Source organism: Natator depressus, chromosome 6 (genome assembly GCF_965152275.1).
Source record: "Natator depressus isolate rNatDep1 chromosome 6, rNatDep2.hap1, whole genome shotgun sequence".
Classification (NCBI taxonomy): Eukaryota; Metazoa; Chordata; order Testudines; family Cheloniidae; genus Natator; species Natator depressus.
The window spans coordinates 115,309,173-115,453,351 of NC_134239.1; positions in this window are offsets into that span (position 1 = coordinate 115,309,173).

Consider the following 144,179-nt stretch of genomic DNA (forward strand, 5'->3'; position numbering starts at 1 on the left):
CACTTGCACCCCTAATTAAGAGTGTAATATGCTGTGGGGTCCTGTTTTCAGGGTAATTCGTTTTGCACCAGAAAAAGCTAATACCACACTTTGTAGGTATACGGACTATCTTTCAGCCAGTCCATTAGGTGGGGCTGTGTGCATGGGGAAAGATGCTGGGGATGTTTAATCAGTGATTATTATTCTTAGTGTAAGGCTTTTTAAATAAAGAATCTGCATGTTTTTCTTTCACCCAATCTCACTGTGAATGAAAGGAAAGTTCTTGCATCACTAAACAGGTGATGTCTCTTCAAAATCTTTTACAGAAACCATATTGAGGGCACTGATGATCAGTTTAAACAGGAGTTTTTAAGCTTTCTTTTCTCCTTTTAACATATGATGGAATGTACATGAGTTCAAGGCAAACATACAGACGTGTGTTAGGGCAGCAATATCAGAGGGCACATGGAAACAATCCTTTGTCTTATGAAATGATTAATCACATGTTCACAGCTGGAATACAGTTTGTGGGATATGTGCCGTTCATTGGTACCCAACACAGGGGCAAAGGCCTATGTAATCTTTCTACCAACTGTGTTCACAAAGGAAAGCACATGGCCCAGGAAACAGAGCATGTTAACAGTGTATAAATGATTGTGTGGCAACAGACCATGCCATTTTATTTCTCATTTGTACTAGTGCAAGATAATACAATGGGCAAAATTATTGTTCCATTTCTGCACCCTACTCTAACATGCACATCTGCATTGCTTTCAGTCACTATACGAGTGATATAAGAGAGAAAGCTGTATATATAAACATGCGCACACTAAACTAAAATTAAAACTCAATGACCAGAACTTCCCTGCTATTTCACTTCTGTTCATTAGGGGGCAGCATGATTCCCAACTCAGGCATTCTCCCCAAAATCCTATACTATCAGAAGTATGGCATCACTTAGTTATTTTTCTCTGTTAGAGAGACAAGGTGGGTGAAGTAATCTCTTTTACTAGACCAACTTCTATTGGAAAGACAGACAAGCTTCCAAGCTACACAGAGCTCCTCTCTCTCACCAAACAGAAGGTGGTCCAATAAACGCTATTACCTCATCTACTTTGTCTCTCTAATATCCTGGGACCGACATGGCTACAAACACCACTTTCTCTGGGTTAGTCAGACTACTCAGGGAAATAGAAAGTTACATAGGAAAGTACATCAAACTGTGCACCTATGAATGGGGAGCACCATGGGAGTATGGGAAAGAAAGGGAAACTGTAGGCCTGCCTACTCAGTACAGTTAGAAACCAATGCAAATGAAAGTGTTTGCAGCCTCTGGATGCACCAGTCCATGTAAGCGCTGTCTCCAGCTCCCTCATTAAATTACAAGTCTGGTGGGTGAGTTTTTGGAGCAGGAAAAAAAGTCTGCAGTCATTGGCCTACATTTCTTCTCCCTAGCTGAGCTTGGCTCCTGAGCTGCCATGCATGGAGAGAGATCTCAGACATGTAGACTCTTTGCAGTGTTTCCCTGGTTAACAGACATCTGTCAACTGGGTGAAGCGCTTGTCTCCAACATTATGAGCAGCTAGCTTCTTGGAGGGCTTTCATTACCCATTTTGGAGGAGGAAATGAACGTCTGCGGTCGCACACCCTCAGAGGCTCATGAAGCCTTCATGGGGGAGTAGCCACAGAGGAGCTTTTCGAATCAAGCCCATTAATGCAATCTAATTGGCCATTTATTCATGGAAATACCTGATTTGTGTATGAACAATTAGGCATGGGTAGAGAAAGAATTCCTTAAAGCCCCAGTGATCCCCTGCTGCCGTATCAGTCCCTCAATAGTCATTGGCAGCCAGTGAAAATTTTCAGTAGCCTCTGGACTGCTCTACATTACATAAAGGGACCAGCTTGGCATACAGCTGTCCTAGGATCCACAAGCATAAAGATCCTCCTGAACTGAACTGTGCACTCCCTGGACATAGCTGCGGATCTGGGCCAAGATTCGATTTTTCAGTTAACAGCAGAGAGGAATTAAATACTGTACAATTGTAACATTTTATGCCATGAATTTAATGGTAACAAGAAAGAGCTGCCAACAAAGCATATTATAATGAATGCAAGTAAGTTGTATACTCAACTCGCCAACGGATAATTCACGCCTGTCCAAAAATGCCCCTAATACAGAAATGTATTAATCTGACTGCTATCTAGTCACATATATTTGCATTCATTTCTCAGTTCTTAGTTATTGAATTACGTTATCAAAGGAATTAGCTCACAGATAATTTTAACACGTTATTTGCAGAGAAAATATTACATCCCTATAAACAGAGTAGGAATATGATGAGCCCACTGTTTGGCACATCTGACCCCAAATACTACCTCAAACCATCAGACAGAGCATCCTTTGATGTACGATGACATCATGAGTCTGTGTCAACCTGCAATTCCCATAACCACCACCCTATTGTGATATACAAACATACATAATTTGCATACATTTGCATTATTAGAAGCACAGATAATCCAAAGCACATACAACATAACTTTAAAATGGAAAGGTAACACAAACCCCAAAGTAGGACACTAACTGCATGCATTAGTAGGATAGCCTAAAAGCATTTAGTAGGTGCCATATGCAGTACATACATTTGAATAATAATACCAATACATAATGCTGTGATGCTGGCAGACAAGGTGCCAGCCCTTGCCAAGGCTTTAGGCCTCAGCTGAGCACTGACAAATTCAATCTGTTTCACCTGTGTGGTTAAGATGGGTATTGAACTTATAACGTGTTTAGACTTGATGAAATGCTTGTAAGTTGCTCCATGCATTAATCTCACTTATAAAATGACATGCTATAAGGTAATATTGAAGTTTTTCCTTTATGACTATAAAAAATATTTGCTCTGAAAATGGTGAACCAGTCAGGAGGAAGCATCTCCTAACCACTAAGAAGGCCGATCAAAACTAAATGGGCCACTGTGGGACATCACAACACAAAGACTTTGTTAACTGCCCCTTCACACCCATGAAGAGGGAACGTGCAAGAGGGTTGTCCCATCAGCTTGAATTCTGAAGGAAGAAAATAAAAATAGCTGACAAGAAATTTTTTCATCTCTCGTTGGCTATTTGGACTCTCACTGGGTTGGCGCTATGAAAGAGAAGCAGAGATCCCCAGGGTCAACCTGGGTTAGCCCTAAAAGACATTCAGAGCTGACAGATTACTACAACTCTGTCACCTTTTAAAACCAGAGATTGTAACTCATTTGTGCATATATGTTTGCCTGCTTTAACATTAGAATAACACTCATTTTTTTCCAAATTAATAAATCTTTAGTTTATTACAGGATTGGTTATAAGAAAGGCTTCGATTCTGTCATGGAGGTCACAGATTCCATAACTTTCTGGGACCTCCATGACTTCTTCTGGGGTAGGGCTGGAGCAGTGACCAGCCCCAGGCCCACCAGAACAGCTGACTGACGGCCAGCCCCAGACCTGCCAGAGCAGCAGCTGGGGTTGGGTCAGCCCCCTTGGGGCTGGAAGAGCAGTAGTGAGCCCATGCCACAGGACAGCAGCAGGGCTGGTGCAGATGCAAACCCCAGCAGTACTCTATTTGTCCCCCCATCTCCCAGGATATTTTTAGTAAAAGTCAGGGACAGGTTGCGGGCCTCCATGAATTTTTATTTACTGCCCACGACCGGTCCGTGACTTATTAAAAATACTATGACAGAATTGTAGCCTTAGCTAAAAGTGTTGTCTTTCATTCATAACCCATCATTTAAATCATCTTCTGTACCAAATGACTGGAGGATAGCTAATGTGACACCAATTTTTTAAAAGGGCTCCAGAGGTGATCCCAGCAATTACAGGTCAGTGAGCCTGACTTCAGTACCGGGGAAACTGGTTGAAACTATAATAAAGAACAGAATTGTCAGACACATAGATGAACATAATTTGTTCCAATTTTAAGACATCTTTTTTGAGAGGGGGTGACCAGAACTGCATGCAGTATTCAAGATGTAGGCATACCAAGGATTTATTTAGTGGCATTATGATACTTACTTTCTTATTATCCATTCTGTTCGCTTATTTGACTGCCACTGCACATCGAGCGGATGTTTTCAGAAAACTATCCGCAATGACTCCAAGATCTCATTCTTGAGTGGTAATAGCCACTTTAGATCCCATTATTTTGTACATACAGTTGGGATTATGTTTCCAGTGTGCATTACTTTACATTTATTAACATTACATTTCATCTGCCCTTTTTTTGCTCAGCCACCCAGTTTTGTGAGATCCCTTTGTAACTCTTTGCAGTCAGCTTTGGACTTAACTATCCCAAGTAATTTTATATCATGTGCAAATTTTGCCACTCTGTTTTTCAGATCATTTATGAATATGTTGAACTGTACTGGTCCCAGTACAGACCCCTGGGGGACACCACTATCTACCTCTGTCCATTCTGAAAACTGACCATTTATTCCCAAATTTTCTTTCCTGTCTTTTAGCCACTTTCTTTTCATGGATCAGTCTTCCCCTCTTAGCCCATGACTGCTTACTTTGCATATAATGTTGCTACATACATATTACTACAATATTATTGACCACTAAGTTATTAGTTTTCAAATGATACCTCACAAGGCATGTTTTGTACAATGATGTGTAGGGTGTGAATACAGGAGGGTTGCAAACTTTCTAATCACAGAAAACTGAACACCCCTGCCCTGCCCACTGCCCCGCCCCTTCTCCAAGGCCCCGCCCCTTCTCCAAGGCCCCGCCCATGCCCTGTCCCTTTTCCGAGGCCCCGCCCCCACTCGCTCCTTCCCCCCCTCCATCGCTCACTCTTCCCCACCCTCACTCACTTTCACAGGCTGGGGAAAGGGGTTGGGGTGCAGGAGGGAGTATGGGCTCTGGGCTGGGGGTGCAGGCTCTGGGGTGGGGCCAGAGATGAGGGGTTTGGGGTGCAGGAAAGGGCTCTGGGCTGGGCCAGGGGATTGGGGTGCGGGGTCCCAGTGGCGCTTACCACAGCTTTGAGGAAGTGGCTGCCAGGTCCCTGTGGCTTCTAGGCGCCTGGGCAGCCAGGTAGCTCTGCATGGTGCACACTGTCTTCGTGCCCGCAGGCACCGCCCTCCGCAGCTCCCATTGGTCTCGGTTCCTGGCCAATGGGAGCTGCGGAGCTGGTACTTGGAGCGAAGGCAGCGCACGGATCTTCCCTGGCCGCCCCAGTGCCTGGCATCTGTTTCCAGGAGCCGCGAGGAGCCAGGGCAGGTAGGGAGGCTGCCTTAGCCCCAGGCCCCACTGCGCTGCCGACTGGACTTTTAACGGCCCGGTCAGCAGTGCTGACCGGAGCCAACAGGGTTCCTTTTTGATCAGGTGTTCTGGTCGAAAACCGGACATCTGGCAACCCTAGAATACAGGGGCTCATTCAGTCACAGAAAAGGATATAAATAAATAAATCTCAGATGAACCGTTCCGCAACAGAGCCAGGCCAACTTACACCATGCTCAGGATCTGGAACACATTGTTTAGCTTCTGAGACATGACCATAACTAGCCCTAGTAACCACCTGACATTATTATACCTTCAGCCTCTCTTCTCCCTGCTTCCCACCATTGTTTGTGGCTCTCACTAGTTGCGTCAGGCCTTGAATTTAGACTGTAAGGTACCAGTTCAGGAAAACATGACTATTCAGGACATCAGTTAAACACATGCTTAAATTCAAGGATGTGGTTAAATCCCTTTGGCCTACGTAGGTCTTTAAGCATGTGTTTAGATGCAGTCCTGAAGGGGCTGGACTTAAGCACATGGTTACATGCTCTCTTAAATTGGGACCTAAGTTCTTTCGGGTAGGAGCTGTGCCCTTCTTCTTTGCTTGTGAAGTGCCTAATACAGTTTAGGTGCAATAAAGTACTAAATTTTTCAAAATGGGTCCCTGATTGAGACCTTTAGGTCAGTGGTTCCCAAACTAGGGGCACCACTTGTTCAGGGAAAGCCCCTGGCAGGCTGGGCCACTTTGTTTACCTGCTGTGTCCTTTGGCCCATACTGCTTCCGGCAGCCCCCATTGGCCGAGAACGGTGAACTGTGGCTACTGGGAGCTGCGATCAGCTGAACCTGTGGACGCAGCAGGTAAACCTGCCCGGCCCGCCAGGGGCTTTCCCTGAACAAGCAGCGCCCCTAGTTTGGGAACCACTGCTATAGGTGCTACTGCAATACAAATTCTAGTAAGAAATACATCTTATTCATACTGACTTTTGTCTGTACCATACAGAATTCAAAGTAATTTGAGTGTATCATATAGTTAATGACTATATTGTTTTACTGTACTTTTAATAAAATTTTCTACAGGTTATTTTTTATGTTTAGTTATATGAAGTTTTTTTTTTTTTTTTATACTGTGCATAGTTTATGGCTACATTTTTATTACATATTACATTAAACTTGTAAATGAGTAATTTGCTTTCCAGCTACCTATAGTCTTGTCAAACTCTTTAATTCTATCAGGACTTTAATTCTACCCAGCGTCACTATCTGGGAGATTTTAAATACTCTGAAAGAGGCAAGGATATGGTCTGCATTAATTGTGGTATCCTGCAATTCCCTGCTGTTAAATTTCTCTATGTGAGAATACAGCAGACACAGAGTAGGATGCACCAGCTGCAGCAGGTTCCAAGGGGCAAAACACAGTCAATGAGCCTCAGTTTGGCAAATCACTATTTACTCCTGAGTTCTGTGACTACTGACATGGAACAGGGGTGAGCATAATAAAAGATGCAAAGGTGATGGGGAAGGTCACTGAGGTTCAGTCTAGTGCCCAGTGAAACCAATCAAAGTCTTCAACAGGCCCAAAGCAGGCCCAAAGTGAAGCCTTAGCAGAAGGTTTGAAATAAAAATCAAAGCTACGGTAGAGAAGGAAATTTAAATTATTCAAAGAAAGATTAACAATTTTTTTTACTCCAAGAATAAGAACACTCATTGTAAGGTTCAGCAGTAGAGCTAGTTGGGAATCTTCCCTTGGACTGATTTTCCAAAAGAAAATGCAGTTTCCACAAAACTGAATTTTTCTATGGGAAAATTTTAATTTTGATGAAAGCTTTCAATTTTCTGATGTGAAAATCTAAACAAAATTTCTTTGCAGGTTGATTCAGCCTGAATCACACTATTATGTTTTGTTGAACTAACTCAGAATATTTCACTTTGAATCAGTTCAACAAAACATGAGACTGCATTACTACCTTTGCATTGCCTCATGGGAGTTGTAGTTCAGGCCCCCATTCTCTCGGATTAGTTGGGCTCCCTGGAGGACAACACATCCCATAATGCAACATGGACTCCCATCTGACCAAGGTGCATGGTGCACCAAGAGAAAAGCAGACTGGCCAGGGAGCATGGCTCATAGGGGAGAATTGGAACACAAAGCTTCCAAACTACAACTTCTATGGGGCAGTGTGCTACAGTAGGCTACTGCAATTTAATGTTTACAAACTCAAAACAAAGCATTTTGGGTCAGATCAACAAAACATTTCAATCTGAAGAATGTCGAAATGTTTCATTTTGGTCAAAATTGTCAAACATTTTGTTTTGTATTTCCAAATCTAAATTGTTTAGGCTATTTCATGCCACAAAAAGTTTCACTATTTCAGTTTTTTGTCCTGATTTGGGATAGAAACTAACACTGAAATATTAGAACAGGACAGAAATTTCAAATTTCACTCAACTTTTTTTTTTAAATATATATTAATCCAGTGTTGTATTTAAAGTGAACTTCTTGGTAACTCCAGTTAAAGTAGCTAACTGTAGAATATTGACTCTTTACAAGGGCAATGGACTTACAGTATTTGAAGTGTCCAGGAGAGGGCTGGACAGTGCAGAACATATGTTTTGGGGAAAATTCAGGACTGGGAGTGTGTTGGGGTCACCCTACAAGTAGTAACTAAGGCTGGGGAAAACCAGAGTGTGACCAGTGTGTTGCTGACAGGGTCAAAGTTGCTGGACCAGGGCTGTAATTGTACACAGATATGCAGAGTGTGGCCTGCATGCTGTTTGGCTGTTTGTAAGCGGCCAAGGGTGGGAGGTACAACAGCGAAGCATTGTGAGACACCCCAGGTTGCAGGTCAGGTGGGGACACAACTCCTCATTGGTCTGGATTTCACCCCAGAATGTGACAGTCATATCATTCAATATTTGCAAGGAAGTATGAGGAGCTGGTGCCAGACACAGAAACAGGTTTTATTAGGAGAAGAAAAAGGGAATGTTGAATGAATTTATGATCTCTCTCACACACACACAGATTAGATTTACTGTTGATTATGAAGGCTGTACAGCCAGATAGGCTCCACTGCACATATGTAAAGAAAGCAATAGACACATTTTAAAAGCTCTTAGGGAAGAGGGAAAAATACCTAAGCACTGGAAAGAAACTGAATTTTGAATCTTTATTTATGAAGGGATCTGGGGGGGGGGAGTTATACTATATAAACCTGTTAGCTGGACCTTCTGTAATGGGGAAAAAAACAAATGTTTATGAGAATAAATATCACAGAGAGATTGACAATAGCATGAAATCACCTAAGGAAGATCATGACCAGCTAACCTATAGTTAGAGCCAGATTATAAATTGAGTGGGTAGAACAAGGGGATAGGGCCAAAGGAGAAAGAAGAAACCTTAGTTTCCTGATTGATTTGAAAGACAGCCAGATGCTGCTCTGATGGAGGCCATATAAGTAGGCAGATAAATAAGAAATCTTGATGGGTCTTGACAAGGCCACTAGGTGAAGCATCTATTTTTGGCCCAAATGGATGACATTGTCCTGAGCTACTACTGATTAGTCACATCGCACAGCTCAAATTTCATATAGCCAGTATCAAATGCTCACAGTGACCTGTCCACGATCAATCTATAGAGTGGTAAAAACAAACTAAGACATGCTGAGAACATTCAAAAATGAATAAATTCAAGGAAATTGTGATCTGCTTGAAGCCATTTCTGCACGCAGAGAAAGAGGTTAAATTTGTCAAGTAAATTCTTTTGGAAAAATTGTTCACTTGGGTCTAATTATTATTCTCTAAAGAAAGAAGCATGAAATAAAATTGGAAATCACCAGACATTTTGCTGGGGTTCAGGAAAGAACAACGTTGTTTGTAAAAAAAATATCATATTCCTACGGCACATGAAAAGCAAGTAAGAGAATAAGGCCTTTACATGTTAATCCTGTGTTTCGGTAGTTTGCTAACTATCTACACATTAGCAATCCTCCCAGCAACATGCAAATAATACCCAATAATTTAAGACAAGAGATGAAATTTTACTTTTTAAAATGAACTTTAAAAAAAGAGAGAGAAAATGGTGCTTCCTTATAAAACAGGAGTTAAGGGGAAATATAAATTGTACTGTAATTGTTCAGGAAGGAAAAGACATTTTAAAAATGGATTTATATCCATAAATACCCAAACGCTCCATACAAAGACTCCGCACATTTATATTGGTTTGCATGCTGTCTTCTTATTCTTTCTAGGACTATTCCATTTTATTCTTAGCTATTCCAGCTGTGTTGCAATACTTGCCTGTAGACTCTAAGAATAAACTACACATAGCTGAGCTTTTTGACTCCTCTCTTCCTTCCACCCTTTAATTAAGTGAGGCGGGTGCTGAAAGACTCCTAGCATGGAAATTCTGTTCAGTGTTTAGTAGTTTGTTACTGCAGCCAGAGACTAGAAACTTGGCCCTTCCAAGGTATGTGTGCCCGGGAATGATAAGCTGAAGGCAGATGCTGGAAAGATGAAGTACTGTATAGTGAAACAGGGAGTATCCCATTCAATAGTTTGTGAGCCCTCTATTGGTGCTTATTGTGTCCTGTGTTTTAGAATCCACCAGAAACTAGCCAGAGCAGCAGTCTGTATGTAGCCAGGCCTTGCAAGTTTGTGTGTAGGTTGTAACCATAGTTATTTGGGACTCACCTGTGCCTGTTTGATTTCTTCATATGATTTTTGTTGTGTAAGAGTAAAAAGCACAAGAGAAGGGAAGCAGATGACAGACAAATCAAAGGAACCTAAGGGAAAGATGTCCAATTCCCACTGAAGCTCAACGGTAGTTGCGTGCCTAATTCAGCCCCTTTTGCAAATCCCAGGATTCCCAGCCTAACTGATTTACACCAGTTGAAACAACAAAATGACATCCTGATGCAGGTTGGGATCTGTGGGTTTGTTTAGAATTCAAATGCTTCAAAAGAAGCAGCTGATTTAATAGGAGTAATTTGCATAACTGTCCTTCCAACTAGGATGCCCTCTAATTGCATCTCATCCTTTCCATGATAATCATTCTGATCAGTCCCCTCCTCCTCAACAACTGTTAAGTATACTTCCCCTGTTTCTGCCCCTTCCTCTTCTTCCACCTTCGGTTGCCCACTCCAATATCTTTGGTCTCTCTCAGGACAGCTGTCAGAAATCAAGGCAAGGCTAGTCAGATCTCGGCGTCAGAGCAGTGGTGATCAGGCCTGGGGAAAGTCAGTGCCTCGGGTCAGAGCTGGAATCAGGAGTAAAGATCAGAGTTGGAACAAAGCAAGAGTAGGGCTCAGAGCTAGGTTGGAGCCAGATCAAGTCTGGAGCAGGACTCGGGACAAGACTTGAGTAACAGCAGGGCTGGAGCAGTCTGAGGTTTGTGGAGCCTGTCACCTCTATCAGGAAGAGAAGAGTTCCAACCCATGAAGCGACACTGAGCAGACTAAGTCTCCCTGGAGAAACAGCAACTCAGATACCTATTCTGGAGAGTCACCAGACCAGCTCCTGGCTTGTAGATTGGCTGGAGCCTAACAGGAATGATTCATCCTGGCATGTGTGCAGGGACGACTCATCACCTCACGCCAGCCACTTTCCTGAGTTCTACAGCCTTTGCCAATTCTGACACACCACAGGTGGCGTACCAGGGCTTGGGAGCACTGGCTAGCACAGACGAACAAGCCCCACAATTTAGGCTGTCACTTGGCTACTATCTAAAGTTAAGCCTGACCAAGCTGATGCAAACACGAAAATGCCCTTGTGACTAGGTGTAAGAGATGGAATTGGGATATTTATTATTTTGTTTTCTCGTCCAGTCCCATACTTGTGCCTCTCAGCATTGACTCTGGGGTAATTTGTAACAAACTAGGAAGATTAGAATCTCCAATCTCTACAAGCTTAAAGAAGAAGTGTGAACAAATATTGTGGGGTAAAACTGCTAACACAACTTGAGTGGTCTATCCATCATTGTCTAGTTAGTCTTCTCCTGATTTCCTGTGCTCAGTGTGCCTAAGCAAGACAATGCTACCCTTAAGCTACAGCACAAAAGGGCAATGAGATCATCATATTAGCATTACTGAGCTAGTGATGCATGCAATGCATAATACAGCTCTTATTTCCTATTTGTCTCTAATATGAATCAAAAATATTAATATTTTACTGTTCTGGGTTGACAGTGAATAACTAGAACACAAGAAGGGATGCTAACTGGCTTTCACACTGGAGTTTCATATCTTATTTCCCATTGGTTTGAATGGCAGGAAGAATTTACAGGGCTCTGAAGTCAGCTAAAATTTACACTGTGTTATTAATAGTATAGCACAAACACTGCTTTAGTTGGAATGACTTTGCATTGCATTCTTTGTATTGACATTTATATACACTCAGGCTGGGATTCTCAAAGGCACCTACCTAAGGGAGTTATGCATCCCTACTTAACTTATTTAAGCTTCTTTGAAAATCCCAGACCTGAGCAATGATGAGCACAGGCATAAGGCCTAATGAAGTCTAACTCTGGCTTTCATCTGCTCATTGTTGAAGGTGACCTTGTCTTCATTCTTATGTGATGTGGAAAAACCTGCATGCGATTCATATTTAAAACTACTAGCAAAGATGTACCAACGAATGTCAGCTTGTGAAGAATTGTCAGACTTATCCAAAACACCAGTCAGTCTTTCATGACCCTGGACATTTTTGTTGGCTATTTTTTGTTCCAGAGACTTGAAATTCAGAAGGTTCTTTGTGCAACATCAAAATATGAGGGTTTGATTCAAAACTTCCTCATGACTTTAATGGACTTTGGACCAGGTCACATGAGGACAGTATCACCAAGTAGCAGCAGATGTCAAGGCCTTACAGGCCAGCTTCCCATTGGAGATGAAAACAGTGACACGTAACCTGGAAATATTTTTAGTCCAACTATATACACCAGTCTTTGTCCATTGGTGGTAACAAACAGCATGCAGGCAGGCAGGCTCCTCTTTTAGGAATCTGAGTCAAAAAACACCAATACCCATTTCCAGGGAGCAATTCTGCCTCAAAAATTCATTCTAGTTACAGAGACGAAGGCAGAGAAACTCCCTTGCTGCTTGCCACAGCTTCCTCAAAAAGAAACTAAATCACAAAACTATGAACACAGAGTATCTTCAAAAACTGAACATTTGCTCATACCTTAAGAAAATAAATTGTAAGATTAGGTATCAAAGCCAGGTGGTGACTCCCAGCATTACAGTATCAAGGTGGCCTCATTTGACCGCAGCACTCACACAAGCTTATGTAGGCCAACTAGAGCCTATTTATCAGGTGTGCTAAGCGCCAACCACACCAAAAACAAACTAAAATTCATCCAAAAAAAATATCAAAAGAACATTTTCCTATCAGATCTACAGCTCCTATTAATTTATATCATTGCATTCTTGCACTTCCAGCGCCCGACACAACCCCCCTGCACCAGACTCAATGGGGTGGGGAAATATAGGACCAGACCCCCAACTCTGTGGCCTCTACAGCAAGGATTCCCAACTGTTTTGGTAGCACAACCCGATTTTAATTAAGTATTTCCTCCTGGGACCCAAGACAGCATGGAGGATGCCATTTTGAAAAGCAAAATGGCAGCCTCTGCACAGTGTGACTTCGTACATATGATGCATGTGAGGTCACGCTGTCTGGAAGGTATCATTTTGTAGAGCAAAATGGCATCCTCCAAGCATCGTGACCTTGCATGCACTGTATATGCTAGGTCTTGCTGTGTGGTGCAAAATGGCATCCTCCACAAACCAGGGATCACCGTAACCACATTTGCTGATGGTCGCAACGCACAGGTTGGGAACTGTTGCTCTAGAGAGTTTCAGCCAGTCTTTGTTCCCTTTCTATTCCATGAGGGAGCAGACTAGGGTCGAGAATCTGCCATAATTTTTCATTAAATGGCCTGCCCTATTTACTTTCCATGAAATAGTTTCAGCAGTAGAGTTACTGCACACCTTTAACAAGGAATTCATGTGATAATGACCTTCTGCGGATGACCTTAGCCCAGAGTCTCTGCCGCTTTCCTGTTATCTGTTCCTAGTTTGTAAGGAGTCAAGCTAGGAGGGGGGAAAAAAAAAGATGATTTCTCTGAAGTCCTCAGAATTATCTAATGGCTTTACTGATCACGTTGCTAGGAAGGACAGGCCACTGTGCAGCAATGGAGTGCCCCTGACTGTTTCCACATTTCCTTAAATGAGGCTGAATGACCATGGAACTGTGCAACAATGTTGGTAGGGAAATCTTCCAATAGTCTATTTGAATGAAAGTAAAAAGATCATTAACCTGTTCTGTAGAGTGTGCTTCATGGGCTTGGCTCCTGTAGCATCACCCTCCACACCGGTTCATAAATAGTCTTCAGCCAAGCCAAATAGTCTTCAGCTGCCTGCCCAGTTTCCTTACCTTTCTTAAATAAGATGGTCAGACATGACTTTGTTGACACAATACGGATTCCAGTTTGGCTGAAGTCCCCAATATATATATATATATATATATATATATATAAAAATAAATTTGGTGCCTGCTCTGTCTGCTGAATTAAACTGTCTGAAAGAGATCTTTACATCTGCATGGCATTTGCAAGAGGAACAGAAAGAGACAAGTTTTCCAACTCAGACTCTGTGGTTTTGCTTTTCCCCATCAATGCAAACCCACCAAATCTGAAGTTTAAAAATGCATCCAGTGACTTGCTCTGCTGCCTACAGCACAAACCCAAACTGTTAAAGCAAACCGGCGATTATTCCTCGGCACTAACACCACAAGGCAGATTAGAAGAATTAAATGCACAAGATTCAAGTTCTTTTATGATTATGCACCCTTAATCTTCAGAAGATGGTTAATTACATTTTAAACAGTATAAGAGCCCTAACATATTCATATGTTAATAAAAATACTCACCAGGGGTTTAAATCTAGCATGTATTTACAGGTATGACTAATGGCATTTTTTAGTACTACTGTGAAAAATATGCCTGTAAGTTAGCATCTTCACTCAGGAAACTGCTGGGAGTTTCTAATTTACCTTCTAATGACTATCCTAATCATTCTGCTACCATGCTGCGATAGCTAAATGCACATGGATTGCAATGGTGGTGTGCCCCTTCTGTAGCTAAAAGGTTTGTCATCTGTAACATTTGTCAGATCAGTGTTTGGAGCTAGACTGGCAGAATCAGAGATTTGCAAAAGGGCCCCGTCAGATTGTGAATGAGGGAATGGAATATGGATGCTGGGAAGGCTGGTATTGCAAGCGACTGTAGTTTAAGGGAAAGTTTTTAGGACCATAGGTACAACCTGACGGGGCACGGTTTAAGGCCCATTCCAGTCACGTAGTAATAATACCTAGCTCTTATATTGCACCTTTTCATCAACAGACCTCAAAGTGCTGTACAGCTGAGACCAGTATCGTTATCCCCATTTTACAGATGGGGAAACTGAGGCACAGAGCAGTGACATGACTTGGCCAAGGTCACTCTCGGTAACTAGAATCTGCTTAACATAGGCAAGAAATGCTGGTCTTGGATTGAGCGTATTTGTGACTATCATAGTGGAAAAGGGTTGAAAAGAGTGTCTGTTGATGGTCACAGAAGTAAAAGTTGTGGCTTATTTTCCTGGAAAATTAGTTAGCACTTAGCAAAGCCCTGAATCTCCCACCTGCATAATTTTTAGGGATGGAAGGGTTTGGAATCTGTACTCCAACAACCCAGAACTTCTGTAGCAATTAGACCAAGCTGGATGAGCAAGCATCTCAGAGAGGTGATTAAGAAAAAGCAGAAAGCATACAGGGAGTGGAAGAAGGGAGGGATCAGCAAGGAAAGCTACCTTATGGAGGTCAGAACATGTAGGGATAAAGTGAGACAGGCTAAAAGTCATGCAGAGTTGGACCTTGCAAAGGGAATTAAAACCAATAGTAAAAAGTTCTATAGCCATATAAATAAGAAGAAAAAGAAAGAAGAAGTGGGACCGCTAAACACTGAGGATGGAGTGGAGGTCAAGGATAATCTAGGCATGGCCCAATATCTAAACAAATACTTTGCCTCAGTCTTTAATAAGACTAAAGAGGATCTTAGGCATAATGGTAGCATGACAAATGGGAATGAGGATATGGAGGTAGATATTACCATATCTGAGGTAGAAGCGAAACTCGAACAGCTTAATGGGACTAAATCAGGGGGCCCAGATAATCTTCATCCAAGAATATTAAAGGAATTGGCACATGAAATTGCAAGCCCATTAGCAAGAATTTTTAATGAATCTGTAAACTCAGGGGTTGTACCGTATGATTGGAGAATTGCTAACATAGTTCCTATTTTTAAGAAAGGGAAAAGTTAGTGATCCGGGTAACTATAGGCCTGTTAGTTTGACATCTGTAGCATGCAAGGTCTTGGAAAAAATTTTGAAGGAGAAGGTAGTTAAGGACATTGAAGTCAATGGTAAATGGGACAAAATACAACATGGTTTTACAAAAGGTAGATCGTGCCAAACCAACCTGATCTCCTTCTTTGAGAAAGTAACAGATTTTTTAGATAAAGGAAACGCAGTGGATCTAATTTACCTAGATTTCAGTAAGGCGTTTGATACTGTGCCACATGGGGAATTATTAGTTAAATTGGTAAGATGGGGATCAATAGGAAAATTGAAAGGTGGATAAGGAACTGGTTAAAGGGGAGACTACAAGGGTCCTAATGAAAGGTGAACTGTCAGGATGGAGGGAGGTTACTAGTGGAGTTCCTCAAGGATCGGTTTTGGGACCAATCTTTTTATTACTGACCTCGGCACAAAAAGTGGGAGTGTGCTAATAAAGTTTGCGGATGATACAAAGCTGGGAGGTATTGCTAATTTAGAGAAGGACAGGGATATCCTACAGGAGGATCTGGATGACCTTGTAAACTGGAGTAATAGGAATAGGATGAAATTTAATAGTGAGAAGTGTAAGGTCATGCATTTAGGGATTAATAAGAAGATTTTTAGTTATAAGCTGGGATGCATCAATTACAAGTAAAGGAGGAGGAGAAGGACTTTGGAGTACTGGTTGATCATAGGATGACTATGGGCCGCCAATGTGATATGGCTATGAAAAAAGCGAATGCAGTCTTGGGATGCATCAGGAGAGGTATTTCCAGTAGGGATAAAGAGGTTTTAGTACCGTTATACAAGGCACTGGTGAGACCTCACCTGGAATACTGTGTGCAGTTCTGGTCTCCCATGTTTAAGAAGGATGAATTCAAACTGGAACAGGTACAGAGAAGGGCTACTAGGATGATCCGAGGAATGGAAAACTTGTCTTATGAAAGGTTTCAGAGTAACAGCCGTGTTAGTCTGTATTCACAAAAAGAAAAGGAGTACTTCTGGCACCTTAGAGACTAACCAATGTATTTCAGCATAAGCTTTCGTGAGCTACAGCTCACTTCATCGGATGCATACTGTGGAAAGTATAGAAGATCTTTTCATACACACAAAGCATGAAAAAATGGGTGTTTACCACTACAAAAAGTTCTCTCCCCCCACCCCACTCTTCTGCTGGTAATAGCTTGTCTAAAGTGATCACTCTCCTTACAATGTGTATGATACTCAAGGTGGGCCATTTCTAGCACAAATCCAGGGTTTAACAAGAACGTCTGAGGAGGGGGGGTAGGAAAAAACAAGGGGAAATAGGTTACCTTGCATAATGACTTAGCCACTCCTAGTCTCTATTTAAGCCTAAGTTAATTGTATCCAATTTGCAAATGAATTCCAATTCAACAGTCTCTCGTTGGAGTCTGGTTTCGAAGTTTTTTTGTTGTAATATTGCAACTTTCATGTCTAATCGCGTGACCAGAGAGATTGAAGTGTTCTCCGACTGGTTTATGAATGTTATAATTCTTGACATCTGATTTGTGTCCATTTATCTTCCTGATAACACCATCCTGGCCACTATGGATGTAGAAGCCCTCTACACAAACATTCCACACAAAGATGGACTACAAGCCGTCAAGAACACTATCCCCGATAATGTCACAGCTCACCTGGTGGCTGAACTTTGTGACTTTGTCCTTACCCATAACTATTTTACATTTGGGGACAATGTATACCTTCAAATCAGCGGCACTGCTATGGGTACGCGCATGGCCCCACAGTATGCCAACATTTTTATGGCTGACTTAGAACAACGCTTCCTCAGCTCTCGTCCCCTAACGCCCCTACTCTACTTGCGCTATATTGATGACATCTTCATCATCTGGACCCATGGAACCTTGAGGAATTCCACCATGATTTCAACAATTTCCATCCCACCATCAACCTCAGCCTGGTCCAGTCCACACAAGAGATCCACTTCCTGGACACTACAGTGCTAATAAGCAATGGTCACATAAACACCACCCTATACCGGAAACCTACTGACCGCTATTCCTACCTACATGCCTCCAGCTTTCACCCTGACCACACCACACGATCCATTGTCTACAGCCAAGCTCTGCCATACAACCACATTTGCTCCAACCCCTCAGACAGAGACAAACACCTACAAGATCTCTATCAAGCATTCTTACAACTACAATACCCACCTGCGGAAGTGAAGAAACAGATTGATAGAGCCAGAACAGTTCCCAGAAGTCACTTACTACAGGACAGGCCTAACAAAGAAAATAACAGAACACCACTAGCCGTCACCTTCAGCCCCCAACTAAAACCCCTCCAACGCATTATTAAGGATCTACAACCTATCCTGAAGGACGACCCAACACTCTCACAAATCTTGGGAGACAGGCCAGTCCTTGCCTACAGACAGCCCCCCAACCTGAAGCAAATACTCACCAGCAACCACATACCACACAACAGAACCACTAACCCAGGAACCTATCCTTGCAACAAAGCCCCTTGCCAACTGTGCCCACATATCTATTCAGGGGACACCATCACAGTAATAACATCAGCCACACTATCAGAGGCTCGTTCACCTGCACATCCACCAATGTGATATATGCCAACATGTGCCAGCAATGCCCCTCTGCCATGTACATTGGTCAAACTGGACAGTCTCTACGTAAAAGAATAAATGGACACAAATCAGATGTCAAGAATTATAACATTCATAAACCAGTCGGAGAACACTTCAATCTCTCTGGTCACGCGATTACAGACATGAAAGTTGCGATATTATAACAAAAAATCTTCGAAACCAGACTCCAGCGAGAGACTGTTGAATTGGAATTCATTTGCAAATTGGATAAAATTAACTTAGGCTTGAATAGAGACTGGGAGTGGCTAAATCATTATGCAAGGTAACCTATTTCCCCTTGTTTTTTCCTACTCCCCCCCCCCGCCCAGACGTTCTTGTTAAACCCTGGATTTGTGCTGGAAATGGCCCACCTTGATTATCATACACATTGTAAGGAGAGTGATCACTTTAGATAAGCTATTACCAGCAGAAGAGTGGGGTGGGGGGAGAGAAAACCTTTTGTAGTGGTAAACACCCATTTTTTCATGCTTTGTGTGTATAAAAAGATCTTCTATACTTTCCACAGTATGCATCTGATGAAGTGAGCTATAGCTCACAAAAGCTTATGCTCAAATAAATTGGTTAGTCTCTAAGGTGCCACAAGTACTCCTTTTCTTTTTGTCTTATGAAAGGAGACTCAAGGAGCTTGGCTTGTTTAGGCTAACCAAAAGAAGGTTGAGGGGAGATATGATTGCTCTCTATAAATATATCAGAGGGATGAATACCAGAGAGGGAGAGGAATTATTTAAGCTCAGTACCAATGTGGACACAAGAACAAATGGATATAAACTGGCCACCAGGAAGTTTAGACTTGAAATTAGACGAAGGTTTCTAACCATCAGAGGAGTGAAGTTTTGGAATAGCCTTCCAAGGGAAGCAGTGGGGGCAAAAGATCTATATGGCTTTAAGATTAAACTCTATCAGTTTATGGAGGAGATGGTATGATGGGATAACATGGTTTTGGTAATTAAATATTCATGGTAAATAGGCCCAATGGCCTGTGATGGGATATTAGATGGGGTGGGATCTGAGTTACCCAGGAAAGAATTTTCTGTAATATCTGGCTGGTGAATCTTGCCCATATGCTCAGGGTTCAGCTGATCGCCATATTTGGGGTCGGGAAGGAATTTTCCTCCAGGGCAGATTGGAAGAGGCCCTGGAGGTTTTTCGCCTTCCTCTGTAGCATGGGGCACGGGTCACTTGTGGGAGGATTCTCTGCTCCTTGAAGTCTTTAAACCACGATTTGAGGACTTCAATAGCTCAGGCATAGGTGAGAGGTTTTTCGCAGGAGTGGTGGGTGAAATTCTGTAGCCTGTGTTGTGCAGGAGGTCAGACTAGATGATCATAATGGTCCCTTCTGACCTAAATATCTATGAATCTATAAATCCAGGCCTGAAGCTGAATTTTCATACTCCATTCCCTCTCTGCTTTTCCACCCAAGGCAATCCCAGTTTAAGCACAGGATTTTTTTATTGGCTTTGAATTGTGTCACTTCTGGGAAAATATTTGGCATACTAAAGTGGAAAACATGAGTCTGTGCCATCCAAGTTCTGTATTATGCTACCAGGACTGGAATTAGACTTTTTTTACCCACTGGATGGTATGAGAATGAAGCAAAGTGAACACTCAAGTGTAAGGAATTAAGTACCAAGGTGAAAAGGGAGCAGGAGGTCTACTGAGTATAGCAGAGTGACTGGCCCAAGGGACCACATGCTTCATCCCTATCTCCTATTGGGTTTATTATGTATAGTATACCTAAAATCATGTTAACTTACTGCACTGGGGGCACTCAGGACTATCAGAAGTTTTACAGCTGAGTTTTGGTATTCTTTACTATTTGGTCCTTTTTCCTGGTGGATTTTCCAGGCTTTACCGCCTCTTGCAGACACTGTCACTCAGAAAGGCCCCCGAGGCATAAAAGATAATTTGGAGGAGGGGGAGGGAGCTAACCTTTTGAAATATGTTGCCCAATTGTTAGTATTCCTCATCCCTGGCTTTATTTGTGGCAAGGATGACTCATCGCCCTTGATCACCCACCGCCTATCAATTTCTCCTCTAAATGTTTCTCTTTTCATCTCCCAGAAAAAAAAGATAGTTGACTGCTTATCTGTTTCTACAGCTAAAATGATACATACCCACTGCATTTTGCGGATGGATACATTATGGACACTGAAATGGCATCACAGCCACATTCGCTCATCTGCCCTTATTTACTTCCAGCACATAATATTCAGTACACAGGCATACATGGTGCTTAAGTCAGCACAACATTCATCACTTTGATATCAGGCCACACAATGCACACAGCCACTAATCAACTGGAACAGTCTGGGCTTGAAAATTTACAGAGCTCCAAATCTCCCTTCAAGTGCTGTACAAATCTCCCTCCGGCTGACTCTTGGCAGCTCTGGAGAGGAGCCAGGGCATGGTCATGGTCACCAGCCAAGAGTGAAGAGAACAAGAGCCAGTAGCTAGGATAGTCCTAGAGTTACAGTGATTTCCTCTTGGATGAATAGAGGTGTATACTTCATCCCCAAAGCCCATCAGTGCTACTGGTGCATTAGTCAGAGATGCTTTCCCACCCATCCCGATGTTTCCACAGCATTCCCAGTCCCTGCCAGCCCAAAAGCCAAAAGACTTGAGTCTTGAACTCTGATCTCCTTGTGCTACAAATCAATTTCCAGGTCTACACTGATGCTTTATTGCAAATTACAACAAAAGCTACCTTGTAAACTGCTCATAGGTCCTGCTATTTGCATTGAATAATGGGAGGAAGTGACAAGCTAACCAAACAATGTGTAATATTGGGGAAAAGTCGTCCTGCCAATGATGTTACCACCACAGTGGACTCTGGCCACTTCAACCTCATGTTTGAAGCCAGGATGTGCAAGATTGTGCTATTATAATTAGCAGGCACTCTGGTAGCACCGAGAGAGGCCAGCCTCATTGTGCTAGGCACTTTACAAACACCTACCAGAGCTAGTCCCTGCCCTGAAGAGTTTGCACTCTAAGATGAGAGGCAGCAGGTGGGTATGGCCACAGATGGGGCAAGCACAAGGTAAGGAGAGCATTAGAATCATGATATGGATTATGATTTTGGTTTATGTCCAGATGGAGAGTGGAAGATAGGCTTGGTGAGATGGGCAACCCACTCGTCAGACTGTGACTAATGGCAGCTGTGGTAGCATTCTATAGCCTTGCTATTCTGCACACAAAGCACACCCAATCCACTAACAGGATGCTGTCCTTGATTCTGTATCTGTGGGTCCATTTGATTCTAGCACTAGTGGGCTGTAGCAAAAGTTCACATTCTCTCCTTCCTTCCACCTTCTCCAGTTGTCTGCTTGGGAAGGTGCATTCAAGCTGTAGCCCTTCGTGATGTAAGTGGCCTGCACATTCCACGAATGAATAATTCACAAGCATTGCTAACCAACAGGCAAGAGCACACAGCTGCCAAGCTGCATAAGCCAGCTGGCTAGCTTTGTGCTGGTGCCTGTCAGTGTCATCACGTGCAGGCTGGTAGTGGTCAGAATGCCAATAGCCAGAGTACAGTAGAACACACAGTGGACTGCAGAATTGCATTCGGACGACAGTGGCGATGACAACAAGGCCTGAACAGCTTACATGAATTAGTTCAATGCCTCCAAGACACAGAGTTGGTCTCCTGCTCCCCCTGCCTCCCTGAAAAGCATTTTAGTTGTAGTGTCCTGGCTCCTTTGTCAAATATCAAGCCAAGTTCTCCCCAATCTGCGGGTTTCAATGTCCATCTCCTCCAGTCTGCAGCAGCAGCCAGCTTTAATATAAATCACATCTTATCTCAGGAAGAGAGAGACAAATGCACTCCCATTTCTTTTGCCCCCGTAGGGCCTCACAAAAAGCCCTGAGGGGGTTTGGAGCAGGGGTGTAAATGGTTGTCCATACATGGAAGTCAGATTGCTTGGTCACAGGTGGAAAGGGAGCTGGATGGAGCACTAACTCTAGGGATAGTCTTGACTGAGAACTAGGAGCCACGTTAGTGAGTGAGGAGCATGAATTTTGCTCCGTGATGAGACTGTGATGTCTCATATCGCTGTCTCTTACTCATCCAGCTGGGGCTGCTTTCGGTCTGCATCTGCGAAATGTCAAAGCGTCTGGCTTCAAATCTGCATCAATAAGCCGCCTCAGCCAGGAAGCGGAAAACTACAATGTAATCCCAAAGCAGAGCAAAAGTGTCAGAATGACTGAAAACAAACGGAACCCATTGAGAGCACTGGAGGTAGTGAGCAGTTGGGTGGTGGGTGAAGGAATCTGGAATGAAATAGTCAGCAGGTGCAGAACCAGGGCTCATTCTGATCGCTTTCCTAGAGCCAAATCTGTTCTGAGTAGCTGCTTCCCCTTGTCTCAAATTGTTCTGAATATTTATGTTCTTCTTTTGATGCCCCTTCTAACAAAAGGCTTTGTTATATGAAGACGTGCCATCACTTAGGCTTGTAGTTGTCTTGTATCTACCACATAAAACAAAATAATTTATTATCTGCATCTGGAAGTGACTGGCTGTGTATATCAGATCCAGCTACAGACATGGGAAGTGGCTGTAGGCTCGTCCTCTGATCCCAATGAACACAAATGTTGCTGATGGAACTGAAATCCCATCAGGATAATAGGCACATATGCTTTATTAAATCAAGATAGAAGATGTCTAGCACTAGATCTAGTCACAAATATTGTTCAGAAAAATTGTTTGTATTACTGCAGTCACTACAGCTCCAACCCAAGATCAGGGACCCACTGTGCATGATGCTGTACAAACGTATGTTAGGTGAGACAGGCCTTGTCCTGAAGAGCTTATGATCTAGATAAAGGTGGGAGAAAGGAAGTGTTATCCCCATTATATAAATGGAAAATTGAGACACAGCGAAAGGCAGTGACTTTCTAAGCCATGGCAAGTCTGCAGTAAAGCCATGATTTGAACCCACAGCTCCTGATAGTAAGTGAGTTAACCCAAGAGGGTCCAGGTATCAACTCTTTGTGAGTGTGGGTATGTGTGGTGTTGCTGGGAATAGCAATGGGCAAAACTGCGAGTGGGCTTGGTTTTGCAAAAACCTTGCTTGTCAGATTTGGGTTTTTGCAAAAAACTTAAAGCCAGAGGTGACTGGGATTTGGTTCCCATTTATTAGAATCCCCAGTGTTCGGGACACTGTATTGGATAAATGGTTCGCTTTATCCGATCTATAGTTCAAAAGGAATGGGGGGAAATTGGAGTCATTTTGTTTTCCATAGCTCTCTGAGTTTTCAGTTTTAATCTGCAAACCTAAACCCAAACCAGGGAGGATTTGATTGGAACAACTGGAGTTCAGGGGGTTTCACATTCTTTGTTTGGATTTTGAACCACGGCTGGTTGAGAATAATGTAATTAGCAATCCAGCTAATCGGAGTCATTTTCTTTCTATTTTGTCCATACATATATTCATGATCTTTCCACTGAGAGCTCACAAACCCAAGCCAGTAGTTGATACATGGAAGAGCTTTTGGTTAAATCACAGGCAATCAGGAGGTGTGGGTTAAATTCCTGGCATAGACTTGCCATGACCTTAGACAAGTCACTTAATCTTCAAAACCACCACAAGCCAACCACATCAATATTGTATTTATTTTTAATGTGCACAGCACTGTCTAGGTTGCAGAAATGAACAGCTGCACAAACCATATATACTTCATCTGGATGAGATCAGATGTGCTGAGATCCAACGTGTACTATTGTCATTTTCAAATCTGCTCATCACTTGAGACAAATCTCCATTTCCCACTCCCCCGCCATAAAAGCCTTTCCTTAGCACAAGCCCCACTGCCCCCACCCCCATCATCACCACCATCATCTTGGAATCCGATAAATGGCAATTTGTTTCTTTAAATGAATAAGAGGTGTTATCTAAGCCAACTCATCATATACAGAACTTTTTACCTGGCAGTGCTTCTGACGCCTACAGGAATAATTTTTATACATACAAACACAATGTAAGACAAGAGATCCCCAGTGCTCTTCCTTTGATTGGCATTAATAATTCTCTAAGGCTAACATTTTCAGAAGCAACTGTGATTTTGGGTGGCCATTAGGAAATACCCTAAAGGGGCCCAATTTTCAGAGGGTGGCTATTCAGCACCTTCTGAAAATCATGCCCTTTAAGGCATCTCAAGCTGGACACCCAGAAAGTCCCAAGTCACTTGTGAAAAATCTTAGCCTTTGCATTCAGATACGATGAGGCTGGCAGGGTATAAGAACCTGAACAGAATATAAAGAAAATGTAACAGTGCTACGTTTTCCTTTTATTTTCTCTTTTTACTTTCCTCTATTATATGTACAGCACCTATGTTCTCCCTCGTGCAGAACCCTTCTAAACTCATATGAATTTTAAAACTGGAGATTCTCCAAAGAAGCAATTCAGCCACAATTTTTTTCCCCAAGTCTAGTAATTTATTGATTCAGGTAACAGTTTGTGCTGAATAGATCAACAGTTGCCTTTCCTATTAAGTGGTTTTCTTTACATTCAACCTAACTGCAGGAATATTAATCTGACAGTTTCAGATTGCTAAAGGTGGGTGCTAAATATCTCTAACCTCAACTTCTGTCCATTTTGGAGTTTCTCAAAGATTCCCGGTTTGAAGGTTAGCAAGGGATTAGGAAGAGTCACCTTCTCTTCTGGGGGTGGTGGATCTTTTGATCTTTCATTTCTATCTCAAAAACAGATCCCTAAACTTCCACAGTTTTTCTTTAGTGTGAGTGAATCCTCTGATAGATCCTCCATCAGGCCCACAAATATTATTTGTGTACTTTTTATCATGTCATCTCCCTCTCTACATGCCAATAAACATGGCTGTGTGGTTGCCTAGTAGAAGGAATAACAGTGTGTGTCAATATGACACACTGGCAAGGAAGCCCTACTAGCTTTAAGATAGTAAATAAAAGGTGTTGGTTGCAGACAGTTGTGGTTGAGGAAAATTTCTCAAGGTCATGGATGCTAAATGTGGGACTAAAGGGCTGGCTCACATGCAGAGTGGGAAGGCAGGGGAAGAACAAAAATTAGCTCAATTTTGACTGACAGATGAATTTGTTTACATGATGGTCACGCCCTTTCATTCAGTTGATGATTGAGTTTTACCGGCAATAGTGGTTGCAGAAATTGACAAAGTAAAGTATTCAGAGACAGTAAATTTTAAATTCATATGCTCAAGTATTTATGTCAGCAGTGCTTTTATAACCATGCAATCAGGGAACAGAAACAAATGCCATGTGACTTATCTGCCCAATCACAACTAAGCAATGTAGCTCAAATTCTAAATATTTGCAAGCAGGCCAAAGAAAATAGCATTCAAGGATGTTGTCGTCTGCTCATGGGTAGCTTGTGAAAAGAAAGAGCCCTAGTTTGAATCAGTTATTGATTGAAAATTTGCTCAGTTCTGCTTGACAATGTAGAAGAAATCTGCTCTGGTTTATCCCAGGCTATACCATAAAAATTAGTGGCACAGTACTCTGTATGTCAGGACAGAATTTGTCCTATGTTTCTAATACAAGAACTAACAAGGGAGTCCACTCAACTCAAGGACATCACAGGCCAAATGTGTCCTACATGGCAGACAGTTTGCAAGCTTTGCAAATGAAGGAATGGCATCATTTTGTCTTGTTTTGGATGAAGCTGGTTACCATGTCTCCTCATTCATAGACAATGCCATTGTGCAATGGGCAGTGACCACAGCCAAAAATTGATGCTACTCCACCAACTGATCAGCACATCTGGTTTGGCCTGATTTGACTGAAGGAGACCCCACATGCCCTGCTGCCCCCAGTCAGATGAAGTTTGTACATTTGCAGCTCGGTAATCATTAAGGGCCTAATTCTGCCACCCTTAGTAGTACCTTTCTCTGAGAATAATCCTATTGGTTTCCTTACTCTCCAAGTAACGCACTACACAGCAGGACTGAGGGTGGTAGGAACTGAGACTTAAAAGATTTTTTACATTTAGGAACAGAGACAATTCTTGCCAGAGATAAGATGCCCCTTGTCACTACTCTTTTTTTTGGCCTGTAAACCATAGGCACACATCATTGATGTTAACAGTTACTTGAAGTCTCCAGGGCTACTAGAAAAAGAAAGATTTCTCTCTTCTCCATTTCTTGGGCTGTGCAGTACAAAGGACTTTTACACCAAACTGATTTGTTCCCTCTATCTTTATTTCAGGCTTAGAGTTCACAAGACTTTGATCTTGCTAATACTTCTGATGTATTATTTACAGCCTATATTAAATGGAGGGCTGTTTTAGCCCACAGATCCCAGGGGGCATACCTGTTCTATGTTATTTCTTCTCTGGTTGATTGACAAACTCAGGTAGATGGAGGAGATAGCTAACAAAAGACCTGGTCAGTGCTTACTACCCAGTAAATCAGAGGTGGACAAACTACAGCCCACGGGCCACATCCGGCCCACAGGACCGTCCTGCCCGGCCCCTGAGCTCCTGGCTGGGGAGGCTAGCACCTGGCCCCTCCCCTGCTGTTCCCCCTCCCTCGCAGCCTCAGCTTGCCACACCACCAGCGCTCTGGCCTGCCACTCCTGCCCACCCTTGCAGTAAACACTACTCTTGGCAGTGTTTGCAGGATTGGGCCTTGTGTTCTCCTCACCATTTGAAGAAACAGGCACTCTTTTTGAGCTTCCCTATTTCTTACTGAGTGAACTAGCCTCAGGGAAGATCATGAGGCAGATCACTATTCTTCTGGGCAGCCTTTTTCTTTTCAGAGCAGGAAAGGGGAGAGAGACCACAGCCGCTGCTGCCCTAATACAGCAACTAAGAGTCAAGTAGTTTCCTTCTGTGTTGCAGCCCAAACACTCAGTCCCCAAGTGGTGCACTTCCTTCCTAAGCAATACTCATCTCCCAGGCCAGATGCTGGGAATTCCCACATATGTATCACTTTAACTAGCTCAAAGGGTTTGAATACGAATATATGCAGCAGCAGCCAAAAAAAGCTAACAGTGTTAGGAACCATTAGGAAAGGGATAGGAAAGGGATAGATAATAAGACAGAAAATATCATAATGCTACTATATAAATCCATGGTATGCCCACACCTGGAATACTGCGTGTAGTTCTGGTTGCCCCATCTCAAAAAAAGATATTTTGGAATTGGAAAAGGTATAGAGAATGGCAACAAAAATGATTAAGGGTATGGAACAGCTTCCATATGAGGAGAGATTAAAAAGACTGAGACATTTCAGAAAGAGAGACAACTAAAGGTCTACAAAATCATGACCTGTGTGGAGAAAGTGAATAAGGAAGTGCTATTGACTCGTTCACATAACACAAGAACTAGTGGTCACCCAATGAAATTAAATGGGCAGCAAGTTTCAAACAGACAAAAGGAAACACTTCTTCACACAATGCAAAGTCAACCTGTGGAACTTGTTGCTAGCGGATTTGTGAAGGCCAAAACTATAACAGGATTCAAAAAAGAAACTAGGTAAGTTCATGGAGGATAGGTCCATCAATAGCTATTAGCCAAGATAATTAGGGATGCAACCCCATGCTCTGGATGTCCCTAGAATCAAACTGCTAGAAACAGGGAATGGATGATGGGAAGGATCACTCAATGATTCCCTGTTCTGTTCATTCCTCGTGAAGCACCTGGCATTGGCCACTGTCAGAAGAGAGGATCCTGGACTAGATGGACCACTGGTCTGACCCCGTATGGCCATTCTTTTATTCTTAATATCATAGCTTTCTTCCCAAACAACAGCGTATATATGTCAACAGTTGGCTGTGGGAGTCATGAGTCTCACAAACTTTCTAAACAAAGATGGTTATATTTGTAAAGAAAGCTGGATTTATGGGGATAAAAAAACCACAAGTGTTAGCTTGGCTGAGCAGGTTTAGCATCAGATAGGCCAGGTGGTGCTATTCCACTTATAGCTTCATTTCCCTGTTCTCGGATCCCTTATGTTTGATATCAGTAAGTCAAGTGATACTCCAAACAGGTACGACCATCAATTTTCAGGAATATATGAAGAGAAGTACAAGCTGTACTTCTCTCTTCTGCTGACAAATGCCCCAGCTTGAACTTTCCAGCCTGTTAGTCGAAGCTATGCTGGCATTAATCAAACTAATGATATCTGGTTATCTGGAGAAATCAATATTATACAGCAAAAATAGAATCCTGCAATTAATGGTGCACTGTGCAATATCAGTATCCCTGAGTCCTTTGTGGGCATAATATAAATTACCTCTCTTTTTGTCAGTTCTCTGGAGAGGGAAATAGGAGAATAAGGACTATTGAAACCTTGTAGTCCTTCAAGGAGAAGATAACTTTGTTGTTAGCATTATTAAGGTATGTGTATAATATTAGTATGCCCATGGAATCCAATGACAGCCACAAATGCTAAGAGTTAAAGTATATGTCAAGAACTAGGTTTTTGTATTTACTTCTAGAATAAAGCACTAGAATAAAAATAGATTAGATGTCAAAGTGAAGCCAGGACTCACTTTAGAGACACACAGTTAGTTGTATAAGGAGGGGGTAGGGGGGCGTGAAAGAATATCCTATAAACAAATTATCTCCAGGTTCCATTAAAACAAGAACTAAAAGAAATCCCTCTGTCTCATTAGTATCCTCAGCATGGGGTTGTTTACTTTAGTCCCTAAGCCTTACAACAGCAACAAAAAAATCTTGTCTCTTTTCATGCTTGTAGGGCTTGTGTACATGGTTGTAGCAGTACACAGTAGATGGGTGTGAATTCTAAAGTGCACCAGCTGGCCTGTGTAGACCCTGCTGGTGTGCACTAAAAGTTTTAGTGTGTGTTAAAATAGTGCTGTTTCCTCGCAGTGCATTGCTGCAACCATGTGGACAAGATCTATGCTGCAAGGATTGTGTTCATGAATGGAGTAACAATTTAGCCCTGTGATGTATTTTATTTTATATAAAAAAGCACGATTTGATGCAAGAGTATCCCTTTATCCCCCACACACACTTCTTCAAAAACAGAACATGCCATGTAGACCACAGCTAGATTAACAAAGATTTTAAAAACGTACATCTGAGAGCACCGAATCGTGCAAGCCTCTGTGCTCGACTTCCACTGAATAGAAGACAAGGACACTCAGAGTCCCTACACAGTCCTCAACAGAGCCTATGGACCCTGAATTAGTATCCAGATTCCCACTTCACCAGGGATTCAGTTTTACTGGTAACACACACAAACAACAGCAACACAACATGAACTTCACTTTGAGCTTCCTCCCCAAGCTTGGTTGCTCCTAGGATCTCCCTCCAGCACCTACCTTGTCACTCTAACCCCAAAAGACACTCTCACTGCCTTAGTTAAAGCCAATTGGAGCCACTTGCTGGCATGACTCAGCAGCAATCATCATGACTCTTAATAAACCAGAGCCTTGAGTGACTCAGCATAGCTGCATTCCTATAACAGGTGTTAAGAGTCTGCCACCCTCTTACAGGCTCAGGGCTAGGGTTGCATGACAAGGACATCCATATGCACTTTCCACTGCTGTTGTGACAAGCATTAAGCAAGAATTGTATTGCCTTGTATTCATACAGATCAGGAAAATCTAGCAGACAGACTCCATTATGTGTTTGGGAGAGGCATATTAAAGGAGAAGGAGAGAGAATTCTGCAAAGCAGAACTATCCTGACATTCTCTGTTTCCCAAGTCTGTGGTGTGTATTAGTCTCCTTGTGCAGAAATATATTTTTATTACTTTAAAGTGTCAGCAGCACTGAATATAGCAATTACATCACTGCCTCACACCTGGAGCTTGACAGCTTTTGACAAAATGGAAAAACCTGAAGGGACTGTAGTGACTTTGGCAGGTTTATTTGTCTCTTGCATACAAATAATTTCAATAAACAGCAGGAGAGGGAAAAGAAGCTAGAAAGAAAGATAAGTTAACTATGAGGAGACAGCATCAATAACAGTGACATTTAATATCATTCCTTTTCTTTTAATAGAGCAAGCTCAGGTTCCTTTGGGGCATTTTATCTTAGGCTATGGACCAAATCCTCAGCAGATATAAACTAGGGTACCTCTCCTGGAGGCAATGGAACTACACTGAATTACACCAGCTGAGCATCTGGCCCTACATATGCCACACGTCCCCATAGTCCTAGGCACGGCTATATTTTTCTGAAACAACTAAAGCATGTATACACAACATACAACTTCATTAGACTGATTTATTGTTGAACTAGGAGCAGCTTGGTTGGGGTTTTTGTTTTGTTTTTTTAAATAACCTCATTAGATTCATAGATTTCAAGGCCAGAAGGGACCATTTTGATCGTCTAGCCTGACCTCCTGTAAAACAGGCCCCAGAACTTCCCCAAACTAATACTTAATGCCTATCTTTTAGAAAAACATCCAAACTTGATTTAAAAATTGTCAGTGATGGAGAATCCACCATGACCCTTGGTAAATTGTTCCAATGGGTAATTACTCTTATATTAAAAAAAGTGTGTCTTGCCAGTCTAAATGTGTCTAGCTTCAACTTCCAGCCATTGGATCGTGTTACACCTTTCTCTGCTAGATTGAAGACCCTATTATTAAATAATAATTTCCCCACGTAGGTACTTACAGACTGTAATCAAGTCACCCCTTCTCTTTATTAAGCTAAGCAGATTGAGCTCCTTGCAGCTATCACTGTAAAGCAGGTTTTCTAATCCTTTAATCATTCTTGTGGCTCTTCTCTGAATCCTCCCCAATTTTTCAATTGTGGACATCATAACGGGACACAGTATTCTAGTAGCAGTTGAACCAATGCCACATATAGAGGAAAAATAACCTCGCTGCCCCTACTCAACATTCCTGTGTTTATGCATCCAAAGATCACATTAAGTCTTTTTGCCATGGCATTGCACTGGAGCTCATGTTCAGTGGATTATCCACCATGACCCACAAATCTTTTTCAGAGTCACTGCTTCTCAAGGTAAAGTCTCCCATCCTGTAAGTATGGCCTGCATTCTTAGTTCCTAGATAAGCTTACATTGAGCCATATTAAAAATCACATACTGTTTGCTTGTGCCTAGTTTACCAAGCAATCCAGATCAATCTGTATTAGTGACCTGTCCTCTTTATCATTTACCAGTCCTCAATTTGTGTTTTATCTGCAAACTTTATCAGTGATGATTTTCTGTTTTGTTCCAGGGCATTGATAAAAATGTTAAATAGCATAGGGCCAAGAACAGATCCCAGATGGAACCCCACTAGAAACCCATCAGTTTGATGAGGATTCCCCATTTACAGTTATATTTTGAGGCCTATGAGTTAGCCATTTAACATGTGCCATGTTAATTTTATATCTTTCTAGTTTAAAAGAAATGTTAATTAAAATGCTGATTTTAAAATGTCTGTCTTTAGTAGCTGCTGTTTAACATCCTGTTGAGATACTAGTAGAATGGAAAGACATTTTTTCCCCAAATACAGAACAGAAATATTTATTGTATACTTAGCTATATATTATAGCTATCTTCATCTCCCTTCTAAACCATATCAGTAACCAATATAGCCTGTAGCTTCTGGGCCTCTAGTAATGTGTTCTTAAACAATTCCCAACCCATCATTCACTTTTTTCTAATTAAATTCTTCCTCCCTGCTCATACTTGTTTTCAGCTTTGTGAAACTGGCCCTTTTTAAAGCAACAAGTGTTTGTGTGTATATGTATATATATATATATATTATATATATATATACACACACACACACACACACACACTTGGATTTTATTCTGTTTCTACATAACAAATGTGATCAAATCATGATCACTTGTACCTCAGCTAACATTAATTTTTAGTTGTTTCATCAGTTCCTCTCTGTTAGGATGAGAGCTAAGATAGGATTCCCCCCATGGGTTGTGACAATTTCTTAAGTCAGAAAGTGTTCTGTACTATTTAGAAATTCCAACGATGTTTTAATTCTGGCAGCATAAGCCCTCCAGCGTCTGTCTCTAAAATTGAAGTCCCCCATGATCACTCAGCATTTTTCCCCTACACATTATAGATAAGTGTGTAAGGAGGCAGTCTTCCTGTTCCCTAGTGTGATCTGGTGGTCTGTAGCAGACACCAACTAATACCCCATATTGAGCTTTATCATCTGTTATGACATGAATGCTTATGGATCAAAGATCAGTTTCCTCCAAGTTGTCACTCTGAAACAAGTAATGCCATTTTTGACAGCGTATCACTGCCCATCCTCTTTTCCCCACTCAGTCCTCCCTAAATAGGTTAGTTTTAACATTCCGATTGTGAGAATCATCCATTAGGCTTCAATAAAACCACATAAATTGAATTCACACTCTTAAGTGAGCAATTCCAATTCCTCAAGTTTATAACCCAGGCTCCTTGCATTCATGTATAGACAATCAAGGAATTTCTTCTCTTCATATTCTTTGGTTCCTTGATTCATTTTGTTTTCAACATCTTGATTCTGTGCTAAATGAGCACTCATCTTCCCTCTTTTTACCCTCCCCTTTTGTTATTAGTTTAACACCCTCCTGACTACTCGGGCCTACTCTTTCCTGAGGCGATTGGTTCCCCTTCTGAGGTAGAGGCCATCCAAACTAGCCCCCTCCCTCCATTTAGGATTTTGGATGGAAAGACCAACAAGATAACCTAGACTGAAACAAGTACAGGCCTTTTCAACCACTGAGTCCAAGGAAGTTAAAAGTCAGTCTAATGAGATCTACACATATAAGTAAGAGGAAGAGATGGTCTTTGATTAAAGCCCTGGACTGGAACTCAGGAGATCGGTGTTCAATCTCTGGCTCTTCTACAGAATTCCTGTATTACCTTAGGCAAGATTTTCCCTACTTTCTTACTGCTTTCCAATTTTTTTCCAGTTGGAAAAGAGAAAAGTGGGTTCCAGTGGGGAAAGAGAGGGGGTGATTGGGAGAGAAGGGGTGGGAAACCCCAAAAGTGGAAAATGGAAATCCAAAATGCTTTTTGTTTCCAAAAACTGAACCTGAAACAGCATTTTTATTTTGTTTTGAAATTAAGTGAAAAGTCTCGTTTCAAAATGTTATTTCAGAATAAAACACAATGAACATTTGTGTCAATCTGCATAGAAATTTCCCTTGGAAAACCAAGAAGTTTTGACTAGAAAATTTGAAATGGGTCTCTGCATCTTGGGATTAGACAGTGACTGTGATTCAGGAGCTAATTATATAAATCTCCCATGCAGGATCTGATTCTCAACTCTGCGGCCTGGGCCCCTCCTTCGTCTAGTTTCCCTCAGTATCATCATACAGTGGCATTTCCTCTAGCAATGAGAAGCTGATGGAAGACCTCTCCATGTTCTCAAAGGGACAGGAAGGAGAAGAGGCAGTTGCACGGCGTGCCACTTATCAGTGGCTATTTGCAAAATGAGAACTGAGGCAAAGATGAGGGTTTGGAAGAGATGGAGGGCACTCTGTTTTGGGTGTTTGTTCTTGTTTTTCTCTGAGACTTTTGCTGCCCAACATCAGTTCACTCTCTTCCATTCCAGTCACCCTTGCCCCATTAGCAACAAAGTCATCCTGTAGGGAGGAAAGAGTCTCAAATGCTCCCAGGGACATTATTTCCACTTATGCATTTGTAAACTTCCTAAAAACCATCTCCTCCTCCTCTGCAGGCTTGAGATGGTGGAGCAGGAGGTCAAGCTTGGAACCTGTCATTCTCTCTAGGTGGACAGTCATTTCCACCTACACATCATCCCTGTCATCTTGTGACACGTGGCCTGGAATTAAAACAGACCTGAGGGGGTCTTTGTGAATGAACATGTCTTGACTATCAACAACAGGGCTTCCTCCAGGGAGATTTCCACTCTCCAGAGTGGCCTGTGGAGGATCAACAGATTCAAGGTTGAATATGACAGTACTGTCATCTTCTCACAGCATCCGTTTTGTGGGCTCCATGGAGGAAGGCAGATTGTCATTGGGGCACCCTCACTCCCCTCTTGGGCAGCCTGTTGGAAGGGGATATAGGAACTAGAATGAGAGGATAGAGAACCAGTCACTCCACATGGACTATGAGGATGTAGCTGTATTTTCAGAATCCATTCTGCAGCCAAACAGCAGTAACTTAATCAGAAAGGCTAAACGAAGGAGCTCTTTTCTCCCGCTCTGCACCCACACCACCTCCATTAAAAAGTTCAGTCAAAAATCATTGCATCTTTAGTGTGTGAGAGAAAATTGTGTCCTCAGAGACTTGAAGGCTAAAATATACATCAAAGACTATATCACAAGGCCTCCGGAAAAGGGAAAATAGTGGCGCCTCATTGATATACATTATATCAAGTGTGGCTGGTATGCATCATTTTGCTATGGTTTGGCATGAATCACTGGAGTTCATCTTTGCCTTTTGCTGCTTATTATTGACTTGAAAGAGAAATGTCTTTAATGTGGGGAGTCAGGGGGAAAAGTCACTGAAACTGTAATCAGTTTAGAACCAAAAGTAGACATTGTAAATGCATTCCTAATGCTAATATATTCTTCGCTTTAGTCAGAACATCCTCTTTTAGTGAAAGTAGGGGTATCATATTAAAACAATTAAATACGAGTTAGACAAACAGTGAAAAATTATTTGCAAATACATTTGCCAGTTGGCCAGCAAAGCCATTAGAGGGCCAAATCCTGAGCAGGTGTGAACTGGTGTATTGCCACTGATGTCAGGGGGAGTAAAAAATGAGCCTTAACCCTGGAATGATTCATAAATTTGAAGGCCAAAAGGGACCACTGTAATCATCTAATGTGACTCCCTGCATATGAATTTTCACTTAGTAATTCCTGCAGTAAACTGAGGTTAAGTCACCTGTGATTAAACTAAACTATATTGTTTATAGAGAGAGACACAGCCTTGATTTAAAGATTTCAGTTGTATGCCAGTTTATTGGAACATAAGGGGCATAAATTTACACAACAAACCAGGTCAGCAAAAGTGTCTCCATAAATCATGGATTGCTCTTTACTATAAATGAATGTATCTGTCTTTATGATTTGGAATTTTTATAATATAAATTATAACTATGTCTGTCTTAGAGTAGACTGCTACCACACTCAGTGCATGTAACACTGCCACCTGTAAGCCCAGCTGGTCTATCTGAATGCCAGTTTAGAAATGACTGCTCCCTGGAAATATGGGAACATTAAAGAAATATGCCTTGTAATTTATTCAAGCACCCAACGAGAAGTAGGATGGTCCAGTAGTTAGCCAAGAACTTGGGAGACCTGAGATCAATCAGCCGGTCTACTAGAGACACAATTTTAAAGGTATTGCAACTCCTAATTGATTTAAGGGTCACAATGCTGTTAGCAGCAGCAGATGATCAAGGCAGTCACTCTCAGATGCCTATGGATAAATTATTGCACTCAAACACCTCCAATAACTGCTTTTGTAAATTCAGTAAACAGAGTGGTTAAAAATTATACACTCAGTGAGCATCCAGCAGAGTAACCTCTTAAGAGTGAAATAGGTTTTAACCAAACAGGATGGAGTCTAATGAAAGATCAATGTCTATTGTGGGTGCATTATCCCACACCTGGGGGAGCTGAAAAGGAGAAGCTCCTATATGAGCCAAGTCCCAGAGAGAGGAAAGACACATTGCCAAGAGAATGATCAGAGAGAAAGAGAAGTGCACTTGATTTTTGGTCAGCAGTGCTGTTAGAGTGAACGAGGGTTACACTGAGCTCCAAGAGGAAATATTTGCTTGTCTATTCCAATCTTATATTTATTTACTTTTCTGATTTTAATATTCACCCATCCTTCAAGTTCTTGAACTCATGCACAGACATATCAGCTATCGAAACCCCAATAAGTCACTCCCTCACCATCATGCCTACCCACACCAAGCCCAGAGCAAAACAAACAATCCTGAAAAGTGCCATGAACTACAATAGTCTCAAGCTTTGACAGACAAGCAGTGCAGATGAATTCCAAAGTCAAGAGCCCTTCACAGTCAACAGCCTGCCACCAGCCTCAGACATGCAGAGCCAGAGACTATGCTTGCAACCTTCCCCACACACTAATCTCAGCTATCTCAATAATACAGAGAGCTGCAGTCTCTTGGGTAGCCCAGACCCAAGCAATATAGGGCTTTATAAATCAGTCTTTTATTGTACCTAAAATTGAATAGGAGACTCATCAACTCCATTAAGTATGCAGGAAGATGCAATTTGCAGTAGGGGCCTGATCCAAAACTCATTCCAGTCAATGGAATGATTCCCAATGGCTTAAATGGGCTTTGGATCAGGTTCTAGCTGAGACTTCCATTTGTGAGCTGTATTGGAGCTAAGATCATGACGTAGTTTCATGCTCATCACACAAGACAAAATGCCTTTGTTGCCATTCCCTGAAGTAGCTAATAAACTGGATAAAGAACAGAAAAGCTGACTTGTGAATTTGAGTCACTGCTAGCTAGGGATCCTAGTAATCATTGTCCTCACCTATCTGTAGGACACACATTTTTGTCAGTGCCAGTGGTCCCTGACTGCTGGCATTCAAAGACGTGTGCCCATCTCCAGAATTTCTTCTGTTAAAAAGTGTTTCAGTTATTCAATCAGGCCACTCAAAAGCTGCAGCTTGAAAAGAGAGCAGCTCTCCATCTTCTGAGCCAGGTGCCCTCTGAATGATTATTATGCCTGTTTAAAAAAAACAAACAAAAAAAACAAGGAGTCCTTGTGGCACCTTAGAGACAAGGACTCCTTGTTTTGGGGTTTTTTTTTGCATTTATACAGACTAACACGGCTACCACTGAAATCTATTATGCCTGTGTTCAACACTCTGCATAGACTGCCAGTCGACTCTCAGAGCTAGTCAGAGCTGTAAAAGGCCAAGGGCTCCACTTCCTCAGAGTCTGCTTCTCGGCCTTCTGCACTCATCTCAAATGCTTACGCTCTCTGTCCCAAGGGTAAGACCCAAGGGATCTAGGAGGAAGAGTGTTCTTGGTAACAGACCCTTCATTTCTGGAGCTTGTTCCAACTGGAAATATATCTAATACTGAGCCTGGCCAAATTCAGAGAGCTGTAAAATGTACTTCTATTTTCCAGCTTTTTGCAGATCCATTACTCCCATCACTTAGGCTGAGATTTTCAAAGGCACTATGATAAATGACGGGCGGGGAGAAGTAGTTTCCTTTTATGGACACCCAGCCAGCCATAAAATCCCTCTTGGTAGCTGTTCTCTACTTGCTTTACCTGTGAAGGGTTAAAAAGTATCCCGGCATAGGTAAAAAGAAGGGAGTGGGCACCTGACCAAAAGAGTCAATGGGAGGGCTAGAACTTTTTAAAATTGGGAAAAAAACTTCCGCTTCGTCTGTCTGTTGTTGTTCTCCGGAGAGAGGAGATGCAAAGCAGGAACAGGGCTGAACTATGCTGTACGAAGCTTTAAGCCAGGTATGAAAAACCATCAGATGATACCTAGAGACTGCTTATCTGAAACCCCAGATATGTAAGTAAGTCAGGGAAGGTCTAGGAAGACGCGATTAGGGTTATTTCTTATTAGCTTGTGGACTCCTCTGTACTAACCCCAGGTGCTTTTGTTTTGCTTGTAACTTTTAAGCTGAATCTAAGAGCTATCGTGATGCTTAATTTTTGTAATTGTTTTTTTTTAAACTAGCAAAAAGCCTAAATTCTAGATGTATTTTCTTTCTTTTTGTTTTTAATAAAATTTACCATTTTTAAGAACAGGGTTGGATTTTTGTATCCCTAAGAGGTTTGTGTATATGTTGTTTACTTAGCTGGTGGCAACAGCTGATTTCCTTTGTTTTCTTTCTCAGCTCTTCCCCAGAGGGGGGATGAAAGGGCTTGAGGGTACCCCACAGGAAGGAATTCCCAAGTGAGTCTTTCCGGGTTCTCAAAAGGGGATTTTTTGCATTTGGGTGGTAGCAGCATCTACCCATCCAAGGTCAGAGAGAAGCTATAACCTTGGGAGTTTAATACAAACCTGGAGTGACCCGTATTAATTTTTAGAATCCTTGCGGGCCCCCACCTCCTGCACTCAAAGGGCCAGAGTGGGGAAATCAGCCTTAAAAGGCACCTACAGGATTTGGCCATTAATTTTAGTCTAGTCTACAGAAAGAATTTAGGTCCTCAACCAAAGTCAAAGGGAGTCCTTCTGTTGACTTCAGTGGGCTTTGGATTAGGCTCTTATTCTTCTCTTTCCCTTAATGTTGCAGTACTGTAGGAGGTCATTAGCTATCTGTTAAGAGGGAAATGGTTTTGCCTATCACCTAAACCCCTCTAAAGTGCTCCCAGGCTCTGCAGTGATGGGGGCTACGTAAACAGCCATAAGAAAAACAACATCATAAATTGTGGTGAGCTTTATCAGTTTTGAGTGCTCTGCTTGTGGGGTTATCTTTGTATTCTGATCATCTGTCTAGGTACTTATATGATGCTCAGCACTGTTGTATCTGAGTGGTTCTGGCTGGGTGAGTGGTAAAAGAATCTATCATTACCTGGATTACATCATCATGTTCAATCCGGTGTCGATAATGCTGCACTGGCCTCCCTAACCCACTCACTACATTAAATACATTAGCTTTTGCAGGAAGAAAACCCTATTCTCAAACTAGGGACCTCCCTGAGCACAAGTATCCTACCAGTCATCTTGGTTTGACAGCCACTGTCGTCCAAGGATCTCTGTTGATGTGGAATTAACACTCTTTCCCCAAGACTCAATTCCCTTTCAGCGCAACACACCCTTATTTATAGCCCCAAAGGCTGAGTGCATATTGGTATTCTGTTAAAGGCCAGACTGCGTCCAGGAAGTACCAGCCTGCATTTGGGGCTCTCTCTCAGGTACTTTCATGGCCCCCATCCCCACAGTATGTGAACACCTCATAATCTTTAATATATTTTTCTTCACAACACCCCTCTGAGATAGGGCAGTGCTATTAGCTCCATTTTACAGCTAAGGAACTGAGACCCAGAGACACCAAGTGACTTGCCCAAGGTCGTACAGGATGTGGCAGAGCAGGGGATTGAGAACTGGCTGGGGAGAAGGGAGGTGGAAATCTACAGTCCTAGCTCCCCTGCCACTCTCTTAGGGAGACAGACTCTAGAAGGAAGCCATCTTTGCACTCAGGGCAGTGTCAGGTCTTCCCATGTCCTTTGCCCTTGTGTGGTGTGTAAAGCTCCCTTGCACCCTTTGGTTCTCCCCACCTGTTCACACAGGGATCAGGCACAGGCTGGCACTAAACTGATAACCCCAAGTCTGCTCCTTTAAATGCTGCCTTCAGCTGTACAGCACTGATAGCTTTCTGGTAACACTACCTCAGACAGCAGTCATGGCATCAACTGTCCTAGTTTTGCTTTCTTCTTTATTGAATATGCAGGTTACCAGTTTAGGCTCACATCTTGCAATTGGCTCTGTGTGGGTGGACTCCTATGTCCACACTGGGCCCCAAGGGCCCAGGCACAGAGGTCCACCTCCATGGGACAGGTTGCAGGACTGGGGCTTTACATCTCCAACCCCCATCCTCATACAGTCTAAGCACACATTCAAGATTAGACTGTGGCTGCAACATAGAGCATGGCCCCTCCCAGCCCAACTCACACTCAGGTCGTATGTTCTCAAGACAAACAAAAATTCAGTTTGCCTTCAATCAAGTTGCTAATATATATATTTCATACAAATAATGGAGGGTCAAATCCTGCCTTCCTGGTGAACCAAGAACTCCCCTGGACATCACTGGGAAGTTTGTCTGCCATAGGGATGAAGGCGCCATGAAATGCACAGGAACAGAATAAATCCTATGAAATGCATAGGAACAAAATAAATAAAGATCTAAAGAATAAAATGAAATAATTTAGCCTCCTATAAACTACTTTAGAAAGAAATGTGATGCAATGCATACTGTCTGAAATAACATCATCCAGGCAGACCTTCATAGATCTTAAGCCTATATTGATTTGTTCATCCATAAAAGCTCTTATTAGTCAGGCATAATAAAAGGGACTTTGTATGCATGACCACACTTGCCAATATAGCTATATAACTGTACCCTCCAAAAAATAAATTGTAAGTCAGATTTTAGTTCAAAAGAATAGAAATCTGTGACATCAAGGATTAAAAATCAAAGTCTTTTGACCCAGACTAACTTTCTTTGCTCAGTCACCCGCACATAACTTACTCTAAATCAATTCCTTTGGATGTCCCTTTGGATGTTTTTCATGACTAATTGAATTAGCAATTGATTTGTATAACATGACTTAAGGATAAAGACATACTGAACTAACCACAAAAGATTCAGATAGCAGCAGTATCTATGGTTGGTGTCATCACTTGGATAGCACAGATCAGACATTTTCACCCATAATATAGACGATCATTAGTAACAATGTAGGTGTCTGCATATAGCATATGTCTCTCTCTCTCTCTCTCTCTCTCACACACACACACACACACACACACACACACACACGTATGGTATAAGAGTTTTATTGGCATGTGTTTGAGATAACTGCATTATTCATGACTTCAGAAGCAGTGAGGGTTTTGAAGGGGGAAGGTTACAGTCTCCCTGACTTGGGTGCACTATGAAAATAGACATGGAGCACAAAGGCAAACTAAAATTAACAGATAAGCAAAGAAGCAGGGGCACTAGAGATGTGTTGTAGGTAGAGGTGGAGCTATGCAGGTTTTCCACAGAACATTCCAACGCCTCTTCCTCGTCTTTGAGGGTCTGAATTCAATTCCCCATGTGTGGAAGTGATCAGAAGATAGATATTTCACTACTGAATTACTTCTACTTATAAACACACTAATGGGGTGCACTCACCTCCTATCAGCACCCCCTGGCCAAGTGCGTGTGCCTCACTCTTTCTCAGTTTGTGGTGGGTCTTTGGTGACTGAGTCACGCACAGTCTGTATGGGATATAAAAACAACCCCCTTCCAGGATATAAGTCCAACAGGGGGCCCATCACAGTGCCCTCTGTAAGGTCCCTTATCTGCAGCCCTATATCTGGGCTCACTCCTTTGTCAGTCCAGCAGGGCCTATGACAGTACCCAGTTTTGAACTGTCTCTCAGCCCCTTCTGGCCTCCCTCAAATTGTCCCTGCTCTTCAAGCAGTCCTGGCCCTGGTGTGGGGCCATATCCGCTGGGATCCTTCCCTGGAGACTTCACCTCTCCAGGCCTTTCTGGCCCCAGCGCTTCAGCTGGGCCACTAAGAGTTCAGTTCCCCTTCTCTGGCATATCCAAGTCAAGACCACTTTCCCAGTGGCTGGTGGAGGGGACTGAGGCCCACTGTCTACTCACGGTCCCAGCCCAGGGACCCTATAGATAGCAGCCATCCATCACATCCCTTTAAATAAACTGGACTTGCAGCTACAGTTCTCTGGGCCACTTCCCCATGGCTTAGGGTTGCCAACTTTCTATTTGCAGAAAACCGAACACCCTTGCGCCACCTCTTGCCCCGCCCCCGCTCCAAGGCCATGCCCCCTGCTCATTCTCCCCCACCCTCACTCTCTTTCACCAGACTGGGGCAGAGGGCTCCAGCTGCAGGCTTTGGGGTGGGGCCCAGAGATGAGGGGTTTACGGTGCAGGAGGGGCTCTGGGCTCCAGCTGGGGGTGCAGGTGCTGGGCAGGGGGTTGGGGCACAGGAGGGGATGTGGGCTCCAGGTGGCGCTTACCCCAGGTGGCTCCTGGGAAGCATCATCAACAACATCTCCCTCCAGCTCCTAGGTGGAGGCATGACCACATGGCTCTGTGCGCTGCCCATGGCTGCGGGCACCACCCCCTCAGCTCTCATTGGCCACAGTTCCTCACCAATGGGAGCTGCTGAGCTGGTGCTGGAAGCAGGAGCAGTGCACAGAACCCCCATGGCCGTCCCTCCTCCTAGGACGCAAAGGGAGATGCCAGCAGCTTTCTGGGAGTTGTGCAGAACCAGGTAGGGAGCCTGCCTGTGCCACCAACCGGACTGACCAGAGCTGCCAGGGTCCCTTTTCAACCAGGCATTCCAGTCAAAACCCGAATACCTGGTAACCCTACTGTGGCTCCAACACATTCTTCACTCTTACCTCAGAGCCTTGTCCTGGTTGAGTCCCAGTAGCCAGCCTAGAACTCCCTCACATTCCCCTCGGCCTCTGCCAGCATGGCTCTGTCTAGGTCCTGTAGCTCCCTCAGCCAGCCAGGCACAACGTCCACTCTTCTCTAGCTCTAGCAAGGAACTGAACATACTCTGGCCCTGTAACTCTTCTTATAATGGACTGCTGGGCCCTGATGTGGCAGTGTGGGACCCAGCCATCTAGGCAGCTTGAAAGACTGGGGGGAGGGATAGCTCAGTGGTTTGAGCACTGGCCTGCTAAACCCATGGTTGTGAGTTCAATCCTTGAGGGGGCCATTTAGGTATCTGGGCCAAAAATTGGGGATTGGTCTTGGGGTTGGACTAGATGACCTCCTGAGGTCCCTTCCAACCCTGATATTCTATGACTCTCTCCACTGCCCTTCTCTGGGGCAGGGTATGGCTGGGCCATGAGGCCTGCAGCAGGGAGCCTCCAGACCACGTGCAGCCTGTGTGTGTGTGGTGTTTGTGTTTGTTTGTTTTCTCTCTCTCTCTCTCTCTCTTCCCCCTCCCCTCAGATGTAAAAGCTTTTACAAGAGCCCAGGTGCTGCCAGTGGGGAATGGAAGGTAGTGGTAGGAAAGAGCTGACCTCTTCTCAATTATTTGCTATTTAAGATGTGGCTCCAGGAAGAGAACTCACCATTTCCTTTACGGGAACTCTTTTTTACAGTGAAAAATGAGCAATATTATGAATTATTATAAGTTTGCCCTGGCTAGTAAGTCAGCTTCCCCCCCACCCCAAAAAAAGGTATCCCCATTTTGATAGCTAAGCAGCAGCTTTTCATGAGAAAACATTTTTTATGCCTCTCAAAATTCCCTTTCATTTTTGCCACAAAGTCAAGGCTGATGCCATGTTTCTTTTTCTCCAATGGTGAGAATCTTTCACACAGCAACAGTTATATGGAGGGGAGAGTGAATTTTATCATTCATGTCAGGTTGCTAGAGGGGAAACATACACTATAGGGATTTAAATTATCCCCTCCCACTCTGGTGCCCCAATTTATTTTGTTACAATGTAATACTTGAACAGATATCATCTAATCCAAGGTTGAGCTGTGGATATTTCCATATGATAGTGGAAGGTTTCCAAGTCAGCATTCCTTCATTTCAAACAGTTAAACACAGCTGGGTGGCATCTGTAATTTTTAATTTGTAACAAGTATGGGGTCAAATTGTGAGGTCCTAACTCAGGGCTGGCTCCTACTCAGTGAAATAATTGCAAAATGCCCATTGCTATCAATAGCTCAGTCAGTGGATCAGGCTCTCAGTTTTTTAATTGGTCTTTTTGCAGGCAGGGGACCATTAAGTACCTCAGGATTTGGCCCACTGGACATTAAATCTACATAAACATATGGTAGGTACATAGACCTTAACACAGCAAGACCTGTCCTCAGAAGGAACCTCTATCACTGAAGCAATGAAAGGTTATCCATGTAAGTGGAAAGAGACTTACTATCGACTGCATCAATTACATTTTATGTTTGTACAGTGCCTTGCACAATGGGACCCTGATCTGTGACTGGGGTGCCTAGGTACTACAGTAATACAAATAAATAGATTTCTCCCTGCTGTGAGGCAGGCACTTGACACTTTCATTTCAGATCAAATGCAGAATGTTACACCATAGGTCACTATGCTCCTCCCCCTTTATGGGGACCTGCTATTTGTTCTTTCTTGGTGTAGCTTTCCTTATTCTGAAAAATACATTTTTCTCTTTGTGTACATCAAAGCAATAGTTTCTAATCATTCTTCCAGTATTATTTATACTGTTGGTGTATTGAAAATGGAGTATAGCATTTCAGGTCAACTCCCATGGGCTATTGTCAGCTACTCACACTAAAACCAGGGAGGATGTGATTTTAGAGTTCACTGATAATCCAGAGGCAAGACATCACTGCTGTTACTGGGATTTTTTTTTAAATTGACATCTTCCTGGTATGGTCTCGGTAGAAAGGAAAATCCAATTTTAGGATTGATCCCTTTGAGAGAACTAGTTAAATGACATTCCTTGTATTTGCATAAGAGAGATGAAAGCCAACAGAATATCAGTCACTGAAAGTCTAATTCTGGACCAAATTCATATATAATGTAGCAGGTCCAATTGCATTGACATCAGTGGACTTGCACACATTTACATGAGATCGAAATTTGTCTCTCTCCTCCTGGGGTAACACATTTGCATTTCTTCATTAACAACCTGGAATGAGGCAGAGATGGGTAAAGTGGATCCGATGAAACAAAATCAGAATTTATCTGAGGCTCAGAAAAGTTCTAGACACTTTTTAAATTTTGTGATTTACATGGTTGTGTTTCTCCTCACCTCTTGCTTTTGGTCTAGGAAAGACTGAACGACTACATGCAGAGCTTTTTCCTCATGGTATTTCCTACACAGCCCGAACCAGAGAATATTAGGTATGAGAGCCCCAATTCTGGCACAATTTGCACACCAAAAAAAGGATCTCAGTTCACATCTTTGCTACTGGCAACACAAACACCAGTCCACTATAATGTCTTTCTATTAGCTGGTGCAGACATAATCTGAAAAAGACTAACTCTTAGGACGTGAGGTATTTTACACATTCAGAATGGCCATTTTTGTGGGTTGTGGGTGGGGGAGGACTATGGCGGAGAGGCTGGTTGGGACTTCGGTAAGTAGAATGTAAATACACACCTTAGAAAGTAGTGAGGACTAAAACGGGAGAGTTTTAACGGGTACAGTGGGTCAGGAGCTTTGTTTTTACATCCCATCCCACATATAGCACCACAAGGAATAAAGGCTGTTTACTCCTGACTCAGAAGGAAGATTGCCACCTAGTGGACAATACAGCCAAGTGCTTCAGGAAGTATATTTCAGCGGTTTCTTGTCCCAGTGCTAACTTGGCCCAACTTTGCTTAGTTTTATGAGATCAGGATCACAGCAAACAGCGGCTTGGTTGATTGTCAAGAGTGAAAGATGTAGAGATCAGGTTGGATTAAGAGAAGTGGGAGTGCTGACTAACTAGCAGAGCCTTGTTCAGACGTTCACCATTTTGCCAAGAAATTTGTCTACTGCACTGATCATATTCATATCTCCGAATTTCTGAGCTTTTCCTTTTTTTAAAATAACCTTTGGTTGTTGCAGTAAGACTAGTATGAGAACTGTGTAACAATAGTTCATGCCTATTGATATTGGAACTCAATTTTCCCTTTCATGCCTAATACACATTATGGGCCAAATTCACACATGCAGCATTCAGTCCAAAGTGTCAATTAATACCTGTCAAGTGTTCCTTGCTTCAGAATGTAGACTCAGATTTTCAAACAGGTGCATGCTAACGTGTGCTTGAAATATTGGGCCTAACTAGAATTAGTTGGGGGGAAAAAAAATCATAATGGGATTTTGAAAACAGCTTGATTGCTAGAGGTCAAGAGAGGTGATTATATTTGACTCCTTAGCACTAAGCCAGGAGTTTCTTGAATACTACAAAGGCATCACTTTTAAAAAACAGTTTCCCAGTGAGCAGCAGCAAAGAGATTAATATGCATTCAACACATGCTTCCTAGGAAGAGTGCCAGAATGGAGCAGCTCTAGTGGTGGTGCTGTGAGATAATTAACGCCCAACATTGTGCCCTTATTCCATACCAACGTTAGGAGCAATCGCTGACAAGAAAATTCAGGGACAGCAGCTGCTCTTTTCACAGTGGTACAATAACTATCTCTAACGGGAAGGGATGTGGGGGAGGGACTGAGCACAAGTAACAGCACCTGCCTTCATAAGTGACACAGCCAGCTCGGAAACAGTACGACGAATCCTCACTGCCTGTCACATTAATTGTGATGAAGTGACTTTTGATAAAAGTATTTGTCCTTGGACTAAAATAAATCATTATTTTAAGCACTGTGTTTATCTCGCTATAAATCAGGATGGAAGGTGAACACACTATGAAGAGGTGTATACCGTGAGTTACATACATTGTACTGTTACTGTATTTATGGTCTTGTGATCTTTTCCTCAGGACAAACAGCCTGTTGATGTTGTTCACTATTGAAAGTGAAGTTCAAATGCCATCTTAGAATCATAGAATATCAGGGTTGGAAGGGACCTCAGGAGGTCTCCTAGTCCAACCCCCTGCTCAAAGCAGGACCAATCCCCAATTTTTGCCCCAGATCCCTAAATGTCCCCCTCAAGGGACATTGTGTATTGAACTCACAACCCATCTATTACATGTTGTTACCAGGAAGCCCTATGTTTGACATTAGCAGAAGATAAACAATAGTACGTGTAAAAATGTACTGACGGGTTTTAACCTTTGATACATTTAGGTCTTTGGCTGCCATAGGCCCTGATTCAGTAAAGCACAGAAGCACGTGCTGAGCTTTGCGCACGAGTAGCGCCATGGACTTCATTGAGACTATTCACATGCTTAATGTTAGCATTGCACTTAAAACGTGCCATGCTGAATTAGATTCATAATATTGGACATGTGCTTCGACTAGATCCTGATAAATAAAAGTAACCAGAAAATGTGCAGTAGAATTGTACATTTTAAATATATTTAAGAAAATGCAAAGATACAAGAGGAAATTTTCAAAGGAATGTACAAGGCGTGCACCTGAAATTATGTGCATTCCTCCATTGGATTTTGCAGGCACAACATTTCTTCATGGAGACAGGGCCTTGTATGTGCAAAATAGGGTGCAGATAGTCATCTGTGTGCTCAGGTGGCTAGCTTTGTGGGTACTATGGCTGCAGGTAGATCTACCTGTTGGACTCTTGAATACAGGGATCACACAATACACCAGTGAAACACAAAGATTGTATTGAAAGCAAAAAGGTTGTGCAACACTTCTAGCCCTTCAGACACATTGGTTATGGGGATTAAGGATGGGACAAGGAGTCTGAAACTTATACTAGTCTGATAGAGGTTCTGTGCTGCAAAACATGTACAAATTCTATTTATATCCTTGAAAATGACTAAGGGTGTAACATGAATCTTTTGGGGATTTCTACTGCAGAATACACACACACACACACACACACCCCTGCCTTATCAGTTTAACTAGTGAACACTATTATATTAGCCACATTCTCTTCTCATATACTCTGTGCAACTCCATTGACTTCACTGGAGGTGTGCTGGTATAACTGAAGAGAATGTGGCCAAGTGGGTTTGCAGTTGTGTCACTGAAGATGATTTGGACACATGTGAACAAATTAATGGGTTAAATTCACCTCTGCTGTTACTTCTTTAAAATCACAGTTATAGCAGGAGTGACTCTGGCTTATCATCACTAACATGCCAGTGAAAGCTACTGAAACTTCCCTCCCCCCCATTCTGCATGGAAAAAAACAAAATGCGTCATCCATGATCCTAGAAAATCCTATTAATCTTTAACACCTCCTAAGAGACACCTGTCCTCTGTCTTTGTTGCTCACGTTACTAATGGAAACGGAATGTTCTAATTTTGTTTGTGTAATTTTCAGTCCTATTTAGGTGTTGCACTGAAAAATTCTACTGTTAAAAAATAGTCTCTTGTAAATGTATTTATGTCACTGACACAGAGGACTTGAGCATTTTGAGTGAGTGGGCCAGTCAGTCAATGGCACAGAAGCAGGTGTGCGTCAGGATCCTTCTCTGTTGGGGTCTGAAGGACACTCTCCATGACTGTCAGAATTAACAAATGAAGTCTGGATATTTGGCCTCCCATTTCCCGGCCCTTTCCCTTCTCAGAGCAAGTTCGTTGCCTCAGCCAGAGGTTTATCAGGGGTTCTAATGTGCACTTGCTAAATGGGGAGGAGCACCCCCCATGAGGAGAATGTCCCACTCTCTCCATTCTGTGCCCGGCCTGCTCCAAAGCATACACAGAGGGAAAGGTGGGACCATCCTCCTACCCTCACCACGCTTAACCGTTTCCAACAGCTAGGGCCTACCTGGCAGCTTGGAGGAAGCCAGGAGTGGGCTTGCCATCCAGGGCTGGCTGGAAAATAAGAATTCAATATTACCAAAAAAAATCCAAATTTGTTTTCATTCCGCCTCAGGACACAACCAAGAACTTTTTAATAATTATGAAAAAAACCAAAGAGAGGCACAATAGCTGATCAGCCTGCTAGTTAGGGCACTTACCTGAGATGCGGGAAACCCAGGTTGAAGATCCTGTTCTGCTTGATTCTCTCTCTGGCCCAATTAATACTTAGTTATTTGTACAAAGTGGAACAGCTCTAACAGGAGATTTGAGAGATACCAGTTCTAGAGGCTGGTGGTTAAGGAACTTGCCAAAGATGTCGGAGACCCAGATTCTAGCAGGGACCTAAACCTGGGTCTCCTACATCCCAGGCATGTGCTGTAACCACTGGGCTATTGGCTCAGTTGAGGTAGAACTCTTTCCTTTAGACCAGAGATTTCACCCTGGATCTGAGATGCCTTCTCAACAAAAGCTTCATGAAAACTGACATGTTTCTGTGAAAAGTTCTGGATTCAGTGAATCTGTATTTTCCAGTGGAAGAGCCTTTCATAGAAAAATTCTCAGCTAGCTCAACTGCCAACAGAATTCTTCCCAGCCACTGAGCAGATGGCCAGGAATGGGGGGGAACCTTACCCTCCTCACCAATGCGGGGATCAGCCAGAATACGGCCCCAATTGCTTTGTTCTGCATTTATCCTCAGCTTTTCTTGTATTTCACTTGTTCTCTAGGAGTTGTCCAAAGTTCAGGTAGTTTCTCTGCCACGTTTTTAAGAACCCTGCCATTTGGCTGGGCTGGTCAATGTTATTCCATCTGCCTCAGTTTACTTTATACATCAGTGACTCCTCTGAGTCTAGAAATACATATTGTGGGGGAATTAATCTGAAAATATGGTGTTCCCATGGTAAATTTACTACAGGACTGAGAGGCAGATGATCTGGGAATGATACACCATAACCATTGTCAACATACTGCAGGGCAGCTACACTCTAGGGTTAGCTCCACTGTATAAACCTTACCAAAGCATCACTGACAACAGAATTCTGTCTTGTAGGCATGTGTGGCCCTCCTTTGCTGTCAGTCTCCAAGGGAGGTCACACCTCCTTGAGGTCATGCCCCTGTAAGGACAGTCTAAGATAATGGGGAAGAGCCTGAAGAGGGGGAGCACTGCCACCCCAAGGGTGGGGTGTCAGGTGCAGGGGGACGCAGGCCTGCTACTGCTTCCCAGCCCAGGGCCCTAGCAGTGGCAGAGTGGTCTGCCACTGGGTCAGCGGGGAATCCCACCGCAACATGCTGACCATGTTTCGGATGCCCCTGCAGCCAGACTACAGTCAGCTATCCCTAGGCTCCTTCCTCCCCTCAGGGTGTACCTGAGCCTCAGGCTCGTCCAGTGGCAATCCCAGCAGCTCTTCAGCATTGAATCATAGAATCATAGAATATCAGGGTTGGAAGGGACCTCAGGAGGTCATCTAGTCCAACCCCCTGCTCAAAGCAGGACCAATCCCCAATCAAATCATCCCAGCCAAGGCTTTGTCAAGCCTGACCTTAAAAACTTCCAAGGAAGGAGATTCTACCACCTCCCTAGGTAACGCATTCCAGTGTTTCACCACCCTCCTAGTGAAAAAGTTTTTCCTAATATCCAACCTAAACCTCCCCCACTGCAACTTGAGACCATTACTCCTTGTCCTGTCCTCTTCTACCACTGAGAATAGTCTAGAACCATCCTCTCTGGAACCACCTCTCAGGTAGTTGAAAGCAGCTATCAAATCCCCCCTCATTCTTCTCTTCCGCAGACTAAACAATCCCAGTTCCCTCAGCCTCTCCTCATAAGTCATGTGTTCCAGACCCCTAATCATTTTTGTTGCCCTTCGCTGGACTCTCTCCAATTTATCCACATCCTTCTTGTAGTGTGGGGCCCAAAACTGGACACAGTACTCCAGATGAGGCCTCACCAATGTCGAATAGAGAGGAACGATCACGTCCCTCGATCTGCTCGCTATGCCCCTACTTATACATCCCAAAATGCCATTGGCCTTCTTGGCAACAAGGGCACACTGCTGACTCATATCCAGCTTCTCGTCCACTGTAACCCCTAGGTCCTTTTCCGCAGAACTGCTGCCTAGCCATTCGGTCCCTAGTCTGTAGCTGTGCATTGGGTTCTTCCGTCCTAAGTGCAGGACCCTGCACTTATCCTTATTGAACCTCATCAGGTTTCTTTTGGCCCAATCCTCCAATTTGTCTAGGTCCCTCTGTATCCTATCTACCATTCCTCCCAGTTTAGTTGGTTGGCTCCGGTAGCTTGGGAAGTTCTCAGGGTAACTAAAGTCTTCTGCAGCCTCAGCATTGGGGAGAACATGTCTGTCTCCTTTGGCAGCTGCCTCCCAGCTGAGCTACAGGGCCCGCCTTTTATACTTCTAGTTCCTGTCCCACCCCTCTCATTCTGGCGTGGTAAGCATGGTCCTCCTGGTTCTGCCCACCAGGGGCCATCTGGCCCTCCCTCGCTGTCAGTCTGAGGGAGGCCATGTCTCTTTGCTATATATCTATTCCTTAGTCTTCAACTGTATCTTTTCTTTAGACTATAAAGTCTAAGGGACAGAGCTACTGTCTTTTTTACATAATAAAGGATTGTTGTAAAGTGTCATGTGAAATTAGTGTTATATAAAAACATAATACCTTATTTTTAAAAAATAATCATAATAAAATCCAATAATACGTGCAATCTGTCAGTATAGGTACTCTTACGTCAGCCCATGGCTCAAGATATACTAGATCTTGGGTGTTAATACTGTATGATGACTGATACATAGTGTACCACAGGCCAATCCTTACATTGTATACGTGGCTGCATTGCCACAAACTCTTCCAAAAATGAATTCAGTATCAAGAACTGAGCATATGCCATTCAGAGTGTTTGCTCACCTGGACGTGATGCATTAAAAGTTCTAAGAGAAAGTTGTGTTTTCTATTTTCAGTACAGCCTGCATGAGGCTGGGGAATTGTTTAGCATTTTTGTTTTTAACACAATTCTGCAAGGCAGGATGAGTTTTCTGTGAGAAGTGCTGTTCACAAATGGTAAAACTATGTTCACTGACTGCTGAGAGTTTGAATTTTAATTTGTTTATTCTTTGACTCAGCCTTTTGTCGCTGAATTAGCATAGATATTAGTGTATCTATTAGTTTTCATTATTGTTGCAAAGTTTCAATCAATGGCTTTCCTAACAGAAGTGAAAGCAATCAGAACTGGGAAGAAGAACTTAGGGTGGGTCAGTACAAAGCATGTGCCCAAATCATTCTAGAAGAGAACCATTTGCTTGATTTCTAGTATGCCTTTTGCTTTCCCATACTCACACTGCAATGCCATCTTCCTGTTCTACCATTATATTTTCTTTTACTGACATACGAGACTCTAGTTTCCTGTCAATATGTAGAAGAAAAAAAAAATCACACCCACAGCTTCCATCAGCACTAACAGGAGTTGCACATTTAACCACCCACCCAACCCTCTGATGACAGAAGAATAAATTACTTTGGATATGCCTGTAAAGATTCCCTCACTGTTTACAAACAAGTTACAGTTGCACATTGGTCCCAGCTTTTCAAGCTGAACATTTTACAAATAATGCTGATCTCTGCTTTGATTTGCATTCAACAAATTCACTTGATGGTATTTACTACAACACTGTGGGGGAGGGGGGATTTCAATCAGGATAATAAATTTATTAAAATAATGTTTCTTTGCATAATGGAGTATTAGGTGGGGATACAGGAGTACCTTTGGGGTAAAATGATTTTAAAGATTTTTGGCAAGCTACAGGCACCTTGACTACTGCAGAAATATACATTTGAGTGCTGTTGCAACATATAGCTCCATAGACAACTGCAAAACTTCTGTTGACTTCAGTGGGGCCAGGATTTCCCCCTATGCAAAGTTCTTTTCAGCAGTGAATCCTATTATAGCAATGTATTTATTCAGTGTTCGGCATAATGGGTTGCTGATTTTTTCTTCCAGTGCCCCTCAGAAGAATATTGACATTTCTAAGCGTATTCTTCATTAATTTAAATTGTTAAATGTCCTGGTATAATTATTTCTCTATAAATGGACAATGGTTTTTCCCAGATATGATTCTTCATAATTACTGGCTAGGCAAATAGTTATTTTATGGGGAAGAGGGGTTGTCTTCTGTTCCCACAGGCTTCAAATGAGTCAGCCCCTCCCTAGTCATTAGGGACAGTTAGCGGTTTTCCCTATTTCACAATGGTGTCTTTTAATAAACCCACCTAGGAAAAACAAAACAGACAGCAACATGTTTGTTTAGTGCCAATGCTCTGATACTGCTTTGAATGAGATGATGTGCAAGATGACATAAAGGTACCTCATGGCTAATGAAATTTCACATTTAATTCTGGTATTGTTTGCAGACAGCCTGGGTTATGTTTTATATTTAATATTTAATTTGGCAACTATCTGCTTCAATTTACTCTCAGATGAAAGCAGATTAGGATTCTATTTTTATTCAGTTCTGGTCAAACCTCTCCCTTCCCCCAATATCTCACACTCCTACCCCAAGTGGGTTGTGCTATACTTTCCTATGTACTTCTGGCTCCTGATGTACCTCTTAGTTGACAGGGAGCCAGCATTCCTTGGACAACAGATTAAACGGAAAAGCCTTCAGCTGATGGAAAAATAGCTACAAACCACCCAAGAGACACCACATCTCAGAAAACAGCTGATCTACATGGTTATAAAAGATAATATTTCAAATAACTTTGTAACTGCCTCTTTTCTGTACAGTTACTCGTGGACTATAAAGTAGTTTACAGTATATACATGTCATGTGATCTCATTATTTGTGTTACAGGAATACTTAGAAATCTCAGTCATCAGGTTTCCTTATGCTAGACACTGTACAAACCCAGAGGAAGAGACATTCACTGCCCCAAAGATCATACAGTCTAAACAGGCAAGACAGCAAGTGGATGAGACAGAGGTAGGAAAAAAAATGGGAAGAGAAAGATTGGGTAGCAAAAATAACATGCTTTAGCACTGATCGGCTGGGTGCACAATTCTTAGCCAATCAGTAGCAGTAATCACAGCTCACAGCCTTCCTAACGATTATCAGTAGGCAGTTTTCTGTATTAGTTATGGCAGAAATGAGTGTTGAGGAGGGACTTCATGGAAGATGAGATGGGGGCTTTATAGATTTTGACTGGGAGCTCTTCCAAGACATCAGGGGCAGTATGGGAGAAAGCAGAAAGGTCCCTTTGGGAGAACTGGGCAATTGAGGCAGGCATCCTTGGCAGAGTGAATGGGGCGTTGGCCTCACAATGAAATAAAGAATAGATAAGTAGGGTGGAGATACACCATGGAGGACTTTGAAGGTTAGTCTGAAATCACACTTTGTGTACATTGAAATTAAGAATGTACACAGGCAGTTTCAACTTTTCAGCCTCTAACATGCCTAAAGTTAGTCTAAAACTTTGGACATTTTCCCACATGGTTACAATGGCATGTTAGAGAAAGGATCATCAATTGGAAAGTGATATATTCTCAGGGTATTTCTGGACTTCATTCTCTTTTCCTGCTACCTATAGCTGTTGCTGGTGCATCTGAGGACGTGAAGATTTTGCTGGGATCTAGAAGCTAAAACACAGACAGACAGACAGAGAGAGAGAGAGAGAGAGAGAGAAACTGTCATAACAATTAAATTTGCCCTAATTTGTGAGGACAGACAATAATTAGATGGTCCAAGAGTCCTGGCCTGAGCATACACAAGGACTGAGCTGGAAAAGTACAGATGTTTCCGATATAGACAAACCTATAACTTTATATAATTTGTAATTTGATTTGTGCTGATTTCCTTCTCTTAGCAATACCTGGTTTGAGGCAGCAAGAGCTCATGCATCACAAATGCACAGACCTATACCAGATCATTCTCTGTACCAGCAGACTGGCAAAATTAGCTAACAGGACACTGATTTCTTTTCTTTTTTTAAAAAAGGCTCCAGAGGCAACCCTGGGAATTATAGGCTGGTAAGCCTAACTTCAGTACTAGACAAATTGCTTGAAACTAGACTAAAGAACAGAATTATCAAACACATAGATGAACACAACATGTTGGGGGAAGAGTCAACATGGTTTTTGTAAAGGGAAATCATGCCTCATCGATCTATTAGAACTCTTTTGGGGAGGGTGGGGGCAGGGTCAAACAAACATGTGAACAAAGTGATCAGTGGAAATATTGCACTTGGACTTTCAGAAAACCTTTGACAAGTTCCCTCACCAAAGACTCTTAAGCGAAGTAAGGAGTCATGATTTACAAAGGAAAGTCCTCTAATGAATCAGGGCCTGGTTCAAAAACGGGAAACAAAGAGTAGGAAAAATGGTCAGTTTTCAGAGTGGAGGGAGGTAAATAGTGAGGTTCCGCAAGGACAGTATATTCATAAATGATCTGAAAAAGGGGGTAAAGAGTGAGGTGGCAAAGTCTGCAGATGATACAAAATTACTCAAGGTAGTTAAGTCCAAAGCAAAGAGATCTCACAAAGCTGGGTGACAGGCAAAAAATTGGCAAATGAAATTCAGTGTTGATAAATGCAAAGTAATACAATTGGAAAAATAATCCCAACTATACATACAAAATGATGGGGTCTAAATTAGCTGTTACCACTCAAGAAAGAGAGCTTGCAGTCATCGTGGATAGTTCACTGAAAAAGTCTCCTAAATAAGCAGCAGAAATCAGAAAAGCAAACCATGTTAGGAACCATTAGTAAAGGGATAGATAATAAGACAAAGTATCATAAAGCCCCTGTATAAATCCATGGTACAACCACACCCTGAATACTGAATGCAGTACCGGTCGCCCTATCTGAAAAACAGATATATTAGAATTTGAAAAGGTACAGAAAAGGGCAACAAAAATGAAAAGGGGTATGGAACAGCTTCCACATGAGAAGAGATTTAAAAGACGGGGACTGTTCTGCTTGGTAAAGAGATAACTAAGGGGGATATGATAGAGGTTTATAAAATCATGAAGGGTGTGGAGAAAGTGAACAAGGGTCACGCAATAACATTAACAGACAGCAGCTGTCAAACCCACATGTGGAAGTACTTCACACAACACACAGTTAACATGTCAAACTCACTGCCAGGAGATGTTGTGAAGGCCAAAAGTATAACGGGGTTCAAAAAAGAATTAGGTATGTTCATGGAGGATAGGCCCATTAATGACGATTTGCCAACATGGTCAGGGACACAACCCCTGCTCTACATGTCCCTAAACCTCTGACCGCTAAAAACTGAAACTGGACGACAAGGAATGTATCACTTGATAAACTGCCCTGTTCTTTTCACTCCCTCTGTAGCATTTAGCACCAGACACTGTCAGAAGACAGAATAATGGGCTAGATGGACCATTGTTCTACCTTAGTATGATCGTTCTTATGTTCCTATGGCCTGACTGCTTAGCCCGAAACTTTAAACAGCAACACACATTCTCCACAAATCTCTTGGTCTTTCCAAAGCATTTCAGGTGGTTTTCTGCCCAACTCCACAGCTGGGATATTGCTAGTCTTTGCAGCAAAGGCATACAGAAAAGGCTGCTGGTTGTTTCAGGGCATCAGAAATCAAGCAACAGAAGCAGAAAAAGCTCCTCTTCCTGCCAACTTCTTCAGGGCCAAGTCAGACTATTTATCAACACTGCCAGTGAGCAGGTGTTGTGGGAGTAGTAATATGCCCAATTTTCTGTGGCTTTCCAAACACCACAAGTTCAGTGACCCTGAATTCACCAAATCATTCTGGACTCTCTCTAGACAGCACTATTTAAATTCTAGTAGACTGAGCCGGTGTGTAGTTAATGCAGACCCACAGAGCACTCTGTAACCATAAAGCACACCAGTAAGACTACAACCCTTCACCTCCATTGTCTGACTGGGGAGGTTTATCTTCTCAATTCCATTGATCTTCATGTTAATAGCCTGTGACTGAGGCCATGTTCAGTTGTAGCTGCACCTCCCCTCTGAACAATGGGCAGGTCAAACATCTGCTCCAGGCAGCTGAACCGTATTACCATGATTATTTGTGGCCACACACTAAACTAAGTTAAGTTTCCAATTGTCTCCCTGCTGCAGGAACATTGCTAATGCAGTTAGCTAAGAGCTCCAGCACGTGGGAATAGACTAATGTTGGTTCACACTGATTTGTTGGCTCAATGTCACACATATATTTGCAAAACAGAATTGTCACCCAACTGCAGAAATAAGATTTGACACAAACAGCATGTTACAGCGCTATTAGTTGGGGAGTGGTCCTGCTTCGAGCAGGGGGTTGGACTAGATGACCTTCTGAGGTCGCTTCCAACCCTGATATTCTATGATTCTATCATTTGGGGAAAATTTGAGGGAGAGCAGTCAGGATGGAGGAGAAAAATAAGAACTCCCTTTTCCTTGGAATATTGTTTGGGTTTTAAAGTTTTCCAGTTTATATTCTTTTCTCTGTTAGAAGATTAAAGTATCCCCCCTTCCTCGCACCTCCACAAAAGCAGAGACCCTATAGAACCATTGTGAATACCAGGGTGAATTTCAGAGATACGTCTTCTGGCAGCAGAAAACACATCTCAAATGCAAATTGCTTATGACAGAGCTGCCACTGGAATATTGGCCTCAACAAGCCCTCTTTAGTATTGCCCCTGTTCTCCAGCCCCTGCCTGATTTAATTGCTCCTCTCTTTGGCATTGCTCTGATCTTCCCAGTGTTCTTACAGAACTCACTTCTCTTGTTTCTCCAGCACTCCTGGGACTGTTTTCCTCTTCCTGCCTACTTGCAATAGTGGTAATGCACCCCAGGAGGGGCTGAGTGCTGCTTCCCTTAGGAGTGTCAGGAATAAAGCCTTCCAGGATATGTTAACACTGCTTCGAGTGGGGAGGACATATGATAGACTATAGACAAGCTGAAGAGTTTTGGCAATGCCAGCAGAGCTGCAGACAATCATGCTGTGTTACCAAGTCCTATGATTTTATAGCCAGTCATGCAATATCTAGTATTTTTCTTAAAGCTCCAGATCCTGGAGCCAGGTGATTACATGAGAATCTGTTTTCATTAAAAAAAAACTAGAAATAAAATTCTAGCCCTCGCCGCTGTGGAGAAAAACTTGAAAATCTACTTCAAGTGTAACCTAAAGGCTCAAAAACCTGAAGGCAAATGATAAAAAATATATATTTTTTTAAAAAATCTCATGATTTTTTGGGGAACTGGCTCATGACTGTTGAATGCCTGGTGTTGGCAATACTGAATCAGGCAGTGTAAAACTAACATAGGTGAACAGTATTAGCATAACCCTTCTGCCAGGCATTATTGGTAGCAAAAGGGCCAGGTTCAGTTATCTAGGGGTAAATTAATAAAGCAACAATATCTATTAGGTAAGACTGCCAGCCTCAGGGAGTTTTGGCAATAGTCATAACTTCCCATGCATTCTAGCACTAACCACTTCTCTCCTCCCCACTCACAGTATGTTGTTCACAGTTGACGGGATTCAAAATAGAGCCAAGTCCATCTCCAGCCCTCAAGAAGTGCTGCCTTGTCTGCTCCAAGGCTCTACTGCCTATTTCAGCTGAAATAACTACAGCTTCAGTACTAAATAGGGAGAGCTTCATCAGAAACCCCCAGCCAGGATGCTCCTCTCTGGCTTCAACCAAAGCTGCCTCAGCCTTCTATTTAGTTTTGTACTGGAGTCAGCACCTGCCTCTCATGAGCACCCCCTTCTGGTCAGGTGTGAGCCTGCTGTTTCTTAGTTCTTGGAATAGGGTGGCACCCACTTCTCACGAGCATACCCTCCCCCAGCTGATGGTTTCTTCAGTGGGTATTCAGTGACTCAGCCCTCCAGCCAAGTCACACATGCTATCTGTAAGTGGGACAGAACAAACAAATCCCTTCCAGGACATAGAGTCTTTACCTTCCACCAAGGCTTCCTCCCTGGAGATACTGCCCTCTATACCAGACCAACTGGTTAGGTTCTGGGCTCAGTCCTTGCTTGGTCCCCGTAGCCAGCCAGGAGTTCCTTTTTAGCTCCCCTGGCCTTTGGTAGCCATCTCTGAACTCAGCACTGCCCGCACTGAGCTGTCTATGGCCCTGCTGCTCTTCCAGCCAGCCCGGAACCCAGTCCTCTCTTTTCCAGCTCTGAGCAGCATCTTACTGTTCTGGCTCTGCTGCCTCTTTTTATATGGCTCTCCTGGTCCCTGATTGGCTGCTCCAGAAGCCCCTCTGATTGGCTGTTTCCTTTGCAGCCACTCCAGACCACCTAGAGGACTTCTCCTCTGTTCTTTTCTGGGGCAGGGTGAGGCCATCACAGGAGGGAACTCTCTAGGCAACTCACAGATACAGAATTATCAGATGGAAATGTGACCTTCAATGTGAGGGTGTCCCTTTAAGCTAGAAAAGTCCAAATACCTGGGTGAAGTTCAATGCATTAGAGAAGTATTTTCCAAATAGGTGAAGTAACAGAACTAACGTCTTTATGGAACAAATGTTCCATGTAAGGGGCTCAAGGCTGCATTTATGGTGACTAAACAAACCATTGTGCATGTGTGCAGAAGCACAGTAACTGAATATATGTGACAGGTGGTGATGCTCACCTGTGTGTAGCTACCAGATGGGTGGACCCTTAAGTACATAGGTTTTGTACCTGAACCCTTTGTGGAAGACTTGGAAAGCTTGATAACAGGAAAGGTGAGGGGTTATTCCCTTCACTCTTTCCTAGAGCTCACATTTTCCCTTTCCTTCTCCTCTCGCCTCTCCACCACCCCCGGTGCACACTGGGAATTGGAGTTCTTGGACTCAAAGCTACAGGAACCACTTGGGAAGAAACTTACAAACACAAACTGGGGTAGCTATGTGGACCTGGCTAGATATAACAATGGTCCATGGTCACAGCTGGTGGAAGATCATTGAAGTCCACGTAAATTGAAGCTGTGCATTGTGTTTACCAGTATATGTTAGCAGTAGCACTAGGGAAGTGTGAGCTCATTTTGACTAATCTGAAACCCACTCCAACTCTAGGTTTCAAATTAGGCAATTTTCCTAATTATTTTAATAACATTTGTAGCTATGCAAGCGAAGATCACAATAAAGTTAATTGAATTTCATATTTCAGGGTGCAAGCTAATCACCTCTGATGTTCAGGGAAGATTTTTTCCCCTCAATGCACATCATTGTACAATGTGTTACACACATTCAGCTTTGATGCTTTTTTGTCTGTTTACCTTCAGGTCGTGGCCAAAAGCAGCAGATTGGATGGACTGGTGGATTGATTTGGAAATGCATTTCCTACATTGTTTTGGTTTGAGTAGTTTCCCATGCTCATCATGACAAATGTCCTGTCTGTTCATTAATCCATGTTATGAAATAGCTTTAGAGCAACAGCCACTAATGGAGGGTTCTGACTGTGAGTCAGTTATGCCACACCCGTTTCTGTATTGCCCAGTAATGACTGATGGATTTCCTTATTCTATTGTACATGTTCTGTTAGAAAATCTCAGCACCACATTCAAGGCAACACAATCTTGTAGTTGGTAGGTAACAGCTTGACTTCCAAGGTCTGCAGTGGTTAGTAGAGAGAGTCAATATTTTTCAAACTAAATCTTTTTAAAGGGAAAAATTGCTTTTTTGGTAACAATTGTTTTTCCATGCAAATATTATGCTTTTTCATTTTATGTTTATTGAAAACAATCAAAATAGTTAGACATTTTTCTTTACTACAAATGAGGTTTTGTAAACAAAAATTTCAGTAGCCATTTCAATACTGTTTTTGACAGTTTTCTATATTTTAATGAAAAAGTTACAAATTTAAAAAGAAACAATAAAAGCAGTCAAAGATTTCAACTTTTTGAAATTATGCCTGAAATGGAGTTTTTCAGTTATGACCACTTCTGCCATTTACTGTATTCAGTTTAAAAAACAATTGAATACTACGAACACATTTAATATAAAAATAGTTTGGCAAATTTGATTTCTGTTAAGATTATCACTACATGTTGATCTTGCATAATGTATCAATTTATTTTATATTCAAATAAAAGGTAGAACATAGTAAAATAATCATGATAATAATTTCTTCCATGCCTCATAGGGTGTGGTGAGGATTAATGTATTAATATTTGAACACTGCATTGAAAAGTACTACCTAAGTGCAAAGCATTATTAATATATTTGTTAATGTTTAAAGATTTAGTCTATATGGAAGCAGTCTCCATATTATGTATGCAGTGGATATGTTTATTAATCATTAATATTAGTATCTCTTAAAAGCCCCAATAATGATTGCAGCCCCATTGTGCCAGGCACTATACAAACAAAGATGAAGAGACAGTGCCATCTTTGGAGAGCCTATGCCTTATGGGACAAACCTGGGCCCATTAAATTAATGAGAGCTTCCCTCCCAGAATATAGTCCTATATGCAATAGACAGATTTAAATACAGGTTAGACACACAGAATATTTAACTATGCTGTAGACTTGATGAGCATCAAGAAATACGTATTAAATAATAGACTTGTATACAATTTTGATGCAATAAAATATGTTTAATTAAATATGTATTAAATTCTTAAGCAATATAACTATATAATGGACAATAATTTAAAGGAGGAGCAAAAAATCTTACCGGACAAAGCCTGTATTATTTACCTCAAAGGCCTGTTATTGAGCTAAGCTTCCCTCCTAATCACCCTTTGTTTCTCATTTTAATCTAATTGCCCTTCTATATCAGTCCTTACTCTTGCAAGTTTCTTCCTCTCCTAGGGTCTGATTCAGTTTCCACTAACTTCATTAGACATTGGATTGAGTCTACCCAACTCACTCCCTTCCTGAAACACTCCTGGGGCTGTTTTGTGTGAAGGAAGAATCACAGGATTGGGTATAAGGAATGGCAATTCTAATACAAAAATTCTGAGCCAGTGCAGAAGGGTACAACTTGCAAACACTGATAGAATCATAGAACCAAAGGGTGAGAAGGAACCTCTAGGATCATCTAGTCCAATGTCACTTCTGGAACTGAACATGCCTTGGTTGGGTAGGGGAGGCGGTGCCTCCCCACACTCCACCCCCCCCCCCCGGCCCTGCCAAGACCCTGCTTCGGCAGTGCAACCCAGCTTCCCGGGGCTGGGGAGGCTGTGGCGGCGGTGCTGCGTGCTCTCCATCCCGGCGCGCTCTCTCTCAGGTGGAAGGGGCAGGGCTCCGGGTAGTGTCCCCCAGCCAGTGGTTCACCCACCACCCATGCAGCACCAGCCAATAGTGTCGACCTGCGGGGGGTCCCAAATCGCAGGGCCTGGAGTGGTTGCCCCGATTCGCCATCCCTTAGGGACGGCCCTGGCCAAGATGCAGGATTTGTTGTGTCTAAACCATCCAAACATACTGAACACGGTTACAAAAATGAACAAACACTAATGCTTTCTAGCAGTGAAGATCCCAACATTGCAGTATCGATACTGTGAAACTGTTATGGGCTATTATTTGAGATTAGATCAATATTGCATTTATTTGTAATACCATGTCACCCTTACAAATCTATTCTCAAATAATGGACCTCACACTTTCATTGGATTTGGCCCAGTGCTTCCAGAAGCAAAACTGTAAGAATTTTTTTCTTTTGTAAAAGGTGGTAACAAGTCTTTTAAAAATAATTAGGTTGTACTGAATCCATATGTGGCTGTTACCAAGCTGCATGTGGTGTATAAAGGCCTCTACAAAGAGAACAAAGCAATGCATGGAAATCACTAAATCTTTATTTGCTGTTCATTTAGGATTAACATACTTTGGTTAGGTCTTAATGAGCTGTAGGATGCAATAAAAGTAATCACATAATACTCACAACTTTTTTAAAAACCTATTGAATGTCGGTATTTTGCACGAGGTACTAAAAATATTTTAATATGTTATACAACTGTTTAAGAGCACATTTACATGGCTTTTATAACTTGAACATTAGAACCTTGAAACAAACGTATAGAAATGGATTTAACTGTCATAAATACAACGCAATGTGAAAGCACGTTTTTAAAACAAGTAAAATACAAACTGACATAAACTCACCATAAGAATGTGACTTATCAGCTTTGACAATATTCTCTTTGGGTTCTTGATCACATGCGGCTATAAAGTCCAAGAGCTGTGGAAGAAGCAGGCACCACAGTGCTTGAAATGACAGTTTGTGGGCCCATGTTACCCTGGCATATGACTTGCCATTCATAGCTTGTTCTGTTGAATTTGGTCCAAGAATTCCACTTTCAATCCAGGCATCTGCTGACTCTGAAGCCTGTGTGTGCTGGCCTATACATTTCTGAAAGTTCATTGGGTATCAAGGAGTCCTCCTAATCATGGAATAAGCCACTCCCTATACTCTGGTATTAGTTCTGTCAGTTTACAGTACAGAGTTTCACCAACAGTTAGAACAACATACTGTTGCCCAAGCACTGACAACACATTTGCATTTCCATACAACACTATTGAGTATGCCTTGGTCATGGGCAGGGTCTTGAGAGATTGGCAAGCTTCCTTTACTAGTTATTTCTGGTTCTGTTGTCATGTGCAATGGCTGAAATTTGTCCACCATGACATGGGTTCTAATTCTGAAGTGTAAGGACAAAGGCCATATCAGAAGCTCCTTGAATACTGGTTTAGCTTTACCTTTTCTTACGTTGGCTGGTATGATTGTGTTGATTGCATTAGGAACATTGAGTGTGCTCTTGGTCGATGACTTTAGAGCATTCAGCATCAGATCAGGGCAAATCCTCTTTGCCAAGCAGTGACTTGAGTTGCATGGAATGTATTTGTGCCATCCAGAGAAACATGCCATTATCGTTGGCTGCATAGTGAACAAATGTCCTGTGGACCAGGCTGGGACGAATAACAGCACCATTCTCAGCATTCATAGTCTGTAGGGTTGTGTCCACCTTTAGGATTCCTTTGTAGCTAATGCAGTGGCCAACTTTATGGAAAAGCTGAACAAGTTGTTTTGACCTTGCTGCCTGACTGAGGGTGCACTCAAGACTAATTTGCGTTGGGGTCCATTTCTTTCCACCACTCATCTATACTATATCTATACACCTTAAATTTCACTGATTCTTGTTTCTCAGCATCACCCTCAAGAAGAGATTGTCCTTCTACAGCAGGTAGAGGAACATGTACAGGCTATCTGAAATGCAAGCAGCTGCAGCATCCTCACTGACACTGAAACCTTTGTGGCCAGGATGTTACAAAGTATCTCCCTGAATTTTCAATGCAAGATATAGAAATATATCTTCTTGGGAAATGGTAAATGGGGATGGCCATCAGCTTGGCAAGAATACATTGTCTATGAGATGGGTACATATTTATATTTGTCTGGAACTAAGAATGTTTGTCTCTTAGCAGGAGACTGATGAGGCAATGAAATGAACTGAAATAAATCCCCAATATGAGCTTGGAGTTTCTCCTTGAATGATGATCTACAACGGATGTAGGAGTGTGGAATTTCAATGCCAGTTTCCTTTGTCAGATTGCAGTAACAATGCCACACCTCAGATAGCTCCAAAACATGGCCTTGATTGGCTGCATGCTGAAACTCATTTTGAAGCCAAAGCATTGCTGTGCCAGTAATACTTTTGGTGCCCTCACTCTTTTTCATCACAATGGGATATAACAAATCAGGTAGTACTTGCCTTCAGCAGTTACGAGATCATTTACTTCTGCTAAATGAACACTCATTTTGTGGTCAGATAGAGCTGCCACATTGTCTGTTCCCTCATCTTAAATGTAGTTACAGAGATGAGTCTGCTTAGCATAGACTTCTTGATAAAACATGCAGCATCTCCAGTCCACAGGTTTCACAGAACTGGACTGTCTTGTATTACGGACTCTAGTGTCTTTATTGGGATGACCACAGCTTCCCACACATGATACATCAGTGGCCAATGCTCTTGTCTTCTGTAACCTTTACATTTTGCCTTTGTCAGTGTATTGGGTGTAGCAATTTTTGGGCCACATGACTGTTACTGTCTGTTCTAAATGAAAGATGGACTCAATTCTGTCAAAAAGAAAAGGAGTACTTGTGGCACTTTAGAGACTAACCAATTTATTTGAGCATGAGCTTTCGTGAGCTACAGCTCACTTCATCGGATGAAGTGAGCTGTAGCTCACGAAAGCTCACGCTCAAATAAATTGGTTAGTCTCTAAGGTGCCACAAGTACTCCTTTTCTTTTTGCGAATACAGACTAACACGGCTGTTACTCTGAAACCTGTCAATTCTGTCAAGGGCCACTCTGTATTTTATATATTGCAATTTCTTTCTAATGGCGGGTGCCACCCTTATTCTCTGCAATTATTATTCACCTGCTTCACATCTTGTACATCTTCTTTATTTGATTTTTGGGAAATAATGCAAAGACTGTAGGAAACTGGCATGAATCTCGTGATACCTACTACCAGTTCCATGGTCTGCTTACAACTGTAATCAATATGAGTGTCATAAACTACAGCCTCATTTAACTACTATTGCTCTCTCTGTTTGCTTCACCATCACTTCTGTGGTCATTCTACTCTAACTACAATGCATGATAGACTAGAAAACAAATACTAAGCATGCCAGAAAAGGAGAAAATGATTCCACATATTACAGGAAAAGTAACTTATGTGTTATGATTAACTTATTTCTAATATTATGCTATATGGATGACTACATGCTATAAAAAGCTGAATATTAGTGTACAATAGGTGTTAAAACCATGATGTGTGTCTTCCCATTTCTATTCTTAATAGATTGAAAAGGAATTATGCCAAACAGTCTGATTTTGCTGACAAGTTCATGCACACGCTGTTGGCATATCAAACATTTCTGGTGAATTTTGGTGGCCATATTTATTTGCAGGTTTGAGGAGCTGAATGTCAAAATTCAATTTGGTAACAACTATTTCGAAATCAGCAGATTCAAAGTATGTTAGAAAAAGTTACCAACTTTTAATAAAACACACTTCTACACCTCTTATAGACTGGATTGATTCTGAGATTTCTGCCTAGTCTACTGTACTACTTAACAGGATGAGGTGTCCACAAACCAGCTCAGCTTTGGGGACTCTAGTGCCATCTGTAGTGCAGGACTCCATCAAATCTTTGCACATGCACAGCACAAGGACCGGCACTGTGCTTGCCTTTACAACCCCCCACCTGCCTGAGAATCTGTACAGGACCATCCTAATCTGGGGTTAAATTAAGGAGGAAGTCCTCTTCTCCTCCCTATTGGTCAAGGAGCAGTTAGGTCCATTTCAACCCACGTGGATTGAAACTTTCCCATTAGACATACAGAGGCATTTTTTAAAAGCAGAATAGTTTCTTACCTGTGAGAAAGCATTATGATTGGGCCTGTTAATTCACATGCACATTCACACTGTCTCCGTATGCTAGAAATCTTTATTCAGTTCTGCTGGAGGGAAAACATGGTGAGCATGTGGGAAAAATGTGATTCTAAACAAAATAGCTCTGTCATCTGTATCCCTCCCCCCTCCTCCAGAACCATCAAACAACTCAGTCTATGTTATGAAGCAATTTATGAGCTAGTAAGTTGCAGTTTCAGAACAAAGCTGTTTTGCTTTACGCTTATTCTAGGAGATCAAGAAGTGTCTAGCATTTAACAACACTTTTTTTAAAAAAAATCACAACTTGAGGAGGATAGTTTTGTTGTTAAGATACTGGACTGGGCCTCAGGAGGACAGGGTTCAATTCTTCACTCTACCATAGACTCCCTCTGTGACCTTGGGCAAGTCACTTACTCTCCCTGTATGTCAGGGCCCCATCTCAAAGGATGGCAATAATGGTATTTCCTTTCTCCCATTCTTTGCCTAGCTTGTCTGTTTAGACTGTAAGCTTCAGAGCAGGACTGCCTCTTATTATGTGTATGTACCTCCCACAGTGGGTCCCTGATCTTACTGGGGGCTCTCTGAGTGCTACTGCAATACCAATGTGAACTGATCACGTTCAAATGACTAAGAAAGATTTTTTGAAGAATGTGGAGAACAACCCACACCGTCCCTCCCAGATCTCAGGCTGGAATTAACTGTATTGATGTGCAGCTATAGATCCCTGAAAGTGGCAAGCTGAGCAGCACCATTAAGAGAACTAATTTTCCCCTTGTCCTCTCCTTAAAATTAGAATGAAAATTGGCTCATTTCTCATACAAAATGATGGGGAAATTCCACTTTTTTCTTACCGTCTTTAAAAGTGCGTTTGTCTTAAAATCATTAATGCCATGTGTCACTCAATGTGTCCCTTTCAGCAGCTCAAGGATCAACCTCCATCCAATAAACTCCGATCTCATCTCTTTTCATCTCAGATACTTGGCTAAACTATAACATTTAATAGGTTCTCTTTTCCTCTACCACATTTCCATAACTTGTTCTTTAATCTTCCTTTGATCCTGAATACTAGAGAGATTTACATGTAATTTATTCTTACGTTGTTGTACTTGTTTAATCTTTCATTTCCAGTTGGATCCATTTTCAAACAAGGGAGCTTGTTATTGATTCAATTTATTGTTGACAATTGGGACCTGCCTTCTCATTCTAAGGCAAGTTTCCATTTTTGTTAGTTTTCATCTTTATTGCTCGTTCTCAAGCATGATTTGACCCAAGAGATTCAGATGCTGGCAAACAAGCCCTTCTCTGTGTTCAGATGAAAATCAAGGGCTGGCCCTTGTATTTGCACATCAGTCTCATATATGTTGTTCGACTGAATCTTCCTGCTGATTTAAAAATATGTGCATCCCCAGTGCATAAACATGACATCCCTTCTTTCATCACAACCACCCAGCCTACCCAACAAACCCTAAAGACTCAATCTCTCCTCTTTCCCCTCCTTTCCAACCACTATATGACACTCTCTTCCCTCCTTTTGTCTTCTGGGTGACTCCAGTGGTCTCCAACCCCTCTCCCTTCCAGAAGCTCTGCTAGTCCCCTTCCTCCTCCTTTTACATCCAAAATATGGTTTCACAAGCATCAGCGGCACCATAGGAATGTTCCCAGGTCCCCTTGCTGTTGACTGGAGAGACATGCAGTCCATCTATATTGTTTATATATGAGTCTATCCACCAGCTTATCCAAAACAAAGGCTGGGGGAGCAGGATGGCTGGCTGCCCCTCTATGTTGGTAGGATGGCAGAGTACTGTAACTAAATGGTTTTCCAGAGAGTCTGTTTGGATCAAAGAGGGGAGCAGGGAGAAGTCCTAGAAGCCATCGCAAAAAGAGAGAGAGACTCCCCAGCTGGGATGGGACCAGCCCGGACCTCTTTGAAGTATACCTACCGCTGCAAAGCCTTACCTTTGGAACCTGGGACCACACTAAGTTCTGCCCCTATAAATGGTTTAACTTAGAAAATGGCGGCTTATTCTAAAGCAAAGAGACATCCTGTGAGCAGTACTTTCTGGAAGCAGCATTCAGAGCAAACATATTCTGAAATCACAGGAGTTAGTGGAGGATTGAACCAAATGCTAAGAAACCAGCATTCAGTTCTTCTCCATAAATCCTCCCGAAGTCAGATGCTCTCAGCAGGTGCAGGACACTCAGGAGATCCGCACAGTTGGAACCGATGCTGAATCTAGCTCTGGAGCTCGAATGAATCTATTTTAAAGCAACAGCAAAGGAATATGAACCCAGCATTACAGAGGCATGCTCGCAACTCTGCAGCTGTGGCTGAGTTTGTCTTGTACCTAAAGCCAGGGATTCAAGCTTTTTGTTTTGTAGGAAAAATACAGCGCATCATCCTCATCTCATAATACTTACCCTCTGAGAAGAATAATTTCATTCTTTACTGTTTTTTAACAAGCTCTTGTGACTTGCCCAGGTTCACTCAGCAAAACAGGGCAAGGGCAGGAACAAAACCTTGATCCCATTCCCCTGTTCTGGCCACAAGGCAAGTGTGTCTGCAGAATCCACTGATGGCTGCAGAATTTCAAAGCCTTTGAAAAAACCTCCTCTTTGTATTTGGGGGCAGGGGGCTTATTTAGCACTTTCACTTGAGAAGTCTGACAGACTCCAAGGCCCTGCAAGATCTTACAATTGGGCTCAAGAGAAAATAAGTCTTAACACTCACACTAGTCAGACCACCCTCCGTCTGAGGAGCAGGGTGCCACCTCCTTCTTCCTCTCTCTGCCCACACCTCCAGCTAAGAGCAAACAGGATTTATTACTGATTTATTGATGTCAGTTTCCACTTCTGTTGCACCGCCCCAGCATAAGGGGTTATTCGTTTCTCTGGGAGAATGGGGGGAAGGAAAGGGATGTGAGAGAAGAGAAGGGACTGAGATCCACTCTAGTTTCAACTGGGCTTTGTGGCCTGCCCTAAATTCTGCAGCTGGTTCTTAATTGTAGCAAAGGCATGGGTTGCAGACCTGGAGCAATCTCAGGGACCAGCCTGGCTCTGGGTGTGTTTAGATTTCCTTTCAAAGAGGCAGCTTGTGCAACAGACAACTTTCCAAACACTCAAAAGCCTCTGACGTGTTATGTTGTTGCCAGTCCCATCAAACGTGCTGACAATGACCATCCACAATAGGGCTCTCGAATAACTCACACCTGCTTTTATTTGCCGGTCACTGCACTGTGGCTCACACAAACACTGACACTTGCTAGATTCCCAGTTTCCTGTTCTGCTTTTCCCAGCATCTCCCTGTCCTTTTTCCACCTCCCAGTAATTTCCACTCAATTTAAAATAACTGTGGGTGCCAAAACAGGAGGCCAGTTTAGTAATCTGGCCCTAAAGTCACTGCAGTTCAAACACACTGGGCGACTTTAGGGCCAGATTACTAAACTGGCCTCCTGTTTTGACACCCACAATTATTTGCAGGCCCATTTGATGCCACTTGGATGTCAAACTTCCTGAATAGGGAAGACAACTGCTGCTCCCCAATCCTGCATGAATCTAGTCCATGAAATTTACCTGGGTGTAACCATGTTGCTGGATGTCTCAATGACATTCAGTGGCCCCTATCGTTATTTTGGGGTATAGAAAAGGAGAGTATAGAAGATCAGGCCATTGTGGTGTAACTAAATAATAATACTCAGAGATGAGAGCATTCTACCATTTCCCCCAGAGGTTTGCATGTTTGACTCAGACAGCATTCAGGTGGGCCTAATTGCAGACAGAACACTACAAAAATTCCAATATGGGCATGGAGAAATCAGGTGTATTCATGCATTCTTATCGAGACTTTACACAGCTCTTTATCCCTTACACTGGTAAAGCCCTCTGACCAGCAGCCATTTAACGTATTATACAAGAAACACTCCGAATGGTGACAGAAGGAGAACAGCTTGATCAGAGCCTGCTGCTGCCACTAATCTGCTGGCTAGAACTTCTGTTGTTGCTATTTTGGCTGCTGCTTCTTCTGTATTATCTTTTGCAGCATCTTAAAAACCAGCCTATTGATCCTACATGCAAACACAGGAATTTCAAATGGGGACATAGCCAGGAAGATGCCAACAGAACATCAAACTGGAGTAAGAAGTCTGTGGCCAGGTGTCCTTTTTTTTTTTTTTGGTTTGCCGCAACATTACAGAATGGGTGGAGGGGGGGCGGAAATAGACTATTAAAAACAAAAATCCATGTAAAGAGTGCATAACATTTAGGGCAACAGAATAACTGCCAAACCTCCCAGGTGCAAGTCCACACGGCATAATCATTGTATCTATTTCACAGGAGTGGAAGAACATGCGGTATTCTGATCTTGCCAGGAGAACTATTGTCAAATCCAGGAATAATTTTGTATTGAAAAGTCCAATGCACCAATTAAGCCTTTGGGATGCAGAAAAAACTTTTACTGGATTCTGTATTGCATTAAGGCCCCACTGCAGCAAGGCACTTAAGGATGTGAGTAGTCCCATTGAAGACATGCTTAAAGCTAGGTATGTGCTTCGGTACCTTGCTGAATTGGGTCTGCTTTTGTCCATACAGTACAAGTTTGCCTTTTACTTTGTTTGTTTCACTTATTATTGTTAAGTGTCAGCAGTGTGCACTGAACTGTACAAGAGCTAATCCATGCTCGTAGGAGCTTATTCAAAAGCAACAGAAGGATCCAGAGGATGCTTTTCTAAGAGGTAGATGGGCGGGTGGCAGCATTTGTACTGGCATTGATTGGCCCTGGTGAGCTATGCCTACCTAAGTTTTTAAAGAGGAATTTGAATGGTGAGACTATGGATTCCTGGAATGCTAAAGGTGGGAGGAAACTCCAGCATGGAAGAAGGCATGCTAATGCGAGTGGCAGAGGAAATGTAGGGAGCAGAGAGGCAGGATTCGCTGGCAACAAGGAGGAGACAAGAAGAGAAATGAGAGCAGAGATACAGGGTGGGGCAGAGTGCTGCTAAGCCTCAGTCTGGTACATAGAATCAGAAGCTTGGACTGGATGGAGAAGGCAAGAAGAAGCCAATGGAGAGTTTTGATGAGGGGAGTGACAATGCCTGAGAAGAAGGGGACGGAAATGAGTTTTCAGCAAGAATGTCTTCAATTGTTTATGAAATAGGACTGAGATCCAGTCATTGGACAGTCAAATGTAATTCTCCCTCTTGATTAGTTTCACAGCTACTGTTAATCGTAAACCAAGTCATGTGCATCCCTGCTGAATAGCATTTGGTAATATTAGGAAATCAAGTAACAATGTTATAACCATATGTCAATTCAATTTGGAAATATTTTTCTTCAAAATGTTTATGCATTTTTGGTTCACATATGTAAAAGCACTATTCATGTGTCACATGACCAGCGCTGGTGAGATTCAAGGATTCCCAACTGGTTTCCTTTCAGAAGCATCCCCAAAGCCTTGTGTTGGAAGAAATGAGAGGCATGGCAGGCTGAATGATCTAGATGCTTGCAGCAGCTCTTTCCAAGCCTTGTTCCATGCTCTAGGGAGTTTTCAGACTGCAAGCCTAATTCCAGACTTTATGCAAATGAGCGTACATTGTGCAGGTGTTTGTCTTGATCTATTTGTATCACTCCAAACTCCATGAGTTGAGCTCCAGATTAAGGCCCAGATTTTTCAAAATTGACTAGTGATTATGGGTGCCCAACTGGAGACACCTCAAAGGGATGATTTTTCACAGGGCAGGTGCTCAACAAAATCATTCTCTAGCCCCTAAATGGAGGCATCCAAAATCACTAGGCACGTTTGAAAATCTTGGCCTATGCCTACTAGAGCATCAGCGATACCTTTGTCAGAACATCCATGTTTAGACAAGAGAGAAATTACACAATTGTACAAGTGTGTTTCTGAATAGCATGCTTGTTTTACACCACTGTAAGTGTCATAATTCACTGAAGCCAGTGGAAAGACTTGAAATGACATCACTGGACTTTGGGTGAGGCTCTCCATCTCCAGTGTAGATAATATCCTCCCAGATCAACCATGTTTCCCATTTAAAATCTATTTGACATTTAAGATTTATCCAGATCCAACTGCATTTAGCAAATGGCCCAAATGTTCTTATTCCAATGAAGCATCTGGTAGGCCTCTTGTATGCCCAACCTGCTGGAAAGTAAACAAATGGCAGATGATAAACTCCCAAAGTAAGGTGTAACTGGAAACTTCATAACTGATTACACTGTTCCACGCATGACAGCAGCTGAGAGTAACTCTGAGCACACTAGAAAGGTTTTTGTTTTTTTTAAAAACGGACAATTGTGCGGCTGAATGCAAAGCTGAGCACACCTACAAGGCTGATGTATGTGGCAGGGAGTATCATGACTTTTACCACTGTTGTACATCTAGAATGGATCGGGTGGCATTTTGAATGATTTCAGCCATGCCATAATCAGCCTGACTTTTGGAACTTTGGAACTCCTCTCCGGTTTAATGTTTGCTGTTTGCCTAAGGATCTCTGAAGGAACTGGTCACGTTTTCTCATTGCAATAGATCTATGAAAAGTATTTAAACAGTACAAATTATGGTCTGATTACTGCCGTCCTGCCAGTGGCACTTGTCTACCATTGCCAACGGCAATTGCAATTCTATCCACATGCTGATTGCCTACCCAGTGTTTTACTCACCCTCACTGTCCAACATACAGCCCCAGTAATGCCCCAAACATACACTGAAAGACAGAGTCACACTGTCAATCATCAATTGTCATAGGATGACATTGTCAGAGATATTATCCTTGAACTGGGTGGCATGCAGCCGTTTGTCACTCTTTCAAACAGGTGATTCATGAAAACTTTTCACCTTTTTTTCTACAGAAGGAAAAAAAAGGGGGCCTGTGACTGCTCAGACAAGCCACCCCCAGGGAGGATATGTGCCAATCAACCCAGGCTTTCAGCTTCACTGGAATCAATAGACCAGGCAGAGCAGAAAGTCAAAAGTAAGTTCCCCAAACCCTGCCACAAAGAGGCAGGGAAGCCAAGTGACAGCACCACCAGCCAGGCCCAGAAAACCACTCAAAGCCAGAGAAAAGCACCCCGGGGTGGAGAATGTATCCTGCTGGCTTCTGTAAAGCACGGAGAAAACAGCTTGATTCCGCTTCTGACAGCGAACTTTGCCACTTGTTTGTGCCACACCTGAGGAGTGACTGGCAGGGTGTAATGAGGAGGTTCTCACTCATCCATCTCTGTCAGCTGGAGCAGCAAAGGGTGGATGCAGAGGGGAAAGGGAAAGAGCAGATTTCTCCATCTGAAACCAAAGAGTCCCTTAGGTCAACTAACAACTTGGTCAGGCTTTCATGATAGCAAAACAGACAGGCAGGCCCTCCAGTAATGTCTGGAAGAGATTCATAGGGTATTATTTAGCATTTGATTTGATAGTACTCGAGATTACCTCCAAGGCCCAGGGAGGGAGGATTTCCCAACACTAATTATCACTCGGTAGTTAGCTGCAGCCGCACTGAGCATGCTGCTGCCAAGGGACCGGGAAGCATCGTTTCTCAGTCAATAAACCCTTGCAACAAAGGCATAATTCTACTGGGCACTGTGTACAAGAATTAATCCCCTTCAGCTTTTTCAGTGTCGTCGGGATGCTTTCTAGCTGCTGCTTGGCGCAGCAGAGCCTCTAGCCTTGGGATGGGAGCGGGAGGGTACTTCTACCCGCCTGTCATGCAGTGCAGTGGCTGCCGTGCTTGTCAGTGGTCATGCTCAGAAGAACAGTCCATGGCCAAACAAGGTTCTGGGCAGAGGCCCAGAACAAAAGGTGCCTCCAGCCTGGGAGATATAGCAAGGAGGTGGCACGTCCATTTTGTGGCGTCACTGACAGCTCTTGGTTAATTACCCTGTGAGCGAGCTACAGCAGCTTCTCATAAATTGCTCCCCACCACATTTAACACATTGGCAGAAATTACCCACAATTCCTTGCAAGGATGGAATCCTGACCCCTCTCTGCCCACAAGCCTACAGGGCCTTTAAATGCAGCAGGGCTCAGCAGGAGGAGGGGCGGGGGCGACTGTGCACCACTCAGAGCGTTCCTCTGCCACAGCACCCTGGTGTGAAGGATGGGGACTAGGTGTGGAGCGTGGATAGTGGAGATCCAAACTAGAGCTGGTCAAAGTCTCTTGTCAAAATGACTTTCTGACAAAGAACGCCCTTTTGGCGGCACACCCTGGCTCCCTGCCTGTCCGGTTTGGCCAAACTTTTTTGATTTTCCATTGGGAAAATGGAAAGGACAGCCCCCTGGCTACCTGCCTGGAAGGCTCTTGGCAGAAGTTTTCAGGCGGGCTGCCAAAGTTGAGTGCTGTGATTTCTGCATCCCTGGCCCCCAGCCTACCCCAGCTCCAGGGCCAGAGAAGCCAGCTTCCTTAGCTCTCCACCTGTCCAACCCTGCAGCCGGTGGGGAAGCCAAGCAGCCAGGCTCTGGGCCTTTCCACCTCCAGAGCGGGGAGGCTGAGCACCCTGGCTTTCTACCCCTGGAGAGGGCCTGGCTGAGTACTCTGGCTATGCATCAGCGGCAGCCAGGCTGGCACAAAGGGAACTTGTCCAGAACCTTCCAGGTGGGCAACTGGGAAACCCAGACATTTTGTTGTGGTTTTCCAGAGAACATTTTCACAGTTTTGATGTCCTGGTTTAGGATGAAACTTTTTTCAAAACAAGTCAGTTTTTTCACAGAAAGGGATTTCTGTTTTCTGTCCAGCTCAGATCCAAACAACCCCCGAGTGGGAGCTCCAGGGCTTCACGTGCTACTGCATCTCTGTAGCCAGAGTAGTGACAATGGGAGGTGTGACAGGATGTTCACTGCATACCAGCCTAGAAGGAGTTAATGAGGCCAAGGAGTGGCCAGTTAACTAATTAGGCCACAGCTGAGAGGAATTAGCTGGCCTAAGGCTACATCTACACTAGCACTTTTGTTGGTATAATTTATGTCGCTCAGGGGTGTGAAAAACACCCCTGTTGTATGTAAAACATACAACGACAGAAGCACCGGTATGGACAGTGCTATGTTGGCAGGAGAGCTTCTCCCGCCAACATAGCTACCGCTGCTCATTGGAGGTAGTTTAATTATACTGACAGGAGAACTCTCTCCCTTCAGCATAGAGCAGCTACATGAGTGATCTTACAGCAGCACAGCTGCATTGGTATAACTGTGCCACTGTAAGCTTGCTAGTGTAGACATGGCCTAAGTAATTCCCTGAATGAAGATGGAACCCAGCTGGGAAGGAACAGGTGGGGCTAGGATAAAAACTAGGATGCTGGCAGCAGAAAAGCGCTGTAGTGAGAGAGCCTGTAGCCACTCTCTGGTCAGTAGTGAGGGAAAGAAGGGAAAAGTAGGTGGGAAGGGTATAGCAAAGGGCTCAGAGAAACAGGCAACAAGGTTTAAGATGGTGCAGTCCTTGTCTGTCAACCCTGAGCTGGCTGGAACCTTAAGTAGAGAGCGGGCTTGGGTTCCCCTACCAGCTCCTGGGGAAGTGGCCTAGTTTGGGCAGTGAAGGAAAGACTGCCATCTTGGAGGAGAAGACTTTGATATCCCAGAAGGGGGACAACACATGGTGACCTGGTCAGTGGGCCAAGCCATGAAGACAGAGCACCCTGAGTTGCAGAGAGAGAGAGAGAGAAAGCATGGCAGCAGGGCTTGCAGCGAGCAGCAGAAAGGGGCGTCAGACCTAAGTGGAGCTAATTCCCAGACACGGCCAGAAAGAGGTGCCCTAGCAGTGAGTGGACCCTAGTCTGAATCCCTATGGCAGGGTTGCGGGGATGGGTGGGGGCAGGAATATTTTTTGTCTCAGACTCTTCCGGGGGAGAAGCCCTGAACATAGCTTGTTTTCTCTGGCTTCAAACTGGGGCGGAGAAGCAGTCCCAAGAAATATTTTCTACTAAGTGAATATGGTCTCCCTACAATTGTATCTTCTGCTGTACAGTTACTGCTGGCGGAAGGGTCAGAGCACCTCTTGAATGAATTTATCCTCACAAACACTCCCTTTTCCCTAGCAGTCATCATACAGACCCTGAGTGGCTTCCTGCTGGATGTTAGCACCCAAGGGGTAGTGGAGAGACACTTCTGCATTTGGCAGGTGAATGGCACAGCTGTAGTTGAAATTTTACCTACTGCCACAGCTGGGGCTTTTAAAACTCCATGGGGCTCAGTGCTTAGCTCAGTGTTGAGTGCCCAGACAGCCACAGCAGGGGCCACATTTGACGAACTTTTGGGGCGCACACCCACAACTTAGGAAATGCCCCCATTCCAAGAGCATCCATTTCTTTGCTGTGCAACCAAAGCATGTGGTTTCCACACAGAAAGTCTGCAGCAGAGCTTGGAATTGGACCCGCAACTGCTGAATCCCAGTCCACTGCTTTAACCACAAGATCTCCACTTCCACCTCCCTGTCAATCCAAATCAGATTTTTCAAAACACTGTAATTCATACAAATGAGCTAGCATATCAGTGAACAGCGCCTTTATTCTGCAGTTGTGTGCCTGTCAATCTTCCATAGCTGCTAAGTGGTACAGTGCTCCTCTCCATTTATTTCTCACATTTATTGAGAAAACTGCTGAAGTTCTATACATTTATATCAGTTAATGGCATGCTTATTAGGAGATTTCACATTGGTATAAATCCAATGCAACTCCAGTGGAAATAATGTGGTATTTACACTACTGTAACTGAGGAATTTGCCCCATTGTCTTTAGTTCCTGATCAAAAGGACAGTCCTCAGCTTTTTTTTGTTAGTATTTGGATTTTTCTCAAGATAAATCCATCGGTACAGTCACTTGTAATTTTCTTAACCTAGAGAATTCAGTGCAGAGTCCAGTCCAGCTGTGCTGGACCACCATAAGCAAACCAAACCTTTATAAGGACACTCAGTGGCTGATCATCCCCTTAAGCAGAAGGTGGTGGAATCTCCTTCCTTATCGTTTTTTAAGGTCAGTCCCTGCTGTTAGCATTCCACCGAAGTGATAGAATAGAGAGTTCACCCAGCTCACTACCTAGGCCACGCAACAGAAACGGAGCAGCTAAAAGAGATGAACTGGCCAACGTCTTGAAAAGTGTGTAGGGACAGGGGAGTCTTCCAGGTGAGTCCTCATTCGTTAGTGCTGAGTGTCACAGTTCAGGGCAACTGCACCTGTATTCCCCCACCATGGTCCAGCAACGGCATTCATTCTAGGCTCCCAGCTCCTCGGCCATCACCTCTCTTGGGCAGAGATGTGTCTCTCTCCCGCTCCTGACCGGGTCATTTCCAGAGTGCACGGTTCCCTGCTTACACTATGATTTCCTCAGCAAGTCAGATTGCCTAAGCAGGCCTGCTTTGCTTTCTCTTCAGAAGGTCGAAATATTGTAATTGCCCACAGTTAGAAGTTACCCCACAGCCCTTTCTAAGCAAGCAGTTCATTCTTAAAATGAAAGCATTACAGAGAAAACATGGAAACTATGGACTAACCTAATTGATTGAAAATAAGCTTACCAGAGATCACCCCAGCTCCAGCAAGAGCTCTGGTAGGGAACAGTCCTTCAAACTCCTCCAAGCGGATTTTCTGTGGTTACAAATTCATAACAGCCTTCACTCAGGAGAAGCATACCGAGGAATCATGCATTCTTTCCTTTTTACAGCTGGGGCCTTTGATCTTGTCCTCATGTGACAGGTGATCAGCAGACAAAGGTCCCTTCCTCAGGACAAAGCTTCAAAAGGCTGAACTGCCTAACCAGAAAGGGTACATTTATACCCTCCCTGCTCGAGATTTCCTGAAAAATCCACTTAACTTTGTTTGTCCCATAAGTTAATTCTTATCTGGCACATCATTTCAAATAGTCCTTTGAAACTCATATCACTTCCCAGGGTTTACATGTCTTCCCCCATAGAAGTTATATATGATTCCACAGTAATACATACACTTTTCATTTGTAATACAATGGACTCCCAAACTACTTACACTTATATGCAATAAAGTTTTTAAAAGATATTGCAGGAAATCACCATATCTGTCACACTGGTTACAGCTGATGGGGAATTTTTTGACATAATGTTTTTTAATCAGAAAATGCCAGTTTGTTGAAAATGAAATAGGTGCAGGATGGAATCGCTGGTCAAAATGAACAAGAAAGAGAGACCCCACAGTAGGCTGGGGACAATGTTCCCTCTAATTTTGGACAGGCCGTGTGTGCAAAAAATTGCTTCTGTGCAAATTGCTGTGCTTCTGTGCAAATTTTTGTGTGCGCAGGGTTTCGCTGTGTGCAGGGTTTAGGATCTGTGTGCGTGCACGCACGCACACAGCTTAGAGGGAACACTGGCCAGGGAACTCACTCACCTGGGATGTGGGAAAGCCAGGTTTACGTCACTGCTTAGAATTAAGTGGAGCCAGAACTTGAATGTGGATCTCCCATGTGCCAGGCTGAGGGGCCACACCACCAGGCAATTGGCTATGCTACATGCTTGCTCTATTTTTTTTTTTCATGAAAGGTCTCAGGTTCTTCCTGATGTGGAATGTGCAAAAAAATTTCAATCTTCAAAAAATATTCATGGGATGGGAAAACTGTTTCCTGCCTAATTCCAGTGCTGAGCACCTACATCTCCCATTAAAAAGCCTCTGAAAAATAAAGCCATCAGGATCCTCTGTTATCATGAAATACTCTACTTTTCCCCTCCACAACGTAATAATCAGCATCATCCTGATCTTGCTACAGTTCAGGAAAGGGAAAGATCAACAAACAAAGATAGATGACAGTTTTTTCAGTCTAAGAAACAGCAGACGGATGTATGATAGACTGGGCCTTTCTCTGGGGTCACACACGGGCAGTTTCAGTGTCTCTTCCCCTTCCCAAGTCCTTTCCTTTTCTGGGGTCTCTGCTGTAGGGGATCATAGAATCATAGGATATCAGGGCTGGAAGGGACCTCAGGAGGTCATCTAGTCCAATCCCCTGCTCAAAGCAGGGCCAATTCACAACTAAATCATCCCAGCCAGGGCTTTGTCAAGCCTGACCTTAAAAACTGACAAGGAAGGAGATTCCACCACCTTCTGCTTAAGGGGATGATCACCACTGAGTGTCCTTATAAAGGTTTGGTTTGCTTATGGTGGTCCAGCACAGCTGGATTGGACTCCAGGTTGGGGTTTATCTTCAACCCCTGCCCCGCGGTGATCAGCTTTTTCCCAAGTCTGTTAAGTTCTAGCAAGCGGCAGAGGTTTGTCAACTGTTTCCATGTCTGCTGCTCCGTAGCAAGAGCCAGCTACTTCTGAGGCACAGCAGCCTTCCTCCCAGCTGCTGCTGCTTCCTGAGTCAGGCTCCTCTTTTTAAGCTTGCTTCCTCCACCTGCAGCAGGCTCTGCAGTTTGGCCTGTTTGGTACCGGTGGGGCCCAGAGGAGCTCATTAGCCTGCTCCTGACGGGGGCAGGGCGCGTTCCCCATCACAGGGTGAAATTTAGCCCTCATGAAACTCCACTGATGTCCCTTGGGTTGTGCTTCTGGCCCTATACATTCAACACCTAGGCTAAAGTAAAAAAAGTCTTAGCTCATTTACAAGATATTTTAATGTGTTTTGAAAGGCCCTGGGGGATATTCCCATCTCCTTGTGCCTAGTGTTAATGGAAGTTGTATAAATGCTGCCTCATTGAGAAAGGAATAGAAAGTTACCCTTCTAATACAGCCCATGCAAATGTCTAGAACGATGCACCTGACAAATATATTTAGATTAGAATAAAAATCAGCTGTTCGTTTCAACCTTCTCTAGTTTTACACTCTTGTCCCAGTGGCCTGTGTGAAGCAGAGTCTGGATTTTGCCTCTGAGTTGACAGAGAAAACAGATGTCGCCATGTGTTGTGCCTGCTAGTTCCTGGCCAGGCATGAGAGCAGACAGCTAACTCGCAGAGCCCCCACCCAATGGCTGGACCTGCTGTCTAGCTGCCCTGCCAGTTAATGCCACTGAGACTCAACCTCCTTCAGTGCCCTCACAATCTGTAGACAGTAGCTTGGCCCAGTGACCAAAAGGGAGCCTTTCCCCTGGCCAACATGGTTGGAGCTGTGTTGCTAAGTCTATCTCAAGCCAGAAGCTCCTTGAATTTCTCACATAAAAGTTGAAGTGCTTGGTTAGGCTCTATATATCACACAAACGCCAGGAACTGAACTCACTTTAAATGGCAATTGATTAACCATTCCAGCTATATAAAGTAGCAGGTATTGTAAATACATTAAAAAACGATAGTTCACTTTACCTTCTCTTTTAAATTATTTAGCGCGGACTCTCAGCTCCATTAAAGTCAGGCTTAATGGGCTTGTTCATCTATTACTGAAAACATTCTGCTTTTAATTGCTAGCCGAAAGGTTCCTACGCCTCCCTCTCAACTCCACAGCAGTGATGAACTGGAGGCCAAGAGCCTGGCTTCCAGTTCTGTGCTCAGCTCAGAGGTCTGTCCACAACCTACTGGAAGGCTGAGTGCAGATGCACACACTGCACAGCGGTATGGGGAGCAGTTTGTCCCTTGTGAGGCACTTGTAGGTGAATTTATTTTTGTTGCATCTCCTCTGTTCAGTTACTGTTGGGGTCAGTTCAGCCCCATCACACCCGTCCTGTCATTGCTCCCTAAGTGTCTTGAAGCAATGGAGTATTCACCATGGTGCAGGACGGCCCTGGCCATGCCTCCTCCTGCCCTGACTCTTCCGGCCTGCCTTGGAATGGCTCCTGCACAAGAAGCTTTTGTGAGGAGAGGACAAGGGCAGATCCAGCTCTATGCTGGGTGGCGAGACTCCCGGCACCAGTTCAATACAGGGGGCTATGCTTCTGCCTGCCCTATGGATCTTTGGCATGATGTAAACCAGTGCAGAGGAGCCATAAAGCGATGTTGGATCTGGCCCTGGGTGTATAGTGGAATGTGATGCGTTGTTAACGAGATGATGTGACATTAAGCATTATATTCTTCCCTTGACAAGTCCCTGAACATCAGGAAGGGAATATGACTGAGTGGTTTTTAAGGATTCCTGGAGGTACTAGAATATAGTAATACATAAGTAGACCTTTGTGGGTTGGGATTGCAGAATCTGAGCAAATAATCCATTAAGAAAAAGAAACCAAACTGTAAAGGGCTGCTCACATCTGGCACTTAGGCCTGAAACAACCCTACATTCATAGAATCATAGAACTGAAAGGGACCTCAAGGGGTCATCTAGTCCAGTCCCCCGCACTTAAGGCAGGACTAATTATCTAGACCATTCCTGACAGGTGTTTGTCTAACCTGCTCTTAAAAATCTCCAATGATGGAGAATCCCTAGGCAATTTATTCCAGTGCTTAACTACTCTGACAATTAGGAAGTTTTTCCTAATGTCCAACCTAAACCTCCCTTGCTGCAATTTAAGCTCATTGTTTCTTGTCCTATCCTCAGAGGTTAAGAAAAACAATTTTCCTCCTCCTCCTTGTAACAACCTTTTATATACTTGAAAACTGTTATCATGCCCCCTCTCAGTCTTCTCTTTGCCAGACTAAACAAACCCAATTTTTTCAGTCCTCCCTCATAGGTCATGTTTTCTAGACCTTTAATCATTTTGTGGCTCTTCTCTGGACTCGCTTCAATTTGTCCACATCCTTCCTGAAATGTGGCACCCAGAACTGGACACAATACTCCAGTTGAGGTCTAATCAGAGTGGAGTAGAGCGGAAGAATGACTTCTTGTGTCTTGCTTACAACACTCCTGCTAATACACCCCGGAATGATGTTCGCTTTTTTTTAAACAGCGTTACACAGCTGACTCATATTTAGCTTGTGGTCCACTATGACCTCCCCCCTCCCGTTCCTGTTTTAGCATGTTAGCATCCCTTTTTCATGTTCAGAAATTAAACATGCTATGCAGTATTATGCATTGTAGCCTGAAGTACAATTACATTTACAACACCAGCAACAATGCTTATTCTATTATTGGTCCCATTCACTGACGGAACAAAGGCAGATGCAGAAAATCTTTGGAGGGCTATGTGCAAAGCAGAGCATTTCAAAGGTTGCTGGAATCAAGTGAAAAGGTTGTTGTGTTTGGGAATATCACCAGAAGTGCCATATAAACAAGCTGGAGCAGAGACAGTCCCTCCTTTGATGCAGGCCAGCTTGAAGAGGGCTATTTCTTTACAACCAATCTTCTTTTCTTTTGAGGGTATTTCAGATAGCGATGATTTGACCTGTCTTGTCTAGTTAGATTGAAAGCTCTTTGGGGCAGGGTCTGCCATTTACTAGGTGTATGTATAGCACCTAGCCCAATGGAAGCCCTAATCTTGGCTGTGGCATTTAAGCATTACTAATACAAATACAATGAGATTATAGGACAGGCTGGCCAATGACTGGACTATAGGACCAAAGAATTCCCTCCCAGTCCTATGACACTAAATAAAAAAAAATAAATGCAAAGGATTTGGGAGAAAACGCTGAACTCTATCATTTTCCTTTCTAAAAACAATTCAACTTCCAAAGGTGCATTTGCAGACTCAAAAGCAAGTTTTTTGCAATGATTTCAAAGAAATGTCTTTAATTTCTTCAGAGTTTGAGCCTAAGGTACCGTAACTCTGAGAGAAGAGCTGATGTCATAATGACTTTTGGACTTTGTGCTGAAATTACATTTTTGGCGCCATTAAATCCCACCGTGTGCTGTGAAGGATATAATGTAATACCCATCAGATGCAAGCAGCAATGAGGTTTACTGGCACTAAAATCAATAGGCACTGACTAAAATGGCTCTGAGTGATTTAGGATCATTCACACATCATCTTTTTGTAAGCTTAAATCCATTTGAAGAGGCATTAATTCATTAAAGACCTCTTGAAGAATGTCATCATACTGTGTAGTCTCACTCTGTGCACATCAAGAACATCACACATTGTGGCTTTTATTAAGGAGATTTGAGTATATAAGTCTTCCTGGAGTAAAAGATACTTCAAAATACTCTGTACTTTGAAACACTGTTTATTGCAATATAGTTGTTAAATATTTAATATGTAGTGCATGGAGCATAGGTTTACGTTACTGATGTAGCCACTAGAGTTTGTCAACTTTTCCATTATTAACTGCCATGTAGCATTATTCCCTTATTAACTGCCAGGATCAGGGCCCTTTGTGTTATGCACTTTGCAGATATGCAACCAGCACTATCACAAGGGGTATCTTATTTCCCATACGTTTAATACACCTATCCATATTAACATTGTGATGGGATCCTTTAGCAAATTGTACCCATCCTCACAGCTAAAACTCTTCATCAGGCTCTCATCACCTTGCATCTCAATTACTTGCCTTCTCTCTGCCCTTGACAAATGCAATCTTGCCCCACTCATATCCATTCACAATGCTACTTCAATGAGCATTTTCCTAGCCCATGACTCTGACCATGTCACCCCTCTCTTTGCATCCCTCCACTGGCTCCATCTTCTCTATTGCATTAAACATAAGCTACTTGTCTTCACTTTCAAGGCCCTTTGCAGGCTATTCCTGCCCTACATATCACATCTCAATTGCTATCAACATGTCGTTTTCTACTCTGATTGACCCATGATACCGGCTGCCATCATCCGCATGTCATATTTTCAAATAATTATCTTTGCGCTTTCTCCCAGGCTGTCCCCCACACTTGGAAGGAGCATCCCATAAACATCCACAAAGTTGCCTCGTTATCCTGCTTCAAATCCCTCCTTAAAATTTGCCTTTGCTATGTTGCCTCCAAAATCTTGACAACAGTTAGGTCACTGGTGATGCAACCGCCTACCATGCTGATCAATATTGTCTCTTTGTTTCCTTGTTCTTCCCCATCAGTCTGTCTGTATCTAGCTGTTGTCTCTTGTCTTATACATAGATTGTAAGCTCTTTGAGAAAGGGAACATCTTTCTGTTTGGTGTTTGTACAGCTCCTAGCACAGAGGGGTCCCTGATCCATGAGTAGGGCTCCTGGTTGATATTGTAGTGTAAATAAATAATAATAATGCCTTTTAAAATTTCCCCAAAATATGTACATACAATATATAAAATATAAGGGACCAGCTCCTGAGCCAGTAAAAACTGGTATAGCTCTCCAATGGCACTATGCTGAGAATCTGGCCCAGTGGATCAATCTACATTACAGACTAACCCTCTACAAAATTGTCATTGCAAAGCACGTCACCAAGTTTCAGCCACCACATGTTTTTCATGGGAGTTGCACAGTTAAAACTCTGCACATAGCTTTTGGAAAGAGAGAGGAAAAGCCTTGACATAATCCTAAATACTGTAATACCAGCCTAGGAACAATGGGAAGTATCAGGGATGGATCAGTGCAGACTGAGGCAAAAGGGTCCTTCTGAGCTCTACACAATGGACCCCAACTCTATTATTCTGGTCTGCTGTGTGTGTCAAACTCATGCTAATGTCCTGGAGATGGAATTTCACACACTTCCTATAGAGAAAACGGATTAATGGAGCTGAGACAACCTCTTCACCCCACACCCCCGCAGAAAATCACAGAAGGGAATTAAGGCTACTTTGCACCACAGACCAGAGAATCTGTCCCACACTAACTTAATTTAAGGAGGATGCCATTTTTCTGCTACCGGGCAAGAGGATTTAGGACAATTACATCGATGAGCCCTGATGGAAGGGACCACATATCTTGATGTATACGGTATATTTGTTCTTAAAATCAGGTAAATTTCCTTTTGTTTTAACTTAACCTGTGTTGCTTTATTTAGTTTTAGCACTAAAGAGTGTTTAGGCATTTCAGATAAAAATCAGTAACCTGAGCCCTGAGAACAGGGTGCCTCAAAGTTTTGTCCCCCTTCCCTGCTTCCTCTGTTCAGTACTCTCAGGCCAGAGCCCGCCCCCAGGCTAGGCTTCCTCATTTCAGCCCTTAGGACCAGATCCTGCAGCAAGGTGCAGAGCATCTCCTGGGACTCACTGCAAACTTCTGAGTGCTTTCAACTGCGATGGGCATTGGAAGTGGGAGAGACGGCTCTGTGTCTACGGGAGGGACCGCCTGTGCAGGTTCTATTCTATTCCATGGGCTCAGGGTCCGTATGCCTGTCTTATAGCCTTTTGGCAGGAGGCAAACCAGTGCAAAAGTGGCTGGCGATACTCTGCAACTCAGACCCCACTTATACTCACAACCTGTGGCCTGACTTCAGCCCCAGACTTCACCTGCTCATTGAGCCTTTGATGGAGTAGCCCGGTCTGGAAGTAATGGGAGGATGAAATAGGATATAGGAATCAGAGCTGCACCATTTCTCATGTGGAGAGAGGGGCTATTGATCTTCATCTGAAATTTCTGGGTATCTTCCAGTAATCAAAGGAGCCAAAGTTAAAAGAAAACTATGCTTACCTGAAAAACATTGTTAAATGTGCATTGAAACGTACCGAAAATTGGTACTCAAATTCCAGGCTTTTTTCCATGGATTAAAATAGAAAATGAATTTCTGTCTGTCCTAATTTCTCTGCCATCTTCCCTGCTATTAGCAAAATAGCAGATTCCATGGAATAAGCTGTGAGAAATCCACTGCCATAGAAGAGTTGAAATTTCTGGATTTATCCAATAAATATTAATATTGATTTGTCTAACATAGTTTCTCTCACATTTATTGGGTGTATATTCATGTCTCTAAGCACATGTCTACACTGTAAACAGAGGATTGATTGAAGCACGTGTAGACATACCTGAGCTAGATTGAATTGACCTAACATGGGTATAACAGTGAAGCTGCTGCAGCATGGGCTTCAATATAGGCTAGCTGCCAGAGTAGTGAGGGTCCTGGGTGCCGCATGGCCCGTGCTACCATGGTTTCACTGCTCCTGGTGCCAATGCTAGCTAGGTATGATTGCACATGTTGCAATCACACACACCCCAATTGCGGTGGAGACACACCCTATGAATGGAAAAGTTCTGGGATAAGAACACAGTGCCACTTTCCTTTCATATTGTTTTGATGTATTTTAACAAGCTGGGCCTAGATTTTTAGAGGCGCTATGCACTGCACTGGCTTAAACTGGAGTTGAGGGGTGGCGGGGAAAACTTTCATAAGTTTTCAGCACTTATGAAAACCAGGCCCTTTATGGGTATGTGTCTGTGAGCAGTGTTCTTGGTGCAAGGTAATCACAGTTCAGACATTCAACATACTGAAATGAAAACTGTGTTGGGGGTCGGGGGGGACCACACCAGACACATTTACTACAAGCACCTTTCTGTGTGTGTGTGTGTGTGTGTGTGTGTGTCTGTTTCTGGGGGGGAAGAGGTTCTTGTTTATAAGCCTCCTACAAAAAATAGATTTTGAGAAGGGGCTCAAGACGGCGGGAATCATCATGGAAGTCCCTGGCTATTGAGCATTATGGGAGATGTAGTCCAGCCCATAGAGGAGACTGGCAGCATGAGGAAACTGAAGGATAATTCCCATGAGGTGCCCCGGCAGGCTAGCCAAATCAAAATATTTCATGTTTTAGGGCATTTCTTTTTTCGATGAAAGAATCTAAATTTTCTGCGGGAAGCTGATGCTTTTTGCGGGAGAAAAAATGGTTTTGTTGAAAAGTCCATTTTTCATAAAAAACAACAACATTTCAATGGAAAATTTTCAGCCAGCCCTAATATAAACCAGCATATCTACCCACTAGCTGTGTAGACTGACCTGCCACAGGACCACACAGCTGTACTGTCCTAGTCATCAGCCTTCCTTTCTCCTACCCACCCACATCTGTGCTGCTATCTCTTCCTTTTGGTCTGGCCTCAAGTTAACCATCTGCTTCCCCAATCCACACAAGAAGGGGTGCCCAAATCACACCCCTATGACATGGTAGGAAGTCTCAGCTGTTTCTGTGACGGGTTCCCTTTCCTGCAGAGAACAACCTGTGGGCCTGGGACCAGGCCCATTGGGTGAGCACTGGGTGTTGAGGAGCCTGGGGAGGTGCATATCATCCCTCCACTGGCCCTGCAGACCCTAGAGTAGAAGGATAATATTGCCCCAGGCATGATCGCCTCAAGGAGGGGGACATCCCTGGGCCAGCCACTAGCTTCAGAAGCCCTGAGTGAGAGTAGGGAGGCTGCCAGTGTGCTTTGGCCTTGTTCCTCCCCAAATAGCCCAGTGATCCCTCAGGATCTGCATCAACAACAGGGAAGCTGCAGCCTTTGGAGGTGGCTCCATCATCCTGGGGGCAAACTCTGCACCCAATGGAACAAGCAAAGACAGATCTCAGGGAGAATTTGGCCCTGTGAGAAGGGGCAATCAAGCCCTTACTCTGTAAGATCTTTATAACAGGGCATCTGCATCTTCCTCTGCAGTGTGAAGCGACAAGCTCATCTGTCGTGTTCTCTGAGTAATGGTGAGAAGCAGTAGGAGGACACTGTCTAATGAAATGCATAAATCTTTTTTTGTTTTGTTTTGTTTTGTTATGGTGAAGGATAGCTGCTAAAGGTTTTATTGCCTTCTAAAATATTATGGGCAGAATCAAAAGAATGTGCAAAACACACCCTCTTTTTGAGAGAGCCTATTTGCAGCTGTCTCTGCTACGTTTAAATTTCATTGGGGCCTGCTGTAAACACTTCATTTGTGGCACGTGTTTTTATATGGCATGCACATTTCTTTGGCTTCCTAGGAGATTTTTATGGAGGGTGGGTCCTGGTTCATAACATCATCCAACCTTTTGGAAACTGAACATTCCTATTGTAATAAACTGACTTCTCCGCAACGATAAAGATACACTAGTGGGCGGAATGCCCAGCACACATTAAGGGCCAGTCGCACGTGGCATCAAAATTCACGTTGAGCCACTGCCTCTTGTGGTGGCAAGGTGTTACATGACAGGGAATAGAAGAAGTCGGGGGCATGCACAAGCAGAGGAATGCCCCCCCCAATAATCAATGGGGGCACAGAACACCTCTGGTCCCAGGGCCACAGCAAGGGCACAGAACATGCCCCTGCAAAAGCAATCAAATTTAAATTCCTACACAGACCCCCTGAGAGCTCAACATGGCCATCTGAACTATTTTCCAAGTGAAAATATCAGTTGACAAACACTGTATTTCATCAGTATAATATCCACTTGGCCATCCAGTTGCACCAACCTTGTATTGCAGCATATCGGGCTGTAACTAAAAGGATGATATCGTGAACCAGATGGGACCAGAAAATGTAAAGTGATATTTTCATTTGTCTCACAAAGCATCTGTCACTCCTGCTATAAGCTTTGAGAGCTCGCTCAAAACAATATGGCATGAACAAGGAAAGTGATAGGACATATATTGCAAAATGAACATCAAAGTGCTTCACACAGACCTACTGAGAGGTTTACAACCTGTATGTATTCCACTACATTACTCTGGACAGACACAAGAAGTCCTACTAAAAGCATGAGTTCTATAGGATCCATTGAATAAGGGTCCAATGCAGCAGATCACATGTGCTTTGATGAATAAGGATGGATTTTAAACATGTGCTTCAGTGCTTTGTTGAATTAGGGCCTTGAATAGAACTACTCACAGTAATAAGCACTACACTCAAGGCTGGGCCATAATGTATCACCTTCCTTCATATTTAGCCTGAGATGAATCAAGCCACTTAAGGCCACATGTTAAGCTCTGCTTGCAGGATGTTAGATCGCAGTCAGAGAGTAGTGTACTAGGAACCGGGAATGTAATTCTCAGGCACCAGACTAAAAAGATGCTTGTTAAATATCATCTATTTAAAAGATAGTGAATGGCACTGATAAAATCAGGTAGTAAGTTGGCTCAAGGGCCCAGTTGGCTGGATCTTTAACATGTGTCTGAGACATCCAGATAGTATATCAAAGAATTACAGTGAAATGTTTTGAGGCGACAGAAAGACACAAGGCAGTATTTTTTTTTCAGAAGAATTTCCCAAAGAGAAAATTCAGTCCAAAGTCCCATTTGTTTGTAGCAGCAGCTGAGCCCAAATCACAATGGAAATCAACATTTCCTTCAAGGAGCAGAAAAAGCTCCCTTTGATGACCTGCTTGTAAGCCTGAGACCTGAGCAAAAGAAAGCAGCTAGTTGCCATTTACTGTAAATGTTGGTGGGGCAGAATCCTTCAAATTGTTTAGCTGTTCAAATGCTATCTTATCCTGACATTTAGAATGGAAAAAATAACAGCTAGTATTAAAGGTAATTTTTAAGTCCCACTTCCCTCCTAGTTCCCTGTTCCCAGAATAAAGACAATTGAATAACAAAAGGCTCTGAGAAGGAATGACAGCAGAAGTGTGTAGGAACACAGCAGGAGAATTCTTTGACTTCATGCGCTCTCCAATTCAACCCAGGGCGCAAAAACCCCATAGAAAGTGTCTGTCGGCGTCAGCAGGGCATGAAGGCAAGTCTTGCTGGAGACAAGCCTGTGAATAGGGTCTGTCAGCTGTGTGGTGATTGAGGTCGCAGCAATGGCGGGGGTGGAGGTAGTGTAGTAAACAGGGTCACCCTGAAGAAGCATCTGTTGAGGCAGGAGACATATGGAGTCTTTATTCCTTCTTGTGGAGGCACGAGTTTTCCCTCACCTTCTGCCATCCCCCTATTGTGCAGGGAGAACGTGGACTACTAAAGGGGACAGCTGCTATCTCAAAGCCTTTTAGTGACTGTCTACTCACAGTACTGCACAATGGATATTACACCCCCAACCCCAGTCTAATTACCTAAGTAATCAATCAGATGTTCAAAGCAGCTGGAGGAGGGACAGCAGATACCTTGATCCCAGTTCCTAGGAGGCAGTAGAGGCAGGTTAGGGATTTGGGTTTTTTTTACCATCTTAGAAAAACTGATGGGCTGCATCTTCAGTGAAGGGGTAAACCTCCTTCTCCTTCAATTGGAGTAAGTATTGCAAAACATGGATATTTAAAGATGTGGAGGAAAAGTAGTAATCCAGGGCTAATTACACAGCTGTTGAAAAGCCCAGTAAATATGCTACTTGGGGATATATAATACCTTTGATGTAGTTGTAATCCGACTGAAGTTATTATAGGTTTTCACAGCTGCAGAGCATTCCAGCTTAGTAGGGGTTTTTTTGGTTTTTTTTTTTGTTTTTTTTTTAATTTGTAGGAGCAGAAAAGAAATTGTGCTGTCAAAGCAAAATGGAGATCCTCATATAAACGTGCTAAAACAGCCTAAGAAAAATTATACAGATGCTGAGGCACATTAACCTGTTCCAAAGCTTAAAAGGGCTTATTGGATAATAAATTGCCTGAGTGGATCCAAAGGGCTAGATTTCAAAATGGCTTTTTCTTTAAGACAATTAAAGCTTTAAATAAAAGTGTGACTTTGCCGTTGGGAATTCTTGATTCCCTCCAAACCAAAGATAAGCATAGGTTGTAAATGCTCTGGAAAAGTGTGGGCCAACGTATGAAATATACAAAGGGCAATAGTTGTATAGAAAATATTTGACATGCTAGTTTAAATTGATCGGTGAGGTAATAAGATCACAGGGCTTTGTGGAGGGATGGGTTAACAGCTGGAATTTATTGCTGTTTTCATCCCCCAGTGCTTCACGGTATAAAAAGCTTTCATACAAACTCTACAGCCACTGAATGGATTATTCACCACATCTATAGGTCACCCAAAGGAGGGTGGGCAAGGGCCAATGTCCAATATTTTACAGTGGGGTACTGAATAGGGCTTATTTAGGGTAAAGCAGTATTAACGTACCCGACAACAGGATTGCTGGTCACCGTCTCCAGGGTCTCTGTTTAAGTGATCTGTAGCTCTGGGGAAACTGTTACACAAGCTCAAAGTTTGCCTGCAGGAGAAAGTTGTACCAGTTAAACTTAAGGCATGATTTAAAACTGATTGAGTTAAATCCATGAAACCACTGCGTGGACACTCTTATTTCAGCCTGAGTGTCTTATTTTGATTTAGCTTCACCCAATCCCTAATCCACTAGGCTACGCTAAAATAAACCTGGTTTAAACTGAAATAAGCGTGCCCTAGTGGCATTTTGCTCAGTTTTAACTAAATCAGTGCAACTTCTGTGTGTAGACAAAGCCTCAGAGGAACCAGATTAGAGGAAAGAGGGGACAGAAATACCTAAGTACATAGAGCAGCTCAGGTGTAAGTGTGCACTTGCTCCTATATCCTCCTTGCAAACAAGAGATGTATGTGGGAATAATTTTTATAGCGCAGGTGTTGGAAGACATAGAACAAAACTGCAAAGCATTCCACTGCTGTTATCACTAGTTCCAGCACCTGCGTGCTCTTTTGAGTTCCAGCCTGTGCTGAAGTCGCTGTTGTCATAATGTTTCAAATAAAGGGCTGGATCCTGCAGGTCTTCAATTTCCATTGGCTGCAAAGGTGACACAGTGCAATGCTGAGTGGCCAGCATGTTCCTTTCTGCCCACAGGGGCAGGATCTGGCAGAGTTTACTCCTTACTCAGGCAGAACTCCCCAGGGGTCCAATCCTGAGGTCATCATTTGGTTTTTATTCAAGCAAACTCCCACTAAAGTCAATGAAAGTTTGTCCAATTATGGGATGAGTTAAAAACTGAGTAAGGAGCTCAGGATCTGACCAAGCCATGTCTAGGAGACTTTAGCCTAAGAACTTCATACATTCACCCACTCTTTTTAATGAAGTTTAAGCATGCAAGATTTAGCTTGTCATATTTTACTTAGTATTAAAATTTTTATTTTGTTGGGAAGAATAAAATATAAAAACAATCTAGCGAGGACAGGTTTGGAAGGCTTGCAGAGGTCAGCAATGTTTTAATATAGCCTTTCACCTTTATTTCATCAGTTCAAATCCTCCAGGATGAGTTATCCACAGTTACTACCACCTGACAGCTGTTCAGTGGCCTGTGTGAAATGATTTAGTAGTAGCAGCCCTGCTCCCAATGGACAAGTGCCAGGATCACAAAAAACATCATCCCAATTTGCACTCATTGGTATCTTTGTTGGTCGCCTTGGCAAAAAGGCCAGAAACTGAACAGTTATGGAAGCTAAACTGCCAGCTCATTCCTAGCAGTAGCCCCAGCTATTCAAAGCTCAGACATATTGGTCGGGTATTATGGGGAATCTTGCGCTGATGTTATCTGTGCTGTACCCAGTCTATAGAACATAGAGGGCTTCAGGTTCCAGAGGAGGAGGCAGGCGAGCACATTACGAGAACACTTAATTCAGACAGGCTGTGTAGTCCAGTGCATAGGGCACTGGCTGGGGATGCAGCCCTGTTCTATTCCTGGCTCTGTCTATCATATACCTCCTGTGTGACCTTGGGCAAAAAAAGTGTCATCTCTCTGGTCCCCCTCCCCCTAAACACACACAGTTTGTCTGTCTTGTCTATTCAGACTGTAAGCTCACTTGGACAGGGGCTGTCTTTTACTATATGTGTGTCTATACATTGCATGGCACAACAGGTCCCTGATGTGCTTGGGGCCTAGAAGTGCCACCGTAATACAAACGAATTAAAATCAACACTATACAATACAATTTTAAAATACATAGAGATTATTCTCTAGGTAGCAAGCAAGGAGAATGTCCAGAAAGCAAGTTCTTTGTCCTTGGTGCCCCTGGGGCTGAGGAATTAAGTGTTCTGAAGTTCCAAAAGACAGGTTCTGGTTTTTCTCCTCTTAGGGTAAAATCCTGCCCTTATTGAAGTCAATGGGAAAATGCCAACTGACTTCTAAAGAAACAGGATTTCACCCCAAGTTTTCAGCAGGGTGCTTTGTTAAAGAACCAAATTGGCCTTGTTAGGTGACATGGGGATAAAACTGCCAGCATCTGGTCTACACTAACACTACGTCATCATTACTAGCATTGAAGCTGCACGAGTGCTGGGGAACTCAAGAAAACCCTGAGTGCAAACATAGCCATCATTTGTGAATTCAGTGCTCTTGAAAGTGAGCCACCACTAACACTGGCTTGAACTAGGCATGGTACAGAGAGGAATTGGACAAACTTCACACATAGCTCTGGTGTGGCACCTTAATCCTGACCTGCAACATTACTGTTCCCCAGACCTGGGCCTCTCATTAGCAGAGATTTCCAGTGGTGTGATCTGCACAAACAGGACTAGCAGGAAATTTATTTTTACTTGTGATACTTGGAGAGAATTGGATATCCTCATGTTCCATTTTAGGGGACTGAACTCAATGACCTCTCAAGGTCCCTTCCAGTCCTATGATTCCCAGATATAAAATGGAAAGGAATTCTAAACTGTATTATACTGTTCAGCCACTAGTTGGCACTGTGTGTAAAATATCTTATTTGCGCTGACCTTAGCCATATCAGAGCATTAAACCATCCTATTGTGAACACATCTGGTATGTATCTCTCTGAGAAATAAGCTGGGTAGTCAGTCTCTGTCAGACTTGCTAATGCCAGCCCTGCAATCTACCATGTACAAGAAGTATGTGGCATAGTATAAATAGTAGGACAGTGCCAGAGGAGAAACAGAAACAGAAGGAAGACAGCCCAACAACAGTCGCAAACAAAAGGAACAAAGATCTCAACAATATGCTACTCTTCAATGCCCCAAAGAACTTCAGCTTGGCAAACCTTCACAATGGACAGACTGGAAGCAGTATTTTGCAAGATTTCGAATTGCAAACAAGCTCCACAAGGAAACTGGAGATATACAGGTATTTTCTTTAATTTATGCTGTTGGGGGAAAAGCAAAGCATATCTTTAAATCCTTTGATTTTACTGAAGACAGTCACAAAGATGACTATTAAAGGGTTCTGGCTATGTTTGATGCACACTTTATACCCCAGAGAAATGTGTTTCATAAAAGAGCATGCTTCCATCAGAGAATTCAAGAACCAGAGGGAAATGTTGAATATTTTATAAGAGCTCTGCATGCAGTGGCTGGAATCTGATTTGGGGATTGTAAAACATGAAAATATCAGAGACAGGCTGGTTATTGGGTTAACAGATACAAACCTCTGACAGCAGCTACAAATGAATATGGACTTAACCCTAGACAAAGCTATTCAAATAGCAAAGCAAAGCAGTCTGAACTGGTGAGACAGCAAAACCAAAAGCAACTTGCCAAACTTGAAAAACCAAGAAACTAGCTTAGAAGCAGGAAAGAGACTCAGCATGACTGTTAAAAGATATTATCATAACACTGTGAGGCTAAGAAGGACAAATTCCAAGCTATATATACAAGATATGGAAAAAGTCATATCCCAAGAGATATGGCTAGCTGAGGCACATGGTGTAATAAATGCACAAAATATGGATATTTTGCAGCTGTTTGCTGCACCAAATCAATCAGTGCATCAGTTTATTCATATTACAGACAATCAAGAGCCATTGTTTCTGGGATCTATCATGTGTGATGACACAGAAGCCTCTCTGGAGAGTGAAATTTAATATTCATGACTAGACTACTGATTTTAAAATTGACTCAGGAGCTGACCTCACAATCATCTCAGAAGGGACTTCAATCACCTGCAACCCCTCCCAGAGCAGAAGTCACCTGACACAACTCTGACTACCCCTAGAGGTATGCTGAACTGCGTGGGCCAGTTCACCACAGAAACAACTTACAAAGACAAAAGCTATACATTCAGAATGTCTGTGATCAAAGGACCACAGGCCAACAGCTGTCTCAGCCACAGTGTAGCAGTCAGGATGAGCCTAGCGAGAAAGATGGAAGATGTCAATGGAATATCTGGTGATACTGGATTTTTGAAAGGAGACCAAGTACAAATAATATTAAGAGATAATGCTGAACTATATAGTGTACATACACCTCAGAGGATTCCTAACCCATTACTTCATAAAGGGGAAACTGAGTTAAAGAGCATGGAATGAATTGGCATAATGGAAAAAATCACTGATTCAGCAGCATGGTGTACTCCAGTGGCACCAATTATAAAGAAAAATGGGAAAATATGACTCTGTGTGAAACTTAAAAGACTTAATGAAGCAGGTGTGAGAGAAAACTATATCCTCCCAACAATGGATGACTTCGTCCCCAAAGTGAAAGGAGCTAAAGTTTTCTCCAAACTAGATGCCTTGATCAGATGCTGGCAAATTTCATTTGCCAAAGAAAGTGCTAAACTGACTGCAATTATCACACTCTTTTGGAGATTTTGCTTTTGAAGATTACCTTTTGGGATTACCACTGCACCTGAAATTTTCCAAAGAAAGATGGCAGAACCATTAACACAACAAAACCCTCAACAAAGTCTTAAGCCTAATCAGTTAGTCTGGACAGAATCTAAACAGGGAAAAGAATGTTTCTGCCTACCCCAGATCAAGTGTTTGGGACAGACAATAAACAAAGATGAATCTCATCCATGAAGGACATCAAGGATTAACTAAATGCTGTGAATGGATAAACCAGTCTGTGTGGTGTGTTGGCATCACCAAGGACATAAAGAATACAATATCTGCATGTGAACACTGCAGAACTAACAGACCAACACAAGACAAAAAACGTTTGATAACACCTCTAATAGGCATATCTTGGAAGAGGCTAGTTGCAGATTTATGCAAATTCAGAGGCCATCATTACCTGGTCATCTTGACTATTTTTCCAGATATGTCTTTTAAGTACATTTATTTCTATGTAACATGTTACAATGTTAGTGAGAAACTGAAGCATACTTTTGCTCACTCTAGTATTCCAGAACAACTAGTGATGGACCACAGTTCACTACAGCAGAATTTAATTCATTCTGAATGAAATATGATTTTGATCGTATTACTAGCAGCCCACATTAGCCACACGAGAATGGAGAGGCTGAGAGAGCTGAACCCACAGCCAAGAAAATCCTATAGCAGGAAGACCCATTCCTTTCTCTTCTGAGTTCCAGATCAACACCAATGGCAGCTGCCAGATATAGTCCAGGGCAACTCCTGATGGGAAGACAACTCAGAACTACTGTTTCACCTTTGAAAAAGAATCTATACCCAAAGCGGCCAGTCATGAAGAGAGTAGCCAAATTGGATAAAAAGCCAAAAGGGACCTACAAACACTTTTACAACAGACGATACTCAGAGAACTTCCGGGTCCAGACCCTGGTGACTGTGTAGGTATCAAATTGGATAGCGAAAATGTATGGACAACTCCAGCTGTTATACAGAAAAGAATTCAGCACCCAAATCATATGTGCTTGAGACTAAAAGTGGAGCGTTCAACAGAAACCATCAACATCTACAGTTTGTTCCTCAGAAAGAACAACCAACAGCAAACTCTACAGATAGCAGATGCAGAACAAGAAAACAACTCAAGGATTCTAGCTCAGCCACAACCAGTCATTGCAACGAAGGGACAGTCACGTGACCAAGTTGTTACACAGTCAGGTCATGTAATTAGAACACCAGTGCAGTTCATAGAATCATAGAATATCAGGGTTGGAAGGGACCTCAGGAGATCATCTAGTCCAACCCCCTGCTCAGTTTAGATACTCTTAGCAGACTGATAGGTACTGAACTTCAAAGATAGTGTGATAGCGTAAATTTTGTAAATGGTAGGAATGTAAAATTCAGAGGGGGAGATGTAATGGAACACCAAACTGTATTACATTATTCTGCCATTACTTGGCACTGTTTGTAAAATAACTTGTATGCTAAACTTAGCCATACCTGGCAGAGCATTAAAGAACCTTATAGAGATACACCCTAGATGTGTTCACTGAGAAGTAAGCTCTGTAGTCAGTCTATAGCTGATACAGAAGCCAGACCTGCTAGTAACAGCCCTGCAACTTACCATGTACAAGAATTACATGACATGAAAAGCTAGTGCTCTAACCTGATACACATTCCCATCTTCCGGTACCCTTACCTAGTTCCATACAGTTTACCTTTTTAAACTAGTATACACCTCTACTTTTTCTAAAGCATTGTGTTCTTGTTTTCCTGATTCCTTCAGAAAGATAGGAGAGGCAGTGGGGATACCGGGAAGTTCAGGGATCATTTTTGATCATAAGGATTTTGGTTTCAGAGGTAAGCCTGAGCTTCAAAATTCAGCTCCTGGTTATGGATTCCCCCAAAAGGAGGGCATGGTTCAAACCTGTGGTTTTGTGTGGCTCATTACACAAATAGGAGGCCAGCCATGAAATTTGGATCCAAAGTTCAGCGTGGAGAGGGAGGAAGAAAGTGAGGTTAGATCTGGGGGGTTGTTCTGAGAAATGTATACAAAAATTAATGGACAAAATTAGTAAAAAAAAAAATTGAAAAATAGGAAAATGTTAAATTGGATGAAGTCTGAAAATCATCATATTTAGTGCCTCCTTCAGCCCCTGAAACACCCACACATTAGGAACCCCTCTAGCCCATCTCCTTACAACCATCCATAGTGACTAAATACACTTCTACAGCCCATAGCTTGGGATAGATAAGCCTGTGATATAATATATACCCAGTACTACACAACCCATGTAAGAGGCCTGATCCTGCAAAGGCTCATCGGACTTCAGAGGGACCACATCCAGCACTGCTTGCGGGATCAGCTCCTTCGTCTGTACAGTGGGTGAGTCTATGAAGAAACCCAGCTAACTGAAGCATATTAGCATGGCTTTGGTCGTACTGCAGAGAGCACACACTGAGATCTAATGAGAATATGGATTTTGTACATTAGTGTTAAATAAGGTTGCCAATTTTCCTTGGACATATACCTGGAGGTTTCATCACGTGACATAATCTTTCATTAAAGCTTAATCTTTAATTCCTGGACACTCCAGGACAATCGTGGAGGGTTGGCAACCCTGGTGTTAAAGGCCTGATTCTGGCGTAAGGACTCTTCTCTGTGTTGGGGGTGCTAGAGTCATATTGCCACAGTGCAAACCAGCACAATCTCTCAGAGAGTCCCCGTACTTCTAGACAGAGTTTGTCCGTTGCATTACTCCTTAGGAGAGGACAGCGTCACCTAGCCACGTGTCTGGCCACTCCCTATCCCCTGTAGAAGAGAGCAGGGAAGTGCAGTTGTGCCTGGGCCCAGCACAGACTGTTTAGGAGGAGCTCTGGGCCAGCAGACTCTGGGCCCAGCTAGCAGGGGTACTCTGTTGCAAGTAGCAATTTTAGGAAAGAAAGATGGTCTGGTGAATAGGGCACAAACTGGGACTTACTATAGCTGAGTTCAGTGTCTTACTGAGGCAGAGATTTCCAGTGGAGAGCCGGCTGGCAATTTTCCATGAAAATGTTCTTCCAACAGAAAATCCCATTTCTGCAAAGCTGATTTCCCCACCACCACCACCACCACCCACAATTTTCCCTCAGGAAAATCTAAATGAAATATTGCATTTACAGTTAGGTTGTCTCAAGTCAAAATATTTCTGTTTGTTCAACCAAATCTAAATGTGTCGTTTCAGGTCAATTCAATATTAATAGGCATCAGTTTCAGCGGCTGTTGGGTCTCATGAGAGTCGTAGTGAGGATGCTTCGTGCCTCCTTCCTTCTCCATGAAGCAGGGTCCCCAGCGGGACTACACCTCCCCAGAGGCACCGAAGTCTCCTTTCTGGATGATCTATTGTGGTGCATCTTGGGAGATGTAGGCCACTCAGGGAGCCTGGCCCATGGAGGAAAATGGATGTACGAGGCAGCTGAACTACAACTCCCCGGGGGTGCTGGGGCAGCAGATTAATGTCAAATCAGTCAAAACAACATATTTCAACATTTTAGAACTGACATTTATCTAAACTTCCTGTTCTGTGAAAAATTTCAATATTTTAACTTTTTGTTCAGTTCAAAATAAAATTTCGAAGTACTGAATTTCCCGTGGGACAGAAATTCTGTTTGTTGACCCATTCCATTGCTGTAGGACCTTCAGCAAGTCACTTAATCCATCCTGAACCTTTCCATTTTAGACATTTATATGTTACAGAAGTATCTGAGAACCTCACAATCTTAATCCATGTATCCTTACAACACCTCTGTAAGGTAGGGAAATATTATCCCCTTTTTACAGATTGGGGGCGAAGGCATAGAGAAGCTAAATGATTCTCCCATGGTCGCACGGGAAATCTGCAGCGAAGCAGGGAATCAACCCTGCGTCTCTGAAATCCCAGGCTAATACTCTAACCATTGTCACATCCTTCCTTCCTACCATATTTCCCCATCGGTGGAATGTGGGTAATACTTCCCTACCTCACAGGCATGCTGAGAGGCTAAAAATATGTTAATGGTTGTGAGGTTCTTAAATACGCCAGTGATGAGGGCCATAAATATCTAAATATATTAGAGAAAAATTGAAGAAAAAGACAGAGCAACAAATACTTTATTGCATCATCTGTCAAGTACTAACTTTCCCACTCCACTCTATATATTCTCATTCCTTCTGAAATGACATGCTGGGCCCAAACTTTCTTGTCTTACTCGAGTGAGTAGCCCCATTGGTTGTGATGAGGGAGTCAAGTGAACAGGATTTACCTCTTTTCAAGAATTTGCACTAGACGAGTAACTTTCAAGGAAGAGGTAGGGGGAAGAATAGTCAGTGGTGAGATACCATGATGTATACGCATTACTTAGGCAGACACTCTAGGCTGAGTGATGCTTAAAAGATTATTACAGTCTAGCTTCCAGCAATGAAGTGGCCTGTATTATTATAAAATGTCTGCCCAGAGCACTTGAGATATTTTGGAAAGAGGAAAAGCCACAGGAAAGAGCTGACGTCTCTGATAACACAATATTTGTTTGTTTGTTGAGAAACATTTACAACTTAAGCATGCAGCTCCTGAATAAACCTGAAATATACATTTTTAGACTTGCAACTATTTTAAATATATTTGTGCTTTTCCCCAAAAAAATATTGTGAGATCTTCCAGCCACACAGGTACTCAACTGGTTTCCCTATATGCTCTTAAAATGAAAATAAATTGATTCCAAAGGGTGAACTGTTTCCAGCGACTGAATGTCAGACCAATTAGTTTATTGTGAGTTTCCAAAAGACTACACTATACTTTTCAATCACAGGTACTGTAACAAACAGTCAGCCTTCATTATCTATACTCTGAGCTCTAAAAGCTCTAGTGGAACAGCTGAGGTACTGTTGTCACAAATAATAAACAGGGTATCACACAGCAATTGCCAAAAGACACATAATTCAATTGAAACTCTGGCATATAAAATGTACGGCACAGGTGTTATATCTTAAATAATTTAGGAACACATTCAGCTACATTTTTAAATAGTCCTATAAAATTGCAGGCACAATTTTCTGCACCTAAAAATGTTGGCATACCAACATTTTCTCCTCCATCTTTTACACTCAGATGTGTACACCCAAAACTTGGGTGTGAAAAACTGGATGTGAAATTAAAGTTTGGACTATGAAATCCAATATGCAAAAGAAGATGAAAGTGGAATTTCTCAGCCATTTTTCTTCCATTCTGATTCCGGCTAAACATTGAAAAGAAAAATAATGGGGAGAAAATCCCCTACACAAGGCAAAGGGACAGCTGTGTTTAACCATTGGTTTCAGTCTGAAACTCCATTTCGTAGTGCATTTATTAAAGGGAAATCTGATTGTAGTCTAATGGACAGCATCAGTCCACCAGTGCTATATATTCCCTTGAACATTTCCACTGTTAGGACCTGCCTGGAAACGCTGTCGCTGTTGTCACTTTATATGGCACCAACCAAGATATTCAACAGCTTCCTTTCTTGAATTCTTCTTTCACTTTTCTGCAAGGAATTGCATCAGATATGTTTGGAAAATGCATGCCCGCTTCTGCTGTTGCACTCTAATGGTTACATCTCAGCTGCAGATCCCTTCCTTCCTTTGTTTGGAAGAGAAGGACAACCACAGTGACCCTGCTGTCCATAGCCATGTTCAGTTATTCATCTTCCATAGGACCACAAACCACCGGGTCCAGATGAAGGCAGCTCTTTGTAAAGAAACTTGAGTTGCAAGATGCTGATAGAAGATGAAGAGAGGATAAGGGACATTATGGTGGTATGGGCTGTAAGGTTTGACTGCCGAAGAGCGAGTCTCATTGTTTTGGTTCCACCAGTAAATTAATATTTATCTGTAGTAACCCTCTGTTGCTTCCTTGGGTTCGCTCAACAAATACCTTTCACTTAAGGGCTTTGTACTTTACAGCCATTTCCTTCACTCCCTGTCTGGTCATGGTTGTCCCAAGCAGCACTATTATTGTTTGTATGTTGTGCACAGAGTACTGGAACCAGCATTTCCAAGGTTAGGTGCCTAAAGTTGGCTTGAACTACAGGGGCTTATCTAAGGCCCCCTACCAGAGGCACTCAGAGGGAACACAATCTTGAGGCCATCAGCACAGGTCTCTAACACTTGAACATAAGCTGGAAGCAGTCCTAGGCTTGTATCTCCTCTATGGACCATCGAAAAGAGGTAACCTATTTAGCCAGCATATTGCATCAGGGCCTCTGAAAAAACAGGGCAGTTATTGGCTTACACAGGGCTTTGCAGAGAGTTTAAAAAGGTCCCTGCCCAAAATTTCACATGGAGGGTGATAGAAAGACAGTGAGGAGACTTGAAGAAAGGATGGATGAGGTCAAAGCAGGTCTGTTGCAACATTTTGGACTGATTGGACAGAGACAAGATGAGTATTGGTAAGGTCAGAGATGAGGAATTTACAGTTGTCCAATTGAGAGATAATCAGGGGGCTAGACAAGGTTTTGGGCTCTGGGGATGGAATAAAGTGGATGGATTTTGGAACATAGTAAAGAAAAAAGCTGCAGGATTGAGTGATAGCATCAAAGGATAAAAAGTTAGACAGAGGTGGTGAGCCTGGAGGGTGGGGTTCTCAGTGGAATCGCCACATGGGACTGAGAAATGTGGAAGGGACAAGGGTTTAGCAAGAAACGCGGAGTTCAGCATTAGCCGCTGTAGTTGGAGTGGATTATTCCTCACCCCCTAGGAACGGTTGGCAGGGTGCAAGTCTGATCCGAGCAGAACAGGTTGTTGCTCTGCTATTTCTTACCCATTGTCCTCTGGCTGAGGGGACTCTCCTTTTCTCCCCACAGAGCTGGCTTAATGAGAGATGAAATATTGGAGACCAGAGTCAAAGTCCTAGTCTAGTCCCTGAATCTCTACTTGTCTGCTCAGAGGATGCTGCTTTGATGTTTTACATGTCAGAGCAGTACCCCCAAACAGAAAGAGGAGGAAGCTGCAATCGTGGTCTCAAATTAGAGATTGACCAATTTTTTAAATTACTTCACTTAAAGTTTAATCATTTCAAAAATGGTGTGTTATAGAACTTCTCTTGAATTCCTCATGCTAAGATGCCTCGTCCCTATAAGAGTGAAGTGCACACTGCTCAGGCCTGTCTGCTATTTTAGACCGGGTGTGCTGCATTGCGCTGGTTGCATGTTGCTGGAGTAGGTTTGCCTGGCTGCTCGCCTTGGGGGCTGTTCAGGAAAAATGGGATTGTGATCTCATAAGGCCATCCCAGTAAGGGACACTTTTAAATAAACAAAGCACATTCAAATGCCCGCTCACCTCCCACAAAAGGCACAAGATAAACAAATGCAGGAACACGCGGCAGAGGGAAGAGGAACTGGCAGCTGAGTGATACAACGTGCGCAAAGCAATCCCACAACCACATGAGTATGTGTATTTTGACTTACTGGGAACCCCAGATGGCAGGAATAAACCTTTCAAATCATGCTGTCCCTTCCCCTGCCAATGCTGCATGCTTCCTGTTAAAGAGCCAATAATAAAACCCTTCCCCATGCGAGTAGACGTCTCTCCTGAGTAAGGATTGCAGGACTGGGCCCTAACAGCCCCAAGCATCTTGTTAAGTTCTGCCTTGACTTAAAGCACTCAATAGTGGAACTGTGAAAATAATGGCGTTTTAAGTTTGCTGGTGATTCCGAAAAATAAAAATTATTTCACATCAAACTGAAAACAAAATTTTTGGTGAATTAAGTAAAAAAAATTGTTTAGGGCTGAACTAAATAATTCGTTTAATATTTCATTTGATTGGAGTTTTTTAAATAAATCTTTGAACCAAAAAGCTGTTTTGAACTGTATATGGGACAGCCACCTCCCAAACGCATCCTTTGTGGTCTGAGGTTGCACTACAGGTGCTCGCCTCAGTTTCCCCACTTTTCAAGGGCTCTCTCAATCAAATTCTTCTCAAGTTCAGCCTCAGGCCTCCATGGGACTTTTTCAGATCCCCATCAAGTCGACGCTCTGGTCTTCCTGTTGGGGATCTCCCAGGTCCCCCTGCCTGGAACCTTTTCCCTGAAAGCGCAGGGTTCCCTGCAGGCATCTGCTTGCTGCCAGCCACCATTCCCGGTCTTGGGAATGTGTCTAACTCCCAGCAGACTCCAGAGTCTCTGAGAATCCCTCTCCGTCTGCAGCTCCCTGCTGCTCTTTATAGGAGAATCAGCTTCTCCTTACACAGCTGGTTCTACTAATTAAACCCCATGCCCCAACCCAGGTATGGCAGGTGCAGTTAATTGTACAGTTAAAGGAAGTGAAGGCAACTGTAAGTGTGTGTGTGTGTGTATACATATGGCAAATGGAAGAAAGGGAAAGTTGATAGTAATGAATATAAATCATAAGCTAGGAATTGCAAAAAATTGATAAGGGAAGTCAGGGACACGAGGAGAAATCTATGGCCAGCAGAGTTAAGGACAATACGGAGTTTTTAAAGTATATTAGGAACAAAAAGAATCCTAACAATGGTATTGGTCCATTACTAGATGGAAATGGTAGAATTCTCAATAACAATGCAGAAAAGGCAAAACTGTTCAATAAATATTTCTGTTCTGTATTTGTGGGGAAAAAACAGATGACATAATCCTATCATATGATAATGCTCTTTTCATTCCACTAGTATCTCACAAGGATTTTAAACAGGAGCTACTAAAGTTGGATATTTTTAAATCAGCAGATCCAGGTAACTTGCATCCTAGCATTTTAAAAGAGCTGGCTGAGGAGACTGCTGGATTGTTAGTGTTGATTCCAGAAGTTCCAGAAGGCTGAAAGAAAGTTAATGTTGTGCCAATATTTAACAAGGGTAAATAGAATGACCTGTGAAATTATAAGCCTTTCAGTATGACATTGATCCCAGGCAAGATAATGGAGTAGCTGATAGGGGACTCCTTTAATAAAGAATTAAAGGAGGGTAATGTAATTAATACCAATCAGCATAGGTTTACGGAAAACAGATTATGTCAAACTAACTTGAAATCTCATTGAAAAAAGATATCAAGTTTTGTGGCTAAAGGTAATGGTGTTCATGTAATAGACTTCTGTACGGCATTTACTAGGTACCACATGACACTTTGATTAAAAAACTAGAAAGATATAAAATTAACGTGGCACACATTAACTGGATTAAAAATTGGCTAACTGATAGGTCTCAAAATGTAACTGTACATGGGGAATCATCATCAATCAGATGTGTTTCAGGGTGTCCCACTTTTCACAGGGATAGTAATTAACCATTGGGACAATTTACCAAGGGTCATCATGGATTCTCCATCACTGACAATTTTTAAACCAAGATAGGATGTTTTTCTAAAAGATATTCTCCAGAAATTATTTTGGGGAAGTTCTATGGCCTGTATTATTCAGGAGGTCAGAATGAAGCTCACAATTGTCCCTTCTGGCCTTGGAATCTACAGATCTATGAGTTGCGAATGAGAGAGCAATATCTGGCCCCAGATTTTTCATTTGTTTATTTATTTGTAATGTAACATTACATTATGCAAAATTCATCATATTTCATTTCTCTCCATTTCAATGACAGTTATTTTTATGACTTTAAAAGTCCTATTGCGTCTATTTTAGTCACGAAATCATTAAACTGGAGCAAAGCCCACCCACATTTCTGGGGATGCAGAGGTCTCTCTGGCAGTTGACCTTTAGATGCCTATGGACCAAATTGTTAGAGCAACCACAACCCCAGCTGAAGCCAATAGTACAAACTAGACTAACCTAATTGCCTTCTATGATGAGATAACTGGCTCTGTGGATGAGGGGAAAGCAGTGGACGTGTTATTCCTGGACTTTAGCAAAGCTTTTGATACAGTCTCCCACAGTATTCTTGCCAGCAAGTTTAAGAAGTATGGACTGGATGAATGCACTATAAGGTGGATAGAAAGCTGGCTAGACCATCGGTCTCAACGGGTAGTGATCAATGGCTCCATGTCTGGTTCACAGCCGGTATCAAGCGGAGTGCCCCAAGGGTCGGTCCTGGGGCTGGTTTTGTTCAATATCTTCATTGATGATCTGGAGGATGGTGTGGACTGAACCCTCAGCAAGTTTGCAGGTGACACTAAACTGGGAGGAGTGGTAGATACGCTGGAGGGTAGGGATAGGATACAGAGGGACCTAGACAAATTAGAGGATTGGGCCAAAAGAAATCTGATGAGGTTCAACAAGGACAAGTGCAGAGTCCTGCACTTAGGATGAAAGAATCCCATCCACTGCTACAGACTAGGGACCGAGTGGCTAGGCAGCAGTTCTGCAGAAAAGGACCTAGGGGTTACAGTGGACGGGAAGCTGGATATGAGTCAACAGTGTGCCCTTGTTGATAAGAAGGCTAATGGCATTTTGGGCTGTATAAGTAGGAGCATTGCCAGCAGATCGAGGGACGTGATCATTCCCCTCTATTCAGCATTGGTGAGACCTCATCTGTGAGTACTGTGCCCAGTTTTGGGCCCCATACTACAAGAAGGACGTGGAAAAATTGGAAAGAGTCCAGCAGAGGGCAACAAAAATGATTAGGGGGCTGGAGCACATGATTTATGAGGAGAGGCTGAGGGAACTGGGATTATTCGGTCTGCAGAAGAGAAGAATGAGGGGAGATTTGATAGCTGCTTTCAACTACCTGAAAGGGGGTTCCAAAGAGGATAGATCTAGACTGTTCTCAGGGGTAGCAGATGACAGAACAAGGAGTAATGGTCTCAAGTTGCAGTGGAGGAGGTTTAGGTTGGATATTAGGAAAAACTTTTTCACTAGGAGGGTGGTGGAGCACTGGAATGGGTTACCTAGGGAGGTGGTGGAATCTCCTTCCTTATCAGTTTTTAAGGTCAGGCTTGACAAAGCCCTGGCTGGGATGATTTAGTTGGGGATTGGTCCTGCTTTGAGCACGGGGTTGGACTAGATGACCTCCTGAGGTCCCTTCCAACCCTGATATTCTATGATTCTATGCCCAGCACCTTCCACCTGGCTACAGGTGTCTAAATTCGGGCACCAAAAAAACAAGGCAACTAAAATTAGAGGACACTTCTAAAAATTTGGGTTCAAGTAACCAGTCAGAGATCCCATGGATAGTTTGTGGCAGAGCTCCGGAGAAAACCCAGTTCTGCCTAAGTCCCAGTTCATGGCTATCTTTCCACGTGTCTTTTGTGTGCCTCTGCATCTGACTCAATGACAAAAATTGAAACAAACTTGAAAAACAGACAGCATTAACCAATGTTAGTGTTTGCTGTGCTTTGATTCAGAAGTTATATTAAAGATTTGGCCTTTCAGCTGTTAGGCATTTTGAAATTAGTTCATATTTGACAAACCAAATAAAATGTCCTCCTTCACTGCTTGACTTCGATAATTTACTGCCTTTGAGGGACTTTTTCCTTCCCGTAAATTGTACCCCTAATAGCTATAAAGTTAATCCTTAGCATAAAGTAGAAATCATTATTAATATTTGCAAATCTTATCACTTGGACGGAAATGGTGACCTGTGGGACTACCCCACTTTTCAAGCAATTGAAGCATTAAGACATAATTTATGCACTTGAGAAGAAATTTCCATATCACAGAAGATTGGTTCTTTCCTTGTTATGACTTATGAAGGATGTTACTGGTAAATGAAACCACAGAGATCTCTATTACATAAGAACTTGTTTTGACATGTATAGTGCATCTTATTTATGGAGGTAGCCCAAATGTGTTGTTTTAAAGCAACCGAGCATTATTTCAAGGTTGTCTTGACACTACTAAAACAAGATCCCAGAGGAGTATTTCACTGTGAATCAAAACCCCAGCGAGCGCGGACAGTTTGGACAAGCAGGATCTGATGTTTTGAGTTTAATTTTATTTTGGATTATTTATATAAGAGAGCAATTCATGAACATTTGGGTGAAGGCTAAAAAACAAAAATGATAATGGACATGAGGAAGAAAGGAAAAAGGAAAGAAAAGAGGATTCTTGGGTTATACTGCAGGTTCACTTTTCAGTTCTACTCTATCCAACCCTTCTTCCCCCTTATCTCAAACACAGTGGAATCTTTCCACAAGAAGAAAGATCTTGAACTCCATCCGGAGGTGCAGTCTGCATTAAAGCACTTTCCCACCCTCCACAATCGTGGGGCTAGCTGGGAACTGACTAAATTAGAGCATCCTCAGGGCGATTCTTTGGCCTTGCCTACACTGCGATGGCAGCGTGTCAGGTACGTGCAGCTACACATCGCAGTGAGAAACAGGTTGCGTCTATACTGTGGTGCGCAGGTACACACAGCTCTGAAAGGCTCTGGCAGTGGGACACTACACTGCTAAAAACAGCAGTGTAGAGGTGGGGGGGGGCTGCTTGGATGTGTGGAGAGACAGGGAGGGTATAAACCCTAAGGTTCTGGTGTGTCTGTTCTACTTATTTAAGCCGTGCCTCACCATCCACACTGCTGTTAAAAACCTGTGCCGGGGGCGTGCAGTGTACGTACTCTATACACACCCCATAAGTCTAGACATAACCTTATTTATGCCTGCAAGAATGGCTGACTGTGCTGGATTGGCCAGAGCACGGTGTGTTCTGACCCTGCTTCCCACTTCCACCAACCCCTGCACAGCCCAGAGAACAGTCTATTTAGGCTGGGTCTAATTCCCCTTCGCTCCCCTACAGGGGGATAAGACTGAGCACCCAGTCTGGTGAGTTTCTTAAGAGTCACAAAACTTTTTCTTTTCCCACAGAAGTCACAGATTTTTTTTCCCCCACACCAGCTTTTAGTTTCTGTTGTTTCACAATTCCCAGCAGACACTCCGTGATTTCACGCATCATCTCTGGGGGTATTACTCATATTGTGATGACAAGAGCTAGTCAAACAATGCCATATATTTTCCATGAAACACTGGAAACTGAAATTAAAAAATAGAGAATCCTAACCCTAAACTTGAGCATGAGATTTTATAAGCCAAAACTCTTAATATTTACTATTATAACTCTTGATATTCTTATTACCCATAAAAGTGGCAAGATTCCAAGAGGGATTGGATAAGTTCTTGATCAGAATGACATCCTGTAGCAATGAGTTCCACAGCCTAATTATGCATTGCAGGAACTTGTGAAAAGTATGCAAGTTTATAGTACATGAGAAACTTGCCTATATACTCTACATACTCAGTCATCAAAATAACAAGAAGTACGGAGCCACTTAGTCATTTTCTTTGTGAATCAAAAGTAAACATCTCAGTTCTCCTTTGTACTGGTACAATCTGTAAATCGTTTTGCTGAAAACAAGACATTAAGTTTTGCTTTCAGGGATTTCAGAAGCCTATGCCACAAACTTTAGCTGTGTGCTGGGTTTGGGCCCTTTGGGGTGTCACCTGATGTGCTGGGGTGCCACTGAGTCAGCCTATTCTGCCAGCCTGGGTCCCCTTTACCTGGTCTTGCTGGGCCAGGCTTACAAGCCTCTTCCAGCCAAGCACACAGGCAGGGCCACACCCAGCTGCACAGCGAGACAGAGATACGCTCTGGAAAGATGCAGCCTTAGGGGCTTGCCCCAACACTCTGGTGTCCACTCCCTTTAAGGGGTACAAACCCAAAGGTTTTATGAAATTCGCTCCTTCCGCAATGTGGAGGGAGAGATGCACAACTTCTTGCCCTCCCAGTTAGAAATTACATTAACTGGGTTATGTTATAAACAAGAAATAAGTGTATTAACTACAAAAGGTGAATTTTAAGTGAATATAAGAGATAGCAGACAGAACAAAGCAGATTACTGACCAAATAAAGGAAAACACGCACGCTAAGCTCAATATACTTAAGAAACAGGTTACAAAATGTAATTTCTTACCCCAAATATTATTTTAGGCAGGTTGCAAAGTTTCTGTGGTTCAGAGTTCCAGTTATATTTCTTTTCAGACTGAACCCCTGTCTCAGTCTGGACCCCCCTGCCCATGCCCTCACTTCAGGTGGCTTTCTTCTTAGGCACACACGCCATGGAGAGGAGGAGTCTAGTTTGCCTTCCTCTCCACCCTTCAATAGGATTTACATAAGGCGGGAATCCTTTGTTTCCCATACTTGATCCCCCCCACTTCCCTTACAGTGGAAAGTTACAAAAAGTCCCAGGTAAGGGTTAGTATCAGGTGACAAGACCACATGACTCTGTAGTATCACAGCGTCCATGAGTCAGTGGCAGTATGGAGCAGGGCAAGCCTTTTCACAGTCCATTGTCCTCACTAGTGGGTCATCGGCCCTGTCTGGCTTTTCCATTGTTGTACCTGAAGCGTTAGCAGTGGGCATCACCCAAAGTAGCATAGTTGAAATACAAATACATAGTCAATATTCCTAACTTCAGATACAGAAATGATACAGGCATACAGATTGGATAATCACATTCAGTAAATTATAACCTTTCCATGATACCTTACAAGACCCATCTTGCATGTGGGATGTACATCTCAGTTATGTCATATTCCTATCATAAGCATATTGTCATAAAGAATATGGAGTGAAATATTACAAGCTGTGTCTAAGAATAGGGCATTTTCTGATCTTAATGGAATGTTTGTTTTTTAATTTAATTACACTTTTCTATGAAAAACAGAAAGTAATTTAAGAGTACTAGTAATATACTGTTGATATACTTTGGTGTATGTAATTTTATTACGTTAGCAGTAATATTTTATCAGTTCTATTTAGGGTTACATGTTCTTTTTAGTTTCTGAGATCTTGTATAAACAATGTCTGGATGTTAAAAAAAAGAGAATTATTGCAATTCTCTTTTTATACATAGACATTGCAATTTAATCAGAATGGTAGAATTTGTACTACACACAGTAACAGTATGGTATAGGCAGCTGCAGGGAAAGATACTAACAACCATGTAACTGCATGCATCACTTGAAACATGGGGCTGCCAATTGCCACATGGCCTCATTTTCTCAGGTCAGTTTCAGTTTTGAAGGGTACACCATGTTCCATACCTGCAAGCTAGCTCGCATGTCATTAAGAGCTTGAGATTCTCTTCAGAGTCTAACACTGCATGTAACGTGTCGAGGGCTGACGTGCCAGTCTGATGTGGCACATTTGCATTGACACGCATGTCACAGTGCACATGCCACAATGCTGTGAGCTGAAGACTTTGTCATGTAGGACAATGTTAAAAAGGTGGCAACATTAATGCCACTGAGGTGTCAGAAACACCTGGTTCTACGCTATTTTAGTCAGCTGTGCACTAGAATTTTATATGAAAACACTCACAATCTTCATTTAAATAGGATGGTCTCTTCTCCTGCATGTGGGATCAAATCCCAACTGCTGGGGGAATCAGAGGGAGAGAGAGAATGCGCACAGCATTGACTGATCCACAATTAATGATTTAATATCAAAGGGCTCTATTTTAAAAAGCCATGAAAGACATTATAAACTATGTCTCTTATTTTGATCTATTCAGACTTACTACAAGCATCACAAGAAACATTTTAAAGCACTGTATCAGTATTTTCCTCCAGTGACTTACAGTAATGTTGTCCAACGCTCACAAGTCTACCATACTTGCAGATCAGTTTTTGAGGAGCTGCAGATGTGGCTTACAGAGAAGTTAGAGTATTTTATACTTTTATTCTTCTGGAAGGTTGCAATGTAACTCTATTTTATTTCTTAGAATTCAGAATAACAACATACAAGAATCCCCAAAAGAGGGTGAGACAAGGCAGGCTGCTTTCAAAAATAGAAGCACAACTTAACCCACCTTACTCTCGGCTGGCTCTCTGCAGACTGACTGCAAGGACACAGATCACACACTTCCCTCCAGAGCCCCCTCACTTGCAAGCAAGACCAGGAAACCCCTTTGGATTAAAAGTGACAGCTTGTAATTTTTTAGTTTTCAATCCACCACAGGGAGATCTCAGGTAGGCTTTATTTTCAAACTCATTTAACTCCAAATTTGCTTCTGGACTCTGAAGATGTTTCCCTTGATTTTAAACACATATAATTGATAAGAACAACAGTGTAGCATTAAGGTTAATATCTTACTGAGAAGTGCAGGAGTGGTGCTCTTGGGTAACAACAAACTGTTGTCAACGGAGCACAGTTGAACTTGCCTAAGGAAATTGGGTCTATTAGTAAGGATTCCTTTGTCAGCATAAGCTTTTCATTTACACCTTAATACAACTCTTGACAGCTCTGGGCTACTTGTCAGATTAGATTCATCCGGTGTATAATTTTGAACAAAATGAGTAAAAAAGCTTGCTTATAAAAAAAAAATACAGAAGATTCAAATAGTTGCATCCAAGATTCTTTCCTAACTACACTTCACTAAAACGAGAAAAGGAACCTTGAACACAACCAAGTAAACATGTCTACATGTGGGAAGACAATTAAATATTCCTATTCTGTGTAGTTAGTATTTGTGTTAGTGTCCAGTATGTGCTAGGTGCTTTCCACACACTTAAGAACAGTCCTTGCTCTAAGGAGTTCACAGTCTGAACGTGTGACCCAGGGACCATTTTGTGCCAACTGGGTAGAGGCCACAGGGTACATAAAGTTTACACAATTCCCCTGGATTTTTTTTTTCTGATTCAGAAACAAATTTTGAAAATGTGAAATTTCCCACAAATCAGAAATCCTGCATTTGAGCCAGTTCTATTTGTTGTTACATAAAGACATAGTATCTTCCATTATCACACCGAATATTACTCAACCAAAGTATTAAGCCACAAGAAACATTTTCTCCTTTTAACACTCTTTCAATAAGCCCACGGGCAAATATCATATTTTGGTTAGAGGGCTAGACTTGTACCGTCCAAAACCTAAATCTAGGTAAGACCAAAGCAGGACATTTTCAAACAGAGTCCTGTCTAGATCTTTTGGATAAGAAAATAGTCACCACACTGTCAGGATAAACGACAATAAAGCTCAGATAAACACACTGACGAGATGTTGATACAAACATATTCATCCTGCAAAACTGGCTCATGACATTTCAGGTACTTTCCATTTCTCTTTGTGTCATAAGTAAAATGAGAATATTCTTGCTCATAGTATTTCAGGCACTGTCTGAGCTGAATGTTCTTATATTTGAGAAATACAGCCAATATATATTATCGTTCTACACCTCATTCATTTTGTCTCTGACTCAATGTAGGATGCATATGGAACCTCTGAAGATATATCTCAGCCATGCTACTTCTGGCTCTGACCTCATCAGATCTGGTAAGATAAACAAGATGAAGTCAGTACTTCAGTGGGAGACCTCCCAGGAAACCCCAGATGCTAGAGGAAGTGGTGTTGGTGACTCAGTAAGTATCCCTCTTCCCTGTGTCATTTCCCAACCTATACAAGGATGGTATGGGGGCACTGTGCAGTTGAATATTGTCTTTCAGATGAGACATAAAATTAAGGCTCTGACCACATGTGGTCACTGTTATTTAGCACTTAGGAGCGCCCCCCCCCCAACATGGACCAGGACCCCACTGTACAAATGCAGAACAAAAAGACAGTCCCTGCCCCCAAGAAATTTACAGTTAATACCTTGTCACACTTTCTGCAAGAGTAAGGACGCTAACTCTGCAGTCCTGGCCAAATTCTAGCGAGTAATTACATTCTGCCTATCTAAAATTCTCCCTGTAATTTCCAAATGGTTTGGTTTCTGTCCTCAACTGTTGCTGTAGCCTGTTACATGGCTTCTGTCTTCCAGCTCAGAGGTGACTCTCTTTCAAATGTTTGAGAAGAGATTTGTGTAAACAAGCAGATGGAAAACCCTGAAAAGTGCTTTGGGATCCCTGGCTGATAGGTACTATATCAATCTATTCTCCTCATTCTGGGCTGTCATTTCTAAAGTATCTCTTTAATGAAGGAAGTTGTTTACCGGCAATGGAAGCAAGCATTGCCATCTTGGAGATCCTTTATATTTCACAGCGCTGTCAAATCTTGACATGTAGCAGATTGTAACAGGACGGCTTCTGCTTTCTGATGAAATGTTTGGTATTTGTTGCTTACGTCTAAATGGGCATTCTGTTTGCATATTGTCAGATGAGGGGAGAAAAGTTCCAGAGGAGGGAGGGAGTAGGTGTTCCATTCAGTCTGGCATGTCCAATTGACATCACTTATGCTTGCAATGGGTGAAAACAATTTTCCTAAAAGGGGGCACTAGGACTAGCAATGATATTCTCAGCCTCCTAATGACATGCTTTTGCAACAGGGAAGTCCCTGCTGCTTCCCAGCCTGCAGTCACTCACGTTACAGACAGACAACCATGGAACATTTTGCTGCCATTACACCTTATTTTAGGAGATGATCAGTCCTATCTAGGAGGTGATGAGGCTCCTCAATCCATACTGGAGCCAATAGGAGCTGAAGGTGCTCAGCAATAAACATGATAAGATCCCGAAGGCAGACACACTAGGGAAGAGATGGCTCTAAATCTCTCCTAGTGCAGTCTAGCAGGCAGAAGTGTCTTTCATCTTTCAACTAAATTGATTAAGAAAATTACGTCATGTTTAAAATTGTATCAGCCAAACTCCTTCCATCTTAAGTAACTGCTTAAGTGTTTAGAATGGTGATAAAGAACGTGGGCCAAAATCATAGCTAGCATAAATTGGTGGGCCTTTTCTGAAGTCAATGAAGTGCCTATCAATTTACCCATGCTGAAAATCTGACCCTAGGGTTTGCATTATGCACAGATTTTCCTTTAACAAGTGGGATAGTTTAAAACAATACAGCTTATGTGACAATCAATGAGGGATACACAAGCCTAGCTACATCCTACATTGTTTTGTTGTTGTTAGAGGCAGAGAAGTCTGAACTTGTGGCAAATAGTCCTCAGTCATTGGAAACAACTTGCAGAACTATAGTTTTTAAAACTAAATCAAACTCTCAATAGTTACTCAGAACACTGAAGTGCAACATGCTAAAAGCAAACAGTGTGGCTGGGCAAGTTTATACTTGCCAGCAAGAGCAACTATTGTCAAAGGACAAATAAAATATTTTTCCCTCTTCATCATCCCCAAGTTGCTAATGCTGGGAAAGCAGCTTTTCTGCGGGGGCTCAAAAACTTTCACAATGATTTTGCCAGGCTGCCACGCCACATACTGGGGCGGCCACTGGTTCAGGCTCAGTAATACTGATATACAATGAGTCCAGCTGAGGTAATAGAAAACTACAGATTTTACAGTATTGTGCGCAGTTCAACAGTTAGCTGGTGCATAGATGCTCCTCTTTCATTCTTAGCCAGTGCTGACAGAAGGCTTGTATTATGCCCTTTTCATGGAAGACAAAGACTCTCACACTGCAGTCTCCTGTGTGGAGAAATCTTTTGTACATGCAGAGACAGTGGGAGAAGGAGCCTTCTGGTCCGTGTACTCCTTGTGGAGGGAGATTATAAAGACAAACTCTTCCTTCTGCACATGGTCCAGATGAAGAACTGAAGCCATAATGCCCTTCTATCACAGTAATTACAGTGCCCATTGTTTTAATGACAGTGTTGTTGGGAAACAGGAGAAGGACTCGGTCCCAAGGAGCTATTTCAGTGTACACAAATAAGCTATATATTATATTGTTGTCAGATTAGACAGAGAAACTGGGCCTGACTATTACTACTGTTTTCCCCCACAATCCTTTGTGTATGTGCTGGTTTTATTTAACCAGATTATGCAAACTAGGGTCCCAGAGAAGACAAAAGCTCCCTTTCTCTGGAGAACTTCCTTCAGGAGGGGCAAAGAGACGCTGGGCAATGGAAGGGCACCCATGTACAATCACAATGCTTCCCATTTAATGTAGTTATTTACATGACCCCCATATTCTGCTAATAAAACAACATCAGGTGATAATGGGCTTCCATTATTTCTTGGAATAAAGAATTCCACCAATTTATATGTGACTCCATTAATGTGCTTTAGACCATGTGAAATTAGCATACCAACCCACGGTAAAACTGTATGTTGATCTCTAACCTACCAAATGAGGAACGACGTGAAAATTAGAGTTCATACTATAAAGGCTGGAAAAGCTGGGTTTTGCCCTAGCATTTATAAAGAAATAGAGAAAAAAAGAAAAACGGCAAAATATGTTTTTGGATGACACAGTTCTCACAAGATTAAATTAATCCTGAGTGGAGTTATCAGTGACTAACTATGGGGATTGCTACTGACAGACTGATACATGTGAGAAAGTAATTGGGGAAATGTTTAAAACATGATTTTGCTGTTGTTCCAATAGCAACCTGAGACTGAAATTCCCATGAGTTCCAATGTGTGGGACTTATTTTTAAATCTTATTTGGGTTTTGGTTGCAAAACATTTGCCTGTGGGAATGTAATCCTTCCCCCACCTTCCCAACCTTGAATCTGCAGAACCTGGTAATGTGCACCCAAAAAGAATTGGCCAAGGAGTACTGAATTAATTTAGATGGACTAGGTGTTAACATAACCCAGTCACTGTCCAACATTCCACAATGTTAAACAGGATCTAGTAATCAGACACTTCAGCCTGCTTAGTACCATGAGAAACATGCTGTAGAATTCATGCCAAAGGGTAGAAATGTACACATTGAAACACACAAAAGGAGAGTAATCAAAATGAAGTAAAGAGCATTGACTCTGAAATTGATTGTTTATGCAAAACAAACTTAATCAAAACCTATTAAAGTTCCTTTTTGGAGACAGAGACTTTAACCAGTATTAATATATTTAGTCAAACACACTGTCTTGGTGGGGAAGAAAGGGTTAGTTTTGCTGTTCAATTCTGAATCAGGAATGACAATCATTTTCCTGCTTTAGACAACACAGAGACACACACAGAAGGGAGAAGAGAGATAGAATAGTGAAGATAGGGAAAATACAGCTTTTGTTAAAGTTCTGAAAATACAGAACAGCTCATCAGTCATGGATGGATGCTTTGGGGCTGTCAGGCCAACCATGACAGTTGTTGCTCTGGACCCTGACTTACCTCTCTGGTCAGGGACATCATCTGGTTGGTCAGGTCCCTCTTCTTCACTGGTCCTTCTCAGGCTAGGAAATACTGGATGGGCCATATCATCTCACTATGCTGGTGCTGTGCAGTAGAGTGGATTTTAGGATCAGATGAAAAGCCAAGAGGAAGAGGACAGGAGGAATACAGGGGGTGGGTCAGACAGGAGCACACAAGGGAGGGGAAGACGGAGTAGGATTTCACATGTATCAGGTTAGGTTCTTCGCTGGTTCAGAGATGATGGTCAAGTGTCCCCACTGATATATCAAGGTCTGATGTCATGGCAACAATTCTGCTGCTGCAACTGGGATGATAGTAAAAGAAAGGTTCTTGTTTTCTTCTACCCCAAAGTTGATTTTAAGAGCCTCAAACAGGCAATGGGTTGAATAATCCATCATCTCATTATTTTGTCCACCAATGAGGCCTAATTTCTGATGCACCAATTTTGGTTCATTGACTTTCAATCCTCTACTTCTTTTCTTTACTAGTCATAATCTTCACACAGCCCTGGAATGGGGTTAGTAGATCCTTTCTGTTTAAATTAATTCATTCTCTGTCTCCTCTTCACATCTTTTCTTAAACAGTTTTGAATAACCAATCACTGTGACAATTCATGAACCTTTGTGCATTTTTCACTCGCTAGGCTAACAATTAAAGGAGGCTAGGTAGGCCCTAATCATTACCATAGGAGCTCTCTGAACCATTAATGTTGATTTTTAACAGATCTTGGAATACTGGGGAAGTTCCAGGGGACTGGCAGAAGCTAATGTTGTGCAAGTATTTAAATAGAGTTAATGGGATGACCTGAGTATTGATAGGTCATTTAGCCTGAAAATGATCCCAGGAAAATTCAGGGAAAGGCAGATAAGGGACACAATCAGTAAAGAATTAAAGGAGGGTAACATAATTCATGCCAATCAATATGGTTTTATGGAAAAATTAGTTTTGTCAAACAGACAGTAGAATTTTTTGATGAGATCACAAGTTTGGTTGATAAAGGTAATTTTGTTGACATAATAGACTTCTATAATGCGTTTAACTTAATACTGCACAAAATTCTGATTTAAAAAAATTAACGCTATACAAAAATCAATACAGCCCATATTATGTGGATTAAAAGCTGGCTAACAAAGACCAGTAAAGCAATTGTAAACGGGATCTGATCTTGGCCCAATGCTAGTCACTGTCTTCATCAGTTGTCTGGCAGAAAATATAAAATCATTGCTGATGAAGCTTGTAGATAACACTAAACTTGGTGGGGTGGTAAATAATGATAAGGACAGGCAAGTCAGTTTCACAGGCCAATCTGGATCACTTGGTAAGGTGGGTTCATTTGAACAATATGAGTTTTAATTAAGCTTGGAAGTTTAGATAGGTAAATGTCAATAAACATTGGTTTCACTATACACTGGCAAACCGACGAAAAAATATTCCCATTGACAACATCAGAATTTACAGATGGGCAAAGTAAGAAAAATGCTGCAAGAGAAGTTATTAGCAGTTGATTTAAGGATAGTTACTTTGTAGATTTTGACAATTTGTATTTTAACAGTTACAAAGCTTTAATTTTTTGAATCTCAACATCTACACTGTCACTAAATAAATATTGTCTGCTCCCTGCATAATTTCCCACAACTTTGAAAATTTTAAATCAATAAAAAAAACTTAAAACATCTACGTTATCTGTCCCAATGATCACAAAATAAAAATCTAATTCTGCCAAATCTAGTGATAATCCAGCCAAATGCATCATCTTACATCTAGGAACAAAGAATGTGGGTCACATTTACAAGAAGGGGACCATATCCTGAATAGCAGTAACTCTGAAGAGGACTTACAGGTTACATGGTGGAAACCAGCTGAACATGAGCTCCCAGTGTGATGCGGTGATTAAGACAGCTAATCTAGTTCTGGGAATTTTCAAATAGGTGTAGGGAGGTAGCACTATTATCATATACTGCATTAGTGAGACTGCTACTGAAATATTGCATCCAATTCTGGTGTCCATACTTTGAAAAGGATGTTGAAATTTGGGAAAGGGTCCAAAAAACCACTACAAAAATTTGAGATCTGGGAAACCTTATCGTTAAAGACTTAAAAGCTCAATCTATTTCTCTTATTCAAGAGTTTTGCTGGCAATTATGTCAGTTAGGGAGTGTGGTGTTTTCATGCCCCTGACCTACATAGCTGTTCCAACAAAACTTTGTAGGCTAGAGCTGGCCTTAGCAACATGGTACTAAGCAATGGAAAATACCTATTGGAGCATCACATCTATCAGTTCTCCATGGCAGGAAACAGTGCCCTACTAAGTATGTATCAGGTTTTAATTTGACACTTCACCTTCATCGGAAGTCATTTTACATATATGCGCTATTAGTGCTGGGAGAAACCTCAAATGACTTGGAGACTGGCTTCTGCTCCTGGATGTTTTAGCTAAACCTTGAGTGTGAAATCTCATCCTCAGAACAGGGTTTCCCCCCCCAAAGAGTCCTGGCTCCAGACCAAGATAGAAACTAGAAATTAGAGAGTTTCTTTGGACATTTCTGACCCATTAGAAAGTAACCATTCTTAAAAACTGGGCAAAGATTTGGAAGGCGTATTTTCTGATTTCTCAGTAGGTCCATCAAATCCTGGCCTTGACTAGTCCCATCTTGATCCATTTTTATCTCAATCTATTTAAAATACTGCTGCAACAAGATCATTTCCTTGGCTTGGCACTTCAACCACATTCCTGCCCTCTCAACCCCCAGCCACTGGCTTCCCCTTCTCCACTGCATTACCTGCCTTCACTTCTCTTATAACGCTATTTGCTATTAAAATCCTGGCTCCTGCTTCTGCTCCAGCTGTGGTGCCAGCCCTCAGCACCTCTTGACAAATTTTCCAACAGGAACCTTCATGTTTTCCCCCAGGCTGCCCTTTATGCATGGAAAGAGCTTCCCGTAAACATCTGCAAAGCCACCTCATTGTCTTTCTTCAAATCCCGCTTAGCACTCACCTCTGCTGGGACACGTACAAAAAGTTTGACAGTGGCTAGGGGGCTGTTGTGCCACGTCTGATCAGACCAGATCATAATTATCTCATTGTTACACTCTCTGTGCTCCCTCACTTTTCTTGTATCCACCTTCTGTCTCATCTTACACTTGGATTGCAAACTTTTAGGGGCAGGGACTCTGTTTGTACAGCACCTAGAACGACAGGGGCCCCAATCCCTGCCTGAAACCAGTAGGCACTACTGCAATTCAATAGACCATAATTCCTAATGACAACCATTTAAAATCATTGTGTTTTAGATACTGAAAGTTCTGGCCTTTTTTACATTTGAATGCATTCAGTAACACTGTCACCGATGAATGCTCCATAGGTTTGAAGCATTCATTGTTCCAGCTGGTTAAAATGCTTCTCCTTACCTAGGGGATAGCAATCAATTCAGTCACACCACTGAACAAATACAGCTTCTGACTCCGATCCATATTCTGAAGAGCCATTGCTGTATCCTGTTACAGATTAACATTGTTTTGGAGGAAATAGCAGATAGGTTTGTATGTTTGCTCTTTCCCAGTGTTACATTTTCCACACAAGGGAGTTTGGGCCATTGTTCTTGTGCCACGACACTGGAACAAAACCAGTCAGTTAGTGAATTTATGTTGTGTTTTCCCTCTGTTGCATTTTGATTCATCCAAACAGATAACGTAGCTGGAGTTGACGTACCTTATGTCGAGTTACCGTGGGGTCTACACCACGGGGGGGGGGCAACGGGAGAAAATCTCCCGTCGACTTACCTTACTCTTCTCATCAGGGGCTAGAGTACAGGGGTCAACTGGAGAGCAATCTGCAATTGATTTGACGGGTCTTTACTAGACCCGCTAAATCGACCGCCGGTGGATCAATCTCAGAGCGTCGATCCTGGCTGTAGTGTAGACCTACCCTGAGTGGGAACTCTCAGGAAGTAACTCTGAGAGGACATCTGGGCATGTGTCTGTGCTTTCTGCCACTGGAAGAAAGAGAAAGTGGGGGTGCCAATTCTCCCAGATTCATCACCAGTCTTACAGCAATATCGGATGTTTTTCTTAAAACCTCAGCACCAGTAGCCATGTGATTAGGTAAAAAAAATCTCAGTTTTCATTTTTTTTAAAGTGCATTTCTAGTAGAGTAGGTCAAAAAAAATTGACAGCACCTTTTCCTGTCAGAAAATGCTCTTTCATCAAAATGTTTCTCAGGTCCCAAGATGGAACCGAAAGAGAAAGAGAACTGGTTGGGCACTCATGTGGGAGACCCAGATTTAACTCCCTGTTCTGTTTTATTTGGAGCAGAACCTTGACCTGAGGTTTCCCTCATGCCCTACCCACCAAGCTATAGAGTCAGTCTCTCTCTCTGGGACAGTGAATAAGTAATTATTTATACCAAGTAGAACAACTTCAGCAGAAAAGATTGTGAGAGACTTATTCTATCGCCCTGTGATTGGGGCACATGTTTGGGAGACTTAGGTTCATGCTTAATTCTCAGCTTAATTTGGAGAGTGCTCCAGCCACTGGACTATTGCTATAATGGGGTGTCTCTCTCTTTCAATCATATTTCAAAAGTTCAAAATATTTCACAAAGCAGAATCATTGCTTTCCAACCAGCCCTCATTTCTAGCCATCAGGAACAGGAGGGCTGCTGCCTAGGTACCCTCTTCCAGTAATTAGTAGATGTAGTTCTGTTGCTTACTGAGCTCATGCCCTGCATAATAATTCTAGTGACTTTTCCTGCTTTTGCAAGTCCACTAATCAACACACCCCAGGGTCACGTAACAACAACAGAACTGTTAGTGTTGGTGAAAGGGATCTGTCTGGGTAGATAGCACTGGAACAATCAAATAGGTAGCATAGAAACAGAACTACTGCATGCTTCCTTATCCTATCCTCAAACCAGCGTGCCTCAAACCAGCCCAGGGAGACCACTTCTAGAGGTGAGACGATCCAATCAGTTCTTGGCCTCTCTGATGTGACCTCCATCAATGGTGCCACTCGGGATGGTGCCTTTAGAGATGTGAACATATCTGCCCAGTGGTGATCTCCACAGGGTTCCTAACCCTTTTCACATAGAAAGGGTACTGTACTGCCATTTTAATTAAACTACTTTGTGCCAGCAGCAACAAGTTATGCTAATGAGACCTACACCGTGAACAGTGCCCATTGCTTAGTTTAATCTACTTAAACCTTGGATATATACTAATTACTGTACAAGTAAATGCCTTGGTGGTCATTGACATGAAAAACAGATGGTAAAGGGAGGAGATCATTTGTGACCCTTTAAGCCTGGGCATAATATTTGGGTTGGCATCATTAATCTTATGGTCAGAAAAGTACAGCATCAGCATGTTTAATGCAAGAGAGAACTGCTAGCAATAAAGTTTCTTCTCTAGAAGAACTACAGTGCTCATTGCAAACAGTAATTTCCACATTTTTCTCTCTTTCCCATCGTTAGGTTCCTTTTTGGCTTGACTAAGTCTGAATACATTGCCAGTTCAAAAGCCTTATCCATCTCCCTCTTGAACACAAAACATGAACTGAACAGAAGCTATTTAAGTGTGTTGTACGCTTCAAGATGACCCCTTAGCAAGGGCCGTTCCTATGTAACTTAAATAAAACTTTCTAAAACGATATTTTGAGCTTCCTGGGAAATGATCGGTTGCTTCCTGTTGCGCCTGTCAGATGATTGTTTCCAGCAACACTTTACACACACATGGTGAAATCCTGACTCCACTGAAGTTAAAGGACGATTTCCCACTGACTTTGATGGAGCCAGGATTTCATCCATACTATCATCCCAAGCTGGAAACTGTTTGGCCTGACTTATTTAACTATGGCAGAAAAGGACCCATCTCGTCTGAAAGGGTTTCACATCAAAGTTTTGGTGTCAGTATTTAACAGAAAGATGGACTTGTATGAAAAACATTTTTAGGACTACTTGCTTTTCCCCTCCCTAGTCATTTGAGAAGCCATCACACTTAAAACTCCCCATTGCATTTAAGGAGCTATCACATGAGGAAGGAACTCTTAGTAAATACCATTTGCAGAGCTGATCAAACTAAATAATGGATGTTATGAATCCCGCACCTTAAATGGTTAGCGCATCATTTGCAAACTGATCCTCCTGATTTCTACCAGTGCCATTCTTAAGTAGTCATTGATTACTTTCAACCACTATTTTTTAGCCTATTGACTGTTTGCAAACTATTTCCTTTAAATATTCAATGTACATGTTTTGTGATTGGTGACCTGAAGCACAGACTATTGCTTCTGCTCCCTGGGTGACTGAACGTTTTAAAACAGGGGACTAGCAAATGACAAATAATAATTTCAATACTGTGCTAAGGCTTTGTGGAACATTCAGGATATTCAGCTGTCATCACAAATCCCCAAAGGTTGTCTGAATACTCGATAATAACGAATAGTCCACCAAAAAGAGCAAGTTGCAACTGGTGCTTTTATACAGAAAAAATATTTGAGAGTTTGGATTATTTTAAGCAATTCAGGTAATTCATTACCAGGGCTAATGAATTAATATGCATTCATAGAATTCTGCTAGAAATCCATCAGGGCCCTAAGTCTTGTTATTGCTTATGCTGAATGTGGGTCTCTTTCTCCTCTTATGTAGAATGACTTATTTCATGTTGTTTTACCTTTTGTAGGAACTTGACATTATGTAAGAAGCTGTTAAAATATACTGAAAAAAGTATGCAACAATGAAGTAGTGTGGTAAACTCAGGAGCCTGTTCCCCATCTGCTCAGAATGCACCCATCTTGCTGGTGCCGGGGAGTGGGGGCGGGGGGGGGGGAAGGGGAAACTGGTCAGCTGTTTATTTGTGTACTATAGTTGCATAATGGTTGAGATGTGATGTATTAACGCTAGCCACTTAATGGTTCACTGAAAGTTTGCGACAAGCTTAGGCTCATCCTATGACTGATGCATTCCCTTACAGATAACATTGTTGTAACTTGCATTGCCTCAAGGTTTCCTACTGGAGATGCTAAAAGGTGGAGTCAGGCTAAGCTGCTTCCACAGTAAACAAAAGCAATTTTCCCTTTTAACAATCTCTAGAACTCATTTAGATCATTTTTATGATTTCAAATTTGTGCATGCTTGTCACATGACAGAAGGACAAAGACTGCTTGAAAGTGTTATCTTATACATGGGCCCAACGTTTGGATCTCAGAGGAGAATTAAATGTGACAAACATGAATCCCTTTCAAAAAGAGTAAATGTTTAAACAGTCTGTGGAAGTTATGCACCCAGAGCTCATTACCAAATAACAGGGTTTGTGCTTGTACTCTTTGCAGATGGCTGAAAATTACACACTTTCAAAACAGGCACATTAACAAATAACACGATTTGTGCTTTCTAGTCCTACATCCTTCAAAGCTTACCCTGCAGAAGTGAAAAAGCAAGAGTAGCAGGAACACGTAAAATGAATGCACCAGGACAACAAGCAAAAGCAATTGTCTTCAGGGACATACTTTTTCCAGCACACACCTTCACCCCCTATAAATGCAAAGGTAGGCTACCTTGTTAGGCTAAATGCTACTACTCTCCTGGGTTTTGTTGCTGTATTTTTCTTTTTCTCCTTTGAAATGGAAAATTAATGAAAAAATTAAGATTGTTGGGGGAAAATGTGTCAACAAAGCTATTGTCACACGATATCCTCTTCCCCTTTCACCCTTGATCATCATATAACAGGTGCATGCAGTCCTATGGCCAAATCCTGCTCACCTTTTTTCTGAAGATTGCTCTCAGGGGCCATATTTACAGTGACGTGAGCAGATGAAATGCCATTGATTTCAAGAAAGGTGCATCCATTTATGCACATGATGAATTTTAAGACTACTTACATGAGTAAGGTGAACAATATTTGGCTCCTGTTGCCACTGATGGAGAGGGAGACTTTTTTTTTTTAATAGGAGCATTTCCCAGTACATGATATTGGTAGATCAAAAGGCTTAATACAAAGAATTACGTTCCCAAGCCATAACGGTTTAATACAAGCAGAAGGGTGTAATACAGAGAATCATTACCCAGACACATACATTTATGAAATGATTATTGGTAATTGCCTGCCTTTTTAACTATGGACCTTGGGTTTGAGAAAGGCCAATAGTGCATCCATTAGCAAAGCTGCTGGCTGAATTCTGAACATCTCGAATTGAAGATTTTCTTTTACAGCTCCAAGTACTTGCTTGCTCTTTAGAAAAATGTATATGGCACATTTCTGTCAGTCTCAAGGCAGAATACAGATGCTGACTGGCATCCCATCTTCAATAGGTGACTACATAAAGGCATTCAGGGACACCAGCTTCTGACTTGAACGGCTGGCACGCAGAGCCCTTTAGTTTGCCCAGCTTGCTGGTGTGCTAACTTTTAATTGAACACTTTTCACTGGGAGGTTTGGAAACTTTGTCAATAGTTTTGTCATCCAGAAATTAGATCTTCTTGGGTTTAATGTCTCCTTGTCTCACATTCTCTCTGTGTGCTGAGTGCAGATTTGGAGCTCAGACGCTAGTGCTAAAAGGCTTCATTTTCTTTCCCGTGTAACAAACCCTATGCACCTTATTTTCAGCTTCCTTCCTTCACCTCTCTCACTGTAAAGATATATTTGAACAGAACTTCAACAACAATTTGGTGGTTTTTCTTTACTTCCTTATCAGTGACCAATCCAAAAAACCCAGAGCTTTCTAATACCTTATTTCCAAACAAAGCAGCATATAGACCTATATGTTTGCACTCAATGGGAGACTGGAATGTTGTCCATTTTCTACAGCTTAGTTTTGATTATTGATTCCTCCAAGGACTTTGTAACTACAAAAGGTCAACTGACTCAAAGCAGCTCTGAGCATCAGAAGACAAAAAAATGCATCCTATGCAAAGTTACCTCAATCTGACCATGTGCTCTCGAAGATCGGACGCTAGGGCAAAAGTTGGACCAAAAGAGGGGTTGGATTGCGTACACTGGTAATAAAAACTCCTAGAAGCAATGTTATGCAATGCTGTCAACAGAAACACTAGCCTTTCCTTGTGATCTTCCTCCTCTGTTTTTATCCATCATTAGCACCACAGGGAGAACCCTTAAGAGAGCAAAATATTCTTTAAGCTAGAATTTGGCAGGCTGTCTGCACCCTGGGAAGACTTAATTTCAGGCTAGACTTTGGCCTAACAATTGTTTCAGACGAGGCAAGTTTGCAAGGAAATTTGTCTTCACTAGAGATGAAGAGCACCAGTATAAATCATGAGAGACTCAGGTGAAGTCAATGGAATTTTGTTATGGTGAAGCAAGATCAGGGTCAGACCCTATGTGTGCTAAGGCATCTTAAGCAACAGGATGAAAGTGATCTCCTCCAGAGATTACATTTTCTACCTACTCCTATCTCCTAATACATTTAATTTTCTCTCTACCTTTTCAATAACACAGTTGTCTAAAAGCCATTAGACCCTGCATGACTGGTCATGGGTTAGCAATCAGCTATCTTATACAAAGAACTAGGGCTGATTACATCAAAATAATGTGGTCCGTCGTTATCCATTTCAATTTTTTTAATGAATTTTCTTCAGATGTGTTCCTTTTTGCTTCTTGTGACTATTTTACCAGTATTTATCAAAAGAGCAAATTTTAAACAAACTAGATACTCCTGGGAAGTATCAAAATTCAAGTCCATAATTGGAATTACTCACATCAGAAACTCAAGTGTAAGAAATACACTCATCCAACCATGGAACAGAAACATACCAGGCCACATGCAAGTCAAATAGAACTAATTCAAGTTGCAAACCTTGAATATCAAATGCTTGCAACAGATTGCTCTCCAATAAGCTGCAGATGAAGAATGAATTCCTGAAGTTATTCAGCAAACAGGTCAAGGTAATTATAGTTTCCTCGTGGACCATTTGCAAATGGCAGATGAAGTGACATTTGTTGATTGTTATTCTTTACAAATTATTCTCCCACCTATACTTATATGAAAACATGCAGACTTCTGAGGTGGACTCTGTAACATTTATACCATGTGTAATGTACAGCTCCTGGAGGACGGGCAATTTTATACAGCAATCTTGCACAGAAAAAAAATTCATGCTAAATTACTAATGCAGGAGGACTTTATTCACTGTCAAAAGATTAGGGAATTTCTACCATTTCATATTCAGTCCACAGTCACTGCTGTAGCAATGAAGACACAAAGAGCCTGTTATAAGGGTTTAAACAGACAATGTAATCTCTTGGTTAAGGACTAAATTTTCACATAGATTTTTAGGGGAAGTATTCACCTTTGTGTGACATTACTGCAGGAATTAGAGTAAGGAAAGCAATAGGATTGCTTTCCACGTTTCTTTCTTCTGATACCCTTATGCATCTCTTGTTCATGCTAGGAACAGAGCTATGTTTCTATGACACATCTTACAGAGCAAAATAAATGGAGTTTGTTTTTCATAAACTGCACTCAAAATTCCTGGTTGCTGGGTTAACTTACAAAACAGTGGTTAGGCCACAAGACTGACAACTTCTTTGATGATATCTCACCCGCCTTGGACGGGTATTGACCACAGAAAATGTTACTGGACACAAATGGAAAGAATTCTTAATGCAATAAAACACCTGAGCAAGCCAGCCCATCAGGTGACACTGCAGACTTCTTCAGAGCGTGTTGCAGATGGCCTCATCTGATACACCACACCTTATGCAAGATAACAGATTTTTTTTTTTTTACTGGCTCTCTCTTGATAATTTTCTTTGTTAATAATCTCACTTGTATGGAAGTGTTAGTTACAAGTGACTTTATTCTTCTGGATACATATTTATTTCTAAATGATACATAGAATATTTTTCACTCTCCATGCATATTGTCAATTTCCTTTTTCCTGTTAATCCTCTCAAAACTAAGTGGAAAGTTTTGAAGGTTTATTATTATTTTTACTATTATAGAGGTAGCATAGGTTTGACTGTTCATCTTGTTTACTGTATGAATCATGGTTAGGTCTAGACCTGACTGACACAGGATTGTTAGTACCCCACCCTATTCTTGCCTTGACCTGCCTCCTTCCAATCGGAAGTACGTGCCACTTGCAGGTTTTAAGCAAAATAGCCCCCTGGAATGATGTTTGCGAGGTGATGACAACAATGTCACCTTGTGATCTATGGCATAATCATTCATCTCTTTGGAACAGCTATACAGGGCACTAGCTATGAGCTCCAGTGCATACACTCAGAGTTACAATTTGCTCTCCTCACCTTCTTTACCTGTTAAATGGACTAATCTTCTAGGGTGGAACTAAAACAGAGTTGTTGGTACTACAGACCTTATTAGAACTAGGTCTATTGTACTTCATTTTTTCCAAAATTAATTTGTTTTCAAATTAGAGGGTTCAAATGGATCATTTTTTATTAGAGGCTCTTTTGCATCTTAACAACTTTGCAAACAGCACTAGGTCCAGCTCATAAGCAACTCCAGTTCACACAAAACAATACAGTTTGGGTTGGATATTCCCGTCTTTCTTTTCCGCATACTGGCCACAGATATAAGACTGAAATAATGAGGAAGAGACAATACTGCCTCAAGAACAGGTTTCAGACAGAAGGTGAAGGGTGGGTTTTGTCAGGAGTGTATATTTGATTACTTACGTGGTGTCTGTAACCCCAAGCACATAGCAGCTTATTTACTACATCTCAGAATACAGATTAAGAACAGCTACCCACCACCGGGAACATTAATCAGAACCCGCTGCTTCTGCCACAGGAAACATCCCAAACTATTTTGTGATGATTTGGTCTGAAGAAGGTGAACTTGCCCCAGTAGGGAACTCTGAAGCAGACAACTTCCTGAGAAATCTGGCAGCGAAGGGGGTAACAGCAGGTGAAAGGGGAAAAGAGAGGAGGTATCTGGGAACTAAAGAAAGGGAGAGTGGGGAAAAGGAGGAACATTTATTGGGAACAAAGGGAAATGCATCCCTCAATCTCGAAGGCTTTGTCCCACATGGTGGCACAGTCTCACCTCTTTACTCACATAGTAGGACTGATTTGGAAGTAAATGAACATACTCCTCTTCATAACAGCCTCATATTGCTCTCTCTCCACAGTCAGAGGCTGTCCTTCCCTGGAATGGCTGAAACTCAGAAAATCAGTTTTGCTTTGCTTGTTATTGGGACTGATTGCCCTGGTGGGGATCCTGAAACAGCACTCCACATACAGCAGGTCACTCTGCATCTCAGTACAGAGCCTTAGGGAGCCAGGTTTCCACAAAAGAAATTGGGTTTGGAGATTCCTTACCCTCCAGTAGAGTGAATGCATGAATATTTCTGTGCCTGACCTGATTTTCCATCCATTCCAGGGGGCATTTCAATGCTTTATTTCCCTCGATGAATACAGTTGAGAATTCTTTTCTCTTTGCTGTTTCTTTCCAGTTCTCTTTCACTATTTGGTCTGAATTTCTTAGGTGTTCCCCATTCCCTTTCCTAGTAACCCTTTCAGCAAGTTTGCCCAGTTAGGAATTCAGTCATTTGTATCATTCAATCCACCTAGTCACTTTCTCTATTGAGTCTTTCGAAAACCTGCTGAAAGGTGGGCCAAGCTGCTGAGAGCGAGAAGAGGGGATGGCTCTGTGACCCGGGGACCCCGTGTTGCCAGCTGGCAAAAGACACAGGGTGAGCATAGTGTTTTACAGGGATACCCTGGGTCAGATATCTGCATACTAGCTCACCAAATGGTGGCATGTGAGCTCCCTACCAAGAGCCAGTAGCCCACTAGTCATCACAATCATTGCAAAAATATATGTATGGAAAATATTCAATATGGAGTTATGTATCTATACTGAAAATGATGCTCTTAAGGTCTTGGAGTTAAGGCAGGTCACCGACGTAATGTACTTTGGAGATGTTCCTTTCAGGCAGGAAGTAACTGACACCTGTCTCCCTGTCTGACCATCGGTGTCTTGTCTGCCTCACACAGTATCATGGAATCATAGAAGATTAGGGTTGGAAAAGATCTCAGGAGGTCATCTTGTCCAAGCCCCTGGTCAAAGCAGGACCAACCCCAACTAAATCATCCCAGCCAGGGATTTGTCAGGCCAGGCCTTAAAAACCTCTAAGGATGGAAATTCCATCACCTCCCCAGGTAAACCACTCCAGTGCCTCACCACCCTCCTAGTGAAATAGGTATGCCTATTTGCATACTGAACCAGGTGTGAATTGAGAGATTGCTGGAAATCTACAAGATGAAACAAACAGCAGCGGGTTTCCTGTTTAGGAGTAAAGACAAAGGATTGGTGTGGTGTACAAAGAGACACACAGAATCCTTCACCTAGGAGGCAAACTCACAGTGTACTTGTCTCATGAAAGAAAGGTCACAACCAGCCTGCCTGTAAAGCACTGCAAGGATTTGGGATGAACTATAGTCTTACAAGACATGAAAGTATCTGGATAATAAAATCTAGGCTCTAGAATGCATGTTATGATTTTATTTTATATGTAACCATTTGTTTTACAATACTTCTACTTGCTACTACTTGAATCTCTATGGGTTATTAAATAAACTTCTACTTGATTTCACTATAAACAGATCTCAGTGCTATGTGTTAAGTGGAGCAGTGATCTGAGGTGGAACTGATAAGTTGGGGTTTACTGTTTCTTTGGAAGCAGAGAATCTGTGAATACTGCGAGTATCCAGTGGACCAGGGGCTGGACACTCCCGGGAGATGCTCCAAGGGCTTAGAGGCTGGAGTGTGCCTATCGCTACCCTGCAGCGTGAGAGTGGAGCCTATGAGGCCTAGAGGGCACTGCTTGTTGGGGAGCTGACCCCTGACAGGCACAGACAGGGCTTCCTCATGCTAAGGGCAGGTGGTAGTGAGGTGCCTCCCAGCCCTGGTTACCCTCAGGGAAGAGTCACACCTCAGCTGTCAAACACCCCAGTGAAGAACAGAATTTACCCACCGTGCTCCACTCACAGCTGCTGCTAAGCTGTAGCCATGAGCTAGGCCCACTGAAGCCACAGCTCTTCTTCTGGCCCACTGACAGACATTTCTTGGCCCTCCCCTCACCGTGGCTTCCTGTGCCATCCTGTTGTGAGAAGCAACAGTGAGTATGTGAATGCACGCCAGTTTGGTTGCACAGCCAGCAGATTCCCTGCATAGGGATTAAGTGGTGCAGGGCCTCTTGCCCTCCACACGTGGTGAAATTCACCCTTATTGCATCATGCCTTTGAAAAAGAGGCTGAAAACATTGGAAGGACTTTTTGGTTTTTTGCAACTGCATGAGTAAAGGAGTGGTAGTCATCCTTCCCAAGGACATAGGAGCCCAGCCTCACCCCGATCATTCTTTCCTTCCTTAGTTTCCAGTTTGCCGGGCCAACAGGTTAATGCAAGTTGAGCAATACGATTACATAGCAGGAAGGTGCTTCTCAGAGACTCGCCTTTCTCAAGAGGTATGACTCCACCTGGTCAAGTACAAGACGCTTGTCATTCATTAATTACGCGGGGAGGAAGGAATACATTACTTTTCAAGTCAAACCACTAATGATTATTAAAAGCATCAACCTAAATGGGTTTGCTTCTGCAGGAAGAATCATTCTCAATCTGCTGGTGTTGCCATCCCAGTTCAGCCTGTCAGTGCCGCCTCATGCTGTGTCCGTTGTGTGAGAAGTGTGTATCAATCTCCCCCGCACTCCACTCTGCCTTTCTCATTCTCTTCATGAATTACTACTCCTAGCTATCAATCTGAAAATCCCAGCCCACAAGAGGAAGCATCCTGCCAACCAAGTGGAGAAATAAAGACATTTCTATCAAACTTGTTTGTGCCATGAAATATGATGCTGCCACTTGCACGTCATATCTTAAAGGCCCAATTCACCATACTGTAATACAAGCAAGAATGAAAGCTATCCTCATATGTTTGAAAAATAAGGGACTTATTTGCTCTGTTTTTCAGTGTATGCTGCATTTCACATTTACATCTCTGTTAGAAATATTAGGTGCCAGATCCTATTTTGTAAGTTACATTTACCTCTATTTCTATTTATCCATTACAGGGTCAGATCCAAAGAATGAAAGGTTTAACACAGTTCGTAAATGTGACAGCCGCCATCCTGGCAACTCACTGGAGATTGAAATGGGGACCTCCAGAGCTAAAAGCACAAGCTGCTAAAAGGTCTCTAGCTAGGGTTGTAGCAAAGTCATATGCTCTGCAGATCAGGCACAGAGGGGGACCTGTAACACGCTTACCAATGGGTTACATAGGTATCTCTGAAACTCAGTGATCCTCAGCAAGTCCCACAAACAAGATACAAACTTTTCCAAAGGCTGCTACTGAGTGGCTTAAAAACCGAGCTACTGAGGAACTAGCTGTGCACCCTTGAGAAAAGTGCCTATTCAGCAAGGTAATGAAGTAAGTGCTTGAACTCAACTCACTCACATGCTTAAAGTTAAACATGTGCTTAAGTGCTTTGCCAAACTGGAGCCAAAATCCCTATATTCCTTACCCTTAACTGACAGTAGCTACATTTCTTAAAGAAGTTAGCTAGCTCAGGAACACTGAAATAAACTGGTAATTTGTAATGAAAGGATATAATCCCTTTGTTGATATATTGTAACATGGTTACTGTGAGGGCTGAGCGAGGGAGTGTTCTCAGCTTAATACCTAGGTACCAAAGATAAATAGCAGCCACCCAGACATTACCCCAAAAGTGCTATGTCCTCAAAGGACTGCTAGCACAGGAAGTAATTCTGAGAGGAACTCAGGAACGTGTCTAATGTCCTGCCTCAGGCAAAATATGTGAGTGTACCATCAACATACCCAGCAGCCAGATGCTGCTTCCGTGCTCTCTATCAGCAGTCAACAAGAATGAACTCACGCCTGCTGTCATCTTTCTGGGGATTGTGCCTATTTGCGCTAGTGCACCAACACGTAGACCACAAGGTCACATAACAAGATGCACCATACAAGGTGCAGCTTGAGGAATGTGAATCGCTTGAATTCCATTTCAGATTCTAAAGATGCTGCATGTCCATCCTTCCGGTGCCCTCACACACCGAGCAACATCTTGCAGGTAGGGATGTGGCCAAATGGTGCATGGCAGGCCTCATCTTTAATACAGTAAGGCAGCCCATGGAAACTATGAAGTAAAGCACATAATGCTTCATCTTTGTTCTTGGCTACTCAGACCAAGATGGAGATGCTAGAAGTTGTAATCTCTGTAGGCTGCACTTAAATATTAAAAATCAAGGCTGTTGCAGTCTTCTCCATTTTATTCACAATATATAGCACTTGCAGGCTCTTGGCAAGTTGCCCACGTAGCCCTTGATTGCGTACAGCTTGGGTGCTGAGTATGTGCAACACAGCCTCACACAAGAGTGACAAATGGGAAATCTGCTCCATTCTAAAGGTGCTATCTAATATAGAACTGAAAGAATTAATTTTTGTACCAGCCACTGTCTCTATGCCTCTTATCTATCTAAGCCAGAAAGTGACTAGACAATCAGTTTCTACTTATTTAAAGGGAGCCAGCCAATCTTCTTTAAACTTCATTCGTGTTTACTAGCTCCAAGCAGATAACAGTGGATTGATCCAAGTTCACAATATAGCACACGTATCTAGTAATCTAAAAGGTCTCGTCTGCGGAGATAAAATGGCTGATTCCATATAGGCTCTGAAATTATTTGCTGCTTCTCTAAAACCCATGTGAACTAGACTGACTGATTTAATAATTAATGCATTCACAGAAGTAAGCAGCCTTTAAAATACACTGTGGTAAACAGCTTTCACTAGCCCTTTAAAATATCCTTAAGTAACACCCCCCAACCCCCGCCCAAAAGAGAGAGAGAAATCAACTTTTCACATTGCATGGATAATGCTGCTTTGCCACAGGCCATAAATAATAATAATAAATAACTAAAAGAAAAGGAGTACTTGTGGCACCTTAGAGACTAACCAATTTATTTGAGCATGAGCTCACGAAAGCTCATGCTCAAATAAATTGGTTAGTCTCTAAGGTGCCACAAGTACTCCTTTTCTTTTTGCGAATACAGACTAACACAGCTGTTACTCTGAAATAAATAACTATTAAGTGGCTTTTCTCTATTACTGTTGATTTTGAACTAGAGCTGACCAGAAAGCAAATTCCATTTTGCAGCAACTTTCAAGGCATTTGAACAAAACCAAAACTTTCTGAATATTTTTGTAAAGTGCGTGTGTGTCTCGCCTGGGATATGATTTGTTGCTCTGCCTGACTCAGCACAGAGGTTTTCAGTTCAGATTACCCTGAATCAGGCACAACAGGGACTCAACCCTGGTTCTCCCACATCCCAGACCAAAACCCCAGCCACCTAGCTACAGAAGATCCGCCACTTTTTATTAACTTCCTGATGAAACTTCTGTCGAAACTCATATGTCTCTAGGAAATGTGTCAGCTTCCAAAAACAGCATGTTTCACCAAAATTTCATTTATGCAAAAATGTTCCAACTGGTCCTATACTGAACAATGGTCGGGACTGGGTTTTCCCCAAAAGTGAAAGAACAGTGATTACGCACTCAGAACACTTTAAATAACAAGCGACAGCAAGTGAGAATCTGGAATGAGCCATTTGTTTTTTACCAAGGTGACGGAAAATGGCTTAGACAATATTGTACCAGTTGCTAGTAGGGACTGCTAGAGTTAAGACAAAGCAGTTTTCATTACAACCACTTTGCTTCACACACACGGGTGACTTTCTGAAATGTTCACCCTTCAAACTTGCGCCTATTGTCATTGAAATTTTCCAGGCTTGGGCTCTACCCCAAAAGTGAAATTTGGCTGGAAAGTTTAAATAAATATTCTCTCAGTAACTTTTAAAGTGTGGTTTCACGCTGAAAAGTGACTGTAGAATTGGCACCATGTGTTCCATGTTTATTGGCTCTCAGTTACTTCTGTAGTAAGTTCTCTCATTTGTATGGGATATTTTTTCCAAACTGTGAACTCTGAAAATTCAACCTGGCTTGAAAGTCAAAGGATGCTCCTTCTGGCTCACGCACCATTACCCATAATTCTGATCCAGCTGAGGTGTATTATCTGTGTAGTTAAAGCGCTATTCAAATATGCATCATCTGTACACCTTGAGGTAAATGGTATGTAACGTGAACTTAATAACAGTATTGATTATGCAAAAGCTAGAAAAGTATCCATCTCACTCTTCTGTAGCTTTGATGCCTCTGCAGTGCTGAAAGAGTAAAAAATGAAATAAAAGCTTTGGTCATTAAAGGAACCGGACATGATTTACCCCACTTAGGGAGCAGATCTGATGTGTAGCAAGGAGCCACCTTACAAGATCACTTTTCAGAATACAATCACGCTAATGACAGGAGAGTGGAAATAATGCATACCTTCCCAGCTGCGTTTAAAAAAAAAGCATAGCATGTTATTTTGACAGTAAAAACAATGAAGTTTGAAGCTTGGAATACCTCTATCCCTCATTGAGGATTATCACCTGAGCTTGAGTTGAAAAAAACTGCCGCCATTCTAAAACTGAAATGACTGTGTAGAAAAAAATGTTCTGAAATCTGAGTGTGCACCCTGCATGCATGTGTTGCTAGCTAATTCACATTTGTTAGCTCAAGGAATCTGCAAGCTCAGAGCCCAATCCTATAAGGTGCACCTGTTAAGATGGACTGACCCCCCTCTCCCCAGCACCCATAGCTTCCTAATGATGCAGATGGAGGTCAGAACCTCATTTGTAAGAAGATGCTTACAGGTTCCACTGATGAATATAACAACCCCTACAGGGAAAAGAGCTGTATTACTGAGTGGGGGGAACTTATCCATAGTTCAGGCTGCAATGAGCTTCTATTCTAAAACCTGAATTTATCCTCCTGTAATTTTGGCTTAGAAAATAGGGTTGCATGGGGAAAATTGCTAGACTTCCTATGAAGGTTAAGGCAAATGTTGGTACAAAGGTTTAGGAAAATCCATCAAATGATTTTTGAGTTACAAGACGTTAAAAAAGGTTATCTTGCCCACATAAGATATACATTTCTTTATCGTGGATAAAAATAACGTGCTTGTTCCCTTTGTGGGCATATCCATTTTATTACATCCTTAACCATTCATTTCCTTGCTTTTAAGAATCTGGGCGTTGTAAATGATGGGATAGGTAAGTCAGGCAGTCACGTACCAACTTCATTGGGTCTTTTAAACAAAGGTTTGCTTGGTTTTGTAATAGAAGCATATATAAAATGTGCAGACAAAGCCAAGTGAGCTTGTAAGAGGGACAAGCAAAATAGTTATATAACAAGGCTCTTATATGTTCTTCATGCTAAACTGCTCCAATTATTTTCTCTTCCTTTTCTAAAACCTAGGAAATTAAAGGCAAAAATCTTGTATTAATGCAAAATAAGTCTGTCTAGTTAAAAACCAGAAACATTAAGGGTCCAACCCTGGCCCCATTAAAATCAATGGGCATTTTACCATTGACTTTAACGGAGACAGGATTTCATCCTAAGGGTTTATCACAGCAGACAGGAAATGCAAGAGTTCAGATTTCAACAGCAAAGTTAACTTAGCCATTTTCCAATATGTAGTATTTTCTATTCCTGCTTTTTATTAAACTTGTAGCTGTATATTACTGAAAATGTCATAAAAGTATTTCCTAAAAGCTAAGTAAGGCAATCAAGTTAATATTGCTAGTGGCACCTACACTTTTGCCTCTCATGTGCGATTTTAAGTACACTATCTAATGTTTCATTAACAAAGATTTTGCATTTCACTTTAATAAAGGTTATTCCATTAATCAGGGGGTTTTTTTATTGCGCTTATCTCAAATGCAAAAATACATCCTCATACATTCTGCTCAGGTTTAGTATAGGTCTGTGTGAATTGTGTGGATTTAGATTCACAATGAATTCACAAACTTATCCCTCCAGGCTCATTTGGAGAGTTAAAACAAGCATGGGCTGCAGGTTTGCATAAGCACTGAGCCTAAGTTCAAGTGGCTTCAAAGTTCAGTGTAAATATTTCACAAAGCCCTTGTTCAGTAAAGGGCACAGCTAATATAATCGTATCTGGAGTGTTCAGAATCATTCATCGATTATACCCTTTTTTTAATTCTAGGATGTAAAATTCACACTTGTGATATAAACCCTTGATATAAGACATTTTATATTTTTAGTTCCTATTCTACCATGTTATTTCAGTCTCTGGACTCCTCCTGCTACATCAAACATCCATGAAAAATCATTTTTAAAGGTGAACGTTTTAAAAACAAACAGAATTCTGTATAGGTTCCCCCTCAAGCCCATTATTAAAGCCAGTAAACACATGGAAATAATTAACTGTTGCAACAGTGCTTGCATTTTTACTGGGACATCAGCTCTTTCTTTAGGTGTGAAAAATGGCAGTATTTATTTATTTAGACTTTTCTACTATCATGTTTCCTAGATCTTTTTCTTGGCTTTGAATCATGCAGTTATAGGAATCTGCAATCTTAGTCACACTCCATGGAATCTAGAGGACGTCACTTCACTGCTACTATTCCAAGAGCTGAACCTTTGTCAGTGTTGGCCAATGATTTAATCAGTGCAAGGTCAATGCAATGCAATGCAGTGCAAGGTCCCTTCCTGTGGGAAATTCTTCTCAGAAGCGACTCCCTTGCCTGTTGCTTTGAAACACAGAAAGCTGTTTCTGGAAACTGTGGATGCCATTTCACATGGGGATATCAGGGATTAAATCACAACCATCTGAGCATAATGCAGAGAGCATTACACACCACTGAACCACCGGGAGAGTGAGTTGTGTCTAAAGTACATGAGTCTCTAGGCTAAGGACTGAAATAATTCTTAGAACCAACTCTGTACGAGGAATTCTGCAAGTCTGGCCCATTGGGTTGACATAAGAGTTTCAAATTGACATAATTATGTCAGTGTACACACTACAGCCTTGCTCCCACCGATGTAAGTGCCCTACTACACTGATATAACAACTCCACCTCCATGAGAGACACAGAGCTTATGTCAGTGTAGTTAGGGCAACCCAGTGTCCCTGTAGACATTGCATTACTTACATCTATTGGCTGTCATTCTTGTCAATTTCACTTCCTCTGGACCTATGAAATTGACAGAAAGCAGGGCTGCTGCTTGGTCTCTGCTCCAAGCCACGCTGCCACCCAGGTTCCTGGCTCCCCACTCCGACCTGGGCTGCCACCCAGGCTCCCCGCCAGAAACACAGCAGCTGACTGGACTCCAGGCACAGATCTACTGGCTGGGAGAGCCCAGCTGCCCCAGCGGGCTCTCAGCTTTCCCTGCTCCCCAGTGGGAGCACAGCTGTGCTTAGCAGGCAGCTCTGCACCGGGAGTCTGGTCTGCTGCCCCGTTCCTGGTGGGGAGCTGGGAGCCTGGGGGCTGGGGAGGCGGGCAGCCAGGCTCCCGGTGGGGAGCTGCGCACGGGGCTGAGAGCCCTGGCTCTCAGCCCCCGACACTGCCTCTCCTAAGTCAGTAGAAGTGCTCCTGGTGAGGACGTGCACAGCCGACAGAAGAAGGGCAGTGTGGACATGAACCACCGCAGTAAATTGACCTAACATAGGTCAACTTACGTTTATAGTGTAGACATGCCCACAATCAAAATAAATGTAGATTAGTAAATATAGATATGCTTGGCAGTACTTTTCATCATGTACCTATCTATATGAATCTGTGTCTACACATACCCTAGACAGACACTTAATACACAGCATTAGCTCAGACAGCAGCCTGCACAACACAGACAAACCCCATTTCCCATACTACTTTGTAGTCTCTTCGTAAGTTTATTGTGCAATCTTACAAAAACTCAAATCCCTTTTAGAGTAAAGCTCAAAACAGTGTACTTTTTAGTGTGTGATGCACTCTGGGGTTCCCACTTTCTGATAAGATCTGAACAAAGCATTATGTGTCATTGAACAATGAGGGAATGGAAAAAAGATTCCTCCAGGGAACAGAGTTTTTCTAGTCTTGAAAGCGTTATGGACTACCTATGGAAAGTGTTAAGTATTTATACTCATGTAAAAACTCCATCAAAGTCAGTGAAGTGACACTAGTGTCTGTGAGATCAGACTCGGGCCCTCTGCGTATATTCCATCAAACATCTACCTACTCCTGCTAGCACTGCAGAGTCACTACTATGAGAGACAACAAGGAGTCCGGTAGCACCTTAAAGACTAACAGATTTATTTGAGCTTAAGCTTTCGTGGGTAAAAACCTCACTTCTTCAGATGCATGGAGTGAAAGTTACAGATGCAGACATAAATATACCGACATATGAAGAGAAGGGAGTTACCTCACAAGTGGAGAACCAGTGTTGGCAGGGCCAATTCAATCAGGGTGGATGTAGTCCACTCCCAACAATAGATGAGGAGGTGTCAATTCCAGGAGAGGCAAAGCTGCTTCTGTAATGAGCCAGCCACTCCCAGTCCCCGTTCAAACGCAAATTAATGGTGTTAAATTTGCTAATTAATTTTAGTTCTGCTGTTTCTCTTTGAAGTCTGTTGGTGAAGTTTTTTGTTCAAGTATAGCTGCTTTCAAATCTGTTATAGAATGTCCAGCAAATACGTGATGGTCACATAAACACCACCCTATACCGGAAACCTACTGACAGCTATTCCTACCTACATGCCTCCAGCTTTCAGCCAGACCACACCATGCGATCCATTGTCTACAGCCAAGCTCTACGATACAACCGCATTTGCTCCAACCCCTCAGACAGAGACAAACACCTACAAGATCTCTATCAAGCATTTTTAAAACTACAATACCCACCTGGGGAAGTGAGGAAACAGATTGACAGAGCGAGACGGGTACCCAGAAATCACCTACTACAGAATGGGCCCCACAAAGAAAATAACAAAACACCGCTGGCCATCGCGTACAGCCCCCAGCTAAAACCTCTCCAGCGCATTATCAGCGATCTACAACCTATCCTGGAAAACAATCCCTCACTCTCGCAGACCTTGGGAGACAGTCCTCACTCACAGACAGCCCCCAAACCTGAAGCAAATACTCACCAGCAACTACACACCGCGCCATAGAAACCCTAACCCAGGAACCAATCCCTGTAGCAAACCTCGTTGCCTACTCTGTCCCCATATCTACTCTAGTGACACCATCAGAGGACCCAACCACATCAGCCACACCATCAGAGGCTCATTCACCTGCATGTCTACTAATGTTATATATGCCACCATATGCCAGCAATGCCCCTCTGCCATGTACATTGGGCAAACCGGACAGTCCCTACATAAAAGAATAAATGGACACAAATCGGACATCAAGAACACACAAAAGCCAGTGGGAGAACACTTCAATCTTCCTGGACATTCTATAACAGATTTGAAAGCAGCTATACTAGAACAAAAAAACTTCACCAACAGACTTCAAAGAGAAACAGCAGAACTAAAATTAATTTGCAAATTTAACACCATTAATTTGGGTTTGAATAGGGACTGGGAGTGGCTGGCTCATTACAGAAGCAGCTTTGCCTCTCCTGGAATTGACACCTCCTCATCTATTGTTGGGAGTGGACTACATCCACCCTGATTGAATTGGCCCTGTCAACACTGGTTCTCCACTTGTGAGGTAACTCCCTTCTCTTCATGTGTCGGTATATTTATGTCTGCATCTGTAACTTTCACTCCATGCATCTGAAGAAATGAGGTTTTTACCCAAGAAAGCTTATGCTCAAATAAATCTGTTAGTCTTTAAGGTGCCACCGGACTCCTTTTTGTTTTTGTGGATACAGACTAACACGGCTATCCCCTGATACTTGATACTATGAGAGAGTTAGCTGGATTCTATTTTAGCTCACACATCATCAGTAGATTTATTACAATAAATTCTGATTGCAAAATCTTCACTAATAGCATGACAAGGAAAGAGCACAGTTCAGCTGCCTGAGCCCAGGCTGAGTCTGCAAGGCTGAGTTTCATATTGCAAGGCTGGCAATATGAAAAAATGTCATCTTACTTGCAAACCAGAAATCACTGAGCCAGAATATATGGAACCCTACAATGCCATTTGTGGCTCAGTCACTTTTGAGATTGGAAACAGACTCATAAGAAACACTGATAATATTTAAAACATGTTAAAGCAATTAACATCAGAATGAACCAGAAAGAAAAAACAAGAGGAGGAAAAATAATAGCAATTAAGAAGACTTACCAGCTAGAAGAAAGAGAGCAGTAATAAGCAGTCACCAACTGCAAAATGGCCATATTAGCAAAGCAGCTGTTTGCCTTGCCCAAACTTAAAGGGCAAGACCCCAGAAAGGCATACTAGGAAAAAGTTCTGATTAAAAAAAACCACACACACACACTGAGGAGGAATAGTAGGGACTAGGCAGTCAGAAAGAAAGATACTTCTACAGGATGGAGCTGCAGCGGTGTACCACTATTGTAGCAGAATTAAAATGTCGGTAATTGCTAAATATGAAAGTTCTGGGTCTGTCAAAGTGGCTCATACAAAATAGTTTGGGGTGTTACATTCACTTTAATAATCTATTCTTACATAAAAGTGTTTTGTTTTATTTTTGTTCAGTTCAGTGACAAGAGCAGTAGGGCAAGTCTGCACAGAGTCTACTTGTCATGGCAATACTGCAACAACTTTACACACAGCAGTAAAACTACTTAAAGGGACACTGCCAGAATGCTTTAAAATTATTCTGAAAACAACATATTTACCATCACTGAATTATTTTAGTCTGTTATACCCATACAGTGATTTGGCATGTGGAATTGCACTGAAATGCTTATTAAACATAAACATACAGATGGGGAAAATGAAACACTGAGAGAATCTCATCTGGGAAGAAGTGTATTCTGCTGGAGTTGGCTAGGCCCAGATCCTCAAAGGTATTTAGGTTCTGAACTTCCAGAACCTAAACACCTTTGAAGATCTGGGCCCTTATGCCTAGCAGTTTAGAGACCTGTGTTATAATGGTGCTTCTGATACTGACTTGCTTGGGCAGTTCATTCAAGTCGTTTTTCAAAAGTGATTGCTAATAATGGGTGTCTCAGATGCCTGAGTTGATACTTTAGGTGTCTCAAGTTGAGCACCAAAATTAATGGGTATTTTTGAAATGTAGATCTTAATATCTCTCAGCCTCACTTTATCTAATTAACAGGGGGATTGTGAGACCTAACTAAATAATGGGTGAATCCTGGCGCCCGGGAAGTTAACCATATTTGCAAAGTGTTATAAAAGTACAAGTATTAATACAGCCTATTGGAGTAGAGGTGGATCTCGACACTGTGTTTCCCCCCTCCCCCCGCCCCATATAGACATTGTTTTTTCTACTGATTTTTCAGTGTCCCAGATTTCCTAAAAGACTCATCAGCTTTGCCAGTTCTTTATGTTCTCTCAACTTCTGTTATGTTCATATGTCTCAAAGTGTCGCCAAAGTTGCTGTTGACTGTCCAGAATGACCCACAATAAGGCATATCTCTCTCATATACCTGTATTGTACGTTTAGATCAAACAAGGAAACCTACAAGCAAATCCTACTATGCAAGCCTGAAAATCCATCAACACACATAACTTCAAACCTGCTCACCTAATCTCCTTCAAACTCAGTTTAATTGTTAGATCTGAATGAGATCTACAAAGCAAGTCAAGTTTGAAGAAATATATTCAGGCATTTTTGAGATATTCATGCACAATATTTATAACTCGAGAATGATATGGTTTTTAATACATGGATCATTATCATCATGTTACAGTGCCTCAGGTGTGCTGGGTTCCTCTAACTCAGAGGTTCTCAAACTTCATTGCATCGCGACCCCCTTCTGAGAACAAAAATTACTACACAACCCCAGGATGGGGGACCGAAGTCTGAGCCAGCCCGAGACTCACCACCTCAGGTTGGGATCCAAAGCTGAAGCCTGAGTTCCGCCATCCCGAGTGGGGCAGGCAAATCCAAATCCCAAGAGTGGTGGGGCTTTGGCTTCAGCCCTGGACCCTAGCAAGTCTAACACCAGCCCCATTAAAACGGGGTCGGGACTCGTGACCCACTTTGGGGGTCCCAATCCACAGTTTGAGAACCACAGCTCTAACTACAGGCAAGGAGACTAGGTTCCCATCTTGAAGAGTTTGCAATCTACTTTTAAAGAAAGAGGCACCAAACAGAGAAGCAAAATGGTAGGGAAGAGTTGAGGAGGAAGGACAGGGTCTACAGCCATACTGGGCAGGGATTATGCAGAACTCAAAGTCTGACATTTTCTGTCACCAAAAGATTGCTTCTGGGCAGACAGCAAGCATAGAAAATGTCAATCTAAAGGAATATGATAAAATTATGAGCAACTGAAAAAGGAGGGTGGCGGTTAAAATGGAAGATGGAACTTTATCTACAGCAGTTGCTAGGACTTCTGCTACCATACTCTGGAATACACAAAGGGAACATGTGACTTTTTCCCTTAAAGCAGGACACAACGTGCAGCTAAACATGCCTGTCATAGTCAGCTTGAGATGTCTGGAAACTAATGACCACGGGAATCTACAGATGCTAAATTATTCAGTGATTAGGTGTTAGCTCACCATAGCATAAAGGATGTCACACATCTGTATCACATGCCTCTGTATTTCTCCCTTAAAACAGATTTATTTTTCATTAAAGAGCTGCCAAAATAATGGGCCAAATTCTGCTCTCATGTACCCATGAAACTCCTAGCGTGTACACACACGCACACATTCTCTTAAATCCAATACAGTACAATGAATATAGTATCTATTACATCGTATCATATCAAACACTTCATCTTAAAATTGATATTATGCAGAGGTGGGCAGAGGCTGTAAATGTAGAAACATACTATTTTAGGCTCTCTTGCAACTTCTTATATTACTGAAATGTTTAACTTGTTTAGAAAATCAGAGGGGTCGGGAAATTTGCCCAGAACAGTTGCCAACTTAGTGTGTATCTAATACTTTGAATTCTCTAAATATAGGTCTTTATTCTGGAATGAGCATGGACTGAGGAAGCTATTCTGCTATTTAGTGCCTGGTTCTCATTTTTTCTTCCTAGATGCAGGGTTCAAACTGTGAGGGAAATAAAGGAACTGCTGTTCTCCCAGTTAAAGTTAATTTCTTCAATAAACAAGTAAAGAAGTTCCAGTTGTAAAATGGATTTTTTGTTCCTTTGCTTTGGAATCTTAGTTTCTACATAGGAATTGCCATATTGTATCAGGCTGGTGTCCATCTAGCCCAGTATCCTCTCTCTGACAGTGGTAAATACCAGATGAGTCAGAGGACAATGCAATTGTCCATACAATGGACAGTTATGGGATAATCTACCAAAAAGTGAAGTTTCTAACTGAGTGGGGTTAAGAAGAGCCTTTCTGTGCCCAGAAGCATAACAGTTTCTATCACTTATATTTTATCCTGCCATACACAACCACAAAATGTTCTTACTAACCACATCTATTTCTAATCCCTTTTTGAACTCAGCTAAACTCTCAGACTCAGTGATATCTTGTGACAGAAATTTTCCAAGGTTACTGATGCTTGCGTAACAAAAGATTTAAGTTTTAAATGTATTGCCTCTCAGTTTCACTGGAAGTTCTTTTATGATAAGGGCAAATAAGCAGCAGTGACTGATTTACATCCTCGAACCCAGGGTGGATCGGGACCCAAAACTGGGTCGCCAGAATGTTTCAAAGGGTTGCATGGTGGCTCCTGTCCCCCGGGGCCAGCTGGACTCACCTCCCTGCTCCAGGCAATGCAGGCTCTGGGGTCCCAGCACCACTCAGGTTTAGCCCAGCCATCATGATGACGGGAGTCCGGGTAGACCAAATTCGAATGAGCGGCACTGCAACCCCAGGAACCAGGTCACAACTCCACTCTCACAGATTTGGTCCAGTCAGAGGGGCCGAACTTGGGCAGCGCTGCAACCCCAGAAGTTGCAACACCAAGCCCAGCCAGCCCCACAGCACAGGAGCTGCCTCTGTGGGGTGAGTGCCAGACAGGACCCAACCCCCCCCAGGGGCCAGGATCTGACTGAAACCACCCCAGGGCCTCCACCCCCAGACTAGTTACTGGGTCACGACAAGCCATAAACATTTACAAATGGGTCCTGAGGCCAAAAAGCTGAGAACCACTGCTCTACCAGATTCATTATTTTAATATCTCTGCCTCATATTTGTCTCCTCTCTCAACTAAGCAGTCCTAATGCTTCCATCTTGCTCCATACAGAGCCTTCCATTCCTTTTAGCATTTTTGTTTCCCATGTCTGCTTCCCTTCTTTTTCTCCTTGGTCTGTTTGAGATGGGGTGACTGGTACCAAACACTGCACTCCAAGGGAGAACTACCGCTGAGTTATAGGCTGGCATAATATTCCCAGACTGGTTTCTATCCCATTCCTTATGCATCCTAATGTTTTATTTGCTTTCCTGCTGCTGGTGCACGCTGAGCTGGGGTTCGCACTGTGCTGCCCACAATGACACCCCTGCAGGGCTGAAAGTGGGCCAGTACAGCATACCGGTAAGAAGCCAGTGCCGGTCCATACACAGGGGGCAAAAGGGGCAGCGATGTTAAAGCGCCGCCGACGGGGAAGGCAAAAGGAGCAGCCGCCC